The sequence below is a fragment of the Oncorhynchus mykiss genome, chromosome 32 (assembly GCF_013265735.2).
Source record: "Oncorhynchus mykiss isolate Arlee chromosome 32, USDA_OmykA_1.1, whole genome shotgun sequence".
NCBI lineage: Eukaryota > Metazoa > Chordata > Actinopteri > Salmoniformes > Salmonidae > Oncorhynchus > Oncorhynchus mykiss.
Window position 1 is genome coordinate 17264291 of NC_050572.1, and position 103732 is coordinate 17368022.

At 44.3% G+C, this 103732-nt stretch overlaps 2 protein-coding genes across 3 annotated transcripts in view; one reads left to right on the top strand and one right to left on the bottom strand.

Moving 5' to 3' along the window:
• The window catches only part of LOC110488024 (HEPACAM family member 2), a 20910-nt gene extending 20279 nt beyond the window's left edge, over window positions 1–631 (bottom strand). For both annotated transcript variants that reach the window (XM_036971458.1, XM_036971457.1), the window contains exon 1: window positions 458–631. In XM_036971458.1, the coding sequence (XP_036827353.1) occupies window positions 458–524 (67 nt within the window). In that variant the 5' untranslated portion in view covers window positions 525–631. The remainder of the gene's footprint in view (window positions 1–457) is intronic.
• A 29421-nt stretch (window positions 632–30052) lies between these two features.
• LOC110488025 (cyclin-dependent kinase 6) lies at window positions 30053–95869 on the top strand. The gene is made up of 8 exons (XM_036971023.1): window positions 30053–30300; window positions 31089–31426; window positions 39277–39412; window positions 44636–44803; window positions 80534–80643; window positions 94401–94451; window positions 94599–94734; window positions 94888–95869. The coding sequence occupies exons 2-8, from the start codon at window positions 31203–31205 to the stop codon at window positions 95035–95037; spliced, it is 975 nt and encodes a 324-aa protein (XP_036826918.1). The 5' UTR covers window positions 30053–30300; window positions 31089–31202; the 3' UTR covers window positions 95038–95869.
• Window positions 95870–103732: the final 7863 nt, after the last annotated feature.

The window sequence follows — 103732 nt, forward strand, 5'->3', positions numbered from 1 at the left end:
AATGTTAAGACTACACAAGGGGAGTATACAGAATGTTAAGACTACACAAGGGGAGTATACAGAATGTTAAGACTACACAAGGGTTAAACAGTACCATTCTATTATGCGTGTAATAACTGATCAAATCAAATACAGTCTAATGGCTCGATCATGATTAAACCAATGAAAGATAATGGGCAATGTTCATGTGGGCCCTTACTTTTAGTTGCACTTTCAAAACATTTAATGAATTTCTCTTGAAATGACATTCAATTAACATTGCTGAGATGTCAGCAATGGACCAATCACCAGGTATGCCCAGATAACAAAATGAACCACAACTGTTTTATCCGACATTCCCAATACTCAGACACACCACTAAAGATCCCTGCTCTTCAGCTTTCCACTGCACTGGTATCCCCAACAAGGTGACCACAGTGACACTAGACACACACCGTATGGTTCTTCTTCCTCTTACCTGAGAGAGTAAGTAGTGCAGTGTAGAGGCACAGAGCGATAAAGGTCCTTCTTCCAAGGCCCTCCATTGGTGTATCTTATATCCTCTGAGGAGTTAGTAGTCTGCTCTGGAAAGAGACTGTGACAGTAAGGGAGGGAGGTATGAGGGAGGGAGGGGAACTGAACTGGTGGTGACAACATTTGCCAGGGAAATAAGAGGAGCCAGCCAGCCAGCAGCCCAGGCCCCTCCCACGTGACTTGAGTGTGGAGAGGTAGCCTACACCTGGCAGGCACAGGAAACACTTGGCCTCCACCCTCCACTGTGGTCCTCAGGCTCAGTGAAATACAGGCATTACATTTTAGTCACTTAGCACTTAATAAAGTAAGTAATAAAACCACATATCATAGTCATTGCAAGTAAAACCGGCTAACAGCTAAATCAGTGCTAGTAAAAGACACATGTGGCTGTTAGCTTAGATACAGGCTTAGAGACACAGAGAGAGAGGGAGCTGCAGTGGTAAAGGTTGAGAATGTCATTTAGGTTGTGAATATAGACAGGGGAGGACAATGCAGAAGGATGCTCAAAATAAGTATTTATAGCCAACAGACACATACTGTTACAGGCAGACTCATAGGCAGACATTTATACACTCTGAAATATCAAAGGGGTGATACACACACACACACACACACACACACACACACACACACACACACACACACACATACACACACACACACACACACACACAGGGAGAGAGAGAGAGAGAGAGAGAGCAGGAGAGAGAGAGAGAGAGAGACCACATGACAATGTCCCAAAAAATGACATTTTTTACAGACAGTGTCATTGTGTCACACCGTGGAGTCGCTAAGTGTAGGCGCTATTGTGACAACTGAATGTAGTGTTGTGAATGTAGTGAAACGTTCTTTGTGATTTGTGACCCATTCATAAAAATGTTGAGCAACAGAAAGACAAACAAGCAAATCATTCATTTTATTAGCTATACTATCTCTTTACATTCATAGAAGCTAATTAATGAAGACCCAAATTGGAAGCCACAGATACATAGAGATCATCCCAGTGTAATGCTAGTTGTCCAACTTTGTTTCTCAAAATCGTCAGTAAATATAAAAATAACAAGCATTGATAATGTGTTGGGCTGATTGGTCTATTCTAGGAATGTTGTAATGGTATGCTCCTTCCTCTACAAATACAACAGCCTCTTTCCCCAGTGCGCCTGCAAGTGTTGTATGACCCTCTAGATGGAGACATTGTATCGTTATTCTCCAGCTAAAGTCCTTGAGGACGGACACTATGTTTACAGAAGTAAATCAAGTTTTGAATTCATATAGAAGAAACTGTATATTGTTTACATTGATACATTCTTTGCATTTTCCATTAGACCTGAATAGATACAATTGCTGGATGTATCAAGCATCTCAGAGTAGGACTGCTGATCTAGGATCAGTCCCCTCCCCCCTGTCCATGTAATCTTATTCATTGTGATATAAAATACAAAAATGATCCTAAATCAGCACTCCTACTCTTTATGAAAACTTGTAGACTTCTACTGCGAGGGTTTTTACCCAGAGGTTGGGCTATGATCACACAGTCTCAAATGGCACATTATTCCATACATAGTCTATTTATTTTAACCAAATCCCTATGGGCCCTGGTTAAAAGTAGTGTACTATATAGGGAATACTGTAGGGTGCCATTTGTGACTCAGCCTAAGTGTTTCATCAGCAGTGTTTCAGTGTGGGGTATCTGGTCTGGCTACTGTAGGTCTGTCTCACCACAGGAAGCTAAGCTAGGCCTGAGGGCTGAGACAGTTGGGGGGAAGTGCTGGGATGCCCCCGGTGCTTATGTTGCCTTCCTAGTACACACACACACACACACACACACACACACACACACACACACACACACACACACACACACATGCACACACACACATGCACACACGCACAGTTCTACTGATGCGGGTGTAACAGATGTAAATGGTACTCTCCTTGCATTGTGTTTTGTCCAAATAAATGACATCAGCCAGTAGTCCCAGTTGAGCATCATTTATTTCTGTTGCTGTTGTTAAATAGGAAACAGAACGTTATTGTGCAGGGCTTAACGATATTGATGGCTGTCGATGGCTAAATCTGTAGCATGAAGACAACTGTGTTAGCAGTGGGCTTATGTGACCATTACATCAATGTATGCTAACAAACACGCTTATTTACAGCAATCATATGCCAAAACACATCCCAGAAAGCCCCTCAATCCCTAACAGGTACCATACACCCACACATGTATAAATCAGTAACGTACAGCAAACTTGTACACATTGTAAAATAGAAAATAGAAAACAGTATTCAGAACTTGACCTACCCCTTGCATCACATTTTCATACAGGGAAGATCTGACGTTCGCGATCTCCCCCTATCTGCAAGCGGGGCCAATCACAACACACCTTATTGTCATCAGAGTTGAACCTACCAATAAGAATGCTTGAACAATAAATACACCTTTCTTTAGAGGCAAGTGGAAACATAACCAACCCTGTTACACGGGCACTCTGCATGCTCTCCCTGTGCCACTTTTTCCACCCCCAGCCTCCCAGCCCCAGCCTCCCGTCCCATCCTCCCACCCTCAGCCTCCCACCCCAGCCTCCTACCCTCAGCCTCCCACCCCAGCCTCCCGTCAGGCTCCCAGCCCCAACCTACCACCCTCAGCCTCCCAGCTCCAGCCTCCCAGCCCCAGCCTCCCATCCCAGCCTCCCAGCCTCAGCCTCCCAGACCCAGCCTCCCAGTCCCAGCCTCCCATCCCAGCATCCCAGCTCTAGGCTCTCAACCCCAGCCACCCACCCACAGTCCCCCAGCCTCCCAGACACAGCCTCTCATCCTAGCCTCCCACTTTGGATTGTGTATCAATACACCCACTACAAAGATACAGGCTTCCTTCCTAACTCAGTTGCCAGAGAGGAAGGAAATCGCTCAGGGATTTCACCATGATTTCACCATGAGACAATGGTGACTTTTTTTAAACCGTTACAGAGTTTAATAGCTGTGATAGGAGAAAACTTAGGATGGATCAACCACATTGTAGTTACTCCACAATACTAACCTAAATGACAGAGTGAAAAGAAGGAAGCCTGTACAGAATAAAAAATATTACAAAACATGCATCCTGGTTGCAATAAAGCACTTATTGTTGAAGTCTGAAGTTTACATACACCTTAGCCAAATACATTAAAAGTCTGTTTTTCACAATTCCTGACATTTAATCCTAGTAAAAATTCCCTGTCTTTGGTCAGTTAGGATCACCACTTTATTGTAAGAATGTGAAATGTCAGAATCATTTTATTTCTTTCATCACATTCCCAGTGGGTCAGACGTTTACAAACACTCAATTAGTATTTGGTAGAATTGCCTTTAAATTGTTTAACTTGGGTCAAACGTTTCGGGTAGCCTTCCAAAAGCTTCCCACAATAAGTTGTGTGGATTTTGGTCCATTCCACCTGACAGAGCTGGTGTAACTGAGTCAGGTTTGTAGGCCTCCTTGCTCACACACGCTTTTTCAGTTCTGCCCACACATTTTCTATAGGATTGAGGTCAGGGCTTTGTGATGGCCACTCCAATACCTTCTGGGATTGATTTTGCACTTTTCACACCAAAGTACGTTCATCTCTAGGAGACAGAATGCATCACCTTCCTGAGCAGTATGATGGCTGTGTGGTCCCATGGTGTTTAGACTTGCATACTATTGTTTGCACAGATGACCGTGGTACCTTCAGGCATTTGAAATGTGCTCCCAAGGTTGAACCAGACTTGTGGAGGTCTACAATCTTATTCCTGAGGACTTGGCTGATTTCTTTTGATTTTCCCATGATGTCAAGTAAAGAGGCACTGAGTTTGTAGGTAGGCCTTGAAATACATCCACGGGTACACCTCCAATTGACTCAAATGATGTCAATTAGCCTCTCAGAAGCTTCTAAAGCCATGACATAGTTTTCTGGAATTTTCCAAGCTGTTTAAAGGCACAGTCAACTTAGTGTTTGTAAACTTCTGACCCACTGGAATTGTGACACAGTGAATTATAAGTGAAATAAGCAATTGTTGGACAAATGACTTGTGTCATGCACAAAGTAGATGTCCTAACCGACTTGCCAAAACTATAGTTTGTCAACAAGAAATTTGTGGAGTGGTTGAAAATAGAGTTTTAATGACTCCAACCTAACTGTATGTAAATGTCCAACTTCAACTGTAAGTAAAACTGCAAGAAATTTGTAAAAAAAAAAAAACTTTATCCTGAATACAAAGCATTATGTTTGGGGCAAATCCAACACAACACATCACAGAGTACCACTCTTCATATTTTCAAGCATGGTGGTGGCCGCATCATGTTATGGGCATGCTTGTCATCGGCAAGGACTACAGAGTTTTGGGGGATAAAAATAAATGGAATAGATCTAAGCACAGGTAAAATCCTGTTAGATAACCTGGTTCAGTCTGCTTTCCAACAGACACTGGGAGACAAATTCACCTTTCAGTTGGAAAATAACCGAAAACACAAGGCCAAATATACAATGGAGATGCTTACCAAGACAACATCGAATGTTCCTGAGAGGCCTAGTTATAATTTTGACTTGAATCACCTTGAAAATCTATGGCAAGACTTGAAAGTGCCTGTCTAGCAATGATCAACAACCAACTTGACTGAACTTGACGAATTTAAAAAAAATGAATAATGTGTAAATATTGTACAATCCAGGTGTACAAGCTCTTAGAGACTTACTCAGAAAGACAATCCATTTTGAATTCAGGCTGTAACACAACAAAATGTGGAAAAACTCAAGGGGTATGAATTCTTTCTAAAGGCACAGTGCCTTGCGAAAGTATTCGGCCCCCTTGAACTTTGCAACCTTTTGCCACATTTCAGGCTTCAAACATAAATATATAAAACTGTATTTTTTTGTGAAGAATCAACAACAAGTGGGACACAATCATGAAGTCGAACGACATTTATTGGATATTTCAAACTTTTTTAACAAATCAAAAACTGAAAAATTGGGCGTGCAAAATTATTCAGCCCCCTTAAGTTAATACTTTGTAGCGCCACCTTTTGCTGCGATTACAGCTGTAAGTCGCTTGGGGTATGTCTCTATCACTTTTGCACATCGAGAGACTGACATTTTTTCCCATTCCTCCTTGCAAAACAGCTCGAGCTCAGTGAGGTTGGATGGAGAGCATTTGTGAACAGCAGTTTTCAGTTCTTTCCACAGATTCTCGATTGGATTCAGGTCTGGACTTTGACTTGGCCATTCTAACACCTGGATATGTTTAGTTTTGAACCATTCCATTGTAGATTTTGCTTTATGTTTTGGATCATTGTCTTGTTGGAAGACAAATCTTCGTCCCAGTCTCAGGTCTTTTGCAGACTCCATCAGGTTTTCTTCCAGAATGGTCCTGTATTTGGCTCCATCCATCTTCCCATCAATTTGAACCATCTTCCCTGTCCCTGCTGAAGAAAATCAGGCCCAAACCATGATGCTGCCACCACCATGTTTGACAGTGGGGATGGTGTGTTCAGGGTGATGAGCTGTGTTGCTTTTACGCCAAACATAACGTTTTGCATTGTTGCCAAAAAGTTCAATTTTGGTTTCATCTGACCAGAGCACCTTCTTCCAAATGTTTGGTGTGTCTCCCAGGTGGCTTGTGGCAAACTTTAACCAACACTTTTTATGGATATCTTTAAGAAATAGCTTTCTTCTTGCCACTCTTCCATAAAGGCCAGATTTGTGCAATATACGACTGATCGTTGTCCTATGGACAGAGTCTCCCACCTCAGCTGTAGATCTCTGCAGTTCATCCAGAGTGATCATGGGCCTCTTGGCTGCATCTCTGATCAGTCTTCTCCTTGTATGAGCTGAAAGTTTAGAGGGATGGCCAGGTCTTGGTAGATTTGCAGTGGTCTGATACTCCTTCCATTTCAATATTATCGCTTGCACAGTGCTCCTTGGGATGTTTAAAGCTTGGGAAATCTTGTTGTATCCAAATCCGGCTTTAAACTTCTTCACAACAGTATCTCGGACCTGCCTGGTATGTTCCTTGTTCTTCATGATGCTCTCTGCGCTTTTAACGGACCTCTGAGACTATCACAGTGCAGGTGCATTTATACGGAGACTTGATTACACACAGGTGGATTGTATTTATCATCATTAGTCATTTAGGTCAACATTGGATCATTCAGAGATCCTCACTGAACTTCTGGAGAGAGTTTGCTGCACTGAATGTAAAGGGGCTGAATAATTTTGCACGCCCAATTTGATTGATTTGATTTGATTTGTTCAAAAAGTTTGAAATATCCAATAAATGTCGTTCCACTTCATGATTGTGTCCCACTTGTTGTTGATTCTTCACAAAAAAATACAGTTTTATATCTTTATGTTTGAAGCCTGAAATGTGGCAAAAGTTCGCAAAGTTCAAGGGGGCCGAATACTTTCGCAAGGCACTGTACATTGTATAATAAATTATGTTTTTATCCAAAGTGACTTACAGTTGTTTTACATATGGGTGATCCCGAGAATCCAACCCACTATCCTAGCTTTGCAAGCAGCATGCTCTACCAACTGAGCTACAGAAACAGACAGACTGATAGTCTTGGCCTACAGCTCCAGCTGCAGCGACTCAGCTCAAGGTCCAGACGCAGGCAGCACACAATCCCACATCAAGGTCACTCTGGAAGGAGAGAAGACAGAGTTAGAGGCCCCTGAGCCTTGTGTGGAGGAAGGCAAGGCTAGGCGATAGAAATATAATTAATAGAATAGGAAAAAGGCCCTCAAACCACATTCTAGTATTTCTATTTCTATGGGTTAGACTCTGCGCCTCTGGAGAAGTCGTTACAGTGAGGCCTCATCAGTGTGACAGGCGTCAGTCGTGTTCTGCACAGATCCTCCTGTAAACTAAAGCAGCCAAATTAAATATGGTTTCTAGAGATAACCAAGCCCCATCGCACGTGTCGTTTCCTGACAAACGTACAGTTGAAGTCTGAAGTTTACATACACTTAGATTGGAGTCATTAAAACTCGTTTTTCAACCACTCCACAAATTTCTTGTTCACAAACTATAGTTTTGGCAAGTCAGTTAGGACATCTACTTTGTGCATGACACAAGTCATTTGTCCAACAATTGCTTACAGACAGCTTATTTCACTTATAATTCACTGTGTCACAATTCCAGTGGGTCAGAAGTTTACAAACACTAAATTGACTGTGCCTTTAAACAGCTTGGAAAATTCCAGAAAATTATGTCATGGCTTTAGAAGCTTCTGACAGGCTAATTAACATCTTTTGAGTCAATTGGAGGTGTACCTGTGGATGTATTTCAAGGCTACCTTCAAACTCAGTGCCTCTTTGCTTGATATCATGGAAAAATCAAAAGAAATCAGCCAAGACCACAGAATAAAAATAATAGGTTCATCCTTGGGAGAAATTTCCAAATGCCTGAAGGTATCACATTCATTTGTACAAACAATAGTTACCAAGTCTAAACACCATGGGACCATTCAGCCGTCATACCGCTCAGGAAGGAGATGCGTTCTGTCTCCTAGAGATGAACGTACTTTGGTGTGAAAAGTGCAAATCAATTCCAAAACAACAGCAAAGGTCCTTGTGAAGATGTTGGAGGCAACAGGTACAAAGTATCCATATCCACAGTAAAACGGGTCCTATATCAACATAACCTGAAAGGCCGCTCAGCAAGGAAGAAGCCACTGCCCCAAAACAGCCATAAAACAGTCCGACTACGGTTAGCAACTGCACATGGGGACAAAGATCGTACTTTTTGGAGAAATGTCCTCTGGTCTAATGAAACAAAAATAGAATTGTTTGGCCATAATGACCATCGTTACGTTTGGGTGAAAAAGGGGGAGGCTTGCAAGCCGAAGAACACTACCCCAACCGTGAAGCACGGGGGTGGCAGCATCATGTTGTGGGGGTACTTTGCTGCAGGAGGGACTGGTGCACTTCACAAAATAGATGGCATCATGAGAGAAATGATGTGGATATATTGAAGCAACATCTCAAGACATCAGTCAGGCAGTTAAAGCTTGGTGGCAAATGGGTCTTCCAAATGGACAATGACCCCAAGCATACTTCCAAAGTTGTGGCAAAAAAGGACAAAGTCAAGGTATTGGAGTGGCCATCACAAAGCCCTGACCTCAATCCTATAAAAAAATGTGGGCAGAACTGAAAAAGCATGTGCGAGCAAGGAGGTGGATTGGGCCAAAATTCACCCAATTTATTGTGGGAAGCTTGTGGAAGGCTACCCGAAATGTTTGAAATAGCTGAAATAAATAACTCTACTATTATTCTGACATTTCACATTCTTAAAATAAAGTGTAACGGTTTTCTTGACTTGAAGGAGAGGCGGACCAAAGCGCAGCGTGGTTATTTTGATTCATGTTTAATAAAGTACTTCACATGAACAAACTAACAAAAACAAGAAACGTGAAAACCCAAAACAGTCCTATCTGGTGCAAACACAGAGACAGGAACAATCACCCCCCCCCCCACACACAGTGAAACCCAGGCAACCTAAGTATGATTCTCAATCAGAGACAACTAATGACACCTGCCTCTGATTGAGAACCATACTAGGCCGAAACATAGAAATACCCAAATCATAGAAAAACAAACATAGACTGCCCACCCCAACTCACGCCCTGACCATACTAAATAATGACAAAACAAAGGAAATAAAGGTCAGAACGTGACAGTACCCCCCCCCCCCCAAAGGTGCGGACTCCGGCCGCAAAACCTTAACCTAATAGGGGAGGGTCTGGGTGGGCGTCTGTCCGCGGTGGCGGCTCTGGTGCGGGACGCGGACCCCACTTCACCATCGTCTTAGTCCGCCTTATTGTCCGCCTCCGTGGCCTCCTAACCACCGCGACCGTTCTAAATGACCCCACCTGGACAGAGGGGCGGCAGCTCGGGACAGAGGGGCGGCAGCTCGGGCGCCTCTGGGCTGAGGGGCTCGGGCGCCTCTGGGCTGAGGGGCTCGGGCGCCTCTGGGCTGAGGGGCTCGGGCGCCTCTGGGCTGACTGGCGGCACTTGGCGGGCACTGGCGGCCCCTGGCAGACTGGCGGCCCCTGGCAGACTGGCGGCCCCTGGCAGACTGGCGGCAGACTGGCGGCCCCTGGCAGACTGGCGGCCCCTGGCGGCCCCTGGCAGACTGGCGGCCCCTGGCAGACTGGCGGCACTGGCGGCGCTGGGCAGACTGGCGGCACTGGCGGCGCTGGGCAGACTGGCGGCACTGGCGGCGCTGGGCAGACTGGCGGCGCTGGGCAGACTGGCGGCGCTGGGCAGACGGGTAGCTCAGATGGCGCTGGGCAGACTGGCAGCACTGGCGGAGCTGGGCCGACGGGTGGCTCAGGCGGCGCTGGGCAGACTGGCGGCACTGGGCAGACGGGTAGCTCAGATGGCGCTGTGCAGACTGTCGACTCTGATGGCGCTGGGCAGACGGGAAGCTCCGGCAACGCTGGAGAGGAAGGCTCTGGCAGCGCTGGACTGAGTAGCTCTGGTGCCTTTGGGCTGAGGGGCTCTAGCGCCTCTGGACTGAGGGGCGGGAGCTCTGGCAGCGCCGAACAGGCGGGAGACTCCGGCTGCGCTGGAGAGGAGGAAGGCTCTAGCAGCGCTGGACAGGCGGGAGACTCCGGCAGCACTGGAGAGGAGGAAGGCTCCGGCAGCACTGGAGAGGAGGAAGGCTCCGGCAGCACTGGAGAGGAGGAAGGCTCCGGCAGCACTGGAGAGGAGGAAGGCTCCGGCAGCACTGGAGAGGCGGGAGCACCTGTAGGGATGAGACGGAGAGACAGCCTGGTGCGGGCTGCCACCGGAGGGCTGGTGCGTGGAGGTGGTACCGGATAGACCGGACCGTGCAGGCGCACTGGAGCTCTTGAGCACCGAGCCTGCCCAACCTTACCTGGTTGAATGCTCCCGGTCGCCCTGCCAGTGCGGCGAGGTGGAATGGCCCGCACTGGGCGATGCAGGCGAACCGGGGACACCAAGCGCAAGGCTGGTGCCATGTAAGCTGGCCCAAGGAGACGCACTGGAGACCAGATGCGTAGAGCCGGCTTCATGGCACTTGGCTCGATGCCCACTCTAGCCCGGCCGATACGCGGAGCTGGTATGTACTGCACCGGGCTATGCACCCGCACTGGGGACACCGTGCGCTCCACAGCATAACACGGGTCTCTCTCTCCCCCCGGTAAGCACAGGAAGTTGGCGCAGGTCTCCTACCTGGCTTCGCCACACTTCCTGTGTGCCCCCCCCAATAAATTTTTGGGGCTGACTCTCGGGCTTCCATCCGCTCTGCCGTGCTAGCTCCTCATAATGCCGCCTCTCTGCTTTTGCTGCCTCCAGCTCAGCTTTGTGGTGGCAATATTCCCCTGGCTCTGCCCAGGGTCCTTTCCCGTCTAGGATCTCCTCCCAAGTCCATTTCTCCAAATAGTGCAGCCTCTCCCACTGCTGCTGCTCCTGCTGCCTCTGTTGCTTCTCCTGCTGCTGCTTTTGCTGCTGCCGCTTTTGCTGCTGCCCGTTACCACGCCGCTTGGTCCTGTTGGGTGGGTGATTCTGGTTTCTTGGGTGGGTGATTCGGTTTTCTTCTGGTGAAAGAGAGGCGGACCAAAATGCAGCGTGGTTAGTTTTGTACATCTTTAATAATGATGAAAATATAACAATCTACAAAACAAGAAATGTGGGGGAAAAAAAAAACCGAAACAGTCCTATCTGGTGCCACAAAGACAGGAACAATCACCCCCCCCACACACAGTGAAACCCAGGCTACCTAAGTATGATTCTCAATCAGAGACAACTAATGACACCTGCCTCTGATTGAGAACCATACTAGGCCGAAACATAGAAATGCCCAAATCATAGAAAAACAAACATAGACTGCCCACCCCAACTCACGCCCTGACCATACTAAATAATGACAAAACAAAGGAAATAAAGGTCAGAACGTGACAAGTGGTGATTCTAACTGACCTAAGACAGGGAATTTTTACTAGGATTAAATGTCAGGAATTGTGAAAAATGTAGTTTAAATGTATTTAGTGGATGGTTATTGTCATTTTATTGTGTTACTATATCCTTTTTTAATTAGAACATTTTTTCTTACTTTTTAACTCTGCATTGCTGGGAAAGGATTCATAAGTAAGCATTTCACGGTAAATTCTAATGGACACAGACTAACACAAACTCACACGCACACACTACCACACTCTCCCTTTCTCTCTCCATCTAAAAATCCTAGCAGGAGTCTTGTAAGAGTCGACTGTTATAGTAGAGCCCTTGTCAGATGAAGTGTCAGAGCGGAAACAGTTTATAGTCCTGCCTCCTATCCCTCAGTTCTGGGGTAGAGGTGGACAGACACCTCTCTGTCATGTGTAAAAGTGGTCATGAGACGAGAAGAGCTCTTTCTCACACACACACACACACACACACACACACACACACACACACACACACACACACACACACACACACACACACACACACACACACATACACACACACTTGATCTCTCTGGTTCTTTCACTGTCTGAAGAAAAGGGAAGAGGTTGTTTCTCACAGATACATTACATGACTAAAATTATGTGGACACCTGCTCGTCGAACATCTCATTCCAAAATCATGGGCATTAATATGGAGTCGGTCTCCCCCTTTGCTGCTATAACAGCCTCCAATCTTTTGGGAAGGCTTTCCACTAGATGTTGGAACATTGCTGCGGGGACTTGCTTCCATTCAGCAACAAGAGCATTAGTGAGGTTGGGCACTGATGTTGGGAGATTTGGTCTGGCTCGCAGTCTGCGTTCAAATTCATCCCAAAGGTGTTCAGTGGTGTTGAGGTCAGGGCTCTGTGCAGGCCAGTCAAGTTCTTCCACACCGATCTCGACAAACCGTTTCTGTATGGACCTCGCATGGTGCAAGGGGGCATTGTCATGCTGAAACAGGAAAGGGCCTTCCCCAAACTGTTGCCACAAAATTGGAAGCACAGAATTGTCTAGAATGTCATTGTCTGCCGTTGCATTAAGATTTCCCTTCACTGGAACTAAGGGACCTAGCCTGAACCATGAAAAACAGCCCTAGACCATCATTCCTCCTCCACCAAACTTCACAGTTGGCGCTATGCAATCGGGCAGGTAACGTTCTCCTGGCATGACCCAATACCAGATTATTCTGTCGGACTGCCAGTTGGGGAAGTGTGATTCATCACTCCAGAGAACGCGTTTCCACTGCTCCAGAGTTCAATGGCGGCTAACTTTAGACCACACTAGCTGACTCACTGGCCTTGGACATGGTGATCTTAGGCTTGTGTGTGGCTGCTGGAAACCCATTTCCTGAAGCTCCCGATAAACAGTTATTGTGCTGACGTTGCTTTGAAATGCGCTTTGGAACTCAGTAGTGAGTGTTACAACCGAGGACAGATGATTTTTTCGTGCTACTAATAACACAATAACAGCTCTTACAGTTGACCGGGGCAGCTCTAGCCCGGGCAGAAATTTGGCGAACTGACCCGAGTGGCGCAGTAGTCTAATGCATGTGGTCTGGCTGTGATTGGGAGTCCCATAGGGCGGCACACAATTGTCCCAGTGTCGTCTGGGTTCGGCCAGTGTAGGCTGTCATTGTAAATAAGAATTTGTTCTTAACTGACTTGCCTAGTTAAATAAAAAAATACATTTGTTTTTTTAAATGATGGTGCCATATTGTAAGTCACTGAGCTTTTCAGTAAGGCCATTCTACTGCTATTGTTTGCCTATGGAGGATGTATGACTGTGTGCTCGATGTTATACACCTGTCAGCATCGGGTGAGGCAGACATAGCCAAATCCACTCATTTGAAGGAGTGTCCACAAACATTGTATATATAATGGATGTTAGAGGCTTTCTGTAAGAGGATGTCTTGTGCTTTCCACATGGTCTGGCACAAACACATTAGAGCAAGCTAAACCCAAGGTATACATAGAGAGATACAGTAGACTTTAAGAGAGAAGCAGTGGAACAGAGAGGGAGAGGGAGCACTTGGCTGTTTCTATGCTAGAGGAATTGGGCGGCACACTGTTTCTACGCTAGCCTTTGATTGGGGGGCATACTTTCATTCATCAAGTGGTGATGTATTACAGTGTGCAAGAGTTGAGTGCTGGACACCCGATGTAAGACATGGCATGTGTGTGTGTGTGTGGTGTGTGTGTGTGTGTGTGTGTGTGTGTGTGTGTGTGTGTGTGTGTGTGTGTGTGTGTGCGCGCGTGCATTCATGTATGCATATGTCTTCGTGACTACATGTGTGTGTGGGTGCATGCATGTGTCTTCGTGACTACATTTGTGGATGCGTGCATGTGCGTGTGTGTGTGAGTAAGTGTGTTTGTGGGTGTGTGCATGTCCGTGTTAATACAGGGTTAGTGTGCCGCAGCAGTGGCGTCTGCACTCGCCTCTTTAACGCATTCCACTTTCACTCAGCTATCTCGCCCACGCACTCAACATGTGACCCACGACCGGGCCAATGACAGGAAGTAGAGGATGTAAAATCCTGCTCCCAACTAGCTCAGATCCTCTTCTGTTCTGAATCACACTGCTGAGTCTCAGCTTGGTTTTCTCACATCTAGCAATGTCTGTCAGAAATATGCATAACTACGGCATGTTATCAGGACCGTGATGTCTGGCGAAGTGGCCTTTTACAGTATGTACAGTCAATGATCATATTCTAATTCCAATAAACCCTTATCATAATGTCATGGTTTTCATCCCACACATGGATGAATAATCACTTTTCCTACACTATTACTTAGAAATTGTCATCCATGACCTGTTTCTCAAAATCTATCTCTCACAAGGCAGTACTTTATCTCGTGACCTGACTATAAGGCTGTGAAGGCAGAACTTTATCTCGTGACCTGACTATAAGGCTGTGAAGGCAGTACTTTATCTCGTGACCTGACTATAAGGCTGTGGAGGCAGTACTTTATCTCGTGACCTGACTATAAGGCTGTGAAGTCAGTACTTTATCTCGTGACCTGACTATAAGGCTGTGAAGGCAGTACTTTATCTCGTGACCTGACTATAAGGCTGTGAAGGCTGTACTTTATCTCGTGACCTGACTATAAGGCTGTGAAGTCAGTACTTTATCTCGTGACCTGACTATAAGGCTGTGAAGGCAGTACTTTATCTAGTGAGCTGACTATAAGGCTGTGAAGGCAGAAATGACTGTGAAACGTGTGTAAACATCTTAAACTCCACAGGGGCTCTGAGAGGAGTGAAGAGGACAGAACCAACTCTATGTGCTACTGAGTGAATTCTGTCTGGTTTAGCCAATGCTACAACAGCTCTGTTCAGAGAGGAGCACTCTAGCTTTTGCTTCCCTAAAAAGACAAGAAATTACCCAGTCATTTTACATAATGTTTAAATGCTCCCAGTTTCCTTTCTTGTCATATGCTATTCTATATTCTCTACTCCTGTGAAATATGTTAGATATGGATCCACTTCCTGTTATGCAACATCACTAGCTGCTTGGCCTCCTGTCTGTTCATGCAGCACACCATGGAGGGTCCTAATGTTTACTCCCTGGAAACTGGAGCTGTGGCTGGGTTGTATGTAGACAGGACCCCGCCACTTATCATAACACTTGACGTAATAGTGAACACTCACACACTGATTTGGTGAACATCTGGCGTTGTCCCTGTGCTGGCAATGTACGCAGTCAGAAAGGATGAGCTAGTTCCTGTTTAAAAACGGAGATAAAGAAACAAGACATTCTACTGTTCAACAGGTGGTGGGCCCCAGCCTTGATCACATCTATCTCCTTAGAGAGACACACTCTATCGGACGGCCACTACGTACTACAGATTCTGTAACACACTCCCACACACATACATACACACATACGTTGACTCACACACACAACCCCTCACCCCCCCCACTGATGTAATGTCATACAGCAACAGTGGGGTGTGAGGAAAATAGGCTGTGTCAACAGTGGGGTGTGAGGAAAATAGGCCGTGTCAACAGTGGGGTGTGAGGAAAATAGGCCGTGTCAACAGTGGGGTGTGAGGAAAATAGGCCGTGCTGTTACAAGCAAGTCATTAGTGCAGCCCTACTGATGGAGTGTATACATGTACATACACCTACAGAATACAGTTTAAAATGCATTCAGAGAAACACACAGAAACACAGAATTGCACACACACGTACACACATGTAGACACACACATTGTATTCAGATTCAGAAAACTTGAATGTCCTCAAGAGGCAATTGATTTTGCAGCATGAAAATTACATTGACAAAATCACATATTAAAATAGAAAACAACAGAAAAAGCCACAAATATTTACAGGATGTTTACAAACATATGTCCACACTTCCACCCACCCACCCTCCCACACACACACCCATCCACCCATACAGACACAGACACATACTGTAGCTCAGGTCTCCCTCACGTGGCTCTCCCCTGGTCTCCTCAGCGGACAGGGCCCGACAGTGAAAGAAACATGTTGTTGGGAAACACACCGGGGGTCCAGGCCAAGTTTTCACTGGGATGATGAAATACAAAGGAAGGTTTTTCCAGCTATACAGTGGCCCATACAGATTTGAGCATTAGCCATCCGCCAGACCGAAGGTTGCATCCTCAATTGCACCCTATTCCTTACATAGTGCCTTACTTTTGACCAGGACCCACAGGGCACTATACAGGGAATAGGGTGCCATTTTGGATGCACCCTGAGACAGCCAGAAGTCATTTGGCTTAGGACTAACTGCTCTGTCACCAAACTATTCAGCAAGACAAGCCAGATGGTGTCACGTTCTGACCTTAGTTCCTTTGTTATGTCTTTGTTTTAGTATGGTCAGGGCGTGAGTTGGGTGGGTTGTCTATGTTCGTTTTTCTATAATTTGGGATTTCTGTGTTCGGCCTAGTATGGTTCTCAATCAGAGGCAGCTGTCAATCGTAGTGCCTGATTGAGAATCATACTTAGGTAGCCTGGTTTCACTTTTGAGTTGTGGGTGTTTGTCTTCCGTGTGAGTGTTTGTTGCCACACGGGACTGTTTCGTTTATTCACATTTATTGTTTTGTTCCAGTGTTCTGTTGTGTTTTGATTAAACATTATGGACACTTACCACGCTGCCATTGGTCCTCCGATCCTTCTCGCTACTCCTCCTAAGAAGAGGAGGACGAGATTCGTTACAGAAACACCCACCACCAAAGGACCAAGCAGCGTGGTGACGAGAGGCAGCGATACTTGGAGAACTGGACTTGGGAGGAGATTCTGGATGGCAAGGGACCATTGTTTGAATGTTAAATGACGAGACAGAGGCATTGACAGCCGGGAGAATATCACTGCCCCAAGGCAGAGCTAGAGGCAGCGAAAGTCGAGAGGCGGCGTTATGAGGAGGCAGCACGGCAGCGCGGCTGGAAGCACGAGAGGCAGCCCCAGAAATGTATTGGGCGGGGGCACACGGGGAGTGTGGCGAAGTCAGGTAGGAGACCTGCGCCAACTTCCCGTGCTTACCGGAGAGCGAGAGGGACCGGGCAGGCACCGTGTTATGCAGTGAGGCGCACGGTGTCCCCGGTGCGTGTGCATAGCCCGGTGCGGTACATTGCAGCACCTCGTATAGGCCGGGCTAGAGTGGGCATCGAGCCAGGTGTCATGAAGCCGGCTCAGCGCATCTGATCTCCAGTGCGTCTCCTCGGGCCGGTGTACATGGCACCAGCCTTACGCATGGTGTCCCCGGTTCGCCTGCACAGCCCAGTGCGGGCTATTCCACCTCGCCGCACTGGCCTGGCTACGGGGAGCATTCAACCAGGTAAGGTTGGGCAGGCTCGGTGCTCAAGAGCTCCAGTGCGCCTTCACGGTCCGGTCTATCCGGTGCCACCTCCACGCACCAGCCCTGCGGTGGCAGCCCCCCGCACCAGGCTGTCTCTCTGCCTCCTCCCTACAGGTGCTCCCGCCTATCCGGCGCTGCCAGAATCTCCCGTCCATTCGGGACCCATTACTGGGGTCCTCAGTCTGAGGTCGGCGGCGAGGGTCGCCGCTCGAAAGAGGCCACGGAGGCGGATGAGGAGGCGGACAAAGACTATGGTGGAGTGGGGTCCACGTCCCGCGCCAGAGCCGCCACCGCAGACAGACACCCACCCAGACCCTCCCCTATAGGTTTAGGTTTTGTGGCCGGAGTCCGCACCTTTGGGGGGGGGGGGGGTACTGTCACGTTCTGACCTTAATTCCTTTGTTATGTCTTTGTTTTAGTATGGTCAGGGCGTGAGTTGGGTTGGGATTTCTGTGTTCGGCCTAGTATGGTTCTCAATCAGAGGCAGCTGTCAATCGTTGTCCCTGATTGAGAATCGTACTTAGGTAGCCTGGTTTCCCTTTTGAGTTGTGGGTGTTTGTTTTCCGTGTCAGTGCTTGTTTCCACACGGGACTGTTTCGTTTATTCACGTTTATTGTTTTGTTTCAGTGTTCTGTTGTTTGATTAAACATTATGGACACTTACCACACTGTGCATTGGTCCTCCGATCCTTCTACCTACTCCTCCTCAGAAGAGGAGGACGAGATCAGTTACAGATGGGATTGGTTTGGTCTCTCTACCAACACACACACATACTGGAGACACACAGACAGATTGACAGACGCATATACGTGCGTGAACACATGCAAACACACACACACTGTAGGCCTACGCAGTACACACAACACAACCACCATGCTAACTGAAATCTAGCCTTTACAGAGTTCTTCCACCTGGAGTTGATGTCCACTCCTCTCTGATCTAATTACATATTCAAATATTCACCAAAATCTGTCTGTTTAAAACTAGAACCTTCCTTGCTACATCCATTTTTGGATAAATAAATGTATACCCAATGATTCTTGAAGAATATAAATTAAATGCCTAATGAGTTTAGTTCCACTGTTGTAGCCCATCAGAACCTCAAATATAAGCGTGTTTTACTCCAATGTAAACAAATACTGTATAACCTGAAAACATGGTTAAAATTATCATGACACGGGGCCTCCCGGGTGGCGCAGTGGTTAAGGGCGCTGTACTGCAGCGCCAGCTGTGCCATCTGTCGTAACCGGCCGCGACCGGGAGGTCCGTGGGGTGACGCACAATTGGCCTAGCGTCGCCCGGGTTAGGGAGGGCTTGGTCGGTAGGGGTGTCCTTGTCTCATCGCGCACCAGCGACTCCTGTGGCGGGCTGGGCGCAGTGTACGCTAGCCAAGGTGGCCAGGTGCACGGTGTTTCCTCCGGCGCATTGGTGCGGCTGGCTTCCGGGTTGGATGTGCGCTGTGTTAAAAAAGCAGCGGCTTGGTTGGTTGTGTATCGGAGGACGCATGACTTTCAACCTTCGTCTCTCCCGAGCCCGTACGGGAGTTGTAGCGATGAGACAACTTGTCACAATTGGATACTACGAAATTGGGGTAAAAATCCAAAAAAAAAAATCAAAAATAAAAATAAAAATATTATCATGACACTAGATGAGACACAAATGCAGACACAGGAGGCAGATGGTTGGAGTTTAAGATGTTTAATAAATCCAAAGGGAATAGGCAAGAGAATGGTCATGGACAGGCAAAAGGTCATAACCAGGTACAGAGTGGCAGGCAGGTTTCAGGTCAGGGCAGGCAGGTTCAAGGTCAAGGTAGGTTTTTTTTTTCGAGGTCAGGGCAGGCAGGTTCGAGGTCAGGGCAGGCAGGGCAGGTTCGAGGTCAGGGCAGGCAGGTTCGAGGTCAGGGCAGGTCAGGCAGCGGGTACAGAGTCCAGAAACAGGCAAGGGTCAAAACCAGGAGGACTAGAAAAAGGAGAAAAGGCACAGAGAGACAGGAAACACAGGGATAAATACACTGGTACAGAGAGACAGGAAACACGGGGATAAATACACTGGGGAAAACAAGACAAGCTGGCACAGAGAGACAGGAAACACAGGGATAAATACACTGGTACAGAGAGACAGGAAACACAGGGATAAATACACTGGTACAGAGAGACAGGAAACACAGGGATAAATACACTGGTACGGAGAGACAGGAAACACAGGGATAAATACACTGGGGAAAACAAGACAAACTGGCACAGAGAGACAGGAAACACAGGGATAAATACACTGGTACGGAGAGACAGGAAATACAGGGATAAATACACTGGGGAAAACAAGACAAGCTGGCACAGAGAGACAGGAAACACAGGGATAAATACACTGGTACGGAGAGACAGGAAATACAGGGATAAATACACTGGTACAGAGAGACAGGAAACACAGGGATAAATACACTGGTACAGAGAGACAGGAAACACAGGGATAAATACACTGGTACGGAGAGACAGGAAATACAGGGATAAATACACTGGTACGGAGAGACAGGAAACACAGGGATAAATACACTGGGGAAAACAAGACAAGCTGGCACAGAGAGACAGGAAACACAGGGATAAATACACTGGTACAGAGAGACAGGAATCACAGGGATAAATACACTGGGGAAAACAAGACAAGTTGGCACAGAGAGACAGGGATAAATACACTGGTACAGAGAGACAGGAAACACAGGGATAAATACACTGGGGAAAACAAGCAACACCTGGAGGGGGTGGAGACAATAACGAGGACAGGTGAAACAGATCAGGGTGTGACAAAAATGTAAATTTCATGGATAGCTCTGTCTATGAATTTGAGTGGCTACATTTCTCCAGGCTCATCCCTCACCTTTTTACCAATACAGATGTGGGGTGGCCACTTTGTTAATGTTTCAATTAAGGATTCTATCTTTAAGCTGGAGATATCTGTTTCTTTGCATGGGCTGCGTCTCAATCCACCACATCTACCGATGTTGGTCTTTCGCATCTGCGGTGGAAGGTGGCAGAGCTACAGCTCTGTTTGTCAGACAAACTATTATGGCCCCTCACTTTTGCTCTAAGGCCCCCACAAGTGTCAGGAGATTCGTCTGAAGGTAACCTGATACCAGGCTGGAAAAAATGTATGGAAGTGATTAGCGCATTTCCACTTCAAAGGTATACTGGGAATTCCACTGTAAACATTTTATTATTAATTTCCTGAGTTGTATTATATATCTCAGCTACAGGACAGACACTTCAAAACAATCTTCCTTTCAATGTATTTTTTACTGTTTTTCCATGTAATAATCTGTTATTCAATGTGTATAGCAGTAAGGCCAACTTCAATGTTTCATTAAATAAATTGTTTTTATTTTAAAAAGTAGACCTACAGGGGTCAAATAGCTAAATGATCCTTGGTATGACCATCTTAAAACAATTCCATATGTTAGCTTAGTAGAAATCCAGCCCGGGCCCTTAGACCTCAAGGGGAAAGCTTCTGAAGAGAATGTCTATGATTGAGCTGTCTAACACCACTGGCCTGGTGCTATTTCAGTATGTACCTTTAGCTAACCCCTCCGACAATTGTTGCCATGCCAAACAGTATATACAGCATGGATATATTGTATGACATTGATTATCTGAGGAGTTGGCTAAAGCACATAGAGATGTGGGAACAGGCTAGTCAAACAGGACTAGCAGTAGACTGATTACAGGTGCTGTATAATCATTCCCAGGTAAAATAATATACCAGCTCCTCAATGAATGGCAAATGTATGAGCCTGAGATTCCAAGCAATGATGGCGGTGCCTTTCAAGACCAATCAAAGTCCCTTTTCTCCGGAAAGACAATATGACCTTTTACACCTTTACCACTAATATAAAGTAACATGCCAGCATTCATTGATGACTTTTACAATTGGACAATGTTTGTTAATATGAAACACGTTCACTTTAAAACGGTTGCCACAGACAGTGACATAGCATTTACTTTAGGGTGAGTTGACAATGACGAGGTGATGTTTTTCTTACCAATGATTTCACAGTATGTCATAACAACAAAGGGTTGCCATGCAACCAATCTTGATAACTTTCATGTGTTGGGTTGCGCTCTGAGAAAAAGAAGCTGCTTGTTTTTCTTGTAATGTTGAAGAAAAGTCCCTATGTTATACTGTTCTTAAACTGAGCCCTGGATTCAAACTAGCAGATTAGACTCAGAAACGTATACCATCCATATTGATCCAACATTCAATTGAAAAGAGTGCCCAACACAACTTCCTTGTTGTCCTATTTTTATGTGAATGACACCAATCAAATAATTAGTTGTGAAATCAACTACAGTAGTGTGAAAAAATATTTGCCCCTTTCTAATTTTCTCTACTTTTGCATATTTTTGATACAAAATGTTATCAGATCTTCAACCAAAACCTAATATTAGAGAAAGGGAACCTGAGGGAACAAATAACACAACAATTACATATTTAATTTACTTCATAAACAAAGTTATACTTTTGAATCACCTGTCCATAGAACATTCTTCCAAGAATCTTGATGATCATCCAGGTGCTTTTTGGCAAACTTGAGTCAACTTTTTAGATGAGATGGGTCCCATTATACTTGGCAAAAATCAAACACTGCATTCCACAGAAAGAACCTCATACCAACAGTCAAGCATGCTGGTGATAGTGTGATGGTTTGGGGATGCTTTGCTGCCCCAGTACCTGCACGACTTGCCTTAATAGAAGGAACCATTAATTATGCTCTGTATTAGAGAATTCTACAGGAGAAGTTCAGGCCATCCATCTGTGAGCTGAAGCTGAAGTGCAGCTGGGTCATGCAGCAAGATGATCCCAAACACACAATCAAGATTACAAAAAGCAACAAATTTGAAGTTTTGGTATAGCCTAGTCAAAGTCCAGACCTAATTGAGACGGTATGGCAAGACTTGAAACGAGCAGTTCATGAATGAAACCCCATAAATGTTGCTAAAGCAGTTCTGCATGCAAGAGTGGGCTGAGATTCCTCCACAGCGATGTGAGAGACTGATCAACAGCTTCAGGAAGCATTTGGTAGAAGTCATTGCAGCTGAAGGTGGCACAATCAGTTAGAGTGCACGGGTGAAATTCACACAGTGGAATTGGGTGTTGCATAACCTTTTAAATTAAATAAATAAATCATCTTACTATACCAACATATCACCCTTACAGAAACAGCAACTGTCTTTACTGCCTTAACATACACTCTTAGAAAAAAGGGTTCCAAAAGGGTTCTTCTGTCACGATCGTCGTATGGACTAGACCAAAGCGCAGCGTGGTGTGAATCCAATCTTTTATTGAATGACGAAAAACCACGACGAACACTTAAACAACGTGCAGACACAGGCAACTACACATAGACAATAACACACTAACTACAATACAACACAGGCTACCAAAATATGGTTCCCAATCAGAGACAACGACAAACACCTGCCACTGATTGAGAACCATATCAGGCCAAAACACATAGAAATAGACAAACTAGACATACAACATAGAATGCCCACTCCTATCACACCCTGACCAAACAAAACACAGAAACAAACAATGCAAATCATGGTCAGAGTGTGACATCTTCGGCTATCCCCATAGGACAAGCCTTTTTGGTTCCAAGTAGAACCCTTTTTTGGTTCCAGATATAATTATTTTGGGTACCGTGTAGAACATGTAGAACACTGTGTGTAAAGTGTTCTACATGGAACTCAAACGGGTTCTACCCGGTACCAAAAAGGGTTCTTCTACACTTCTCTTTTCTAAGAGTGTAGGTAGCTGATTTGGTGCTTGGTGCCGAGATTACTCTACACTCCACACCTTATATTAACAAATCTCTCAATTGTTATTTGTCCCTTTTTCTGGCCTGCTGGTTAATTTTCAGAGGAATGTGAGGAGCAGCCGTCACTTTCACACATGAATGGAGTTGTGAGGAGTGGGGAGGGCTGGGGAGGATTGGGAAGGGCTGGGGAGTCCTGGGGAGGAACATGGAAGACTGGTACCCTATGCTCTATATAGATCCCTTTGGACCCTGGTGAAATTAATATAGTGCACTTTAAAGGGAATAGGGTAGCATTTGGGATGCATCCCAGAGCATATTGCCTCCGGCAGTGTAAGCTAAAATGAGGCTGGGTGGCTGGATGGATGACCCCTGCATGCCACGTGTTCTTGTTGATAGGGCCTTTGATGTTTGGGGTGTGAATGGGTGAGGGTAAGCGGAAATACAATAGGTGAAATGTGAGGGACTCACTGTATTGATAGTGATAGTGGTGATGGACAAGATTTGTTTATAGTCATTGTAACACTTGAAGGAGATTCCTTTGAATCGCAAAAGCTGAACAGTTGATTGAATTTCTGCCCTAATGCTTGTTGGCAAACTGTTTGACCCCTGAACTCTGGAAAGTCAGGGCAATTAGCCCTAAAAAGCAGGGTTACAAAAAGACGGAGTGGCTAACAATCCCAGTAATGTTGGTGTGGTTAACAGTACTTTTATTTTATTTATGTTGTGGTTCTCAAATCAGATGTTATTTGTCACATACACCGAATACAACAGGTGTAGACCTCACAGTGAAATGCTGAATACAACAGGTGTAGACCTCACAGTGAAATGCTGAATACAACAGGTGTAGACCTCACAGTGAAATGCTGAATACAACAGGTGTAGACCTCACAGTGAAATGCTGAATACAACAGGTGTAGACCTCACAGTGAAATGCTGAATACAACAGGTGTAGACCTCACAGTGAAATGCTGAATACAACAGGTGTAGACCTCACAGTGAAATGCTGAATACAACAGGTGTAGACCTCACAGTGAAATGCTGAATACAACAGGTGTAGACCTCACAGTGAAATGCTGAATACAACAGGTGTAGACCTCACAGTGAAATGCTGAATACAACAGGTGTAGACCTCACAGTGAAATGCTGAATACAACAGGTGTAGACCTCACAGTGAAATGCTGAATACAACAGGTGTAGACCTCACAGTGAAATGCTGAATACAACAGGTGTAGACCTCACAGTGAAATGCTGAATACAACAGGTGTAGACCTCACAGTGAAATGCTGAATACAACAGGTGTAGACCTCACAGTGAAATGCTGAATACAACAGGTGTAGACCTCACAGTGAAATGCTGAATACAACAGGTGTAGACCTCACAGTGAAATGCTGAATACAACAGGTGTAGACCTCACAGTGAAATGCTGAATACAACAGGTGTAGACCTCACAGTGAAATGCTGAATACAACAGGTGTAGACCTCACAGTGAAATGCTGAATACAACAGGTGTAGACCTCACAGTGAAATGCTGAATACAACAGGTGTAGACCTCACAGTGAAATGCTGAATACAACAGGTGTAGACCTCACAGTGAAATGCTGAATACAACAGGTGTAGACCTCACAGTGAAATGCTGAATACAACAGGTGTAGACCTCACAGTGAAATGCTTACTGACAAGCCCTTAACCAATAATGCAGTTTAAAAAAGAAAAAAACAGTAACAATGAAAGCAGTAAAATAAAAACCGCGGGGCTATTCTGCAGGTGTTAATTAAGGTTGTTCAGGCTATGCATGTCCAACAGCAGCTTTTTGCTTTGACAGTAACAGCCAGGGGATAGTGTGGTGTCGCTACCAGAAACATGCAGTTGCTGGATTTCAATGGAACCCATGTTATGTACAAACTAACGGCCACACAACCAAATATCTTCGGAGCTCTCGGACTTCAAGATGTGATGCAGATTCCCTAATCAATTAAGCACCTAACATCTTCAATCTTAGAATGATGAACAGTCCATATCAGTTATTACTGTCATTTTAACCGATCTGCAATCTGAACCAATACTCATAAATGACTACACTATTGCATCAAGTAATTTCCAGTAAAGATTGGGTCTGTTTTAACAGATAAAATAGGAGTTATCATTGAATAAGTAATTGACGATGAGCAGATGTTCGGGACGGGGACTAATTTAAATGTTACACAACCCTCTGTTCATTATGAGGTGGCAGTGTGTCAGTCTATTTTGACCCCCATCTGTAGAGGTGGCAGGTGTTCCTTCAGTCCCTCAAAGAGCAGGTTTTATATCCCTCCTCAAGTTAGTTGCTTGGTTTCCATGGAGATTCCCAACAGAAAGAGGCTTGTTTTGAGGGGCCTGGGCTGGGGAAGGGAAGGCTTTACTAGCTGGCTGCTCTCTGGTCTTCAGTTTGACTTGAAAAAAAGGGAAAATCAAGCCAACACAGAAAACAACCTAGCATTGTCTCCTGATTTTATGCAGGGTTTATAACAGTGATCTTCTCTGTGGATTAAGAAAGACTGGACTGTCCAAATCTCCCCAGCCATGCTCGGATCCTCTCAAATTCGTCATACTCTCTTTTTGAAATGAACCAATTTGAGGTACAGCATATCTAAAGATTTTATACACTGTACATGTAGAATTAGACAATCAGAAAAGTACCAATGCTTAAAGGTCATTGACCTGAGACCCAACAGTAGATGTCTAGTTTACCTCAACAGAGTGCAGGAGCCATGATCAAAACATCAGCAACTGGGAAGTGTCCAACCAAGAGGTCTACTGTTCTACTTTATCTCTCCAGCCAGGCTTATGTTATCACTTTATCCATGCTAAGCCTCGGGTTAAAGAGACAAACTGTCTTAACCCCACAGCTTCCAGGCTGCTAAAAGGCTGCCAATTACATGTCTTATTCATAACTGTCAAACTCTCTTGCCAAACGTTGTCATATGGTGGCATTCAGGGCAATGACAGTGGTCTCGTCTGAAAAACAAGAGACTTGTAAATTCCCAAAAGGGTGGGTTTGGTTAACAAACTACATTCCACGTATTGCGCTTGAAACTGTCATGACAGATTCTGTGGTATACTGGTACAAAGGTATTCGCTTCGACTGGTGTTGTGTTTCAACTGTAATGTGGGTGTATTTAAACGTTTCAACAAGGGATGATTAACGTGGCGGTAAAGCTGCAAAACAGGCTTTATTCTTCTTCATCCTGAGGAGAGAACAGAGAAGTTGAGGGGGACAAAACTCAAGGAGCATATAAACCACTGGCTTTGTTTATCGGTTCATGTTCCACCATTACTGTTGTTCTATACCTCTGTGTTATAACACCTTTACCTCTGTGTTATAACACCTTTACCTCTGTGTTATAACACCTTTACCTCTGTGTTATAGAACCTTCACCTCTGTGTTATAACACCTTTACCTCTGTGTTATAGAACCTTTACCTCTGTGTTATAACACCTTTACCTCTGTGTTATAACACCTTTACCTCTGTGTTATAACACCTTTATCTCGGTGTTATAACACCTTTACCTCTGTGTTATAACACCTTTACCTCTGTGTTATAACACCTTTACCTCTGTGTTATAGAACCTTTACCTCTGTGTTATAACACCTTTACCTCTGTGTTATAGAACCTTTACCTCTGTGTTATAACACCTTTACCTCTGTGTTATAACACCTTTACCTCTGTGTTATAACACCTTTACCTCTGTGTTATAGAACCTTTACCTCTGTGTTATAACACCTTTACCTCTGTGTTATAGAACCTTTACCTCTGTGTTATAACACCTTTACCTCTGTGTTATAGAACCTTTACCTCTGTGTTATAACACCTTTACCTCTGTGTTATAACACCTTTATCTCGGTGTTATAACACCTTTACCTCTGTGTTATAACACCTTTACCTCTGTGTTATAACAGCTTTACCTCTGTGTTATAGAACCTTTACCTCTGTGTTATAACACCTTTACCTCTGTGTTATAACACCTATCCCTCTGTGTTATATCACATTTTCCTCTACATTATAACACATTTATCTCTGTCTTATAAAACATTTTACTCTGTCTTATAACACATTTATCTCTGCGTCATAAAACATTAACCTCTGTGTTATAACACCTTTACCTCTGTGTTATAACACCTTTACCTATGTGTTATTACATCTTGACCTCTGTTATAAAACATTTTCCTTTGTGTTATAACACATTTATGTCTGTGTTATAACACCTTTACCTCTGTGTTAACACATTGACCGCTGTATTATAACACATTCATCTCTGTTATAACACATTTTCCTCTATGTTATAACACATGTATCTCTGTGTTATAACACCTTTAACTCTGTGTCATAACAAATTTATCTGTGTGTTATAACACCTTTTCCTCTGTTATATCACATTTTCCTGTGTGAGAACACATTTACCTCTTTGTTATAACACCTTTTCCTATGAGTTATAACACATTTATCTCAGTGTTATATCACCTTTACCTCCATGTTATAACACTTTTAACTCTGTGTTATAACACATTTAGCTCTATTGTAACACATTTTCATCTATGTTATAACAGCTTTACCTCTGTGTTATTACACCTTGACCTCTGTGTTATAACACCTTTACCTCTATGTTATAACACATTTATCTCTGTGTCATAAAACATTAACCTCTGTGTTATAACACATGTATCTCTGTGTTATAACACCTTTACCTCTGTTATAAAATATTTTCCTGACACCTTTAACTCTGTGTCATAACAAAATTATCTCTGTGTTATAACACCTTTACCTCTACGTTATAACACATGTATCTCTATGTTATAACACATTTACCTCTTTGTTATAACACCTTTACCAACGTGTTATAACACCTTTTCCTATGCGTTAACACATTTATCTCTCTGTTATATCACCTTTACCTCCATGTTATAACACTTTTTCCTCTGTGTTATAACAGCTTTACCTCTGTGTTATTACACCTTGACCTCTATGTTATGCCTGAATCTATAGTAATAGAACAGCAAACGTATGGAAGTAGAAAAGAGGAATGCTGATGAATAATGAAATTAACATTCATAGATTTAAAGATAGGAGAAGCCGAAGCGTATATGCCCTGTGCTTACACTTCATCTTTGTAGAGTATTTTGACTTTTGACTTTGGACAGTATTGTGTGACAATTATCCAGGTTTCAAAGTTACAATCGCTCCTAGCAGGGTTATGGGTGTGTGTGTGTGTGTGCTTGCGTGTGTGCATGTGTTTGCATAAGTGTGTGTCTGTGCTTACTTACCCCACACAACGGAGGAATTTAATTGGCTATTTTGCAGTCCAATAACCAGTATGCATTCGAATGTATTCAATCTGGGCGATGGTTCTCAGTGCTAATTTAAAGCAGACAATGATGATGCTAAAATGCCACATTTACAGTTATTGGTTGAGAATACATTGTCTGCATTGTGTGCTTTGTAATGCTAATGATGATTGGCTAGGGTGGACTTGGATTGGGTTGGGCGGGGGGGTATATTTCCATACATACTTCAGACTCCCATCACCGACCCCCCACCCACCTACACACAGCCGCCCCCCACCCCAGATTTACTTTTTCAGTTGAAATCAAAGTACAATCTAAATTCTTAAATTCTCGCAGACACTATACGAAAATGATAGCAGTACACAAGAGATCTTTCTGAGGAAATATTTGTTGGAACTGTATCTGAGCCAAGCCTTTAAATAACATTAGGATAATAAGGCATTATAAAATGGCAGTGATGGTTCTTTCACGAGGATAATCTGCCATCAAGTCTTGACATGTTATGCTCCATTCTCAACCATATCCATTGTGAAAGGATTTTGTTAGCCTCATCTATATAGGCTACTTTGTGATTCACTTGAGATAAATTTCCTGGCTCAAGGCTTTTTGGGGGTTGGGGAGGGGGGGCTTGAGCAAGTTGTTGGGGTCATATTAGCTACTGAAATACAAAGTAAATCTATTGTCACTGACTACAAAGCCTTTGGATTCATTCTAAAGAACATGTGATAAACAGAATATCAATTACATGTATAAAACAAAAATAAAGTGTTAAATGTAAAATATTTATCATTATAAATCTTATAGTCAAAACTGATAGATCTAACAGTCACCTCAAAATAGTTTCTGAGAAATCACTTACCATCCTACTTTTGAAATACGCAGACATTAATACAAATATGTTAATTATATTTAGATTTCTGCGCCATGAATGATAATAATATGTATTGGATTAATGGATTATCCATTTTAATTTACATATTTCATTATTATTTCCAAAATTCATACCATTTAAAGCTGTGGACTATCTCTCACGTGTGCAGTTGGCATCTCACGTTTGGATGAAGGAGTGAAACCGAGCACCCTCGAAGGAGTGCTTTGGGAGAATCACCCCTGACACAACCCAAGCCACTGGTCCTTGAACCTGACCTTATGGGCCAGAGGCGAGCTTGTCACCCTGCTTCCCCGCTGATGTATTGTCAACGAATAGTTTTCAATGGCCGGATAGATCGACTGGTCCATCAAATACACTTTTCTTGCTGCCCAGCTTTCCCCCCGTGGTGCTGCTGGTTTTGACACTGAGACAAAACCGAGAGAGAACTATGAATGATAAAGAACCAAGGAGGGCAAAAGGAGGCGGTTAGTCTTTGTAGTCGGGAGGAATGCGGAAATGTTCCTGCTCTGTGTCAAACTTCTCTGAAGGGGGTCAAGGCACATTCAGCCAGCGTGGGAAAGCGAAGAAGAGACGGAGCTCACAGACAAAATTTGAAAAAAAGAGCGTTAAAACAGGAAAAAAAATGAGAAGAGCATGGCTTGGAGAATATATCAAGCTTTTGTCCTATGACCTCCCCAAAAAAGTTGCAGTAGGAACTGTGTTTTTCTGTAAGGAATACGCCCCCCCCCCCCCCCCCCCCCCCACACACACACACAACCCCGGTATTATAGTTACTGCTTTGCTTGAGCCGCAGTTGAAGAGGTGGTAGTTAACTGCTGAGGGATGGGGGTTAGAGAAGCGTGCACCATCCGACTACCTGTGTGGGATATATGATGTGCTGTGTGTTAGTTTGAACATTTATCCAAAGGAGGAATGTTTCATCATTTCATGGACACGACCAATGTTGCGACTTTCACTGATAACATGAAACGAGGTAGGCTGAAATGTTCATATTTTACTTTTTGTGTTAGAAACATGTATTTTGCATGCATGTCCTTATTGTGTTATTTTACCAATTAAATTGCTGCACTTCCTTTTTCATTAATGTAGACTACAAAAAAAGTATAATAACACATTAAATTAAAATAAAAAATCTGCTGTGCAAAAAACTGCGATAAAATTGCATTATTACACCATAACTATTAATGACATGGAAAGCGAGAGATATGTGTTTAAATGGACTATAGGAAGTTTAGACAATACCAGTCGGTAAACAACCACGTGCTCGCAACAGTTTGTCGCCTATAATAAACCAGAATTATTAGACTGGTCACATTTGAAAAACGATATCGTAGCCTGGATATTTTTGTGCATATTATATAGTAATTTTGCTTTATATTTTATATTCTGTTCTTTCAAGTTATTTTGCTTTTGTTTCTAACTCATTCGTCTACAAATCCCTCATTATACGCATGAACATAAGTATTACGTTATTGTTGTATTATGGACTGATTTATGCACTTAGAGAACGTATGTAAAAGTGATCAGATGTAAATGTCCTTGTTTTAGAGATGCCAGATGTTGTGTGAGGTTGCTAGAAGGACATGAGGTTCATGCGCGTAATGAAGTGGGAGTGGATCAAGTCGAACGCATTGGGGGTTCTACTGTTCATAGTCGGAATGATGACACAATGTTGTAGCCTACCTGAACCTCCGTTTGACCAAAAATTAGGCAGACATATATGATGTTTACCTCTGCAACCTCTGTCTTCCTCTAATTTAGGCATTGCAAGTGCCAACAACTCTGTTATGTGAGGATGGCTTTGTAAAAACCCTGGCTCTTCACATTCGTCGGGATTCCCCGCAATATTCTCACCAAGAAAACAAATCCGCAAAAATGGACAATGAAAGTGTAGCACAAAGATACGAGCCCGTCGCCGAGATTGGCGAAGGTGCTTACGGAAAGGTGTACAAGGCACGAGATTTGAAGAACGCGGGACGCTTTGTAGCCCTAAAAAGAGTTCGGGTACAGACGGAGGAGGAAGGGATGCCCCTCTCGACCATCCGTGAGGTGGCGGTACTGAGGCAACTGGAGGCATTCGAACACCCCAACGTGGTCAGGTAAGCAGAGATGGAACTGGGAGAGGGGGGTGCATCTAACAAGGGCCTCTCCTCTACCAGGAGTTCCATTATCTTTTCATGCTCTTATAACTCCTGGTATTTCTCTCTTTAAATGGCTGCATAATGTCTATATACACTGAGTGTACAAAACATGCCTAATATTGAGTTGCAGCCCCCACCCCTTTGCCTTCAAAATAGCCCAAATTCATCTGGGCATGGACTCTACAAGGCGTCCAAAGCGTTCCACAGGGATGCTGGCCCATGTTGACTCCAATGCTTCCCACAGTTGTGTCAAGTTGGCTGGATGTCCTTTGGGTGGTGGACCATTCTTGATACACACGGGAAACTGTTGAGCTTGAAAAACCTGCAGCATTGCAGTTCTTGACACAAACTGGTGCACCTGGCACCTACTGTACTACCATACCACGTTCAAAGGCACTTAAGTCTTTTGTCTTGCCCATTCACCCACTGAATGGCACACATACAATCCATGTCTCAAGGCTTAAAAACCTTTCTTTAACCTGTCTCCTCCCCTTCATCTGGACTGATTGAAGTGGATTAAAGTGACATCAATAAGGGATCACAGCTTTCACCTGGATTCACCTGGTCTGTCTATGTCATATTGTTTTGTACACTCAGTGTATATAATTTGCATATGTCAGATATACATCTATATAATGTCAGATATACAGTATCTGCCTTGGGATGTATTGCAGAGTCTTATGGAGTTGTCTTATTGACATTCGGAAAAGTTGTGGTTTTGTAACTATAAACACTTTTTGATACTGGTGTTACTATAGGGCCTCACAGTGGAGGTGTCATAATACTTAGCGGTCTAACAGGGAAATGGTTCCAATTGTATTTCCACCATTTATTTTTCATATAGGGAATTTTAGAAACTCTTAAAACACGGGCTGTGTTTCATGTAGGCTTACCCTGGTGTGATGGTTTGATAACCATGTCAATATCTATTGGACAAGCTGATAATCAATATATTCAGCTCGATTTATGCTCAGTTATAGAAAATGCTAATTAGCATCAAAGTAGACCTCATGCAAGACTACAAATTCCTGCAAGCTCCTGCACGTCATCTCCAGCTGAAACCTTTGCTAGCAGGTGATGTGTCAATTTAAAACTTGCACAAGACAGTTCACAGAATTGTCAATTGAGAAAAATGTTGACCATATATTTATTACTAAATGTACATACCATTAGATAGTTAATCCATAGATTCTTACCTTCGCCTCGATTCGGCAGTCTTGCCCAGATCATCATATCAGGTAATTAGCATTCATTTTTGAGGGGTAAATACAGGTGAATTTATTGATAAAAGTCAGCTTGTCCTAGAGAGATTTACATGGTCATCAAAACGTCACGTCAGGGTAAACCTACAGGAAACACAGCCCTTATTTTAAGTGTTTCTAAAATCCCCTATTGGGAAAATGAATGGTGGAAAAACAATTGGAACCATTTTCCTTTTTGACCTCTAGGATTTATTGGTATTATGGATCAAACTGTAGTAATACAATTTGATGGATTTTTTTGTGTGCAGTACCTGTGACAAACATTCTTGGGTGATATCTGTTCACTAGATTAGTCATGGGTAAAGTCATTCCCATTGCTGGTTATAGTGAAATTTCCCAGAAAAGTCAATGAACTGCGGTTAGGAATTAATAAGAAGAAAGAAGAGATACTGTATTCAGCTGATTTTGCCCTATTCCAGTATCCTACAAGAGTTGGGGATATAAACAGTGTTGTTTTTAGTCATCCAGGCCACAAGACAACATAAAAAGGTTGTTATGCTTGCAGCTGTAGACTCCCATGGGTCAGTTTGGATGTCAGTCCGGTCCACGTCATTCGGACCACGTAATTTACCGGCCTTGCTCAAGGTCTAACCTTGCCATTAAGCTTTTGAGTGCTTTTGGATTAAAAGCTTAATGGAAACGTTTTAATAATACAAATGTTATTCTCTGCCCTGCTGGTCCCACCACAGCCTCAAAGTGCATCATTATTCTCTTAAACTGAATAAATGAATAGATTCTCAATTGAGATTCCACGTATCGAAGGTTCCCCAGATCGAGTTTCATGAAATGATGACACAAAATGTGCCCTGACTCCCTATACTTTATGGTATGCATCTAATCTGTCTATTCTGTAAAGTTGTGGTTCCCTACACTTTTAGAATAAAATAATTCCAAAGGGCTTCTTTGGCTGTCCCCATAGGATAATCCATTTTGGTTCCAGGAAGAACCCTTTTTCGATTGAGGTAGAACCCATTTGGGTTCCATGTGGAAAGGGTTTTACATGTAACTCAAAAGGGTAATACCTGGAACCAAAAATGGCTCTTCAAAGGGTTATCCTATGGGAACAGCTGAAGAACCCTTTTAGGGACTAGATAGCACTTTTTCTCTAAAAGTGTATACATAAGCCCAAGTTTGAATCCACACCAAAAGGGGGTCTGGTCTGGTCAATATCTGTAAAGCTAAACAGCATGGGAGCGAACCGACACTGAGCAGGATGCATTCTGGACCTACTGTGTAACTACAGGCCTGCCAGCCCCTGGATGTTTTAGAATGACACCCATTAGTCATCCCATATGTTCAGTGTCTGGCGAGAGGCTGCATTGTAGCAGAACAATCACGGTTCTGAGGAGCGTTTAACCTTGCGTTTCCAACCGGGAGGCTCGCTCGTTCCGTGACATCATGGGCGTATGGTTATAATACTTTGAAAGAATAACTCCTTACAAACCTTTGATAACAGTACAAGGGGGGCGTGGCGAGGTGCATCGAAAGAAAAGGACAACTTTCCTTAAGAGTTGGTGGGGCGGCTTTCCCATGCTTTACTTCAAAACAATTCACAGAGATTACATAGACATGAACTGCAATTCTACTGTTATTACTGCAGTGCTGTTGACTTTCGAAATATTTGAGGAAATTGAAATATGGATTTCACTGTAAATATGAAATATTTTAAATGAAATATAAGAATTACTGCATGAACCAACAGCGTCTGGTGGTTAGTCATGGGCAGTCCCTGCTTCAGTTGCCATGGCGCATCACGCGTTGCCGTGGTGCTCCTGGAGGAATGTTTGTTGTGGTCCTCGGCTCTTTGAGGAAGACACTGGCCGTCTTCTCTAGGTTTTTCACCAAAGTTAGCCCCTGACACAACTGCAAGAATAATCTGGATGTTGGGGCTCGTTTTGTTTCCCTGTAAAAATACAACCACAAGTTGATGTATTGTGTTGGATGCTCAGGAGTTGCCAAGGGTTTCCCTCGTAAAAGTCATATAATGTAGCTACAACATTATTATTGGCCTTGTCAGGATAGAGGCTGAAGGATAGGTTTAGTTTTGTGTTCAGAAATCAAAACATGCCTGAAGAAGTTAGGTCGTAACTATGTTCGCTTGATGAATCACATTTTCTTAGACCTGAAGAGTTGCATTTGCTCCCAGATGTATTGGCTAAGGCTTTAGCTCAGCGGGCCAAGGGGTCTTGTGGCATGCAGGAGACCTGGATTCGAACCCTGGTAGGTTGTAGTTGCTTGTTTTTAAGAACGAGAATTCCAATTCAATTTCTTTGACAAGGAGTTCAACTCTCAAGTGATCTTGTTGTGGTTACTGTACTGTACCATTCCACACATACTCTAAAAGCAGTGTAATTTCAGTGCAATAATGGCTAGGAGATCATGTTGCCAAAATGTTGATCATTCAGGAGTAAGGAGTCATTTCAGATTGGTTCCTTTCGTTTAGCCAACAACGCCCCAGTAGGTTAAAGCATTTCTCGCATTCTTTCAAACTGTTAGTAAAACTAGCCTGGACAGTTACCTGACACTATAGGAATTTCTTCCCTAACTGAATCTTGATGATTTAAATAGATTAGATCTCTCTCAGGTTTGGAATGATACTAGAGATCCTATCAAGTGTGCTTTCTCCATATTTCAGAAGGCAGTTTGTACTGGAAAAATATGATTTGTCATAGATGGTGAAAAAAACGTCCCTTTTCAGGACCCAGTCTTTCAAAGATAATTAATAAAAATCCAAATAACTTCACAGATCTTCATTGTTAAGGGTTTAAACACTGTTTCCCATGCACCAACAATTAATGAACATGCACCTGTGGAATGGTCGTTAAGACACTAACAGCTTACAGACGGTAGGCAATTAAGGTCACAGTTATGAAAACTTAGGACACTAACGAGGCCTTTCTACTGACTCTGAAAAACACAAAATGAAAGATGCCCAGGGTCCCTGCTCATCTGTGTGAACGTACCTTAGGCATGCAGCAAGGAGGCCTGAGGACTGCAGATGTGGCCAGGGCAATAAATTGCAATGTCCGTACTGTGAGACGCCTAAGACAGCGCCACAGGGAGACAGGACGGACAGCTGATCGTCCTCGCAGTGACAGACCACTTGTAACAACATCTGCACAGGATTGGTACATCCGAACATCACACCTGAAGGACAGGTACAGAATGGCAACAACAACTGCCCGAGTTACACCAGGAACGCACAACCCCTCTATCAGTGCTCAGACTGTTCGCAATAGGCTGAGAGAGGCTGGACTGAGGGCTTGTAGCCTGTTGTAAGGCAGGTCCTCATCAGACATCACCGGCAACAACGTCGCCTATCGGCACAAGCCCACCGTCGCTGGACCAGAGAGGGCTGGCAAAAAGTGCTCTTCACTGACGAGTCGCAGTTTTGTCTCACAAGGGGTGATGGGCAGATTCGTGTTCATCGTCGAAGGAATGAGCGTTATACCGAGGCCTGTACTCTGGAGCGTGATCGATTTGGAGGTGGAGGATCCGTCATGGTCTGGGGCGGTGTGTCACAGCATCATCGGACTGAGCTTGTTGTCATTGCAGGCAATCTCAATGCTGTGTGTTACAGGGAAGACATCCTCCTCCCTCATCAAATAAAATAAAAATGTATTTGTTACATACACATGGTTAGCAGATGTTAATGTGAGTGTAGCGAAATTCTTGTGCTCCTAGTTCTGACAATGCAGTAATAACCAACGAGTAATCTAACCTAACAATTCCACAACTACTTTATACACACAAGTGTAAAGGGATGAAGAATATGTACATAAAAATATATGAATGAGGGATGGTACAGAACGGCATAGGCAAGATGCAGTAGATGGTATCGAGTACAGTATATACATATGAGATGAGTTTTGTAGGCTATGTAAACATGATATTAAGTGGCATTGTTTAAAGTGGCTAGTGATACATTTTTACATACATTTTTCCATTATTAAAGTGGCTGGAGTTGAGTCAGTATGTTGGCAGCAGCCACTCAATGTTAACAGTCTGATGGCCTTGAGATAGAAGCTGTTTTTCAGTCTCTCGGTCCCTGCTTTGATGCACCTGTACTGACCTCGCCTTCTGGATGATAGCGGGGTGAACAGGCAGTGGTTCGGGTGGTTATTGTCCTTGATGATCTTTATGGCCTTCCTGTGACATCGGGTGGTGTAGGTGTCCTGGAGGACAGGAAGTTTGCCCCCAGTGATGCGTTGTGCAGACCTCACTACCCTCTGGAGAGCCTTATGGTTGTGGGCGGAGCAGTTGCGGTACCAGGCGGATTCTCTCAATTGTGCATCTGAAGGCGCTGCTGCGCACTACGCTGTATGTGTGGGTGGACCAATTCAGTGTGTCCTTGATGTGTACGCCGAGGAACTTAAAACTTACCACTACTGTCCCGTCGATGTGGATAGGGGGCTGCTCCCTCTGCTGTTTCCTGAAGTCCACAATCATCTCCTTTGTTTTGTTGAGTGTGAGGTTATTTTCCTGACACCACACTCCGAGGGCCCTCACCTCCTCCCTGTAGGCCGTCTCGTCGTTGTTGGTAATCAAGCCTACAACTGTAGTGTCGTCTGCAAACTTGATGATTGAGTTGGAGGCGTGCATGGCCACGCAGTCGTGGATGAACAGGGAGTACAGGAGAGGGCTCAGAACGCACCCTTGTGGGGCCCCAGTGTTGAGGATCAGCGGGGTGGAGATGTTGTTACCTACCCTCACCACCTGGGGGGTGGCCCGTCAGGAAGTCCAGTACCCAGAGAGACCCATGGTCTCGAGCTTGATGATTAGTTTGGAGGGTACTATGGTGTTAAATGCTGAGCTGTAGTCGATGAACAGCATTCTCACATAGGTATTCCTTTTTTCCAGATGGGTTAGGGCAGTGGGCAGTGTGGTTGCGATTGTGTTGGCTGTGGACCTATTGGAGCGGTAAGCAAATTGGAGTGGGTATAGGGTGTCAGGTAGGGTGGAGGTGATATGGTCCTTGACTAGTCTCTCAAAGCACTTCATGATGACAGAAGTATTTAGCTCAGTTACCTTAGCTTTCTTGGGAACAGGAACAATGGTGGCCCTCTTGAAGCATGTGGGAACAGCAGACTGGGATAAGGATTGATTGACTATGTCCGTAAACACACCAGCCAGCTGGTCTGCGCATGCTCTGAGGACGCGGCTGGGGATGCCGTCTGGGCCGCAGCCTTGCGAGGGTTAACACGTTTAAATGTTTTACTCACATCGGCTGCAGTGAAGGAGAGCCCGCAGGTTTTGGTAGCGGGCCGTGTCAGTCGCACTGTATTGTCCTCAAAGCGAGCAAAGAAGTTGTTTAGTCTGTCTGGGAGCAAGACATCCTGGTCCGCGACGGGGCTGGTTTTCTTTTTGTAATCTGTGATTGACTGTAGACCCTGCCACATACCTCTTGTGTCTGAGCCGTTGAATTGCGACTCTAATTTGTCTCTATACTGACGCTTGGCTTGTTTTATTGCCTTGCGGAGGGAATAGCTACACCTGTTTGTATTCGGTCATGTTTCCGGTCACCTTGCCCTGGTTAAAAGCAGTGGTTCGCGCTTTCATGTGCTTTCATGTGGTACCCTTCCTGCAGGCTCATCCTGACATGACCCTCCAGCATGGCAATGCCACCAGCCACACTGCTCATTCTGTGCGTGATTTCCTGAAAGACAGGAATGTCAGTGTTCTGCCATGGCCAGCGAAGAGCCCGGATTTCAATCCCATTGAGCACGTCTGGGACCTGTTGGATCGGCGGGTGAGGGCTAGGGCCATTCCCCCAGAAATGTCCGGGAACTTGCAGGTGCCTTGGTGGAAGAGTGTGGTAACATCTCACTGCAAGAACTGGCAAATCTGGTGCAGTCCATGAGGAGGAGATGCACTGCAGTACTTAATGCAGCTGGTGGCCACACCAGATACTGACTGTTACTTTTGATTTTGACCTCCCCTTTGTTCAGGGACACATTATTCCATTTCTATTTGTCACATGTCTGTGGAAATTGTTCAGTTTATGTCTCAGTTGTTGAATCTTGTTATGTTCATACAAATATTTACACATGTTAAGTTTGCTGAAGATAAATACAGTTGACAGTGAGAGGACGTTTCTTTTTTTTGCTGAGTTTACATTGTTATTCCTCTAAAATTAAAGACAGATGATTTATGGCACTTATAACCTCTACTGACTTATTTTTGTATTTTATTTAACCTTTATTTAACTAGGCAAGTCAGTTAAGAACAAATTCTTATTTACATTGACGGCTTACACTGGCCAAACCCTAATCCGGACGACGCTGGGCCAATTGTGCGCCGCCCTATGGGTTGTGATACAGCCTGGGATCGAACCAGTGTCTGTTGTGATGCCTCTTGCACTGTGATGCAGTGCCTTAGACTGCCACGCCACTCGGGAGCCTTAATGAATTACAAACAAACCTTTTATAAACCCTTTATAAGCATTTTATAGATTAGACTTTTATATAAGTGTTATCATAATATCAGACTCACATAACAATGCTAAGCAGCAGTATTCACTCTCCTCCTCTGCCTCTCTCTCTGCAGACTGTTCGATGTGTGTACTGTGTCTCGGACCGACCGCGAGACCAAGCTGACCCTGGTCTTTGAGCATGTTGACCAGGACCTGACCACATACCTAGAGAAAGCCCCTGATCCTGGGGTGCCACCTGAAACTATCAAGGTGAGTCTGACATTACTGCTGGGATTGATACAGATCTCGGATCAGATTACCCTTACTTAATACCCTTCCCCAATGGAGGAAAGATTTTAGTGTCTAGGGGCAAATTCTCAGTTGAATTGTAAATTGTACTCATTAGGTCTATGAATAGAGTGCATTTGGAAAGTATTCAGACCCATTGACTTGTTCCACATTTTGTTACGTTACGACCTTAGTCTGAAATTAATTAAAATGTTTTTTTCCCCTCATCAATTTACACACAATACCCCATAATGACAAAGCAAAAACAGTTTTTTGCAAATTTATAATAAAAAAACACTGAAAATATCACATTTACAAGTATTCAGACCCTTTACTCAGTACTTTGTTGAAGCCCCTTTGGCAGTAATTTGGCAGTCTACTTGGGTATGACGCTACAAGCTTGGCACACCTGTATTTGGGGAGTTTCTCCCATTACTCTCTACAGACCCTCTCAAGCTCTGTCAGGTTGGATGGGGAGTGTCGGTGCACAGCTATTTTCAAGTCTCTCCAGAGATATTTGATCTGGTTCAAGTCCGGGCTCTGGCTGGGCCACTCAAGGCCGTTCAGAGACTTGTCCCGAAGCCAGTCCTGCATTGTCTTGGCTGTGTGCTTAGGGTCGTTGTCCTGTTTGAAGGTGAACCTTCACCCCAGTCTGAGGTCCTGAGCGCTCTGGAGCAGGCTTTCATCAAGGATCTCTCTGTACTTTTCTCCGTTCATCTTTCCCTCAATCCAAACTAGTCTCCCAGTCCCTGTCGCTGAAAAACATCCCCACAGCATTATGCTGCCACCACCATGCATTACCATAGGGATGGTGACAGGTTCCTCCAGATGTGACACTTGGCATTCAGGCCAAAGAGTTCAATCTTGGTTTCAACAGACCAGATCATTCTTTTGGCAAACTCCAAGCGGGCTGTCATGTGCCTTTTACTGAGGAGTAGCCTCCGTCTGGCCACTCTACCCTAAAGGCCTGATTGGTGGAGTGCTGCAGAGATGGTTGTTCTTCTGGAAGGTTCTCCCATCTCCACAGAGGAACTCTGCAGCTCTGTCAGAGTGACCATCGGGTTCTTGGTCACCTCCCTGACCAAGGCCTTTTTCCCCCGATTGCTCAATTTAGCCGGGCGGCCAGCTCTAGGAAGAGTCTCGGTGGTTCCAAACTTCTTCCATTTAAGAATGATGGAGGCCACTGTGTCCTTGGGGACCTTCAATGTTGCAGAATGTTTTTGCCACCCTTCCCCAGATCTGTGCCTCAACACAGTCCTGTCTCGGAGCTCTACGGACAATTCCTTCAACCTCATGACTTGGTGTTTGTTCTGACATGCACTGTCAACTGTGGGACCTTATATAGACAGGTGTGTACCTTTCCAAATCATGTCAAAATCAATTGAATTGACCACAGGTGGACTCCATTCAAGTTGTAGAAACATCTCAAGGATGATCAATGGAAACAGGACGCACCTGAGCTCAATTTACAGTCTCATAGGAAAGGGTCTGAATACTATAACTAAGGTATTTCTGTTTTAAACTTTTTATATATTTGCAAACATTTCCAAAAATCTGGTTTTGCTTTGTTATTATGGGGTATTGTATGTAGATTGATGAGGAAAATATATTTTAAATCAATTTTAGAATAAGGCTGTAGCGTCACAAAATGTGGAAAAAGTAATGGGGTCTGAATACTTTCCGAAGGCACTGTATGTGGACCTTGTTTTTTGCAGAATATCCAGGGAATGTTTCTTCCCTGGCCCAGACAGGAACAGAGAGGATGGAACTCCCAAACATCAGAAAGCATTCAAGCTTGTTGAAGGGCAGCACACGTGTCCGGTGTTAATTTTGGCTTTCTTTTTTTAGATTTAGTCTTAGCCATTTTGATTAAAATATCATTAAGTCTTAGTCGCATTTTTGTTATTTGAATATGATTTAGTCTAGTTATTGTCAAAATTATGAAAACACCGAGCCATTTTAGTCATTAAATTCCCGTTAATTTTAGTCACATCAATGGGGGGGGCAAACTACCTGCCCTCCAGGACACCTACAACACCCGATGTCATAGGAAGGCCATAAAGATAGGCCATAGTAGCAAAGTAATTACAATTTAACAAATTAACACTGGAGTGATAGATGAGTGATAGATGAGCAGATGGTGATGTAGAAATACTGGTGTGCAAAAGAGCAGAAAAGTAAATAAAAACAATATGGGGATGAGTTAGGTAGATTGGGTGGGCTATTTACAGATGGGCTATGTACAGCTGCGGCAATCGGTTAGTGGCTCAGATAGCTGGTGTTTAAAGTTAGTGAGGGAAATATGTCTCCAACTTCAGTGATTTTCGCAATTCGTTCCAGTCATTCTCAGCAGAGAACTGGAAGGAAAGGCGGCCAAAGGAGGTGTTGGCTTTGGGGAGAGTACCCAAGAAAAAAATACCTGAAAAAAGTATTTCCCAATGGGATTCCTGTCTCCTCTTTTTCTAATGTTGTCAATCAGATAGGTGTTGTGTTCCGCTTCCTGTGACAGGGCTTAATATTGCCATGACTACTCAGCTGTAATAGGTGTCAGAGCTGACCTGAGGATATTTAATAGACCTTAGTGTTACCTTTGTGACTATTGTCTGTTCACAGCAAATGGTCAGCTTTATGGTCTATGAGTGAACGTGAACCCTGTGGTGGTGTTTTCATATACTGTACATCAGTGTAGCTTTTCAAAATGCAGCTGTTTTGGTGGAATAGTCGACTGGATATGTATTCTTGAAGCAAGCTTTACCATCGAGGCCTACTCAGCCGAACCACATAGACTCTAAAGCAAGTATGGAAAACCACTTGTTGGGTGGGAGTGAGATCTCCCCCATTCATTCGCAACATCCAAACAGCATCTGGAGGGATGAGGGACAATGGATAACGATCAAGTGCAAGATGACAGCGGCACCGTCCCTTTTATTTCCATGACAGTGGACACTGCAAACCCCGGCCCCCCAACTACTTCATTTACACCCCTCCAGACCAGAGGACACCAGATTGCAGACCACCCCTCCAGCCCACCCCTCCAACCCCCACTGCCCATCGCACCCTAGCCCAGCCTGTCCATCCACTCCTCCTGACCCCTTTCAGGCCTCCAGTCAGACCCACCGCATGGTAATTGATGAAAGAGGCCCCGGGAATCAAATGAGCTGGAAGGACATCAAGCGGCCGGTCTCGCTCCCCCAGCCTTGGGGAGTACGGCTGGTCTGACGCTGCCCCCCCAGAACCCTCATCTGTCCCCCGTCTCCAGGCCTGTAAAAGGCTGGTTAATGAAGCATAGGGAGGGAATTACACTAACGCTAACTGGCAGATGTCCTGTATTGTGCCCAGCTACAATAAACAATATGGCCGCCTCTTGCATATTAGCATGAGAAAAGGGGCTGCACTCAGAGAAGCAATGTTTTGACTCTTTTTTTATGTGGGTTACTTTTTTCAGGTCTTTTTTTCTTGGGTACTCTTCTTTTTTGGGGGGCTTTGGTCGCTTGCCTTGTGTTTCCTAGCCAGCTTTCTCTGGCTGAGCTGCTGTTTTAGACAGTTAGGTTGTTGGGTATCTTGTTGCTCTGTGTCACCTCCTGTGACATTGGTTTGCATCAAGTTAAAAAAAAATTGCCTCCTATCTGCAGATGAGAGATTAGATATTAATGTCAGCCTGATAGTTTGACATTGTCCCCAGCCCTACAAGCTATTCACTGCTATTTGCAACTAAAATGGATAAACTCTGCATCATGAATCTTCACTTGCATCATGTACTGTATGACTGTTATATGAATGAACTGAAACAAGAGAGAGGAGATGGAGCATCGAGGGGGCATGGTTGTTGTTTGTATGTTTGTCCTCGAGTCACACTTCTGAGATAATTGGGGTTTTGTAGGAAATGCTGTTGAAAGGAAACATGGCGCAAATGGCCATTTAAAGCAAACAGAGAGGAACTCATGGGGGCGGTGCCATTGTGTCAGCTCCCTAAATAACTGCCTCTGCCCCTGTCTGTTGACCTGCTAGGTCATGGGTGGATGGATATTCAAAAAGGAAGGCCTGTTTATGCTCTCTGGCCTGCCACACACACACATTCCCTCTGCCCTGTATCTTCTCTAACACACAGACACACATCCAGGGTCCTGTCCCTATTCCGTGCATTGTGAGAGGCTCTAGTCCCCTCCCCTCGACCCTGGTCACCCCGCGCCGTTTGCTAATGTTTTCTTCTTGAGTGTGCAGCTCATTGTTTCAGCTCTTTTAATCACTCACCAGCTGCTAGGGTCAGTGAATGGAGCCCCGCGCGGGCCCAGGTCCATGTCACTTGTGAGGTCTTGGCGACGGGTTTTGGGGGGGTAGGCCGCACCGCCGCCTGCTGCAACCCCAGCAGCAGGCCGATTCATGTCGCAACTGTGAAAGCGCCCCTCTTTCTCTCCCTCTCCATTTCTCTTTCCCTCTCTTTCTCTTTTAATCTGCCCCAATCTCTCTGTCTCTATCACTCAAACAGCCCCCACTGCCACTATCGCCCTCAGTCCTTATGTTGTTGTGGCTGGGCTGAGAGTTTCCACCAGAATGAGGAAATGGCCGTTTATCCCTCCTCTCAGACTCTCTCTCTCTCGCTCTCTCCTTTCTTTCTCTCTCCCGGACTGAGTGCTTGTGGGTATTAGGGCCTGTGGGGCCGTCCTTGGCTACAGCTTGAACTAGTGGATCTACAACGATCAATCCTCCTCAGCTTGGCCCAGACAGCTGCAGGGTGGGTAGGGAAGGAGGCAGAGAGAGGCCCACCACCAACAGATCAAGGATGCATCCCAAATAGCACCCGATTCCCTTTGTAGTGCACTACTTTTGACCAGGGCTTATAGGGAACAGCGTGCCATTTGGAACACAGATAAGAACTACTCCCCACAGTAACATGTCTTTCCTGCCCTGCTCTCTCTCCACAGTCGTGTCAGTTATCAGCATCTGCCACACAAAGGCTTTAAAGGGACACGCTCTCTTTTTTCCTAGTCGACAGGCTGCTACACCGCCTACAAGGCCTCAGTGATTTAACTTCTCTCTGTGGGACTTTTCACTGTTCTGAGGCCTGTTGGTTGTTGATTTAGAAGAGAAACCAATGATGCTGAACCATTGCATCCTCTGTCAGGGACATCAGGTGTATTTTCTCAGTGCCCATGTGTCATGTTGTACCTGTTAAGACTGTGTCTGAATGTCCATGTGTCCTAACAGGATATGATGTACCAGCTGCTGCAGGGGTTGGACTTCCTGCACTCACACCGTGTGGTTCACCGGGACCTGAAACCCCAGAACATCCTGGTCACCAGTGGAGGACAGATAAAACTGGCCGACTTCGGTCTTGCCAGAATATACAGCTTTCAGATGGCCCTGACCTCCGTGGTGAGAACCTTACTGTTGTACACCTGTTATAAACCTCTTATAAACTGTTAAAACACCAGAATATACAGCTTTCAGATGGCCCTGACCGCCGTAGTGAGCATTTTAACATTATACCAGTACCAATCTCATTCCCAGACACTTCCGCCCAAATGCTCGAAGAGTCTGTTGGACCAATGCGTCAAACTTTGCCTTCTTTGAACCATGCATACAGTGGGGCAAAAAAGTATTTAGTCAGCCACCAATTGTGCAAGTTCTCCCACTTAAAAAGATGAGAGAGGCCTGTAATTTTCATCATAGGTACAATCATTTTTAATTAATTTATTTGCAAATTATGGTGGAAAATAAGTATTTGGTCACCTACAAACAAGCTAGATTTCTGGCTCTCACAGACCTGTAACTTCTTCTATAAGAGGCTCCTCTGTCCTCCACTCGTTACCTGTATTAAGGGCACCTGTTTGAACTTGGTATCAGTATAAAAGACACCTGTCCACAACCTCAAACAGTCACACTCCAAACTCCACTATGGCCAAGACCAAAGAGCTGTCAAATGACACCAGAGACCTGCACCAGGCTGGGAAGACTGAATCTGCAATAGGTAAGCAGCTTGGTTTGAAGAAATCAACTGTGGGAGCAATTATTAGGAAATGGAAGACATACAAGACCACTGATAATCTCCCTCGATCTGGGGCTCCACGCAAGATCTCACCCCGTGGGGTCAAAATGATCACAAGAACGGTGAGCAAAAATCCCAGAACCACACGGGGGGACCTAGTGAATGACCTGCAGAGAGCTGGGACCAAAGTAACAAAGCCTACCATCAGTAACACACTACGCCGCCAGGGACTCAAATCCTGCAGTGCCAGACGTGTCCCCCTGCTTAAGCCAGTACATGTCCAGGCCTGTCTGAAGTTTGCTAGAGAGCGTTTGGATGATCCAGAAGAAGATTGGGAGAATGTCATATGGTCAGATGAAACCAAAATATAACTTTTTGGTAAAAACTCAACTTGTCGTGTTTGGAGGACAAAGAATGCTGAGTTGCATCCAATGAACACCATACCTACTGTGAAGCATGGGGGTGGAAACATTATGCTTTGGGGCTGTTTTTCTGCAAAGGGACCAGGACGACTGATCCGTGTAAAGGAAAGAATGAATGGGGCCATGTATCGTGAGATTTTGAGTGAAAACCTCCTTCCATCAGCAAGGGCATTGAAGATGAAACGTGGCTGGGTCTTTCAGCATGACAATGATCCCAAACACACCGCCTGGGCAACGAAGGAGTGGCTTCGTAAGAAGCATTTCAAGGTCCTGGAGTGGCCTAGCCAGTCTCCAAATCTCAACCCCATAGAAAATCTTTGGAGGCAGTTGAACGTCTGTGTTGCCCAGCAATAGCCCCAAAACATCACTGCTCTAGAGGAGATCTGCATGGAGGAATGGGCCAAAATACCAGCAACAGTGTGTGAAAACCTTGTGAAGACTTACAGAAAACGTTGGACCTCTGTCATTGCCAGCAAAGGGTATATAACAAAGTATTGAGATAAACTTTTGTTATTGACCAAATACTTATTTTCCACCATAATTTGCAAATAAATTCATTAAAAATCCTACAATGTGATTTTCTGGATTTTTTTCTCCTTTTGTCTGTCATAGTTGAAGTGTACATGTGATGAAAAGGCCTCTCTCATCTTTTTAAGTGGGAGAACTTGCACAATTGGTGGCTGACTAAAGACTTTTTTTGCCCCACTGTAGGCATTGGCTTAACCGGCTTGATCCAGTGTTCATTTTGACACTCTTTTTTAAAAATTTAGTCTAGTCTTAGTCATTTTGACTAAAATATCATTAAGTCTTAGTCACATTTTTGTCATTTGAATACTGATTTAGTCTAGTTATTGTAAAAAATTATGAAAACACTGGGCCATTTTAGTCAACTAAATGCCCTTTCATTTTAGTTACATTTTAATCATATCACCTATAGTCAGTGATAGTAAACAAATCACTGACTTCCATGTGCTTCGGGAAGTGTGTTCGGGAAGAATTCCCCTTCACCTTTTCCACGTTTTGTTACGTACAGCCTAATTCTAAAATGTAGCGCCGATATTATGGGTAATATGTTTTGAATGGTAATGGCTTGAATCAAGCCGTTTCTCCCAGGAACAGAGGGAGACTTGGCTAGTACTTTGGCTACAGAACCTGGCTTTGAAATGCAGTGGCGAAAGTGTGAGGGTTGAGCAAGACTACAAATTTAAAGACTTTTCTATACTCTAGGGAGAGAAAAACATAGCTAGACTGTTGTTTTACTATTAAACTTAATGCTGCTATTGTTTTTCATTTAGTAAAGCAGCTTGACCAGGCAACGGGTAGCTAACTAGAAGGCTGGCGGTGACTGGTTAGCTACGGAGAAGCAGGAAAGTAGCCTGCGTAATGTGTGTAATAGGAGGCGGAGCGAAGCTTGTCTGCCCACACTCAAAGCTTGCTTCCCCGCAGCTCACCAGCTGATGTAGGCTGTGTGCCGGGTGTGGCGCGTCCTTCCACTGCTGAACAGAACTGCGCTGTGCTTCTGTTCTGCTAATATTAATTGTACTTATCACTGAAAAACTCTCAATCACTCCAAAAAACTATCATAGTCAACTGAAATTAAACATACTGTAACGACCCTGGGTTTATAAGCGCGGAAATCGACTCTGCCGCTTGAGCATGCTTTTGCGGCACAGTCGATAGCGCGCCGCATCTCGGGCTCGAAGGTCGAAGGCCCTGCTGTTTCATTACAATATATATATATTTTTTTCTCAGTCTATTTAGTTAGTTATCATCTTGTAAATTAACACAGAAAAATAGGTATTTGGTGAATATTTTAGTCACTATTTTTGTTGACGAAATGAACACTGGATTAATCTACCAACCAATCATCTCCCACAACACCTTCCCCCTAACCCTTCATCGTACGATAGCACACCTCAAGCACAGAGCCGTGCCTCGCAGTTGTGTGATTCGTTCAAATTAAATGATGATAAATACTTTACTCAGTAAGGGTCATCCCATAGAATTCTACGGTCACTCCAACTAAGGCTAACTTTGAATTGTTGCTGTACCAGGTTTATATGCGCTGTTCACAATAGCCTAGGTATGAGGTTATACCAGTTTATACCAGTTTCTAGCTAAAGGATAAATAATAATGCTAAGTCAAATACTTTTTGGAAAGTATTTGAGGCGCTTGATTTTCCTTGGGTTGCACTTGTTGTACTATTCCATTGGTTCAATTATACATGGAAAACCAAACCTCCCAAAATATTTCACATACTTGACACAAGTCTGTTACATATAGCCAGCCTGGTTCCTCTTCCTACAGGCTCACTAGCCAGACCCCATAGTCTCAAGCAGCATACGTCTGATTAATATCAGGTAATTAGATAACAGATAGTTAAGAGATGACATAACAGAGGTTATGTATGGGGACTGTGTGTGTTACTTCCCAATGTAAAGAATATTTTTTTAAGAATATCTACCTCAGCCCTCTCCAACACAAAATACTTGTTCTTCTGGGACAAACGACTGGCTTCAGACCCTTCTTCTGAAAACCTGATCTCCCTCTTTTTCTCCTCCTCCCTCCTTCTCTTCCTTCACTCTCTCTGGCCATCTTTATCTAATTTTCTGCTCCTCTGCTATCGGTCGGTTGGTGCGCTCTTATTTCTCCAATTGGGTGAACTTCCACTTACTGTATGTGTGCGTGTCCCACATGGCACCCTATTCCCTTTAGTGCACTTCTTTTGATCTGGACCCTGTGGTAGTGCACTAAAGGGAATAGGGTGCCATTTGGGATGCTGAGAAGAAGTCACCCTTTACCCAGTGGCCTCTCTCTCTCTCTCTCTCTTTCACTCTCTCTCATCAAGACATTGGGATGTTCTATGGCCTCATGTCCCAATGTTTTATAGTCTCACTCTCACCTCCCACTCAGGATACTTATCTTCTCATTGGTAGACCAGCTCAGTAAAACATAGCCTGTGTTCCAAATGGCACGCTATTTCCTATATAGTGCACAGTTGGGCTTATGGGTCCTGGTCAAAGGTAGTGCACTATAAGGGAATAGGGTTCCATTTGGGAAGCAGACAGAGCGTTTTCTGGTGTCAGTCTGAAGTCTGGAGTCCCTCAGGTAGAATGGGGAGTGTAACAGGCAGACAGAGAAAGAGACTGACAGGATGAGAGAGAGACAGAAAGAGAGCGAGACAGACAGAAAGAGAGACAGACAGAACGAGAGAAAGACAGACAGAACGAGAGAGAGACAGACAGAATGAGAGAGAGGCAGACAGAATAAGAGAGACAGACAGACAGAACGAGAGCGAGACAGACAAAACGAGAGCGAGACAGACAGAACAAGAGAGAGACAGATAGAACAAGAGAGAGAGAACGAGAGAGAGAGACTGACAAACCGAGAGAGAGAGAGACGGTACGAGAGAGAGACAGACAGAACGAGAGGGAGAGAGACAGAACGAGAGAGAGACAGACAGAACGAGAGAGAGAAGGCAGGATGGTCTCCTGGGACACAGATGAAAAGCGGCTAATGTGATGTAGCGGGCACTGAAAGGGCACCAGCCTGTACGGCAGAGAGAAGACCAGTAAACGATATGCGGTGTGCAGAGTGAGAATGAAGGAAGGGCTGAAGAGACGCAAGTCTCAGGAATCCCTGAAGTGGACGTGACAAGGATGAAATAGACAGTGAGGGAGGGAGCCTGGCGGGGGGACGGAGAGAGATTGAGTCAGTGATACCACCCCCCCTTAATCCTCCTCCTCCTACCCTTCTTCCATCAAGGCTTTGAAGTGGGACTGTCTTGCACTGGGCTCTGATGTCCAGAGATAGCAGGACAGAGGATGACAGAGCAAGGGAGAAGGTCTGAAAGGGATGGAAGCACGGAGAGATGAGACGTTATTAGATTAGCAGACCTTAACAAGGGTATTTCAGGACTAACTGAGGACATTCATTTATCTGTGGGAATAGTGATCTGAATATACAAATATGTATACTATTATATTACTTATACAAAGTAAAGATGGCCAAATATAACCAAGGGAGGCATTGTTGTTTCATTTCTAAATGTTTGAGGATCAACTTTATTAAGCACTACCTAGAGAAATGAACAGACAGTCAAGTTAAGATGTGTCATCCAATGTGTACCTGGCCTGGCCAGACTCAGTCATGCTGTCAGTCGGGGTCTCGCTCTGTGGTTCTATTATCTGGTTTCAGTTATTTTATGATAGACGGGGCATGGTAACATTTTGTTAGGTTGACAGTTAGAGCTTCTGTTCTGGAAATTCACCTGGGAATCCACCTTAGGCATCGGTGACAGAAATACAGATCCTGTGTGTGTGTGTGTGTGTGTGCGTGCGTGTGTGTGTGTGGGGGTTCCAGATTAATGTTCCTGTATGTGTATGTGTGTGTGTGTGTGACTGGAATCCCCCTATCTCCCTCCCCAGTGATGTTTCCTCTGGCTCAGATAAAGAATGCCCTACCGTGACTGTGCTCTCACTCAGTATGCAAAAACATAACCCATTCACAGTTAGAGACACAGTACACACACACACACACACACACACACACACACACACACACACACACACACACACACACACACACACACACACACACACACACACACACACACACACACACACACACACACACACACACACACACACACACACACTCATAGTAGGATTTGTACCTTTCTGTCTGATGATAGAGGATGATACCTGCCAGTTACCAACACACTGAGAATGGCCTGTCTAGTTATAAAGGGGCACAGTTACAGGCAGAAGGGGCAGTGAAGCAGCCCAGGTACATACAACTCATTACCACACCTGGCTCCGCTTGACTCATTCCAAACTACCCAGGGCACTGAGAAATGCTGTCTTTGAATAGAAGATGTGTCTGTTCTGTCTCCATCACAGTCAGGATATGAATCAATATGATTCATATTCTGCTTTCATACAGAGTAAATGAGAGCTGAATTTACATAAGGTACAAAAAGGGCCTCTTTTGGATTTTCCTTTCCTTAACTGAAACTGGTTTAATTCAGAAAGGCAGTTGACGGTTTATGACAATTCAACTTCTCTTTTATGTGTTGCATGTGTGTGTGTGTGTGTGTGTGTGTGTATGATGGGGTTGCTGCATCCCTCAGAGGCCCCCTGACAGTTCCTCCCCTGAGTGAAAGGGGGACTCGGGGACCACCCATCGGGTGGCGCGGGGGTGCAGATCAGGCTGACCCTGGGAGTAGCTGGGGGTCCAATGCTTTGTTTGTTGTTTTACAATGACCTCAGCCTCCTGACACCTGATTGTCTGTCTCTGAGTGACAAGCCGATGTGTAAAGCTGCAGAGTTAAGCTGATGGCTTAGGAAAGAGGAAAAGAGACAACCATGTCCTTTTTCCTCCCATCAAACTGAGGATTATCAACCTTTTGCTTTTCTTATAAGCACATGCAGCACATTGAGGGAAAACAGGTTTGTTTTTAATGTATTTTGGTCCCTAAATCAAAAGCTATGAGATCTTGTCCCTCGCCGCAAGACGCTTTGGCCACACCAGAACAAACTCCTAATGGTCTGTTTCCTCAAGGCATATTTAGAACCATATAGTGGCTCATTATTATAATTGATTCGGCCTGTGGGGGTTTCCCTGTCCGTCCATTCATACCACGGCCAGTCGTTATAATGGGAAGCAGACTGACTGGATTGTCCCATGAATGGAATTAGGCACACACACACACACACACACACACACACACACACACACACACACACACACACACACACACACACACACACACACACACACACACACACACACACACACACACACACACACACACACACTCGCTCTCTCTCTCAGGGAAGCATCATGTGCACCGCGTTGCTTCATTCCCACTGATTGTTGTTACATATTTGCAGCTACCAAAATAAACGGTGGTTGTTGTAATACCCAGGGTGAAGAGACATAGATACAGGTGTTAGTGTGGGGTATGTTTCTCCCCATAGATACAGGTGTTAGTGTGGGGTATGTTTCTCCCCATAGATACAGGTGTTAGTGTGGGGTATGTTTCTCCACATAGATACAGGTGTTAGTGTGGGGTATGTTTCTCCCCATAGATACAGGTGTTAGTGTGGGGTATGTTTCTCCCCATAGATACAGGTGTTAGTGTGGGGTATGTTTCTCCACATAGATACAGGTGTTAGTGTGGGGTATGTTTCTCCCCATAGATACAGGTGTTAGTGTGGGGTATGTTTCTCCCCATAGATACAGGTGTTAGTGTGGGGTATGTTTCTCCCCATAGATACAGGTGTTAGTGTGGGGTATGTTTCTCCCCATAGATACAGGTGTTAGTGTGGGGTATGTTTCTCCACATAGATACAGGTGTTAATGTAGGGTATGTTTCTCCCCATAGATACAGGTGTTAGTGTGGGGTATGTTTCTCCACATAGATACAGGTGTTAGTGTGGGGTATGTTTCTCCCCATAGATACAGGTGTTAGTGTGGGGTATGTTTCTCCCCATAGATACAGGTGTTAGTGTGGGGTATGTTTCTCCCCATAGATACAGGTGTTAGTGTAGGGTATGTTTCTCCCCATAGATACATGTGTTAGTGTGGGGTATGTTTCTCCACATAGATACAGGTGTTAGTGTAGGGTATGTTTCTCCACATAGATACAGGTGTTAGTGTGGGGTATGTTTCTCCACATAGATACAGGTGTTAGTGTGGGGTATGTTTCTCCCCATAGATACAGGTGTTAGTGTGGGGTATGTTTCTCCACATAGATACAGGTGTTAGTGTGGGGTATGTTTCTCCACATAGATACAGGTGTTAGTGTGGGGTATGTTTCTCCACATAGATACAGGTGTTAGTGTGGGGTATGTTTCTCCACATAGATATAGGGAACATTCAGAACAAGCCAGCGGGTGCAAGCAGCAAGCTGACCTGAGAAGTGGTCGGCTGGTCGGTCGCTAGGTGTTGCCAACCTGAGGAATTCATTCCGTTGGCCGGGCAGGAAGTGACAGACTCCAGATGACTCCCGCGACAACAACACTACTCGTTGTCGCCGCGCAGCACGAAAAGTGTAGTCTGGTCCCAGATCTGTTTGTGCCCTCTTGCCAGCTCTGTGACAATGACCAAACAGATCTGGGACCAAGCTACACTTTTCCTGTCTGACATTGTCGCCGTACGCTGCGCGGCTCCACAACAAGTAGTGTTGAATTAGATGAGGTCAGTTTGAGAGTGAAAAACTCTTTTCAGTTCAACTATGAGTGGGGGTGGGGAAACCACTTACCGTTTACTCACCACTTTTAGTCATTTTAGGATCCAGATTTTGATTAGAAGCCAGTCAGATGTCTCTTATTCAATGACTCAGTGCTTTCTGTTTTCACTTTTTTGAATTCCCCATGACCCTATCTTGAATTTCATGGCCGTGCCAGTAATGATAAGTAATCAATACATTTATCAGTACGTTCCATGTCTCTTTAGACCCAGTACCTCAACAGACAACGTCAGTCTAATCCACTACTGTGTGAGAATTGAGGAAAAAATAAAACACTTTAAAATGAATTTCTCAGTCATAGCCAAGGATGAATCTCTTTGGAAGGTTTTGTCTGAATCCAGTCCTTTATGTTCTCACTGCCAGACAATGTGCTTCCACTCTGGACAGACACTCAGGCAACAACTCAGCTTAGTTTGGAAAGGGAAAAACCCCACACATCATGCAGCAGAGCACATGCAGCCCTCTCTGGGAATGTTTAGATATCTCCTCAACGGAAAAAGGAAAACTTCCCTCTTTCTCTCCTCTCTCTCCATGCTCCAACTGCAGCGGGAGAAGAGGGCTGTCCCCAAACACACGCACGAGGATATGGATGCACACACACACACACACACACACACACGCAATCACGCACGCACACACGCACACACACACACACACACACAGACACACACACACACACACACACACACACACACACACACACACACACACACACACACACACACACACACACACACATGGTATACACACAAGCAGAACACACGCACACGCACACACACACAGTATACACACAGGCAGTACACACATACACAAACACACACACAGGCAGCGGTGGAGAGCACAATGCACAGTGAACGTCTTATTTGGTATTTCCTGTGTAACCCCTACAGCCAGCCAGCCAGGCAGCGCACCCCCTGCACTTCAGGCCCCATCTGTGTTAATTGTTGACGGGCTCTTGGCCACGGTTCAGGTCGAGAAAAGGGGGAATGATTGGGGGGGTGGGGGAGTGGGGAGGTTAATGGCATCTGGATATTAAAGCCTTGCCTGTAACAGCAATGAAGAAAATAAAATTACAGCATATATGAGGAATTTTCCAACTAATGATGTGCGGATGTGGTAGCTATAGCACTGAGGGGAAAGAGGCTGACTGTGCTGTCTTTGTTCGCTGGGAGAGGGCCCCATGCAGCATTCCTGTACGCTGTGCATACTTTGGCAACTGTTGCGCTCCATTTTATAACTGTATACAGTTTATGCTGCGGCTGCTCTCTACTGTAAGCTTGTGACTAACTCTGAGTCTTCTTTCCTTTCTTGGCCTGCTGTGAGGGTATTGTTGTTGTCTTTCTTGGCCTGCGGTGAGGGTATTGTTGTTGTCTTTCTTGGCCTGCTGTGAGGGTATTGTTGTTGTCTTTCTTGGCCTGCGGTGAGGGTATTGTTGTTGTCTTTCTTGGCCTGCTGTGAGGGTATTGTTGTTGTCTTTCTTGGCCTGCGGTGAGGGTATTGTTGTTGTCTTTCTTGGCCTGCGGTGAGGGTATTGTTGTTGTCTTTCTTGGCCTGCGGTGAGGGTATTGTTGTTGTCTTTCTTGGCCTGCTGTGAGGGTATTGTTGTTGTCTTTCTTGGCCTGCTGTGAGGGTATTGTTGTTGTATTTCTTGGCCTGCTCTGAGGGTATTGTTGTTGTCTTTCTTGGCCTGCTGTGAGGGTATTGTTGTTGTCTTTCTTGGCCTGCTGTGAGGGTATTGTTGTTGTCTTTCTTGGCCTGCGGTGAGGGAATTGTTGTTGTCTTTCTTGGCCTGCGGTGAGGGTATTGTTGTTGTCTTTCTTGGCCTGCTGTGAGGGTATTGTTGTTGTCTTTCTTGGCCTGCGGTGAGGGTATTGTTGTTGTCTTTCTTGGCCTGCGGTGAGGGTATTGTTGTTGTCTTTCTTGGCCTGCTGTGAGGGTATTGTTGTTGTCTTTCTTGGCCTGCTGTGAGGGTATTGTTGTTGTCTTTCTTGGCCTGTGGTGAGGGTATTGTTGTTGTCTTTCTTGGCCTGCTGTGAGGGTATTGTTGTTGTCTTTCTTGGCCTGCTGTGAGGGTATTGTTGTTGTCTTTCTTGGCCTGCGGTGAGGGTATTGTTGTTGTCTTTCTTGGCCTGCGGTGAGGGTATTGTTGTTGTCTTTCTTGGCCTGCGGTGAGGGTATTGTTGTCTTTCATGTCAATTTTCTTTTGAAAGAGAAAAGGTTAAAAGTCAAAGTGACTATAGTGTTGTCTACTGGCTATCTGACTGCTGAGCTTACTTTCTAAACAGGACATGTTTAGCATGGGGAAGTGTCTATCTAAACAGGACATGTTTAGCATGGGGAAGTGTCTATCTGAACAGGACATGTTTAGCATGGTGAAGTGTCTATCTAAACAGGACATGTTTAGCATGGTGAAGTGTCTATCTAAACAGGACATGTTTAGCATGGTGAAGTGTCTATCTAAACAGGACATGTTTAGCATGGTGAAGTGTCTATCTAAACAGGACATGTTTAGCATGGTGAAGTGTCTATCTAAACAGGACATGTTTAGCTCTATCTAAACAGGACATGTTTAGCATGGTGAGGTGTCTATCTAAACAGGACATGTTTAGCATGGTGAAGTGTCTATCTAAACAGGACATGTTTAGCTCTATCTAAACAGGACATGTTTAGCATGGTGAGGTGTCTATCTAAACAGGACATGTTTAGCATGGTGAAGTGTCTATCTAAACAGGACATGTTTAGCATGGTGAAGTGTCTATCTAAACAGGACATGTTTAGCATGGTGAAGTGTCTATCTAAACAGGACATGTTTAGCTCTATCTAAACAGGACATGTTTAGCATTGGGAAGTGTCTATCTAAACAGGACATGTTTAGCATGGTGAAGTGTCTATCTAAACAGGACATGTTTAGCATGGTGAAGTGTCTATCTAAACAGGACATGTTTAGCATGGTGAAGTGTCTATCTAAACAGGACATGTTTAGCATGGTGAAGTGTCTATCTAAACAGGACATGTTTAGCATGGTGAAGTGTCTATCTAAACAGGACATGTTTAGCATGGTGAAGTGTCTATCTAAACAGGACATGTTTAGCATGGTGAAGTGTCTATCTAAACAGGACATGTTTAGCATGGTGAAGTGTCTATATAAACAGGACATGTTTAGCATGGGGAAGTGTCTATCTAAACAGGACATGTTTAGCATGGTAAAGTGTCTATATAAACAGGACATGTTTAGCACGGTGAAGTGTTTTCCTGGTTTTCCTGGTCAGGGCCCTATTATACATTATTACATATGACATTTAGAGTCAGGAGGTTTTCCTGGTCAGGGCCCTAATTACACATTGTTACATATGACATTTAGAGTCAGGAGGTTTTCCTGGTCAGGGCCCTAATTACACATTATTACATATGACATTTAGAGTCAGGAGGTTTTCCTGGTCAGGGCCCTAATTACACATTGTTACATATGACATTTAGAGTCAGGAGGTTTTCCTGGTCAGGGCCCTAATTACACATTATTACATATGACATTTAGAGTCAGGAGGTTTTCCTGGTCAGGGCCCTAATTACACATTATTACATATGACAGTTAGAGTCAGGAAGTTTTCCTGGTCAGGGCCCTAATTATTTTCCCGAACACACGACCTGACCAGGCAGGTAAAACTCTTGGCCCTAAACCACTGGAAGGAACCTGCTGTTCGCCATTCTGTCTTTAAAAAACATGAGCTGACACACACCCAGAAAAATGTAGTTTGTGTGGAGGTGTTGATTAACGTCGAATGAACCATAAACTATCAAAATAAAGAAAGTCACACACTCCATATGCAGTTGAAGTCTGAAGTTTACATACACTTAGGTTGGAGTCATTAAAACTCGTTTTTCAACCACTCCACAAATTTCTTGTTAACAAACTATAGTTTTGGCAAGTCGGTTAGGACATCTATTTTGTGCATGACACAAGTAATTTTCCCAACAATTATTTACAGACAGATTATTTCACTTATAATTCACTGTTTCACAATTCCAGTGGGTCAGAAGTTAACATACACTAAGTTGACTGTGCCTTTAAACAGTTTGGAAAAGTCCAGAAATGGATGTCATGGCTTTAGAAGCTTCTGATAGGCTAATTGACATCTTTTGAGTCAATTGGAGGTGTACCTGTAGATGTATTTCAAGGCCTACCTTCAAACTCAGTGCCTCTTTGCGAAGTGGACCTTGCGAAGATGCTGGATGAAACAAGTACAAAGTATCTATATCCACAGTAAAACGAGCCCTATATCAACAAAACCTGAAAGGCCGCTCAGCAAGCCACTGCTCCAAAACCGCCATAAAAAAGCCCAACTATGGTTTGCAACTGCACATGGGGACAAAGATCATACTTTTTGGAGAAATGTCCTCTGGTCCAATGAAACAAAAATAGAACTGTTTGGCCATAATGACCATTGTTATGTTTGGGGGAGTAAGGGGGAGGCTTGCAAGCCGAAGAACACCATCCCAACTGTGAAGCACGGGGGTGGCAGCATCATGTTGTGGGGGTGCTTTTCTGCAGGAGGGACTGGTGCACTTCACAAAATAGATGGCATCATGAGGTAGGAAAATTATGTGGATATATTGAAGCAACATCTAAAGACATCAGTTAAAGCTTGGTCGCAAATGGGTCTTCAAAATGGACAACGACCCCAAGCATACTTCCAAAGTTGTGGCAAAATGGCTTAAGTACAACAAAGTTAAGGTATTGGAGTGGCCATCACAAAGCCCTGACCACAATCATATAGAAAATGTGTGGGCAGAACTGAAAAAGTGTGTGTGAGCAAGGAGGCCTACACACCTGACTCAGTTTCACCAGCCCTGTCAGGAGGAATGGGACAAAATTCTCCCAACTTATTGTGGGAAGGTTGTGGAAGGCTACCTGAAACGTTTGATCCAAGTTAAACCATTTAAAGGCAATGCTACCAAATTTATATTTGAGTGTATGTAAACTTCTGACACACTGGGAATATGATGAAAGAAATAAAAGCTGAAATAAATCATTCTCTCTACTATTATTCTGACATTACACATTCTTAAAATAAAGTGGTGATCCTAACTGACCTAAGACAGGGAATTTTTACTAGGATTAAATGTCAGGAACTGTCAAAAACTGAGTTTAAATGTAGTTAGCTAAGGTGTATGTAATCTTCCGACTTCAACTGTAGAAACTCTAAATGGCCCTGAGGAAGACACAGGGATGCCGAGACGTTGGTACAGTGCCTTGCGAAAGTATTCGGCCCCCTTGAACTTTGCGACCTTTTGCCACATTTCAGGCTTCAAACATAAAGATATAAAACTATTTTTTTGTGAAGAATCAACAACAAGTGGGACACAATCATGAAGTGGAACGACATTTATTGGATATTTCAAACTTTTTTAACAAATCAAAAACTGAAAAATTGGGCGTGCAAAATTATTCAGCCCCCTTAAGTTAATACTTTGTAGCGCCACCTTTTGCTGCGATTACAGCTGTAAGTCGCTTGGGGTATGTCTCTATCAGTTTTGCACATCGAGAGACTGACATTTTTTCCCATTCCTCCTTGCAAAACAGCTCGAGCTCAGTGAGGTTGGATGGAGAGCATTTGTGAACAGCAGTTTTCAGTTCTTTCCACAGATTCTCGATTGGATTCAGGTCTGGACTTTGACTTGGCCATTCTAACACCTGGATATGTTTATTTTTGAACCATTCCATTGTAGATTTTGCTTTATGTTTTGGATCATTGTCTTGTTGGAAGACAAATCTCCATCCCAGTCTCAGGTCTTTTGCAGACTCCATCAGGTTTTCTTCCAGAATGGTCCTGTATTTGGCTCCATCCATCTTCCCATCAATTTGAACCATCTTCCCTGTCCCTGCTGAAGAAAAGCAGGCCCAAACCATGATGCTGCCACCACCATGTTTGACAGTGGGGATGGTGTGTTCAGGGTGATGAGCTGTGTTGCTTTTACACCAAACATAACGTTTTGCATTGTTGCCAAAAAGTTCAATTTTGGTTTCATCTGACCAGAGCACCTTCTTCCACATGTTTGGTGTGTCTCCCAGGTGGCTTGTGGCAAACTTTAAACGACACTTTTTATGGAAATCTTTAAGAAATGGCTTTCTTCTTGCCACTCTTCCATAAAGGCCAGATTTGTGCAATATACAACTGATTGTTGTCCTATGGACAGAGTCTCCCACCTCAGCTGTAGATCTCTGCAGTTCATCCAGAGTGATCATGGGCCTCTTGGCTGCATCTCTGATCAGTCTTCTCCTTGTATGAGCTGAAAGTTTAGAGGGACGGCCAGGTCTTGGTAGATTTGCAGTGGTCTGATACTCCTCCCATTTCAATATTATCGCTTGCACAGTGCTCCTTGGGATGTTTAAAGCTTGGGAAATCTTTTTGTATCCAAATCCGGCTTTAAACTTCTTTACAACAGTATCTCGGACCTGCCTGGTATGTTCCTTGTTCTTCATGATGCTCTCTGCGCTTTTGACGGACCTCTGAGACTATCACAGTGCAGGTGCATTTATACGGAGACTTGATTACACACAGGTGGATTGTATTTATCATCATTAGTCATTTAGGTCAACATTGGATCATTCAGAGATCCTCACTGAACTTCTGGAGAGAGTTTGCTGCACTGAAAGTAAAGGGGCTGAATAATTTTGCACGCCCAATTTTTCAGTTTTTGATTTGTTAAAAAAGTTTGAAAAATCCAATAAATGTCGTTCCACTTCATGATTGTGTCCCACTTGTTGTTGATTCTTCACAAAAAAATACAGTTTTATATCTTTATGTTTGAAGCCTGAAATGTGGCAAAAGGTCTCAAAGTTCAAGGGGGCCGAATACTTTCGCACGGCACTGTAAATACCCATTACATTTCTGGGAGTGTAAATATGGAGTGTGCGATTTTCTTTATCGGCATTTTGTCCTTAGCCAAACGTTTGGTGGAACTGGTCCTTTTAAAGGTGTCAGCCCATCTGGGGCGGGAGCCCTACATGGTAGAAAAGAATGTGGCCACGGGCCACATGGTAAAAAATATTGCACTACATAGGGTGCCATTTGGGACGCAGCCTGTGTTGAAGGCAGGGGCCTTTCATCCTGAGATTCCTTTGAGAGAGAGAATGTAAACACGGGACCCCGGCCAAGCCCATCAGCCAAGCTTACGACTAATCACATTGTGTCTCGATTGTTTTAATTCCACAGGGGATATCAAAGAGAGACGCTGGCTGGGGCAATAGTGGAATAGTGCTGGGTTGGGGTGGGTGGATAGTACTGGCTGAGGGGGAGAAGGGGGGATGGAGGTAGTTTAAGGTTCTATTAACAGGGCACAATGCCTGCCCAATGATCTCTTTAGCGCTCCACACTGGTCCAGTCTTTAACAGTACAGTTGTACTGGACACAGCGCTGCGACTCAGAGAGAGAGAGACAGAGGGAGAGAGAGAGAGAGAGACAGACAGAGGGAGAGAGATAGAGAGAGGGAGAGAGAGACAGAGGGAGAGAGAGACAGAGGGAGAGAGAGAGAGAGAGAGACAGACAGAGGGAGAGAGAGAGACATAGGGAGAGAGAGAGACAGAGGGAGAGAGAGAGAGCGTGAGAGAGAGAAAGAGACATAGGGAGAGAGCGTGAGAGAGCGAGGGACAGAGGGAGAGAGAGAGAGGCATAGGAAAAGAGAGGCAGAGGGAAAGAGAGAGATAGAGGGAGAGAGAGAGAGGGGGGCATAGGAAAAGAGAGACGCAGAGGGAAAGAGAGAGCGAGAGAGAGCGAGAGAGACAGAGGGAGAGAGAGAGGGAGAGAGAGAGAGAGAGGGAGAGAGAGAGACAGAGGGAGAGAGAGAGAAAGAGAGAGAGAGAGATCGTGAGAGAGAGAGGGACAGAGGGAGAGAGAGAGGGGCATAGGAAAAGAGAGAGGCAGAGGGAAAGAGAGAGATAGAGAGAGAGAGCGAGAGTGAGGGAGGCATAGGAAAAGAGAGAGGCAGAGGAAAAGAGAGAGATAGAGGGAGAGAGAGAGCGAGAGAGACAGAGGGAGAGAGAGAGGCATATGAAAAGAGAGAGGCATAGGAAAAGAGAGAGGCAGAGGAAAAGAGAGAGATAGAGGGAGAGAGAGAGAGGGAGGCAGAGGGAAATAGAGAGAGATGCAGAGGGAAAAAGGTGAGAAAGCGAGGCAGAGGGAGAGAGATGAGGCACAGGGAAAGAGAGAGAGAAAGAGGCTGAGGGAAAGAGCGATAGAGAGGCAGAGAGAGATGCAGAGGGAGAGTGAGAGAGACAGAGGGAAAGAGAGAGAGACAGAGGGAAAGAGAGAGGGAGAGATAGAGGCAGAGGGAAAGAGAGAGAGAAAGAGACGTGCAGAGGGAAAGAGAGAGAGGCAAAGGGAAAGAGAGGGAGAGAGAGAGAGGTAGAGGGAAAGAGAAAGAAAGGCAGAGGGAAAGGGAGAGTGAGAGAAAGAAAGGCAACAAAAGAGAGAACGAGAGGGGCAACATGAGAGGGAGGAAGGCGGATGTGCTCGGTCAGTGGAGCTTGCCTTGCCTTGGAGGATCTGTTGCATGGCTGCTTTCTGTGCTGCCTGTTCTGCCTGCCTGCCTATGCTGCCTGTTCTGCCTGTGCTGCCTGTCTGCCTGTGCTGCCTGTTCTGCCTATGTTGCCTGTTCTGCCTGTGCTGCCTGTCTGCCTGTGCTGCCTGTGCTGCCTGTCTGCCTGTGCTGCCTGTTCTGCCTGCCTGTTTGCCATTTCCTCTCCAGTGTGTAGCAGAGAGCGAGTTGGGCCAGACGGGATGGATGCTCTCAGCAGAAAGGAATGCCCAGAATGTTGTCCTTTAATCTGGAGTCAGCCAGCCCAGGACACGGCTGCTTTTTCTGACCGCCTCTGTTCTGTTAGCAGGCAAGCAGCAGCTCCACACAAGCAGAGCTAAAGGAGAGGCCTGCATACCTGTCAGTCAGGATACAGTCCCAGCCCCCTGTCCCTGGCCTGCACATACATGGGAGAAGAAGAGGAGATGGAGGGTGGGAAGGAGGCACAGGGGGGAGAAAAATTATAGAGAGAGAGAATGGGGAGGGAGGTGAGATGGGTGGGGATATACAGTCCTGGTCAAAAGTTTTGAGAATGACACAAATATTAATTTTCACAAAGTTTGCTGCTTCAATGTCTTTAGATATTTTTGTCAGATGTTACTATGGAATACTGAAGTTTAATTACAAGCATTTCATAAGTGTCAAGGGCTTTTATTGACAATTACATGAAGTTGATGCAAAGAGTCAATATTTGCAGTGTTGACCCTTCTTTTTCAAGACCTCTGCAATCCGCCCTGGCATGCTGTCAATTAGCTTCTGGGCCACATCCTGACTGATGGCAGCCCATTCTTGCATAATCAATGCTTGGAGTTTGTCAGAATTTGTGAGTTTTTGTTTGTCCACTCGCCTCTTGAGGATTGACCACAAGTTCTCAATGGGATTAAGGTCTGGGGAGTTTCCTGGCCATGGACACAAAATATCGGTGTTTTGTTCCTCGACCCACTTAGTTATCACTTTTGCCTTATGGCAAGGTGCCCCATCATGCTGGAAACGGCATTGTTCGTCACCAAACTGTTCCTGGATGGTTGGAAGAAGTTGCTCTCGGAGGATGTGTTGGTACCATTCTTTATTCATGGCTGTGTTCTTAGGCAAAATTGTGAGTGAGCCCACTCCCTTTGCCGAGAAGCAAGCCCACACATGAGTGGTCTCAGGATGCTTTACTGTTGGCATGACACAGGACTGATGGTAGCGCTCACCTTGTCTTCTCCGGACAAGCTTTTTTCCGGATGCCCCAAACAATCGGAAAGGGGATTCATCAGAGAAAAATACTTTACCCCAGTCCTCAGCAGTCCAATCGATGTACCTTTTGCAGAATATCAGTCTGTCCCTGATGTTTTTCCTAGAGAGAAGTGGCTTCTTTGCTGCCCTTCTTGACACCAGGCCATCCTCCAAAAGTTTTTGCCTCACTGTGCGTGCAAATGCACTCACACCTGCCTGCTGCCATTCCTGAGCAAGCTCTATACTGATGGTGCCCCGAACCAGCAGCTGAATCAACTTTAGGAGACGGTCTTGGCGCTTGCTGGACTTTCTTGGGCTCCCTGAAGCCTTCTTCACAACAATTGAACCGCTCTCCTTGAAGTTCTTGATGATCCGATAAATGGTTGATTTAGGTGCAATCTTACTGGCGGCAATATCCTTGCCTGTGAAGCCCTTTTTGTGCAAAGCAATGATGATGGCACGTGTTTCCTTCCAAGTAACCATGATTGACAGAGGAAGAACAATGATTCCAAGCACCACCCTCCTTTTGAAGCTTCCAGTCTGTTATTCGAACCCAATCAGCATGACAGAGTGATCTCCAGCCTTGTCCTCGTCAACACTCACACCTGTGTTAATGAGAGAATCACTGAACTGATGTCATCTGGTCCTTTTGTGGCAGGGCTGAAATTCAGTGGAAATGTTTTTTGGGGGATTCAGTTTGCATGGCAAAGAGGGACATTGCAATTAATTGCAATTCATCTGATCACTCTTCATAACATTCTAGAGTATATGCAAATTGCCATCATACAAAGTGAGGCAGCAGACTTAGTGAAATTAATATTTGTGTCATTCTCAAAACTTTTGGCCACGACTGTAGAAAGAAAGTTAGAAGATTTTTTACGAATTAGATCAGTATGATAACAGCCTTGATTAATATTGTTTCTTAAACGCATAATCTGGGATTCAAACAATCAAATCAATCAATCAAATTTATTATTTATATTTATTTATTTATTTATTTATTTATATTTATTATTTATAGTTGTTTCAAAGTGCTATACAGATACCCAGCCTAAAAGAACCAAGCAATGCAGATGCAGAAGCACTGTGGCTAGAAGAAACTCCGTAGAAAGCCATAAACCTAGGAAGAAACCTAGAGAGGAACCAGGCTCTGAGGGGTGGCCAGTCCTCTTCTGACTGTACCGGGTGGAGATTATAAGAGTACATGGCCATTAAGGCCAGATTGTTCTTCAAGATGTACAAACGTTCATAGATGACCAGTAGCGTCAAATAATAATCACTGGTTGTAGAGGGTGCAACAGGAATAAATGTCAGTTGGCTTTTCATAGCCGAGCATTCAGAGGTTGAGACGGCAAGTCCGGGAGAGAGGGAGAGAAAGAGTCGAAAGAGTAGGCCCGAGACAAAGTAGCACATCCGGTGAAACAAGTCAGGGTTCCATAACCGCAGACACAATGGCAGAACTGGATCCTGAGGCCTGGTCCTGGGGCTCCTAGAGAGAGACTGAGGAGAATTAGAGGGAACATGACTAAGTTCACACAGTAACCAGATAGGACAGGAGAATTTAAGTTCACACAGTAACCCGATAGGACAGGAGAATTTAAGTTCACACAGTAACCAGATAGGACAGGAGAATTTAAGTTCACACAGTAACCCGATAGGACAGGAGAATTTAAGTTTCCACAGTAACCCGGTAGGACAGGAGAATTTAAGTTCACACAGTAACCCGGTAGGACAGGAGAATTTAAGTTCACACAGTAACCCGGTAGGACAGGAGAATTTAAGTTCACACAGTAACCAGATAGGACAGGATAATTTAAGTTCACACAGTAACCCGATAGGACAGGAGAATTTAAGTTCACACAGTAACCCGGTAGGACAGGAGAATTTAAGTTCACACAGTAACCCGGTAGGACAGGAGAATTTAAGTTCACACAGTAACCCGGTAGGACAGGAGAATTTAAGTTCACACAGTAACCAGATAGGACAGGATAATTTAAGTTCACACAGTAACCCGGTAGGACAGGAGAATTTAAGTTCACACAGTAACCCGGTAGGACAGGAGAATTTAAGTTCACACAGTAACCCGATAGGACAGGAGAATTTAAGTTCACAATGATAGACTGACCATAACCCCCCCGGCACATAAGATATTGCAGCAAAGATACGGGAAACTGAAACAGGGGGGGGGTCGGAGGACATCCAAGCTTTCACCCTGCTTCTTTTTGGGGATATATACCATTCATTTAAAAGTCCAAAAAGTGATGTATCAATCCCAAATTGCCCCTTTCAGATGTACATGTTGGGGCGGCAGGGTAGCCTAGCGGTTCGAGCGTTGGACTAGATAACCGGAAGGTTGCAAGTTCAAATCCCCGAGTTGACAAGGTTCAAATCTGTTGTTCTGCCCCTGAACAGGCAGTTAACCCACTGTTCCTAGGCCGTCATTGAAAATAATAATTTGTTCTTAACTGACTTGCCTAGTTAAATAAAGGTAAAATATATATATTTTTTGAATGTTGAATTGGACATTCCTTTTTCCACAATCAGAAGTCTTCATGTCTTGAATGAGTTACTGTTCAGCTGCTCCGTTATGTCACAGAGTATATCCTGATTTATAAAGAGAGGCCGACCGATGTGTTTTATGGAGAGAGAGAGTGAATGGTCTGTGTGCAGTGTGCTAATAGACAGACACATAGGACAGAGGTGTATATGCTTCCTTGGAATACAGAGAGATGTACTGTATGTGTTTTACAGACACGTAAGGATTATATAAAGAGATGTGTAGATATTTTAAAGAGAGAGGAGAATCAAAGGACGGGTCATCTTTAGCAGTACTGACAGTGGCCTGACGTTTTCTGGGTTTGCATAAAGGCCCTGAGGCTTGGAAAGGGAAAGTGTTTATGAGTGTTCACTTCCACTTGGTACATGCAGCATATTATTTCTTCAGGAATGCCAAATGATTGCCCTTTAACCATTATAAAGTATGCATAGTTCTCATATAGAACAAAAGGAATACTCTGAATGTGTCCCGAATGGCACCCCATTCCTTATGTGGTGCACTACTTTTGACCAGGGCCCATAGGGGACACAAACACTTGACTTTCGTGATGAATAACCTTAGCTGAGACCTGAAGACTTGAGTTTGCTCCCTGGGCTAGTACCTAGGCCCTAGGTGTTTGCTCCCTGGACTAGTACCTAGGCCCTAGGTGTTTGCTCCCTGGACTAGTACCTAGGCCCTAGGTGTTTGCTCCCTGGACTAGTACCTAGGCCCTAGGTGTTTGCTCCCTGGACTAGTACCTAGGCCCTAGGTGTTTGCTCCCTGGGCTAGTACCTAGGCCCTAGGTGTTTGCTCCCTGGGCTAGTACCTAGGCCCTAGGTGTTTGCTCCCTGGGCTAGTACCTAGGCCCTAGGTGTTTGCTCCGCAGGCCAATGCAGTCTTGTGGTGCTCAGGGGTCAGGGTTCAAGTCCAGCCAGTCACACTCCTCTGACGATCATTGCTGTACCTGGTGTATGTATGCCATACCAAACACATGACGATCTGGGACCAGGAAATGGCTCTCTAAAGGCACAAATCATTACTGTGTGTTGCAGCAAGTCTTCTCTGGGCCAGTTCTGCATGGTAACAACACTTACTGCAATGCACTTCCTGCTGTGTCTGTCTGTGGCCTAGCCTTCGAATAACAGCGGATATACGTACTTAAACACTCACATCAGTTAGCATTGACTATGTGGTTCTTCCTAGAAGTCTGCTGCTAGCTGCTTTGTGGTGTTTGAAATAGATGTCACCTGCAGAAACAGCAGGCATCTGTCTCTCCCTTTGAGAAACATAACCACAGGAAAGAGTGATTGGGTTTGATATCGTACACATTTATTTATGTTTTATCGGAGTGATCTATGTCTCTCTATTTGTGGTGGTATGTTCGGTAATTTCATTTGAGACCTTTCTTGGTCTGAAATATGAAAGCTCGCATCAACACTCAATTCAGTTGTATACAATGTGGTTATGACGTAGAGCTGTGGCAAGAGAGAGAGATGGATATATGCTATAAGAAAACAAACATGAAATTAAATCCCATTCATTGTCATGCAGAAGATGATCCTGCCAATTGGGCAGTGCAACCACCATTTCATTCATATTTTTTCTCAACTCCCCCTCACTACTCCAAAATCTTCAATGGCCTGCCTGAGTCATGTGCATTTCATCTCAGGTCACGTGACAAGAGCTAACCAACACTGTTCTCTGCTTCGACTTCCTCTCCATTTCCACTAAACCAGGGAGAATGATCTGAAATAGAGCCTCCAGAAATAGTATCGGACCATTCTATCAGTTTCGCATGAAGAACATGATGAGTTTTTTAAAAATGCACATAATCAACCTCTTCACAGACCAGCACCAGTGAACTCTGTCTCTCTTCACAGACCAACACCAGTGAACTCTGTCTCTCTTCACAGACCAACACCAGTGAACTCTGTCTCTCTTCACAGACCAGCACCAGTGAACTCTGTCTCTCTTCACAGACCAACACCAGTGAACTCTCTCTCTTCACAGACCAACACCAGTGAACTCTCTCTCTTCACAGACCAACACCAGTGAACTCTCTCTCTTCACAGACCAACACCAGTGAACTCTGTCTCTCTTCACAGACCAACACCAGTGAACTCTGTCTCTCTTCACAGACCAGCACCAGTGAACTCTCTCTCTTCACAGACCAGCACCAGTGAACTCTCTCTCTTCACAGACCAACACCAGTGAACTCTGTCTCTCTTCACAGACCAACACCAGTGAACTCTGTCTCTCTTCACAGACCAACACCAGTGAACTCTGTCTCTCTTCACAGACCAGCACCAGTGAACTCTGTCTCTCTTCACAGACCAGCACCAGTGAACTCTCTCTCTTCACAGACCAACACCAGTGAACTCTGTCTCTCTTCACAGACCAACACCAGTGAACTCTGTCTCTCTTCACAGACCAGCACCAGTGAACTCTGTCTCTCTTCACAGACCAACACCAGTGAACTCTGTCTCTCTTCACAGACCAACACCAGTGAACTCTCTCTCTTCACAGACCAACACCAGTGAACTCTCTCTCTTCACAGACCAACACCAGTGAACTCTCTCTCTTCACAGACCAACACCAGTGAACTCTGTCTCTTCACACACCAACACCAATGAACTCTGTCTCTCTTCACAGACCAGCACCAGTGAACTCTGTCTCTCTTCACAGACCAACACCAGTGAACTCTCTCTCTTCACAGACCAACACCAGTGAACTCTCTCTCTTCACAGACCAACACCAGTGAACTCTGTCTCTCTTCACAGACCAACACCAGTGAACTCTCTCTCTTCACAGACCAACACCAGCGAACTCTGTCTCTCTTCACAGACCAACACCAGTGAACTCTCTCTTCACTCACCAACACCAATGAACTCTCTCTCTCTTCACAGACCAACACCAGTGAACTCTGTCTCTCTTCACAGACCAACACCAGTGAACTCTGTCTTCCAAATACCTAATGCTAGTCTGGTAGATAACTGAATAACTAAAAGCTATGTAGGATTTCCACTCAGACTCGGAGCCAGATAAGTCTATAAACCAGAAATAATCTACCAAACCTAACTGAGTGACCATATTATTTGACCCAATTATCTGAAGTAACATTCATCATTCCAAAGGTACAGTCCACATTAGCAAGGTCAAAGTTGAACATACAACCTCGTAGTAACTGGTGTACCAAACCGCGGGCAAGCTCAGCTGTTCAGCATTGTTCATCGTTCTCACTGTGTTGGACAAACATGCAAGGCATTTGGGTACTAATCCCAAGGACCCTATTTCTGCCTTTGCTTACAAACATTGGTCTTTGCTGACACTTTGATAATCAGAGAGAGAGAGCAGCGGCTGCCGGGTCCTCGGGCCAAACGTCCGCCGTAGGAAAAACTGGAGAGGGGAAAGCACCTGGAAGCAGTCCACGTTCTGGTGAGGGGTCACTGAGTTTTGTCTGGAGGCTTTCCCTACTGTAGCTGTTAACAATGCTGCTTTTCCTGTGGGCTAACAGTCAGTCGACACAGCTCCCAGCAGAGTACAAGCACAGGGTTAGAAATTGGGAGACGTGTGGGGAGCAGCTCTGGCACAAAATGGCTGCCTGCCTGCTTATTTCCTAGTTGGTTGCTACTACATAGTAGAGCAAGTAGTGCAAGAGGTGTTCCACACTTCCTCCCAAAGCACTGCAAAGCACTTTCAAACCAGATGTTTGTGGGGGGAACGCAATATTAATACAATTTAGTAACATTATTCTAAGAGCCAAGAGTTGTACTGGGGTTTGTTTGAGTATGACAGCTGCCTGATAAAGTTGTGTTAATCCTGTGAAAGCAGATGATCTAGTTGTAATGGACACACACACACACACACACACACACACACAGGAACCAGTACTGAGTTTCCTGATGGCTCACTATGGAAACACTGTGTGATCTGGGCACACCAAAACAGGAGCGCTCCCAGAGACCTGCCCTGCCAGATATGATTTCATACCTTATGTAACCCTGGGACAGGGACACAGAAACGTTAGCCCTTCTGTGTGTGTGTGTGTGTGTGTGTGTGTGTGTGTGTGTGTGTGAGAGAGCCAGCTTACAAACAGTTTGGGCGTTTGTGTGTGTACCTGTGTGTGAGTGTGTGAGAGAGAGGGAGACAGCCTACTAACAGTGTGTGTGTGTGTGTGTGTGTGTGTGTGTGTGTGTGTGTGTGTGTGTGTGTGTGTGTGTGTGTGTGTGTGTGTGTGTGTGTGTGTGTGTGTGTGCGTGTGTGTGTGTGTGTGCGTATGTGTGTGTGTGTGTGAGAGAGAGCCAGCCCTCTAACAGTGTGTGTGTGTGTGTGTGTGTGTGTGTGTGTGTGTGTGTGTGTGTGTGTGTGTGTGTGTGTGTGTGTGTGTGTGTGTGAGAGAGCCAGCTTACAAACAGTTTGGGCGTTTGTGTGTGTACCTGTGTGTGAGTGTGTGAGAGAGAGGGAGACAGCCTACTAACAGTGTGTGTGTGTGTGTGTGTGTGTGTGTGTGTGTGTGTGTGTGTGTGTGTGTGTGTGTGTGTGTGTGTGTGTGTGTGTGTGTGTGTGTGTGTGCGTGTGTGTGTGTGCGTATGTGTGTGTGTGTGTGAGAGAGAGCCAGCCCTCTAACAGTGTGTGTGTGTGTGTGTGTGTGTGTGTGTGTGTGTGTGTGTGTGTGTGTGTGTGTGTGTGTGTGTGTGTGTGTGAAAGAGAGAGAGAGAGATTTCTCAGGTAAAACACTTAGAGAGAGAGGACTGTGAGGGTGAAGGGAGGACTGTGTCTCAGGTATTAGAAATGCTTGAGTCTCCTCCTCCTTTTTTCCCCTCCCTTACTCCTCTCTTCCTCTCTTTCTCTCCTCCTTTACTTCTCAACTCCTCTCTTTCTCTCCTTCTTTACACCTCTCTTTCTCTCCTCCTTTGCTCCTCAACTCCTCTCTTTCTCTCCTCCTTTACTCCTCCTCTCTTTCTCTCCTCCTTTACTCCTCTCTTTCTCTCCTCTTTTACTCCTCAACTCCTCTCTTTCTCTCCTTCTTTACACCTCTCTTTCTCTCCTCCTTTACTCCTCAACTCCTCTCTTTCTCTCCTTTACTCCTCGCTTTCTCTCCGTTACTCCTCAACTCCTCTCTTCCTCTCTATCTCTCCTCCTTTACTCCTCAACTACTCTCTTCCTCTCCTCCTTTACTCCTCTCTTCTTCTATTTCTCTCCTCCTTTACTCCTTAACCCCTCTCTTTCTCTCCTCCTTTACTCCTCTCTTTCTCTTTTCTCTCCTCCTTTACTCCTCTCTTTCTCCTCCTTTACTCCTCTCTTCCTCTCCTCCTTTACTCCTCAACTCCTTTCCTTCCCCCCTCCTTTACTCATCTCTTCCTTTCTTTCTCTCCTCCTTTACTCCTCAACTCCTCTCTTTCTCTCTTTATCTCCTACCTTCCTCATTTTCTCTCCTCCTTTACTCCTCTCCTCCTCTCCCCCTTTACTCCTTTACTCCTCTCTTCCTCGCTTATTCTCCTCCTTTACTCCTCTCTTCCTCACGTTCTCTCCTCCTTTACTCCTCTCTTCCTCGCGTATTCCCCTCCTTTACTCCTCTCTTCCTCTCCTACTCTCTATCTCTCCTCCTTTACTCCTCAACTACTCTCTTCCTCTCCTCCTTTACTCCTCTCTTCTTCTATTTCTCTACTCCTTTACTCCTTAACCCCTCTCTTTCTCTCCTCCTTTACTCCTCTCTTTCTCTTTTCTCTCCTCCTTTACTCCTCTCTTTCTCCTCCTTTACTCCTCTCTTCCTCTCCTCCTTTACTCCTCAACTCCTTTCCTTCCCCCCTCCTTTACTCATCTCTTCCTTTCTTTCTCTCCTCCTTTACTCCTCAACTCCTCTCTTTCTCTCTTTATCTCCTACCTTCCTCATTTTCTCTCCTCCTTTACTCCTCTCCTCCTCTCCTCCTTTACTCCTTTACTCCTCTCTTCCTCGCTTATTCTCCTCCTTTACTCCTCTCTTCCTCACGTTCTCTCCTCCTTTACTCCTCTCTTCCTCGCGTATTCCCCTCCTTTACTCCTCTCTTCCTCTCCTACTCTCTTTCTCTCCTCCTTTACTCCCCAACACCTCTCTTTCTCTCCTCTCTTTCTCTCCTCCTTTACTCCTCTCTTTCTCTCCTCCTTTACTCCTCTCTTCCTCTCTTTCTCTCCTCCTATACCCCTTTACTCCTCTCTTCCTTTACTCCTCAACGCCTCTCTTTCTCTCCTCCTTTACTCCTCAACTCCTCTCTTTTTCTCCTCCTTTACTCCTCTCTTCCTTTACTCCTCAGCTCCTCTCTTTCTCTCCTCCTTTACCCCACTCTTCCTCTCTTTCTCTCCTCCTTTACTCCTCTCTTCCTCTCTTTCTCTCCTCCTTTACTCCCCTCTCCCTCTCGTTCTCTCCTCTTTTACTCCTCAACTCCTCTCTTTCTCTCCTTCTTTACACCTCTCTTTCTCTCCTCCTTTACTCCTCAACTCCTCTCTTTCTCTCCTCATTTACTCCTCTCTTTCTCTCCTCTTTTACTCCTCAACTCCTCTCTTTCTCTCCTTCTTTACACCTCTCTTTCTCTCCTCCTTTACTCCTCAACTCCTCACTTTCTCTCCTTTACTCCTCGCTTTCTGTCCGTTACTCCTCAACTCCTCTCTTCCTCTCTATCTCTCCTCCTTTACTCCTTAACCCCTCTCTTTCTCTCCTCCTTTACTCCTCTCTTTCTCTTTTTTCTCCTCCTTTACTCCTCTCTTCCTCTCTTTCTCCTCCTTTACTCCTCTCTTCCTCTCCTGCTTTACTCCTCAACTCCTTTCCTTCCCCCTCCTTTACTCATCTCTTCCTCTCTTTCTCTCCTCCTTTACTCCTCAACTCCTCTCTTTCTCTCTTTATCTCCTACCTTCCTCCTTTTCTCTCCTCTTTTACTCATATCTTCCTCTCCTCTTTTACTCCTTTACTCCTTTACTCCTCTCTTTCTCGCTTATTCTCCTCCTTTACTCCTCTCTTCCTCGCTTTCTCTCCTCCTTTACTCCTCTCTTCCTCTATTTCTCTCTTCCTTTACTCCTCTCTTCCTCCTTTTCTCTCCTCCTTTACTCCTCAACTCCTCTCTTCCTCTCCTACTCTCTTCCTCTCTTTCTCTCCTCCTTTACTCCTCCCTTCCTCTCTTTCTCTCCTCCTTTACTCCTCAACTCCTCTCTTTCTCTCCTCCTTTACTCCTCTCTTCCTCTTTTTCTCTCCTCCTATATGCCTAAACTCCTCTCTTTCTCTCCTCCTTTACTCCTCTGTTCCTTTACTCCTCAACGCCTCTCTTTCTCTCCACCTTTACTCCTCAACTCCTCTCTTTTTCTCCTCCTTTACTCCTCTCTTCCTCTCCTCCTTTACTCCTCTCTTCCTCTTTTTCTCTCCTCCTATATGCCTAAACTCCTCACTTTCTCTCCTCCTTTACTCCTCTGTTCCTTTACTCCTCAACGCCTCTCTTTCTCTCCTCCTTTACTCCTCAACTCCTCTCTTTCTCTCCACCTTTACTCCTCAACTCCTCTCTTTTCTCCTCCTTTACTCCTCTCTTCCTCTCCTATGCCTAAACTCCTCTCTTTCTCTCCTCCTTTACTCCTCAACTACTCTTTTCCTCTCCTCCTTTACTCCTCTCTTCTTCTATTTCTCTCCTCCTTTACTCCTTAACCCCTCTCTTTCTCTCCTCCTTTACTCCTCTCTTTCTCTTTTCTCTCCTCCTATACTCCTCAACTCCTCTCTTTCTCTCCTCCTTTACTCATCAACTCCTCTCTTTCTCTCTTTATCTCCTCTCTTCCTCTCCTCCTTTACTCCCCTCTCCCTCTCTTTCTCTCCTCATTTACTCCTCAACTCCTCTCTTATACCCCTCCTTTACTCCTCTTCCTTTACTCCTCAACTCCTCTCTTTCTCTCCACCTTTACTCCTCAACTCCTCTCTTTCTCTCCTCCTTTACTCCTCTCTTTCTCTCCTCCTTTACTCCTCTCTTCCTCTCTTTCTCTCCTCCTTTACTCCTCTCTCCCTCTCGTTCTCTCCTTCTTTACACCTCTCTTTCTCTCCTCCTTTACTCCTCAACTCCTCTCTTTCTATCCTCCTTTACTGCTCAACTCCTCTCTTTCTCTCCTCCTTTACTCCTCAACTCCTCTCTTTCTCTCCTCCTTTACTCCTCTCTTTCTCTCCTCTTTTCCTCCTCAACTCCTCTCTTTCTCTCCTTCTTTACACCTCTCTTTCTCTCCTCCTTTACTCCTCAACTCCTTTCTTTCTCTCCTTTACTCCTCGCTTTCTTTCCGTTACTCCTCAACTCCTCTCTTCCTCTCTATCTCTCCTCCTTTACTCCTCTTCCTCCTTTTCTCTCCTCTCTTTCTCCTCCTCAACTCCTCTCTTCCTCTATTTCTCTCCTCCTTTACTCCTTGACCCCTCTCTTTCTCTCCTCCTTTACTCAACTCTTTCTCTTTTATCTCCTCCTTTACTCCTCTCTTCCTCTCTTTCTCCTCCTTTACTCCTCTCTTCCTCTCCTGCTTTACTCCTCAACTCCTTTCCTTCCCCCCTCCTTTACTCATCTCTTCCTCTATTTCTCTCCTCCTTTACTCCTCTCTTCCTCTTTTCTCTCCTCCTTTACTCCTCTCTTCCTCTTTTTCTCTCCTCCTTTACTCCTCAACTCCTCTCTTCCTCTCCTCCTTTACTCCTCCCTTACTCTCTTTCTCTCCTCGTTTACTCCTCAACTCCTCTCTATATCTCCTCTCTTTCTCCCCTCCTTTACTCCTCTCTTCCTCTCTTTCTCTCCTCCTATACTCCTCAACTCCTCTCTTTCTCTCCTCCTTTACTCCTCAACTCCTCTCTTTCTCTCTTGATCTCATTTTTTCCTCTCCTCCTTTACTCCCCTCTCCCTCTCTCTCTCTCCTCCTTTACTCCTCTCTTTCTCTCCTCCTTTACTCCTCTCTTCCTCTCTTTCTCTCCTCCTTTACTCCTCTCTTCCTCTCTTTCTCTCCTCCTTTACTCCCCTCTCCCTCTCGTTCTCTCCTCCTTTACTCCTCTCTTTCTCTCCTCCTTTACTCCTCTCTTTCTCTCCTATTTTACTCCTCTCTTCCTCCTTTTCTCTCCTCCTTTAATCCTCTCTTTCTCTCCTCCTTTACTCCTCCCTTCGTCTCTTTCTCTCCTCCTTTACTCCTCAACTCCTGTCTTTATCTCCTCTCTTTCTCTCCTCCTTTACTCCTCTCTTTCTCTCCCCCTTTACTCCTCTCTTCCTCTCCTCCTATACCCCTAAACTACTCTCTTTCTCTCCTCCTTTACTCCTCTCTTCCTTTACTCCTCAACGCCTCTCTTTCTCTCCTCCTTTACTCCTCAACTCTGCTCTCTTTTTCTTCTCCTTTACTCCTCTCTTCCTTTACTCCTCAAGTCCTCTCTTTCTCTCCTCCTTTACTCCTCTCTTCCTCTCCTCCTATACCCCTAAACTACTCTCTTTCTCTCCTCCTTTACTCCTCTCTTCCTTTACTCCTCAACGCCTCTCTTTCTCTCCTCCTTTACTCCTCAACTCTGCTCTCTCGTTCTCCTCCTTTACTCCTCTCTTCCTCTCCTCCTTTACTCCTCAACTCCTTTCCTTCCCCCCTCCTTTACTCATCTCTTCCTCTCTTTCTCTCCTCCTTTACTCCTCAACTCCTCTCTTTCTCTCTTTATCTCCTACCTTCCTCCTTTTCTCTCCTCCTTTACTCATATCTTCCTCTCTTTCTCTCCTCCTTTACGTTTCTCTTTCTCTCCTCTTTTACTCCTCTCTTCCTCGCATATTCTCCTCCTTTACTCCTCTCTTCTTCACTTTCTCTCCTCCTTTACTCCTCTCTTCCTCTATTTCTCTCCTCCTTTACTCCTCTCTTCCTCCTTTTCTCTCCTCATTTACTCCCCAACTCCTCTCTTCCCCTCCTCCTTTACTCCTCCCTTCCTCTCTTTCTCTCCTCCTTTACTCCTCAACTCCTCTCTTTATCTCCTCTCTTTCTCTCCTCCTTTACTCCTCTCTTTCTCTCCTCCTTTACTCCTCTCTTCCTCTCCTCCTATACCCGTAAACTCCTCTCTTCCTCTCCTCCTTTACTCCTCAACTCCTCTCTTTTTCTCCTCCTTTATTCCTCTCTTCCTTTACTCCTCAACTCCTCACTTTTTCTCCTCCTTTACTGCTCTCTTCCTCTTTTCTCTCTTCCTTTACTCCTCCACTCTTCTCTTTCTCTCCTCCTTTACTCCTCCCTTCCTCTCATTCTCTCTTCCTTTACTCCTCAACTCCTCTCTTTATCTCCTCTCTTTCTCTCCTCCTTTACTCCTCTCTTTCTCTCCTCCTTTACTCCTCTCTTCCTTTACTCCTCAACTCCTCACTTTTTCTCCTCCTTTACTCCTCTCTTCCTCTTTTCTCTCTTCCTTTACTCCTCAACTCCTCTCTTTCTCTCCTCCTTTACTCCTCTGTTCCTTTACTCCTCAACGCCTCTCTTTCTCTCCTCCTATACCCCTAAACTCCTCTCATTCTCTCCTCCTTTACTCCTCTCTTCCTCTATTTCTCTCCTCCTTTACTCCTCTCTTCCTCCTTTTCTCTCCTCCTTTACTCCTCAACTCCTCCTTTACTCCTCAACTCCTCTCTTTATCTCCTCTCTTTCTCTCCTCCTTTACTCCTCTCTTCCTCTCTTTCTCTCCTCCTATACCCGTAAACTCCTCTCTTTCTCTCCTCCTTTACTCCTCTCTTCCTTTACTCCTCAACGCCTCTCTTTCTCTCCTCCTTTACTCCTCAACTCCTCTCTTTTTCTCCTCCTTTACTCCTCTCTTCCTTTACTCCTCAACTCCTCTCTTTCTCTCCACCTTTACTCCTCAACTCCTCGCTTTTTCTCCTCCTTTACTCCTCTCTTCCTCTTTTCTCTCTTCCTTTACTCCTCAACTCCTCTCTTTCTCTCCTCCTTTACTCCTCTCTTCCTTTACTCCTCAACGCCTCTCTTTCTCTCCTCCTTTACTCCTCAACTCCTCTCTTTTTCTCCTCCTTTACTCCTCTCTTCCTTTACTCCTCAACTCCTCTCTTTCTCTCCACCTTTACTCCTCAACTCCTCGCTTTTTCTCCTCCTTTACTCCTCTCTTCCTCTTTTCTCTCTTCCTTTACTCCTCAACTCCTCTCTTTCTCTCCTCCTTTACTCCTCAACTCCTCGCTTTTTCTCCTCCTTTACTCCTCTCTTCCTTTACTCCTCAACTCCTCTCTTTCTCTCCTCCTTTACTCCTCTCTTTCTCTTTTCTCTCCTCCTTTACTCCTCTCTTTCTCCTCCTTTACTCCTCTCTTCCTCTCCTCCTTTACTCCTCAACTCCTTTCCTTACCCCCTCCTTTAATCATCTCTTCCTCTCTTTCTCTCCTCCTTTACTCCTCAACTCCTCTCTTTCTCTCTTTATCTCCTACCTTCCTCCTTTTCTCACCTCCTTTACTCATATCTTCCTCTCTTTCTCTCCTCATTTACGTTTCTCTTTCTATCCTCCTTTACTCCTCTTTTCCTTGCATATTCTCCTCCTTTACTCCTTCTTCTTCACTTTCTCTCCTCCTTTACTCCTCTCTTCCTCTATTTCTCTCCTCCTTTACTCCTCTCTTCCTCCTTTTCTCTCCTCCTTTACTCCTCAACTCCTCCTTTACTCCTCAACTCCTCTCTTTATCTCCTCTCTTTCTCGCCTCCTTTACTCCTCTCTTCCTCTCTTTCTCTCCTCCTATACCCGTAAACTCCTCTCTTTCTCTCCTCCTTTACTCCTCTCTTCCTTTACTCCTCAACGCCTCTCTTTCTCTCCTCCTTTACTCCTCAACTCCTCTCTTTTTCTCCTCCTTTAGTCCTCTCTTCCTTTACTCCTCAACTCCTCTCTTTCTCTCCACCTTTACTCCTCAACTCCTCGCTTTTTCTCCTCCTTTACTCCTCTCTTCCTCTTTTCTCTCTTCCTTTACTCCTCAACTCCTCTCTTTCTCTCCTCCTTTACTCCTCAACTCCTCGCTTTTTCTCCTCCTTTACTCCTCTCTTCCTTTACTCCTCAACTCCTCTCTTTCTCTCCTCCTTTACCTCCCTCTTCCTTTACTCCTCAACTCCTCTCGTTCTATCCTCCTTTACTCTTCTCTTCCTCTTTTCTCTCCTCCTTTACTCCTCTCTTCCTCCTTTTCTCTCCTCCTTTACTCCTCAACTCCTCTCTTCCTCTCCTCCTTTACTCCTCAACTCCTCTCTTTCTCTCTTCCTCTCCTCCTTTACTCCCCTCTCCCTCTCTTTCTCTCCTCCTTTACTCCTTTACTCCTCTCTTTTACTCCTCCTTTACTCCTCTCTTCCTTTACTCCTCAACTCCTCTCTTTCTCTCCACCTTTACTCCTCAACTCCTCCCTTTCTCTCCTCCTTTACTCCTCTCTTCCTCTTTTCTCTCCTCCTTTACTCCTCTCTTCCTCCTTTTCTCTCCTCCTTTACTCCTCAACTCCTCTCTTCCTCTCCTCCTTTACTCCTCCCTTACTCTCTTTCTCTCCTCGTTTACTCCTCAACTCCTCTCTATATCTCCTCTCGTTCTCCCCTCCTTTACTCCTCTCTTCCTCTCTTTCTCTCCTCCTATACTCCTCAACTCCTCTCTTTCTCTCCTCCTTTACTCCTCAACTCCTCTCTTTCTCTCTTTATCTCATTTTTTCCTCTCCTCCTTTACTCCCCTCTCCCTCTCTTTCTCTCCTCCTTTACTCCTCAACTCCTCTATTTTACTCCTCCTTTACTCCTCTCTTCCTTTACTCCTCAACTCCTCGCTTTCTCTCCACCTTTATTCCTCAACTCCTCTCTTTCTCTCCTCCTTTACTCCTCTCTTTCTCTCCTCCTTTACTCCTCTCCTCCTCTCTTTCTCTCCTCCTTTACTCCCCTCTCCCTCTCGTTCTCTCCTTCTTTACACCTTTCTTTCTCTCCTCCTTTACTCCTCAACTCCTCTCTTTCTATCCTCCTTTACTCCTCAACTCCTCTCTTTCTCTCCTCCTTTACTCCTCTCTTTCTCTCCTCTTTTACTCCTCAACTCCTGTCTTTCTCTCCTTCTTTACACCTCTCTTTCTCTCCTCCTTTACTCCTCAACTCCTCTCTTTCTCTCCTTTACTCCTCGCTTTCTGTCCGTTACTCCTCAACTCCTCTCTTCCTCTCTATCTCTCCTCTTTTACTCCTCAACTCCTCTCTTCCTCTCCTCCTTTACTCCTCTTCCTCCTTTTCTCTCCTCTCTTTCTCCTCCTCAACTCCTCTCTTCCTCTATTTCTCTCCTCCTTTACTCCTTAACCCCTCTCTTTCTCTCCTCCTTTACTCCACTCTTTCTCTTTTATCTCCTCCTTTACTCCTCTCTTCCTCTCTTTCTACTCCTTTACTCCTCTCTTCCTCTCCTGCTTTACTCCTCAACTCCTTTCCTTCCCCCCTCCTTTACTCATCTCTTCCTCTATTTCTCTCCTCCTTTACTCCTCAACTCCTCTCTTTCTCTCTTTATCTCCTACCTTCCTCCTTTTCTCTCCTCCTTTACTCATATCTTCCTCTCTTTCTCTCCTCCTTTACGTTTCTCTTCCTCTCTTTCTCTCGTCCTTTACTCCTCTCTTCCTCTCCTCTTTTACTCCTTTACTCCTTTACTCCTCTCTTCCTCACTTATTCTCCTCCTTTACTCCTCTCTTCCTCGCTTTCTCTCCTCCTTTTCTCCTCTCTTCCTCTATTTCTCTCCTCCTTTACTCCTCTCTTCCTCCTTTTCTCTCCTCATTTACTCCTCAACTCCTCTCTTCCTCTCCTACTCTCTTCCTCTCTTTCTCTCCTCCTTTACTCCTCTCTTCCTCTCTTTCTCTCCTCCTTTACTCCTCAACTCCTCTCTTTCTCTCCTCCTTTACTCCTCTCTTTCTCTCCTCCTTTACTCCTCAACTCCTCTCTTTCTCTCCTCCTTTACTCCTCCCTTCCTCTCTTTCTCTCCTCCTTTACTCCTCAACTCCTCTCTTTCTCTCCTCTCTTCCTCTCATCCTTTACTCCTCTTCCTCTCCTCCTTTACTCCTCAACTCCTTTCTTTCTCTCCTCCTTTACTCCTCTCTTTCTCTCCTCCTTTAATCCTCTCTTCCTCTCCTCCTTTACTCCTCTCTTCCTATCTTTCTCTCCTCCTTTACTCCTCAACTCCTCTCTTTCTCTCCTCCTTTACTCCTCTCTTCCTCTCCTCCTTTACTCCTCAACTCCTATCTTTCGCTCCTCCTTTACTCCTCTCTTCCACTTTTCTCTCCTCCTTTACTCCTCTCTTCCTCTCATCCTTTACTCCTCTTCCTCTCCTCCTTTACTCCTCAACTCCTTTCTTTCTCTCCTTTACTCCTCTCTTTCTCTCCTCCTTTACTCCTCAACTCCTCTCTTTCTCTCTTTATCTCCTCTCTTCCTCCTTTTCTCTCCTCCTTTACTCCTATCTTCCTCTCTTTCTCTCCTCCTTTACTCCTCCCTTCCTCTATTTCTCTCCTCCTTTACTCCTCTCTTCCTCTCCTCCTATATTCCCCTCTTCCTCTCTTTCTCTCCTCCTTTAATCCTCTCTTCCTCTCCTCCTTTACTCCTCTCTTCCTCTCTTTCTCTCCTCCTTTACTCCTCAACTCCTTTCTTTCTCTCCTTCTTTACTCATTGCTTCCTCTCTTTCTCTCCTCCTTTACTCCTCTCTTCCTCTCTTTCTCTCCACCTTTACTCCTCTCTTCCTCCTTTTCTCTCCTCCTTTAATCCTCTCTTCCTCTCTTTCTCTCCTCCTTTACTCCTCTCTTCTTCTCTTTCTCTCCTCCTTTACTCCTCAACTCCTTTCTTTCTCTCCTCCTTTACTCATCTCTTTCCTCTCTTTCGCCCCTCCTTTACTCTTCAACCCCTCTCTTTCTCTCCTCCTTTACTCCTCTCTTTCTCTCCTCCTTTACTCCTCTCTTTCTCTACTCCTTTACTCCTCCCTTCCTCCTTTTCTCTCCTCCTTTACTCCTCTCTTCCTCTCCTCCTTTACTCCTTAGCTCCTCTCCTCTCGTCCTCTCCAACTCATTATCAGGAAGGTGTTCATAATGTTTGGTATACTCAGTGTGTTGATTGTGTGTGTGTGTGTGTGTGTGTGTGTGTGTGTGTGTGTGTGTGTGTGTGTGTGTGTGTGTGTGTGTGTAGGTGGTGACGTTGTGGTACAGAGCCCCAGAGGTGTTGCTCCAGTCCAGCTATGCCACCCCAGTTGACTTGTGGAGTGTGGGCTGTATCTTCGCTGAGATGTTCAGGAGAAGGTGAGTGGTCCTGGTACACAGCGCGCGCACACACACACACACACACACACACACACACACACACACACACACACACACACACACACACACACACACACACACACACACACACACACACACACACACACACACTGTTAGTGGGCTGGCTCATTCTCTCTCTCACACACACACACACACACACACACACACACACACACACACACACACACACACATGTTAGTAGGCTGTCTCTCTCTCACACACATACACACACACACAGGTGTCACGCTGTCCTCCAGCTGTCACGCTGTCCTCCTCATACCACTTTTAAAACAGAGTCCAGCTGTCACGCTGTCCTCCTCATACCACTTTTAAAACAGAGTCCAGCTGTCACACTGTCCTCCTCATACCACTTTTAAAACAGAGTCCAGCTGTCACGCTGTCCTCCTCATACCACTTTTAGTCCAACTGTCACACTCCCCTCACTCACATAGCAGCTGTGTTTGAGGTCATTCACCAATTACAGAACATACTGCTCTCTGTAACGGTCAACCCGGTGTTTGTATAGATCTTATCAAGAAAGGTCATGTCATCATTTAGCCAACAGCACACAACAACCTGTGTAACATTGATTAGTGGCGGTTCACTCATTGCCTTGTGTATGAGGCTAAATGAAGAGACATATCTCAGAAGTCATCGGAGCCAATGTGCCTGCCTAGTTCTTTTTCCCCATTACAACATAGCCAGTGCCTTGTTCACACCAAGACTGCATGTGCTGTCATGCCATATGCGTCCCAAATGGCACCCTTATCCCTACATATTGCACTACTTTTGACCAGGGCTCATATGGCTCAGCTCAAAGTAGTGCATTTTATAAAGAACAGGATGCCATTGGTTACCCACACATATTGTCATTGGGAAGCCATACATCTGACCACTGGTACAGAAACACATGGGAACTGTTTACAACGTTGTTCTGAAGACCTACACTTGTAGGATCTTAATTTGAGCTAGTTTGCTACAGCAGGAAAATAATTCTTCATCAACAAGAAATGTTAATTATTATGTTGATCATAACGAATGGACGTTTTTTTGTAGGGAATGATACATTTGAAGTTAGGGTGATAATTACAAACTTTAGAAGCCTTTTTAAAAAGTTGAATTCATTACAAGTTTGCATTTCCTTCTGTGCAGGAAAATTCTCATAAACAAAAGAGTAATCAAATTAAGATCCTTCATCGGCAGTGCAGTTGTTTCATAATTATTATTTTTTAGGTACGCAAAAATAATAATCTCCTGAAGTTCCTTTTCCTGATTGCATTTTACGTACATACAAGACACAATGTGATGGTAAGGCATCATATATCAGGTTTGAAGAAGTGGAAAGGAATGTTACATGACAAATCGAACTGCTGTATGTTTTTCATGGAATTATTCGACTTGGGCATTTCCTCACACATATATAATGTCATTTTCTGCCACCTGGCAAGATGATTGCGACCGGTGGTACATTTTGTGTCAGTTTGGTTATCAAACCATTAATGAAATTCCACCACAGTGGGCTGTGGTTGCAAGCAACGGAGGATCCAGTTTCTTGATATAGCTATTTGTCAGTTTGTGGTGGAACATACTTCCTCTACTGGAATCCAAGCTGTTAATCAATCCTCCCTCACATCAGAAAAATACATGCAATGATAAATGAATATTCCTCTACTATAGAGTTTGTGTATTTGTTATTGTTTTGTGCTTGTGAATGAACATGAGGGAGAGCGGGGTAGGTTACTGGTGTAACAGATAAGCTTTCACTAGCTCCCAAATGACACCGGCTGTGCCCCAATTCCCAAATGGCACCCTATTCAATATATAGTGCACTACTCTTGACCAGAGCCCTATGCGGTCATGTAAAGTAGTACACTAAATAGGAAATAGGGTAACATTTAAGACACTGTTATGGTAGGGAGCGGTGCCAACGGGGAGGGATCTGTCATTCATTTCTGTCCATCTGTACAGCGAGACACACGTCTCCCCTCTCAGTAAGGACGGACACAGGTAGGAGTCTTAGGAGACCAAGGTGCGTGTGTGTATGAGTGAGTATGTGAGGGATGTGTGCGTGGATAGAAACGTGTGTGTGTGTGTGTGTGTTTGTGTGTACAGTACAATGTGTGTGTTGATTTCCCTGCTGTAGCCCGATGACACAGATCATGGCTGATTATTCCCCATTGTCCTGGAGAGGATGTGGTGGGCTGGGTTTTCACATAACACTGATGTCACAGGCTGAGGACGGACGGATGGACAGATGGACAGCTGGGATGGCGGAGAGAGGACAGAGCTTTGTCTTGTGATTCAGATATCCTGTCTCTTTCTCCAAGAGCACCCTGGGTGACATTGCAAACCTTGTGGTTGTGTCCCAAAATAGGGTTCTGGTCAAAAGTAGTTCACTATATATTGAATAGGGTGCCATTTGGGACATGCCCAATGTTTAATGTAGTAGGGAATTGTCATGGTTATTGAAGGGGAACTCAGGGAAAATTCTTGGTTGTCCACACCAAGCCTATAGTAATCATATCCATAGCAATTCATTTCAATGGGACTCTCTGACTTCATCACTTACAGTGTATCTGACCATAGATTGATCATAGATAGACCATAGATTGATGACCACTTGAGATCCCTGTGGTCTTTCCCTGGCATTAGTCTCTCTATGTCTGTCTCTATGTCCCTGTCTCTATATGTCCCTGTCTCTCTGTCTCTCTATGTCTCTGTCTCTCTCTGTCCCTGTCTCTCTCTGTCTCTGTCTCTCTGTCTCTTCTTATGCATTGTTTCATTGTAATGGTAAGAGGGATCCTCTATGTACGTATGAATGTTAGAACTGTTGCTCTGTGTGTGTGTGTGTGTGTGTGTGTGTGTGTGTGTGTGTGTGTGTGTGTGTGTGTGTGTGTGTGTGTGTGTGTGTGTGTGTGTGTGTGTGTGTGTGTGTGTGTGTGTGTGTGTGTGTGTGTGTGTGTGTGTGTGTGTGTGTGTGTGTGTGTGTTGTTTGAAGCCCAGGGTTGAGGTCAGGGGGGTTCTGAAGGCACCATGAAAAAACATATGATCCATTTTATGACCTGGGAAAAAATATTTGAATGTACTATTGTAAATTTAACCTTCACCAGGAAATTCTGGTAAGGCTTTAGGGTGTATTTTATTTGAACTACACCCACCCATGGTTTCACTTTGCGTGTGGCCCATATGGCACTCTATTTCCTCATTTCTATAGAGAACTACTTTTGTCCAGAGCCCTATGGGTCCTTGTCAAAGGTAGTGCACTGTATAGGGAATAGGGTGCCATTTGGGACGCAGGCCTTTCCTCACAGTACCTTACTAACACAACTGTGGATGTTCTCACAATGCTACTCTAACACAACTGTGGATGTTCTCACAATGCTACTCTAACACAACTGTGGATGTTCTCACAATGCTACTCTAACACAACTGTGGATGTTCTCACAATGCTACTCTAACACAACTGTGGATGTTCTCACAATGCTACTCTAACACAACTGTGGATGTTCTCACAATGCTACTCTAACACAACTGTGGATGTTCTCACAATGCTACTCTAAAGCCTTCCACATGCAGAACGTGTGTGCTGCATACTCCCTTAAAAGACCTTCGCTTGAAAAATGAGTAAAACGCAGCAATAGTACTGTTGGTCCACCTTCCGTTTCCATTTTGTAGACGGTCTTATCCAGAGCACCTCACATGTTCATTCTGGTCCCCCCTGGGAATCAAACCCACAACCCTGACATTGCAAACACCATGCTCTAACAACTGAGCTACACGGGATTATTTTGAGATGCTGTAGCCTGTATACACATCCTCAAAATAATCAGAATTAATCTAAGCTAACTCAAGAAATATGTCATTCATTTTTACATGGCTTTTTGTAGAGGAGATCTTAGTTGCACAATTTTACATCTAACTAAGATGTTTGAGGCAGTATTTCACAGGTGAACAAATTTGCATGAAAACGATTCGTCACTCATTGAATGACAATAAACACTTGATTGAAGAATCCCTACTGTTGACCAATCACAGACGAAGGGGTGTAGACTTTGGCTACCGACATCAGCTTGCCTCAATAAAAAATGTGTGCAAGAATTGCCGAAAAACCCCTTGCCGAAAGCCAAAAACGACAAAAAGTTGACAATATGTCATTATAATATATGCACAAACTGCTCCGGACTGTTTCAGATGGGAAGCATGCGGACGCCTTTAAAGAACTATGGATGTCCACATCTTACTATACTAACACACCTATGGCTCCTTTCACACCATTCTCCACACCATTCTCCTCACCATCCCAGCAATGACACTCACAACCCTACCCCGGAGAACCTTTTTTAAACATGATTTAGATGTTTTTCCTCCTTTATTTCTTAGATGGTTATGTATTTTACATCGATACAACATATTGATAACGCTTCATGCAAAGTTAAAAGTCTTTGAAGCATATTGGTCATCATCACAATCTTAAACAACTGGTATACAACTGGTATACAACTGGTATACAACTGGTATACAACTGGTATACAACTGGTATACAACTGGTATACAACTGGTATACAACTTTTATACAACTGGTATACAACTGGTATACAACTGGTATACAACTGGTATACAACTGGTATACAACTGGTATACAACTGGTATACAACTTTTATACAACTGGTATACAACTGGTATACAACTGGTATACAACTGGTATACAACTGGTATACAACTGGTATACAACTTTTATACAACTGGTATACAACTGGTATACAACTGGTATACAACTGGTATACAACTGGTATACAACTTTTATACAACTGGTATACAACTGGTATACAACTTTTATACAACTGGTATACAACTGGTATACAACTGGTATACAACTGGTATACAACTGGTATACAACTGGTATACAACTTTTATACAACTGGTATACAACTTTTATACAACTGGTATACAACTGGTATACAACTTTTATACAACTGGTATACAACTGGTATACAACTTTTATACAACTGGTATACAACTTTTATACAACTGGTATACAACTGGTATACAACTGGTATACAACTGGTATACAACTGGTATACAACTTTTATACAACTGGTATACAACTGGTATACAACTGGTATACAACTGGTATACAACTGGTATACAACTGGTATACAACTTTTATACAACTGGTATACAACTTTTATACAACTGGTATACAACTGGTATACAACTGGTATACAACTGGTATACAACTTTTATACAACTGGTATACAACTGGTATACAACTTTTATACAACTGGTATACAACTTTTATACAACTGGTATACAACTGGTATACAACTTTTATACAACTGGTATACAACTTTTATACAACTGGTATACAACTGGTATACAACTGGTATACAACTGGTATACAACTGGTATACAACTTTTATACAACTGGTATACAACTGGTATACAACTTTTATACAACTGGTATACAACTGGTATACAACTTTTATACAACTGGTATACAACTGGTATACAACTGGTATACAACTGGTATACAACTGGTATACAACTTTTATACAACTGGTATACAACTTTTATACAACTGGTATACAACTGGTATACAACTTTTATACAACTGGTATACAACTGGTATACAACTTTTATACAACTGGTATACAACTTTTATACAACTGGTATACAACTGGTATACAACTTTTATACAACTGGTATACAACTGGTATACAACTTTTATACAACTGGTATACAACTGGTATACAACTGGTATACAACTTTTATACAACTGGTATACAACTGGTATACAACTTTTATACAACTGGTATACAACTGGTATACAACTGGTATACAACTGGTATACAACTGGTATACAACTGGTATACAACTTTTATACAACTGGTATACAACTGGTATACAACTTTTATACAACTGGTATACAACTGGTATACAACTTTTATACAACTGGTATACAACTGGTATACAACTGGTATACAACTTTTATACAACTGGTATACAACTGGTATACAACTGGTATACAACTTTTATGCAACTATTCACAACAATCTTTCTGCAAAAGGCTTGTCTATACCTGACATTTATATACATACAGCTCTCCTATTCACATCAAGATGATCCATTCACATTCTGATCCCATAGTCAGATCACACATTCTGATCCCATAGTCAGACCACGCATTCTGATCACATAGTCAGATCACACATTCTGATCCCATAGTCAGACCACGCATTCTGATCACATAGTCAGATCACACATTCTGATCACATAGTCAGATCACACATTCTGATCCCATAGTCAGACCACGCATTCTGATCACATAGTCAGATCACACATTCTGATTCTATAGTCAGACCACACATTCTGATCCCATAGTCAGATCACACATTCTGATCACATAGTCAGATCACACATTCTGATCCCATAGTCAGACCACACATTCTGATCACATAGTCAGATCACACATTCTGATTCTATAGTCAGACCACACATTCTGATCCCATAGTCAGATCACACATTCTGATCTCATAGTCAGATCACACATTCTCATCCCATAGTCAGATCTGACATCTGATCCCATAGTCAGATCACACATTCTGATCTCATAGTCAGATCACACATTCTCATCCCATAGTCAGATCTGACATCTGATCCCATAGTCAGATCGGACATCTGATCCCATAGTCAGATCTGACATCTGATCCCATAGTCAGATCGGACATCTGATCCCATAGTCAGATCGGACATCTGATCCCATAGTCAGATCTGACATCTGATCCCATAGTCAGATCTGACATCTGATCCCTAGCCTTGTTAGCACAGAGAAGAGGGGAACTCTGGATTGTCTGGTCTGTTAGCATCCTGCTGTAAGGAGAGGACAGAGACAAGGCTAGGTATATATGTGTGTATGCATGTGTGTGTGTGCATGTGTTTGTGTTTGCGTTAGTGTGTGTGGATAAGACAGGCTAGGTGGGGTCTTGTGAGTCTCCCTGGGACACAATGAGCTTGTGTGTTCAGGACCTGGCTCCTGGCCAACTCTGCCTGGAGGTAGAAGGCAGGACCTTTGATGTCTCTGTACAGCACCCCTCGTTCACTTTCTCTCTCTCTGACCTGCAGATGATTAAGGTGGCTTTTTAAAAGGCCACCTGTTACAGATTAAAGGGCACCTGGGAACAGCCTCTGACTGAGTCAGAGAGAGCAAGAGAGAGAGAAAGAAAGAAATCAATGTACCCAAACAACAAGTGTGCAGATAAAATTGGCAATAAACCCACATATTTCTTTCCTCAGGGCTGTGGGGTGAGACAGGGATGGAGCTTGAGTCCCATCCTCTTCAACATTTATATCAATTAATTGGTGAGGGCACTAGAACAGTCTGCAGCACCCGGCCTCACCCTACTAGAATCCAAAGTCAAATGTCTGCTGTTTGCAGATTACCTGGTGCTTCTGTCCCCAACCAAGGAGGGCCTACAGCAGCACCTAGATCTTCTGCACAGATTATGTCAGACCTGGGCCCTGACAGTAAATCTCAGTAAGACAAAAATAATGGTGTTCCAAAAAAGATCCAGCAGCCAAGAAAAAAATACACATTTTATCAAGACACTGTGGCCCTAGAGCACACAAAGAATACCTACCTTCGGCCTAAACATCAACACCACAGGTAACAGCCACAAGGCTGTGAACGATCTAAGAGACAAGGCAAGAAAGGCCTTCTATGCCATCAAAAGGAACATTGAACTCAACATCCTAATTAGGATCTGGCTAAAAAATACTTAAATCAGTTATCGAACCCATTGCCCTCCATGGTTGTGAGGTCTGGTGTCCACTCACCAACCAAGAATTCACAAAATGGAACAAACACCAAATGAAGACACTGCATGCAAAGTTCTGCAAAAATATACTTTGTGAACAATGCAAAACCCCTAACAATGCATGCAGAGTATAATTAGGAATGTACCCACTAGTTATCAAAATCCAGAAAAGAGCTGTTCAATTCTACAACCACCTAAAAGGAAGCAATGCCCACACATTCCACCACAAAGCCCTCACCTACAGAAATATTAAACTAGAGAAGAGTCCCCTCAGTTAGCTGGATCAAATCAAACATTGATAAACTCCATATCTGTGCAGTCACTGCAGCAACATGTGTGGCTCGTTGCCATGAGAAAAGGCCAACCAGTAGAGCACAAACAACATTGTAAATACAACCTATATTTATCTATTCATTTATTTTCCCTTTCACACATCAACTATTTGCACATTGTTACAACACTGTACATAGCCAATAATATTACATTTGAAATGTCTATATTATTTTAAAACTTTTGTGCGTGTAATGTTTACTGTTACTTTCCATTATTTATTTCCCTTTTGTTTATTGTCTATTTCACTTGCTTTGGCAATATAAGCATATGTTTATCATGCCAATAAAGCCCTTTGAATTTAATTGAGGGGGAGGCCTCAGCCCCTGTGTTGCATAAATGCTCATTGCTGTTTACTGTAAGGGCCAGGGCTGAAGACATACAGTACATGGAAATAACAGGGCAGGTATCATGACATTTGAAGTGTTTTCAAAAGAAACATTGGTGATCATTCTGGTATAGTTTGTAGTTTTACTCACATTCACATGACTGGCTCAGACACCTCAGACATGAGTAGGTGAGAGATGACTCTACTGTAGTAGACAGAGAAGTCCCCTACCGTGACTCTACTGTAGTAGACAGAGAAGTCCCCTACCTTTACTCTACTGTAGTAGACAGAGAAGTCCCCTACCATGACTTTACTGTAGTAGACAGAGAAGTCCCCTACCTTTACTCTACTGTAGTAGACAGAGAAGTCCCCTACCGTGACTCTACTGTAGTAGACAGAGAAGTCCCCTACCGTGACTCTACTGTAGTAGACAGAGAAGTCCCCTACCTTTACTCTACTGTAGTAGACAGAGAAGTCCCCTACCTTTACTCTACTGTAGTAGACAGAGAAGTCCCCTACCATTACTCTACTGTAGTAGACAGAGAAGTCCCCTACCTTTACTCTACTGTAGTAGACAGAGAAGTCCCCTACCTTTACTCTACTGTAGTAGACAGAGAAGTCCCCTACCGTGACTCTACTGTAGTAGACAGAGAAGTCCCCTACCGTGACTCTACTGTAATAGACAGAGAAGTCCCCTACCATGACTCTACTGTAGTAGACAGAGAAGTCCCCTACCGTGACTCTACTGTAGTAGACAGAGAAGTCCCCTACCATGACTTTACTGTAGTAGACAGAGAAGTCCCCTACCATGACTCTACTGTAGTAGACAGAGAAGTCCCCTACCGTGACTCTACTGTAGTAGACAGAGAAGTCCCCTACCATGACTTTACTGTAGTAGACAGAGAAGTCCCCTACCATGACTCTACTGTAGTAGACAGAGAAGTTCCCTACCATGACTCTACTGTAGTAGACAGAGAAGTCCCCTACCATGACTCTACTGTAGTAGACAGAGAAGTCCCCTACCATGATTCTACTGTAGTAGACAGAGAAGTCCCCTACCATGACTTTAATGTAGTAGACAGAGAAGTCCCCTACCGTGACTCTACTGTAGTAGACAGAGAAGTCCCCTACCATTACTCTACTGTAGTAGACAGAGAAGTCCCCTACCATGACTTTACTGTAGTAGACAGAGAAGTCCCCTACCGTGACTCTACTGTAGTAGACAGAGAAGTCCCCTACCTTTACTCTACTGTAGTAGACAGAGAAGTCCCCTACCATTACTCTACTGTAGTAGACAGAGAAGTCCCCTACCTTTACTCTACTGTAGTAGACAGAGAAGTCCCCTACCTTTACTCTACTGTAGTAGACAGAGAAGTCCCCTACCGTGACTCTACTGTAGTAGACAGAGAAGTCCCCTACCGTGACTCTACTGTAATAGACAGAGAAGTCCCCTACCATGACTCTACTGTAGTAGACAGAGAAGTCCCCTACCCTGACTCTACTGTAGTAGACAGAGAAGTCCCCTACCATGACTTTACTGTAGTAGACAGAGAAGTCCCCTACCATGACTCTACTGTAGTAGACAGAGAAGTCCCCTACCGTGACTCTACTGTAGTAGACAGAGAAGTCCCCTACCATGACTTTACTGTAGTAGACAGAGAAGTCCCCTACCATGACTCTACTGTAGTAGACAGAGAAGTCCCCTACCATGACTTTACTGTAGTAGACAGAGAAGTCCCCTACCATGACTTTACTGTAGTAGACAGAGAAGTCCCCTACCATGACTCTACTGTAGTAGACAGAGAAGTCCCCTCCCTACATTTACTCTACTGTAGTAGACAGAGAAGTTCCCTACCATGACTCTACTGTAGTAGACAGAGAAGTCCCCTACCATGACTCTACTGTAGTAGACAGAGAAGTCCCCTACCATGATTCTACTGTAGTAGACAGAGAAGTCCCCTACCATGACTTTAATGTAGTAGACAGAGAAGTCCCCTACCGTGACTCTACTGTAGTAGACAGAGAAGTCCCCTACCATTACTCTACTGTAGTAGACAGAGAAGTCCCCTACCATGACTTTACTGTAGTAGACAGAGAAGTCCCCTACCGTGACTCTACTGTAGTAGACAGAGAAGTCCCCTACCATTACTCTACTGTAGTAGACAGAGAAGTCCCTTACCATTACTCTACTGTAGTAGACAGAGAAGTCCCCTACCGTTACTCTACTGTAGTAGACAGAGAAGTCCCCTACCATTACTCTACTGTAGTAGACAGAGAAGTCCCCTACCGTTACTCTACTGTAGTAGACAGAGAAGTCCCCTACCGTTACTCTACTGTAGTAGACAGAGAAGTCCCCAGTCTCTCTCTGTTGTCCTCTACAACCAGCACTTGTCTGACTAACTCCCTTCATCAAAGGTTTTCCCCAAATACGTCCATCTCTTAATCATAGCTTTTTGAAGGAAAAAACTGTTTCACTTACTGATAAGCATCAGTACCATTTGTCTCAGGAATCTGAAGCAAATATCATGCAAGTCTGTATCTGCGTGGTTTAGATTGGATAGTAATTAGTCAACAAGCTGTGAATGACACAGAGTGCTGTGTTGACATTCCGCTAATCTAAAGGCTGGACATGTTATGTTAATGCAGCCAACGCAGGAGGAGATCACATCCCTGTTTACTTTCTCACAGTGGACTGGCATGTTGATAAACCTCTCGAAGACATAACCTCACACACACACACGTGTGTGTGCATCCACAAACATAGATTTCACTTACAGACACACGTGCACCTGAACACAAATGCACTCCCTCCCAAACTCCCTCACATACAGTACACACACACTGAACACACACACACACACACACACACACACACACACACAAACACAGACAGGCACACGTATTCCAGAGGTTGTATGGAATGTGGGACAGAATGGTTGGCACAAGGGGAGCGTGACTCAGCTGCCGGTCCCAGCCCTATCCCCCTTATCACCTACAGGTTGGGTGTGTGTGTGTGTGTGTGTGTGTGTGTGTGTGTGTGTCAGTGTCAACCCTGTGTGAAGCCAGTCATCCATTCAAACCACTCCTGGTTTAAAAATTGACCTCTTGGAAATCATACTTGTTTTGGCATGATGCTGTTGTTGTAGGTGATGTTTTCCATCTAAAGGCAGAGAACTGGTTTGGTCTGATCTCTATGGTTCAACCCTCAGACTCTCAACATGCCCTTACAGCAACCAGTATAAAGGGATGCCAGTGTAGTGAGCCATTGATAGAAATGTGGTTATAGGGGGTGTATTGGTTAGGATGGTGTCTACTTGGTGAAAAGGGGCATAGATCAGTTCCACCACTGTTGCTGCTAGGTTTGTATAGCGTGTTATGGAGCACCCTTAACCCGTCAAAGTATGTGGCAACATAATTGCTGTCGCTGTAAAATGTGCAAACTTCCATCAAACTACCTGTGTCTAATCTTCAAAGTCTTAGCATGTAGGGAAAGTGTGGGGGTTCAGCTATGTAGGAAAAGTGTGTGGGTTCAGCTATGTAGGAAAAGTGTGGAGGTTTAGCTATGTAGGGAAAGTGTGTGGGTTCAGCTATGTAGGAAAAGTGTGGGGGTTCAGCTATGTAGGAAAAGTGTGGGGGTTCAGCTATGTAGGAAAAGTGTGTGGGTTCAGCTATGTAGGGAAAGTGTGTGGGTTCAGCTATGTAGGAAAAGTGTGGGGGTTCAGCTATGTAGGAAAAGTGTGGGGGTTCAGCTATGTAGGAAAAGTTTTCGGGGTTCAGCTATGTAGGAAAAGTGTGTGGGTTCAGCTATGTAGGGAAAGTGTGGGGGTTCAGCTATGTAGGGAACGTGTGGGGGTCCAGCTATGTAGGAAAAGTGTGGGGGTTCAGCTATGTAGGGAAAGTGTGGGGGTTCAGCTATAGGGAAAGTGTGGGGGTTCAGCTATGTAGGAAAAGTGTGGGGGTTCAGCTATGTAGGGAAAGTGTGGGGGTTCAGCTATGTAGGGAAAGTGTGGGGGTCCAGCTATGTAGGTAAAGTGTGGGGGTTCTGCTATGTAGGGAAAGTGTGGGGGTTCAGCTATGTAGGGAAAGTGTGGGGGTTCAGCTATGTGGGGAAAGTGTGGGGGTTCAGCTATGTTGGGAAAGTGTGTGGGTTCAGCTATGTAGGAAAAGTGTGGGGGTTCAGCTATGTAGGGAAAGTGTGGGGGTTCAGCTATGTAGGGAAAGTGTAGGGGTTCAGCTATGTAGGGAAAGTGTGGGGGTTCAGCTATGTAGGGAAAGTGTGGGGGTTCAACTATGTAGGGAAAGTGTGTGGGTTCAGCTATGTAGGGAAAGTGTGGGGGTCCAGCTATGTAGGGAAAGTGTGGGGGTTCAGCTATGTAGGGAAAGTGTGGGGGTTCAACTATGTAGGGAAAGTGTGTGGGTTCAGCTATGTAGGGAAAGTGTGGGGGTCCAGCTATGTAGGGAAAGTGTGGGGGTTCAGCTATGTAGGGAAAAGATTACGGCAGATGTTAGATGCATTGACATCTGGTGGTGACTGCTAGTTTATATATCTCCCAGCTAGTCTCTGTTAGAATAATCCAATAGGTCTTTCACACAGGATTTGCACTGCTCACCCACTCCCAATGCCGCACATGCACGCACGCACGCACACACACACACCACACAGGCCCACAGAGAGCTAAGGCAGACACACATGAGGGTTAAATCTATGTTTTTCTACCCGTTGGCTGGTTGGTTGGTTGGGAGCAGTGGTTGGCTGGGGTTTGAGTTGAGACATGAATGAACTGATGATGACTGCTGGAATTTCTGTGGGTGCCGGGGGAAGCATACCCAAAGCCACAGGAACCACCAGCAGGCCTGCTCCTTCCCTCCATCCCTAGCCCCTCTCCACCTCCTCTCTCTCCCTCCCATGAGTGTGCCTTTCTCCCGTGTGCTGCTGAAACAGTCCTCAGTACTATCTGGTCTGACCAGAACCAGGAAAGCCACCTCTTTACAGTAGAACAGAGTGAGGGTTGGACTGGTTATGCCAGTTAAGGATGATGCTGGCCAGCGTCTGCCTGGCCGGCTCAGTAGGAATGTTTGAGATGTCATTTTGTGTTGAGAAGATGAAGAGTCAGCATTAATGCAACCTGCATCACCGCCACAGATCCCATTGGCACATTAAAACTCATTTATCTGATTCATTGAAGGTGTATAACACAGTTTGATAGTGCAAATCTACACCAATAAGCTTCAGTTATATTGACATGTGCTCTTCCTCTCCCCAGACCTTTGTTTAGAGGAAGCTCAGATGTTGATCAGCTGGGCAAGATTTTTGAGTAAGTACCATATTGTACATCATGCTATAAATCATATTTACAGTTTTAACAATCAATTGGCAAATAATGAGGCTTGTGATTCTGATGATAATGATAATGATGACGATGAAAATAGTGGTGAAGATGATGATGATGATGATCCCTCAGTGTGGTCGGGGTTCCCTCGGTGGAGGACTGGCCCCAGGAAGTTGCCCTACCACAGAGTGCCTTCTCTCCACGACCCCCTCAGCCAATCGGAAACCTCATCCCTGACATGGACGAGCTGGGGAAGTCCCTTATACTGGTGAGCATTAGACGCACACACACCGCACTCTAAATACAGTACGTTCTGTTTCAAATTGATTTGTCCAATAGGAATGAAACTCACACTTTTCTTCTTATTGAAGAAAATGTTATCATTATAATATTTGTCTCTCTCTTTTCTTTCTCTGTACAGCAATTCCTGGCATTCAATCCCGCCAAAAGGATATCAGCGTTTGCTGCTCTGACCCACCCCTACTTCCAGAGTGTGGATAGTGACAGTAAGAGTGTGTACGCTCAGCCCATTGCCAGCAACAAGCCCACCATGGAGGAGAGTGCTGCCTGACAGCCCCCCGTCCCAGGATAAGAGAGAGAGAGAGCGAGAGAGATGGACACAAAGACAGAGAAAGAGAGCAACAGACAGACATTTGATTCTAAAATGCAACAGTGCTGTCTTCCACAATGTACTGATTCGAATGCTGCTTTTTAGGATAATTTTTTTTAAATTAAAAAATGTAAACAATGCAAGGACCCTTAAAGCTGAGATGTACTGCCACCAGGGGAGAACCTCTGGATGTCCAGGAGCTGCTGCCTCTTGTCTCTTCTGCCTTAGCCTGAGAAGAGGCTCCTCAGTGAGGGAACACCAAGCACCAAGGGTAGGTCGGCATGGATCTCACCTGGAGCTCATCTCCACGACTGAACTGAGAGAGAGGATACACACACATATGTTTATCCCATGCAGGAGGACCTCACACTGCCTAGTGCTGCTTATGGTCCAAACATACATTTGTGTTTTTATATCACTGCCATCTACAGGTAGTCCTGTGTTGCTGCAGACTGGAGCAGGATTCTGATGGGCTTCAGCTTAAAAGACTTGTGACTGGTGCAAACGAAGCACTCCACGGAACAACTGAAAATGGATCACTTTGAGTTCTTCTTATGGCATCCATACTTCAGTGTCATAAAGTGAGATGAAATCAGATGGACACCATTCAAGAGCCTATGTGTTACTCTTTCTGATGACCTGATCAATCAGAAACACAGAAACACAGCCTAAAACCCCAAACAGCAAGCAATGCAGATGTAGAAGCATGGGGGCTAGGAAAAACTCCCTAGAAAGGCAGGAACCTAGGAATAAACCTAGAGAGGAACTGAGGGGTGGCCAGTCCTCTTCTGGCTGTGCCGGGTGGAGGTTATAAGAGTACATGGCCATTTAAGGCCAGATTGTTCTTCAAGATGTACAAACGTTCATAGATGACCAGCAGGGTCAAATAATAATCACTGGTTGTAGAGGGTGCAACAGGTCAGCACCTCAGGAATAAATGTCAGTTGGCTTTTCATAGCCAAGCATTCAGAGGTCGAGACAACAGGTGCGGTAGAGAGAGAGAGTCAAAAACAGCAGGTCCGGGACAAAGTAACACGTCCGGTGAACAGGTCAGGTGAACTAGTTCGCTAGTCTCAGGCAGAAGAGTTGAAACTGGAGCAGCAGCACGACCAGGTGGACTGGGGACACCAAGGAGTCATCAGGCCAGGTTGTCCTGAGGCATGGTCCTAGGGCTCAGGCCCTCCAGGAAGGGAGAGAGAGAGAATTAGAGGGAGCATACTTACATTCACACAGGACACCTAATAAGACAGGATAATTACACAAAATAGGACAGACTGACCCTAGCCCTCGGCACATAGACTATTGCAGCATAAATACTGGGGGCTGATTGGGGGGGGGGACACTGTGGCCCGTCCGACGATACCCCCGGACAGGTCCAACCAGGCAGGATATAACCCCACCCATTTTGCCAAAGCACAGCCCCCAAACCTTTAGAGCTATATCAACAGACCACCCATTTACTACCCTGAGACAAGGCTGAGTATAGCCCACGAAGATCTCCTCCACTTCACGAGCCGGGGGGGGGGGGTGCAAAACCGTACAGGAAGATCACGTCAGTGACTCAACCCACTCAAATGACGCACCACTCCTAGGGACGACATGGAAGAGCGCCAGTAAGCCAGTGACTCAGCCTCTGTAATAGGGTCAGAGGCAGAGAATCCCAGTGGAGAGAGGGGAGCAAGCCAGGCAGAGCCAGCAAGGGCGGTTCGAAGAAATAGATGAGTCTTCAGTAAAGACAAAGGTTGAGACCGAGTCTGCTTCTCTCACATGGATAGGCAGACTATTCCCTAAAAAATTTGCTCTATAGGAGAAAGCCCTGCCTCCAGATATTTTCTTAGAAATTCTACGGACAATAAGGAGGCCTGTGTCTTGTGACCGTAGCGTACGTGTAGGTATGTACGGCAGGATCAAATCTGAGAGATAGGTAGGAGCAAACCCATGTAATGCTTTGTAGGTTAGCAGTAAAACCTTGAAATCAGCCCTAGCCTTCTCAGGAAGCCAGTGTAGAGAGGCTAGCACTGGAGTAAAATGATCAAATGTTTTGATTCTAGTCATTCTAGGATTCTAGCAGCCATGTTTAGCACTAACTGAAGTGTATTTAGTGCTTTATCCGGGTAGCCGGAGAGTAGAGCCTTGCAGTAGTCTAATCTAAAATAATTTTTGGACAAAAAGTTTCTGATTTTTGTAATGTTACAAAGATGGAAAAAAAGCTGTCCTTGAAATATTCTTGATATGTTCGTCCTTCACAGTTTTATTTGAGACAACTATACAACTATCAAGCTTATTTGTCAGATCCAACAGCAGATCTCTTTGTTTCTTAGGACCTAGAACTAGCATCTCTGTTTTGTCCGGGTTTAAAATAATTTGCCACCATACACTTCCTTATGTCTGAAACACAGGCTTCCAGAGTAGGCCATTTTGGGGCTTCACCATGTTTAATCGAAATGTACAGCTGTGTGTCGTCCACATAGCACCAACAGGTAGAATATATAGTGAAAACAATAGTGGCCCTAAAACAGAACCTTGAGGAATGCCGAAAGGTACAATTTATTTGTCAGAGGACAACATCCACAGAGACAAACTGATAGCTTTCCGAAAGAAAATTACCTTATGACCTGATACACAGAGCATACTGGAGTGACTACATGTTGTATAAGAATAAGGTCGATGTACGCACCATTGTTGACAGTTGATTTCTTATTTTCTATTAAGTCTTAATTTTATTGGACTTTAAATCATGTGTGGGGATTGAAATTAAAAATGATATTGCAAAATTCCCCGCTAGAAAATAAATTACAAGACTAGGTCAAATCCAAAGGAGGAAAGGTTTGACAATGTGAGGCATGTAGAATGGATCGGGTAATGGACTGGTATAGGCTAGTGCTAGAGACTGCACTTATCCTGGCAGTAGTGGTGTGACTTGCATATCCAGAACACTGGCATGTGTAGCAGGGTAGCAGTAGTATAGGTGTTGGTCAGTGAAATGTTATTGGTTGTGAGATTTTGCATTGAGAAAAGGGAGGTGGATACGTCGGATTCAGAGGATGTTGAACATTGTACCTTCTTCATTTGGACTTAGTCTCAGAGGGTTACATAAAAGCATACAGGGGTTAATGTTAAAACACAGCTGTTCTGTGTTAAGAATGGTTGTTTTAACAATGATGCTCACCTTACTTATTATGCTCACGTTGAGGAGCACTCCAATGGCATATTGATTCAATATGACTAGCTAGAGTGCTTTCAGACTCGCTCCCTCCGAGGGATTGGCTGAAAACAAGTCAAGGTAAATAGAGTTATTTTGTTTGTAAAACTTCTTACTGCACAGTAATCTAGACCATAACTTTCACTCTGGTATATCTAGTGCTGCTAGCACACAAATACACTCAGGATCTTTTTAGAAATCAAATCAGAAATCATTCTGACACACTTTGCACATTCATGATTAGACTGCATCAACTGTTTCCGTGGCTGACAATAACATAACATGATTTTGATACTATACTCATATTACAGAATTCATGACTGTGTGAATCAAACTGCATATCTGCTATGATATGTTTGATATCCTACGTGTTTTCAGTGTCAGGGGACACTTGGTTTAATGACATGAAATCCATTTGAACTGAGCTCTCATCTCCATGTAGCAGTAGATTTGTTCTGTCAGGTTCATGTCACTGATGGATACTCATCTCTGTTCTGTCAGATTCATGTCACTGATGGGGACTCGTCTCTGTTCTGTCAGGTTCATGTCACTGATGGATACTCATCTCTGTTCTGTCAGGTTCATGTCACTGATGGATACTCATCTCTGTTCTGTCAGGTTCATGTCACTGATGGATACTCATCTCTGTTCTGTCAGGTTCATGTCACTGATGGATACTCATCTCTGTTGCAGACTTCATGTTACAACTCTCTAGAAATAGGGATTGTCAAGATTTCTTGGTATCGGTCAGTTCAACGTCAACTGCCCTACTAACAAGTACCTACTGGGCACAGACATCTGTTCAACGTCAACTGCCCTACTAACAAGTACCTACTGGGCACAGACATCAGTTCAACGTCAACTGCCCTACTAACAAGTACCCACTGGGCACAGTTCAACGTCAACTGCCCTACTAACAAGTACCCACTGGGCACAGACATCAGTTCAACGTCTTGTTTTGATTTACAGTTGGTTGAGTTGTCAATTCAGTGTGAAATCAACAAAAAAATGTCATTGCATTTAGGTTAAACGTTGGGTGAAAAAAAGACGAAATGCCCTATTACTGATTACTTTTTGCAAATCCAATTATTTTCCCACGTTGATTCAACGTCATGACATAGATTTTTGGGGTTGAAATTACGTGGAAACAATGTTGATTCAACCAGTTTTTGCCTAGAGGGTAGACTATCATCATTTTAGTCTATATTCACTTGAAACTATCACTGTGTTATTTTATTTAAGAGGTTTATTGGTCATTTGTAAACCTAAAACACAGGACAAGAATACTTTTGTCTATGTAATAGAAAATAATAAAGTTGTACTTTTTTACAGCCACCTACATGGGGTCTGCCATACATTTCCTATGATTACACAAATGCACCTACAGTATGATAGCTTTGTATTGCAAATACCCTTTAGCTAATGAACAGTACTGAAAAATGTAGTATTTTAACACATTTAGCTCCAAGGATGAAAGTAAAGGCCACAAATGTATTTGAAATGCCCACTTATGACATGGTAACTTAATTTACAATGACGATATGGAGGTAATGGGCATTATGTTTACATGAATAAATGCCATCAGTGGTGATTGCTTCATGTTGCACCATTTGAATAAAAAATCTGCTTTGTATATGCGAGCGTTCTTATTTGGGATTCATTCAAATAATTAACAAATGTATCATGTGCTTAATATTGAATTGGGTTGCGTTAGGCTGTGGATATTTAGTTGTTGTATTTGTTGTGGTATTTCAATGTTGTTAACATGTGAAGCTGCAAAAAATGCTGGAAAAAATGTGTAAACATCACAATATACACTGAGTGTACAGAACATTAGGACCACCTTCCTAATAATGAGCCCCCAGAACAGCCTCAATTCACCAGGCCAGGGAGTATACAAGGTGTGGAAAGCGTTCCACGTGGATGCTGGCCCATGTTGACTCCAATGCTTCCCACAGTTGTGTCAAATTTTCTGGATGTCCTTTGGGTGGTGGACCATTCTTAATACATACAGGAAACGATTGAGTGTGAAAAACTGTTGTGTTGCAGTTCTTGACACAAACCAGTGTGTCTGGCACCTACTACCATACCCTGTTCAAATGAACATAAATCTTGTGTCTTGCCCATTCACCCTCTGAATGGCACATATTCACAATCCATGTCTCAATTGTCTCAAGGCTTAAAAATCCTTGTTTCACCTGGATTCACCTGGCCAGTCTATATCATGTTTAGTACACTCAGTATATTTTATTATAAACAATCTGTAAAGAATGTGTATCTTTCTATTTGACAGAAGATCATGACATAGCAGAATTGACAGAAGATCATGACATAGCAGAATTGACAGAAAATCATGACATAGCAGAATTGACAGAAAATCATGACATAGCAGAATTGACAGAAGATCATGACATAGCAGTTTTGACAGAAGATCATGACATAGCAGAATTGACAGAAGATCATGACATAGCAGTTTTGACAGAAGATCATGACATAGCAGAATTGACAGAAGATCATGACATAGCAGAATAGACAGAAAATCATGACATAGCAGAATTGACCGAAGATCATGACATAGCAGAATTGACAGAAGATCATGACATAGAAGAATTGACATAAGATCATGACATAGCAGAATAGACAGAAGATCATGACATAGCAGAATAGACAGAAGATCATGACATAGCAGAATTGACAGGAGATCATGACATAGCAGAATAGACAGCAGAACATGCCATAGCAGAATAGACAGAAGAGCATGCCATAGCAGAATAGACAGAAGAGCATGACATAGCAGAATTGACAGAAGATCATGACATAGCTGAATTGACAGAAGATCATGACATAGCAGAATTGACAGAAGATCATGACATAGCAGAATTGACAGAAGATCATGACATAGCAGAATTGACAGAAGATCATGACATAGCAGAATTGACAGAAGATCATGACATAGCAGAATTGACAGAAGATCATGACATAGCAGAATTGACAGAAGATCATGACATAGCAGAATTGACAGAAGATCATGACATAGCAGAATTGACAGAAGATCATGACATAGCAGAATTGACAGAAGATCATGACATAGCAGAATTGACAGAAGATCATGAGTCCCTTTTTTTTGTTGCAACAACACATTTAACATTCCACGCAAATCTCTTCTATACTGCATATCAAAACAACAATGGATTACATAGTATTACATAACAAATATGTATCCTTCCTATACATTTTAAATGACTTCTCTCACTACTGCTTATCTAAACAATGCAGAATTAGCACCATACAGTCATACAAGTCTTATTTTGAAATAGACCCAATATATCATGTTTGAGATTTGTTATTATAACTTATGTCCTTAAAACAGAGGCGGAGTCCCTAATGGAGCCCTATTCCCTAGGGCCCTGGCCAAAGGTAGTGCACAATCTAGGGAATAGGTTGCCATTTGGGCACATCCAGCGAGGCCAAACACAGATAACAAGCGAATACCCCCCCCACCCAATGCAATACAGATCACCATGCCTACATTAAGCATAGAAGCCCAACCAGTATATATTGTGGTGTCTTCTGTACTTTAGCTACAGGTGTACAATAGTAGTGATCCCAGTAAAAGGACTTGCTCAATGACTCTCCAATGAAGCCCCAAATGATTTAGGCTTTAGTGGTTTTTTCTTGTACATAAGGTCTTATTTGTGCAGTTTATTTGTTTAGTATTTTTCTAGTATTTGTAGTGTTCTTCTTTTGAAAATATGTTTCATGTACAGTACAATGATGATGTGTTTTTCATGTGAAGAAGTTACTGATTTTGGGGAAGTTATGCTATTTAACTAACTAAAGGTCTTGCTATATAACATCATGTCTAGTCTAGGTCCATTATGTAGCCTGGTCTTATGTTTGTTCAGCAAAGCTGTTTTGAAGCAGGTTGTTGATGCCAGAATCCACATTTTTACAATGCCCGTTTTTTGCTAATATTGTAGTTCTGCCAAGAAACCGGATTTTAGGAAATACAGAGTATCAAATAGGAACATAGTTTGCTACTTATTTTTATTTCAATTGTATTTATCCATTTAGGCTTTCTCTAAACTGGTTTTGCTGCTATACAGTAATGCTCTCAAAACGTATTTTAAAAACATATTATGACCCACCATAAGGTTATCTAAGTGTATGTAGCAGCTTAACATTTCTGATATTGTATTCACAACTGCTTGTCATTTTATTTTAGTCAAATAAATGTTTAGTGTGTTAATTGTGTTTCCACTGGCATTATTGAGTATTATCTTACTAACGCAATTCCTGTCATTTTATAAACCGGGTTGTTCAAGCCCTGGATGCTGATTGGCTGAAAGCCGTGGTATATAAGACTTTATAAACCGGGTAGTTTGGCTCCTGGACGCTGATTGGCTGAAAGCTGTGGAATATGAGACTATACCACGGGTATGAGACAATATTACTTGTTTACTGTTCTAATTATGTTGGTAACTTGTTTATAATAGCAATAAGGCACCTCGGGAGTTGGTGGCATATGGCCAATATACTACGACTTAGGGCTGTATCCAGGTACTCCACGTTGAGTCGTGCAGAAGAACCGCCTTTAGCTGTGGTATATTAGCCCTATACCACACCCCCTTGGGCCTTATTGCTTAAATATACCATGGGTATGATGCAAAACTACTTGTTTACTGTTCTAATTATGTTGGTAACCAGTTTATAATAGTAATAAAGCATCCCAGGGGTTTGTGGTATATGGCTAATATACCGCGGCTATACAACTCCGCGTTGCATCGTGCCTAAGAACAGCTCTTAGCTGTGGTATATTAGCCCTATACCACACCCCCTTGGGCCTTATTGCTTAAATATACCTGTGTTTTTAATCTCTAGCTCAAGTGAAATCCCCACCTGCTTCAAGATGTCCTCTATCATCCCCATGCCCAAGAAAGGGAAAATAACTGAAGTTAGTGCTACCAACCCGTAGCACTAACTTCCGTCATCATGAAGTGCTTCGAGAGGCTAGTCAAAGACTACATCACCACCTACCTCCCTGACACACTCGACCCTCTCCAATTTGCCTACCTCCTTGAAAGATCCAGGGACAAACGTCATTGCACAGCACACTGCCCTCACCCACCTGGACAAAAGGAATGCATATGTGAGGATGCTGTTCATCGACTACAGCTCAGCCTATCAATACCATAGTGCCCTCTAAGCTCACCACAAAACGTACGGCCCTGGGACTGATCTCCTCCCTATGCAAGCTGGGTCCTGGACTTCCTGATGGGCGTTCTCACCCACCTTCTGTATTCCCTGTATACCCACGACTGTGTGGTCTCACACAACTCCAACTCCATCATAAAGTTTGCTGACGACACGACGGCCTGATTACCAACAACAACGAGGCGGCCTACAGGGAGGAGGTAGGCACTCTAATGGCGTGGTGCCAGGTAAACAACCTCA

Bases quoted from the DNA above. Each gene is read 5' to 3' on its own strand.
- LOC110488025 (XM_036971023.1), top strand. From the start codon at position 31,203: ATGGACAATGAAAGTGTAGCACAAAGATACGAGCCCGTCGCCGAGATT. The intron at 80,644-94,400 runs GTGAGTGGTCCT...TCCTCTCCCCAG, and splicing joins GCTGAGATGTTCAGGAGAAG to ACCTTTGTTTAGAGGAAGCT. The intron at 94,735-94,887 runs GTGAGCATTAGA...TTCTCTGTACAG, and splicing joins TGGGGAAGTCCCTTATACTG to CAATTCCTGGCATTCAATCC.